Genomic DNA, 141,926 nt, shown 5'->3' on the forward strand with positions numbered 1-141,926 from the left:
AGCCAGCAGGCTGTTTTGCATCCACCCAGTGTGCCTCAGGTGAGCCAGCAGGCTGTTTTGCATCCACCCAGTGTGCCTAAGGAGAGCAAGCAGACAGTTTTGCATCCACCCAGTGTGCCTCAGGAGAGCCAGCAGACAGTTTTGCATCCACCCAGTGTGCCTCAGGTGAGCCAGCAGGCTGTTTTGCATCCACCCAGTGTGCCTCAGGTGAGCCAGCAGACAGTTTTGCATCCACCCAGTTTGCCTAAGGAGAGCAAGCAGACAGTTTTGCATCCACCCAGTGTGCCTCAGGTGAGCCAGCAGACAGTTTTGCATCCACCCAGTGTGCCTAAGGAGAGCAAGCAGACAGTTTTACATCCACCCAGTGTGCCTAAGGAGAGCAAGCAGACAGTTTTGCATCCACCCAGTGTGCCTCAGGTGAGCCAGCAGGCTGTTTTGCATCCACCCAGTGTGCCTCAGGTGAGCCAGCAGGCTGTTTTGCATCCACCCAGTGTGCCTCAGCAGAGCCAGCAGACTGGTTTACATCCACACCATCTACCCACTCCATCTCAGGTGACAATGCACACTGGTTTGCATCCACCCAGTCTATCTCAGGTGACAATGCACACTGGTTTGCATCCACCCAGTCTATCTCAGGTGACAATGCACACTGGTTTGCATCCACCCAGTCTATCTCAGGTGACAATGCACACTGGTTTGCATCCACCCAGTCTCTCTCAGGTGACCCAGCAGTCTCATTTGCATCCACACCATCCACCAAGTCTCCCTAAGTTGAAGCAGCAGACTGGTTTACGTCCACATCATCCACATCAGGTTCCCCAGCAGACTGGTTTGCATTCACACTCTCTGCTTCTGGCAACGCAGCAGAAGGCTTTCCCACCCCTGCATCTTCAGCCACCACAGGGCCCTGCCTTTCTGCACCAGCACCACCATCCACAGGTTCTCCAGCAGACTGGTTTGCATTCACACTCTCTGCCTCTGGCAACGCAGCAGAAGGCTTTCCCACCCCTGCATCTTCAGCCACCACAGGGCCCTGCCTTTCTGCCCCAGCACCCCCATCCACAGGTTCCCCAGAAGACTGCCTTTCTGTCCCAGCACCCCCATCCACAGGTTTCCCAGCAGACTGCCTTTCTGTCCCAGCACCCCCATCCACAGGTTTCCCAGCAGACTGCCTTTCTGTCCCAGCACCCCCATCCACAGGTTCCCCAGCAAGCTGTCTTTCCATCCCTGCACCCCCATTCACAGGTGCACCAGCAGGCAGTCTTCCCACCCCTGTACCTCCATCTGCAGGTGCCCCAGCAGGCTGCCGTTCTGCCCCTGTACCCTCAGCCTCAGCCCATGCCTCAGCAGACATATTACCAATTCAAGCAGCTTCTGGAAGCCCAATGGCCCAAACGGCCACTCTACCAGCTCCAGGCCAAGCAGCCACGCTACCAGCCTTTCATGTCACACTACCAATCCCGATTGCCAAGCTACAGTCCCAAGGTGCCACTGTACCAGGCCAAGAAGCTTCAGCACCCCCTGCAGATCAGATACCAACATTTCATAGCTTCATGTCGGTAAGCCACCCACACTGGCACATCAGAAAACAAAATGCGCAAAATCAATGAATTTATTGTGGGTTTCTTTCAGGCACATCATCCTTGTTGAGGGGAGCAGGGCAAGTTTCAAACACTACATTAAATCTATGCCTTTTATTTTAGGAACTGCAGTGTGGAACCTGCTGGACTACTGGACTGACCTTTCAAATGAACATTTAGTTTGTGCTTTATACTCTTGACTACTAAATGTTTTGTACGTGCTGATCTGTTTGATGCCAAGTTTCTGAGCACCTTTGAATGTTTTAAACAGGAGTCTTGAGGTCTGATTTAGCTCATGCGTTTTGTTTTTGGTTTTTTGTTTGTTTTTTTGTTAAGCCTGTGCAAAAAATAATCCACATCAACCAACACACCAGTGCTTTTCCCAGACTTGTAGAAATTCTTTGGTAAATGGTGAAAAGCTGATACCAAACAAGTCTCTGCATTCTTTGAGAAATGAATGTTGCATCATAACTGTTGTGACACATGGGGATTCATGGTACCCACATCCAGTCTCTTTAAGATTTTCTCTATTTTATGATTGTGGTTAATGGTTCGTAGAACTTATTTAAATGTATAAAGGTCTTAAATTAGTGCACCTGTTTAGTATAAGCTTGGTGGGGTAAGTGGGACCAGGTGCCCAATTTCCCCATAAAGCAGCCAAACATTTAAAATGTAACTATAGGGAGGCAGCACGCGCCCAAGAAGCTACTGCAATCTCCCAATTTTTGCTCAAGCTGCAAAGCTGCTGGTGTCTGCTTTCCAGGTACAGCCTAAATACTAACCAAATCTGAAAGAGCACTGGACAAAGATGGGTGTGTGATTAAAATTTGCAGATTATTTTTAATCCCTGTATTCTCACTGCAACACCGAAGATGCTTAGTTTTTTGCATTTGAACCACTGTCATCTGAACTTGTCACATTAAATTAATATAAAAAGTACTTTCTGCCTTCCTGCCACTTAATCTGTTTTTAGAAATAACACACATGCTAGCTGCACTGCAGTGAACTTGCTGTGAGGTTTCTACCTAAATGTATTGACACACAGGCTGTTTAAACATAACTTGAATTCCTATTGAGTTAAGTACTTTAGAAAGGACAAACATAAGTTACATCTTGTACCGATACCTCTTTACTGATAAAGTTAGGGTTTCTTACAATAAACAGGTCAGGTCCCTGTTTATTGTAAGAATGCTGTTATTCACCCACTGTTAAAAAACCTAAGCTTGATGCTTCTCTTCTCAGTAGCTACAGACCGATTTCAAAATTACCGTTCATTTCTAAGATTTTAGAAAAGGTTGTGGCTAAGCAGCTTATAGCTGTTCTAGATGAATACAGCATTCTGGATAAATTCCAATCTGGCTTTCGTAGAGCTCACTCTACTGAAACTACATTTCTTAGAGTCTCCAACGACATTTTGATGAGATGTGATGCAGGAGAATGCTCCGTTCTGTTGATGTTGGACCTGACCTCCGCCTTTGATACTGTGGACCATCATATTCTGCTAGATAGGCTGAGAGGTTTGGTGGGTATATCAGGGGCTGCTTTGGACTGGTTTGAATCCTATTTGCATGAACGATCCTTTTCTGTGGCTACCTCAAAGTACAGTTCCTCTTCTACTTTTCTTGCCTATGGTGTGCCACAAGGTTCAGTTTTGGGGCCTTTATTGTTCTTACTGTATTTACTTCCTCTTCAACACTTATTGAGCACTTTTAAGGACATTTTGTATCACTGCTATGCAGATGATATTCAGTTATATATCTCCTTTAAGCCCCATGATGTTTCCAAGCTACAGATTTTGCACAAGTGCATAGACTCCATTAGATGTTGGATGGCTGGAAACTTTCTTCAACTAAATGAGGAGAAGACTGAAGTTCTTGTTTGTGCTCCTAAAAATTTTGTACCTAGTGTTATGGAAAACTTGGGTCCACTTGCTACATTTGCAAAACAGTCTATCAGGAGCCTTGGTGTTAGTATTGACTCAGCTCTGACTTTGGATGCCCATGTAAAATCTTTGGTTCGCTCCTGTTTTTATCATTTGAGAAACATTGCTAAGCTGAGTCCCATTGTATCGCGCTCCGAATTAGAAATTGTCATTCATGCATTTGTTTCATCTCGTCTGGATTATTGTAATTCTTTGTTTACTTGTTTATGTAAAGCCTCTTTGGAGCGTCTACAAGTTGTTCAGAACGCCGCTGCAAAGCTTCTGACCAAGTCCTCCAAGTTTTCCCATGTCACACCCCTGCTGATTCAGCTGCACTGGCTCCCCGTTGAATTCAGAATCCAGTTTAAGGTTTTGACCTTGACTTTCAGGGCTCTGCATGGACAAGCACCAACATATATAAGTGAACTTTTACATCTATACATTCCCAGCAGGTCCCTGAGGTCATGTGACCAGGGCTTGCTTGCTGTCCAACACACGAGGCTGAAAACAAAAGGCGACAAAGCTTTTGGAACTGTGGCCCCCAGATTGTGGAACTCTCTCCCTTTGAGCCTGAGAACTGTGGACTCAGTGGTCGCTTTAAAAAAAAAAAAAAAAAAAAACTGCTAAAAACCCATCTTTTTAAACTTGCTTTTGGTTGATTTTTATTTTTAGGTTTTAGCTTCTGTGAAGCACTTTGTGATTTTTATCTTGAAAGGTGCTATATAAATAAAGTTTTACTTACTTACTCTATTAGTTGGATAAGAGACTGAAGAAAATGGATTCTCACTCAAACATTTGTACACTCTGCACTTCTGGGAGATATGCTGAAATTTGTATCTAAGAACTTCTCTAGTTCTGTCTTGCATTTTATCTAGCCATACAATCATAAGAAAATCTGAAGCCACTTGAAAGTTACTTGAAAATATACAAATATACACACATGCTGAGCAATGTTTTCTTTTTTTCTTTTTTTCTTTTTTGGACACTGGTAGTTTGGCAAAGAACCCATTTTACATTCATCTTTAGATACTTTACCAGCATAATTTGCAAAACACAACTTGTTCATATTTTTGTTCAAAACAGTTTGACAAGTGAAGGTGATTCCTAAAGAGCTACTAGCCAGCATCTGGCCTTTGACTTGATCCACTGTTCAATAAAACCTTATCACAAATAGTCTCAGTGGAAGAGCATCTGTCAAGAAGCCATCGTTGACAGGGAAAGGCTGGGTTATGAATGTAACATTTATTTAAAATATTTAATTCAAATTTGAGTTTTCAGAGTGGGTTTGTTTTATGTTTTGTTGTTTTCTCAGAACCAGAATCTTTGTCATTGTAGCAATGAAACTACAATAACAAAGTAGTTTTATTAGACTAAATAGAGGTGCAGTTCTGTCAGTGCAAAAGAAGTCAGTCACACAAATTAAGTCATGTATATTTTATACTTGATATAGCTTTACTTTTCTTTACACACACACACACCTATTTTTTTTTTATCCCCTCGGTCATCCTCTTCAGTAGAGGGCGCACTACCGTAAAGCGTACACATAGTCGTGTTTACGTTGAACTCCTGACGAAATGATTGGCATCTTTTATCTCGAACCGCATTACAAAGCCTTTATCTCTTAGCCAATCAGGTAATTACATTTAAGACGTGTAGGCGGGACCAAAAGCTGCCGTTCAGACGCTCTTCATGTATCTGTCAAGTGAATTGGGTCTGTTTTTTAAAAGCTCGTGTCAACAGTTGCGTGCAAAGCTTAATTTGATATTTCCAGTTTGAAGCTGTAGATTTTGGTGTTTACTGATATTCCCATTCAGGTAAGGCGGAATTAAATTCTCTGCTTGGTTAGCTTGGATGCTAATGCTCATTCACAGTGTGGCCGGTTGGCAGCTCATTGAGCAACAAGCCACTTGCGGACGTTTTTCCTTCTGATTTTCGATAAATTCAGCGACATTATTAACGGCAGCCCTTTGTTATGTGTCTCATCAGTGCTTCTCCCGCTAGCCTCGGTCCTCTGAGGCAAGTTTTCAGTGCTTCTGTGCTCTTATCTCCCCGCAGCGGACACCATGGGTGAGGTGGAGCTGTCCTGTCGCGCTTACGTGAAGATGTACCTGCACGCCTGCCTCTTTCCGCGCTGTAGCATCAATGGCCTGCTGTTGTCGTCCAGCCCGACAGGTGGCGCTGTTTGCGTGACTGACTGTGTCCCGCTGCTCCACTCCCACCTGCCCCTGGCTCCTATCACCCAGCTGGCCCTTACACAGGTGCTCACAGGTGTTTTTCTGCCCTCACAATTTTGTTTAATAGCACCACAGTCTGGAGCTCTGATCCCGGAGAAGACCTTAAAGACTCCTCGTGATTGTTTATTGTGAAGGCATAAAACCCTGCAGTCAGATATTCTGGACCAAGCTACCAAGTTATTAAGAATTTATAACTTGCATCAGCATTAAATGAAGTTTAAAAGTGGCGGTGGGTGCTCTCCTCCTTCCAGGTGGATGTTTGGTGTTCACAGACTCAGCAGAGGATAGTGGGATATTACCAAGCCAACGCCTGCGTGTCTGATAACAAGTGGGTTTCCAGAGCTTCGTGTCACTAAAGAGGTTTTCATTTGAACCCTGTTTTTTGTTTTGAGATGCGGCAAAGCTGCACATTTAGCCTTTCGTACCTCATGCAGTAACACTTTACAGCTCAGCACATCTGTCTAGATGGGAAAACCAGCATGAAAAGGTTATTAAATAAAAACTAAAACAAGATGTAAAAAGACATTTTAGTTAAAATTTAAAAAAATCTGAAACCTCTCTGTTCAGAAAAGAGATTAAAGGGTTACCTTTTGTCAGTTTTCAAGCAGTAAAGTTAGCTTTGGAATGAATAAACTGGATCTTCACACATATCAAAATGATATTCTCAAGAAAAATATGCCATCCTTCTGTAACTTTGCGGCTTTGGCGGAGGCGTGTGGTCTCAGGAGTTTCTGTTTAACTAGTTTTTATGTTTTCTGCTCGGCAGCCCGACACCGTGTGCGCTGAAGGTCGCCGATAAGATTGCAGAGCAGTTTGACAATCCAGTTTTATTAATGGTAAGAAAAACAGAAGTAAAATTGTTTTATCGGCTGTCTCTTACCTGCTGGTTTAACCTGGACATATTTCTATTGCTGGTAAGCAGGCTTTCAGAAATAAGTTAAGCTTAGCTGTGCTGTCTGTTTAATAAAGTAGTTCAGGATGATTTTTTTTTTTTCTTACAGCTCGATGGCAGTAAGATGTCTCCAGACTATCGGGTTCCTCCCATCGTGTTGTACGAGCGCAAAGACTCAAGATGGATACTCAAAGACAAACACACGTAAGAGCATGAATGACCATATCCCAGCAAACTGCACGTTTATGTGGGACACGCTGTGAAAGCTGAGCAGCACGTCTGTTTTTTATTTTTGCGCCTGAATTCTGTCTGAAAACTACACTCACCTGTTCCTTTTTTCCTCTGTCCTGTTCAGGATAATGCTGAGACAGTGGGAGGAGACTCGGGCCATAGCGAGCCAGATGATGGAGTCAGGTGATCACACGCTATTGGTGGATTTTGACAGCCACCTGGACGACATCACAAAAGACTGGACCAATCAGAAACTTAACACCAAGATAGAGGAGCTCGCCTCGCCGGCCAACGGAAACATCTAGACTGAAGAGTAGCATCACTTTTTCTGCACAAATGTGATTTTTACAGAACAACGCACACTCGACACCGAGTTTAAGGAGACGTTTATTTTTTTCCGAGTGAACAAGAACATATATGCATAAATAACAATATTTACATCTCACTAGTTTCCCGCCCACCCCAGAGTGTGCCTTGTGGTCCATCCCAATACCCTGCTCATTTAAAGGACACTTCCACCTTGAAGTCCTCCTCTAACACTACTACAACATATAGATATGTTCCCCCTCTTTCCCTTAGTTTATGCATTAGTATGATTCCAGCAAACTATACATGAAACAGGATGGACAAAAGGACAAAAATGCCTTACAATACTAAAATCCTGCAGTAAATACCAAGCTAGATGAAGCTCAAAATATTTGTTTTTCATTAGGTTTGATTTAAAAGGAACTCTCAAGTTTGTGGTTTTGACTTTGGGAAGACTTAAAGTAATATATTAAAAATAAAATGGGGGCGGGGAGGGGGGTACATCCACCCTTTAACACCGTGCAGATGTGTTTGTTATGACTTCAATGCCTCGTGTGGGCACAAGAACTGGTTAAATAGAGTTGTGACATTACAAATATAACAGTTGACCATTCAAATAAACTCCCTGTCAAAGTTTATACTGTTTAGTGTCTTTATTCTGTGTTGTTACCTTAAATCCTCAATTAAAGCGTGTTTTTGCAGCTGTTCTTGTTATTTGCTGTTCAGCAAAAATAACATGAGTCTAGAGGAAATTTCTTCTAAATCATTTTAACTTCAGGAAAGAGGAACAATGTGTTGCAAGTTTGGGAAACCTGCCTTACAACGTGTCAAACTGAGGCTGCCTTACACTCTCAATAAGCCAAATATTCAGAGCTTCTCCTCCCTGTGTTCACTGCAGAACTTTTGTATTGAAATGTGTGTTTTGTTCGTCCTTCACAAACCGCCAAAGAAAAGCTGAAAGTTTAACTGTTAACAGGCATTTAAAATGAATACAACGGTGCAGCTGTCTAACAGCGCACAGTCCTGTAAATCGGGAAAGTTTCTCACTGTAAATGGTTAAAAAATAAATGCGCTGAATGTGATATTCCTGACTGACCTGCTCCAGGGTGACACGCTCCTCCTTTCTCATCTCCAGTTTCAGTTTTTGTCTATTAAAAGATGACCATTTAAGACACATTTGTAAAAAATGTTTTTAACTACAAAACCCTAATGGTATAAAGGACACATCTGCACTGGATCTGAAAAGACTTGACGGCAATATAGTAAAGATAAAGGTGCTTTACAAAATAGTCTACTGAACTACTGCAGGCTATTATGATGCTTTTTTCCCCTTTGATTGTACAGTGAAACTTCTATCTAGTCCTGTGGTATAAACAATTTTCATCAACACAACTTAAGCAGCGTCTACAGTACTAAATGGCTCCACCCCCAATCCCTAACCAAAACAATAGACTTATAATATCTAAAATGACCCAATAGTTAATGAGAGGAATTTACAGGAAGATGATTGCTCAGCTCTGATCGGCATGCTGCTTACATCACATTCTGAGATGCACGATGAATATAAAAAGCTTCCAAGTGTTGGCTTACATGTAGTGTTACCAGTACACTAACTAATATCTAAAATGAAAAAGAAGGTGCACCCCAAAACTGATATTAAAGGGGACCTATTAATGCTTATTTCCAACTCTGTTTTTACTCCGGGAGCTTTGCATGATTCACAGTTCAAAATAAGTCCTATTTGTTTTACAGGACGTCTTGCAGCAGCGTCAAAAGGTGCAGTTCCTTTAATGGCCACTTGAGGCTGCTGGTTACAAAAGGGAGTCAATCCCCGTGTTAAAATTCTCAGCTTTACGCCACCTGAAAGCATAAAAACAGCCTGAGACAAAAAGTATTTTAGTCTGAATGGAAAGTTTCTCCTGTAAACGCGATCTTTTGTTCTCTTAGCATTTTTAGCATTGTTGATGCTATTGTCTGATAAAGAATACAGCTTGTTGTGAGGCACAAGTCTGTGCTATGGTTTTAGTCACTCCACCCTCTTATCCAAATGCTCCTCCCTCTTCAAGCCAGCTTTTTTTCTGATTGGCTGCCCCTCTTAAACAGCCCTCACTGGAAACAGGAGCTGCAGGTTCCTGTTTGCAGTGAGGGCTGTTTCTGTGCTAACGGTCAAAACTATGTGTGTAATATGACAGTATTGGGTAAATCTACTCTTGTTTGAAACTGAGTTTGTCAAACTTTTTTCATATGGGTTTTGACCACTGTGGCAAAAAATAAGGAAAAGCAGAATAGGTCCCCTTTATATTAGTTCACCATTTGATTTCCTATTTCTCTTAAATGCTATGCATCCGTTTCTGTGCAACGTGTTTGGGCAATATGAAAACAAACAAACAATTACCACAGAAAATAACTGCAGGTTCCTGTTTTGTTATCTTATTATAATCTGTCTTAATTAGAATAATAAAAGAAAAAAATCCTTCTAGCTGTCGGATTTATAATAAGGGAAATGTGTCTTATTTTTCAAATGCCACCCATCAAAGTGCTTAGAAAGTCCCGCAGCCGATGCTCTAGTTGGTTGGCGAAGGCACCGTGACGAGGTTCAGGGTTATTTCTCCCAGCGGGGACTGGCTGGCCAGAGACTGGAGGATGGTGATGGATTCAAAGATGGACTGAGCGTTCTGTACCTGCTGTTCTTCCCACGGTAGAGTGATCTGCAGAGGAAAGAGCAGTAAAGGCAGTTTTTACCATTTACTGAAATCAGACGGACTGAGCGTTCTGGACCTGCCGTTGTTCCCATCGTAAAGTAATCTGTAGAGGAGAGAGTAGTGAAGGTAGTTTTTGTTAGTTACTCAGATCTCCTGTATTGGAGCTGCGGATTTCTCCACATTTAAAGGTCCCTAAAAATTAATTTTAAAACTGTTTTTAACGCTTCCATTTCAGCTGATTGGCTTCCCCTCACAAGCAGAAGGTTTGAACAGCATGTGGGGGGGGGGGTTTCTATGCCTGATATAACCAGTTATGAGGGCTAGCCCCTGTCTGACATCACAAAGAGCCAAAAATGGGGCATTCAGAGCAGTGTGAACCCTGAGCTTTTGGATGAGGAGTGTGCAAGTCCACTTTAACGAATCACAAAAAGGAGAGCAGGGAAGAGGGCACCAGTTAAGCACAAGTTGTTACAGAAGAATAAATAAGTTAGGTGTCACTAAAATCACATGTGAGTAACAATCCCAGCACCTGAAGGGTGATTTAAAAGAATCTCATGTAGAAAAATGAATACTGGCGACAATTAAAGGACAAAGAAAGGAAACTTTTCTCTAGTTACAGTTTTCAATAATCCAGTGTGTGGTTTACCTGAAATTCCCTGGAAAATCCCCACCACAGAAAAAACATACTGCTGAGTGTGTGTGGTTTACCTGAACAATGATCAGCTTTTGGAAAGGGTCCTCTGAGTCACTCAGCTCTTCTCCAAAACACAGGGTGAAGCCACACTGGGGAGGCTCGCCGCCATTTGTACGGAAGTAGTCCAACTCTGATGATTGAGGAGGGAAGGGGCGGGCGTTTATTAGCGCTTCATGTAAGTTATCAGCTCAGGGCAAAAAACAGCCCTACACTGAATCTTTGCTCATGACATTTAAAATCAAAATTCCAGTTGGACAATTTCAACCAAAGACTAAAGTTTTTTGAAGATTGGACCTTATTATCATGAAAACTCTCTAAAATTAAAAAATAACATGCACTTAACATTGATTTTTCAGTCTTAAACAGCGCTGCCAGATGTATAATGAACATGCGTATTGTGTTTCCAAGTGTGGGAGGATTGATTGCCTGCTACGGTAAAGAAAGAGCTGAGAATGAAGGGAAAGCAGCTTATTTACTGCTCGACCTGCATTCCTACCCGCACCTATCGCTACGAGCTGGCTTCATCTGAGTTATTTGGGAGACGCGTATTCCCAGTGACGTACCAGCCTGTAACACCGTTCAGGAGCAGCTCTCCACTTCACGTTGCTGAAAACTGCACTATTTTTAAATGTTTTTATTTTTTTCCTGTAGTCAGGTCAAGCTGCACAGAGCAGGTAAGGAACGCGACAAGTCAAACACAGAACTGAATTAGCAGCTTTTCAAAATAAAAGATCCTGAACACCCTTAGTTTAAGAACAAAGTGTGTTGGAGACACGTAAACGGTGTTCTCCTGGAGTCAGACTAAAGCTGCTGCTGGGTATGGCATGTGTCCAATTGGGAGGATGACATGCTGCAGAGATTATGTGCATCTGCTGTGTTTGAAAGGCTTCTGCATTTCCTCAAAGGAGAGCTGGACGCGGGCATCTCTGGTTAGACTGCTGCCCAGACAAGCACCAGGCAACGGTTTTATCCAATAACACGAAATAAGGCAATTTGATAGCAGTGTTATTATCGATCGTGAGCTAACCATGTCAGCAGTGCATTAGAGCAAAATGATCCTGGATGTCCCGTCAATTATCCAATCACAGCTGCAGACTGGCGCCAAACCATGTTTTGGTGGCAAAAACACACTTAGTTCATAAAACAGTGATGGCAATGAGTCTGTGATACTTCAGTTAATAAACACTAATTCTAAAGACAGATTTTGATTAAAGTCCTGGTGAGTCCTTTTTTCCTGCAGAGTACATATTAGCTTCACTGCGCAGACATTCAAGCTCTTGCTGTGATAACATCTGTGTGATAATTTGTTCTGCAGCATCTGGCAGGGCTGTTAACAAATATCAACACGCTCATTTCTGACTTACGTTGCTTGAAGATTTCTTTATTGAAAAGGAGCACCGGCTCTGTGTTCCTCTCCATCTTGTGCAGGTCCGGCATGGTCGTGTGCGGCCCCGTCCAGAAGACCCGCCCCTGGCAGAACCTCTTGCCGTAAACTCCCTGCGGAGTGGAGGTCAGCACCACCCCTTTCTCCATGAAGGGGAGCAGGGTGAAGAGGGCCTGCAGCTCCGGACCGGCCGGCAACGTGGAGGGCGGCTCGGGTAGCGGGATGCGTGGGAACCTGGCTTTCAGGACGAGTGGCGTGGGGGGAATAGGCGAGGAGGGCAGGTACATTATCCGCACATCGGTGCCCTGAATCTGACGTTTGAGCACCTGCTGTCCTAAATAGTAAACTGCCACACTGAAGGAGTCCTGGGCTGTAGAGATGGAGACAGAGGAGTCGTTATCTTCTCGAGCCAACAACACTCAGTGCTTTCACAGCAGGTCGTGACTGGGTTCATGACTCTGAACCCAGCATATCACAGCCTGCTCAGCTGTAAATGCTTTATTACCTCCTACGGGAGCGGTCACACTCTCCTCAATCCGCACGTCCAACCTGATCTCATCGACCGCTGAAGGGACATAAAACAGTTACATCAGCGGCTTCTTTTGGTCGCCTGTGAGTTTGATTTGTTAGTTGAAATGTAAACACATGATGAAATAAGAACACAAGGTTACACTGCAGTAATCCATTTGCTTCACAATGTGCATGTGTAGGCTTGTATGTTACTTCTTTGTAAAGTTTGTTTAGTTTTTACTGCCTTAACCCTCTCGAGGCAGGCGTTGCCGATTTGCAACAGTTACAAACTAACAACCTGATTACCCCACGTACATATTTTATGAGTTTTTTTTACTCAGAAGTACCACTGCAGGACTTGGTTGTGCATTAGCAACAAAAGAGTTCATCTGAGCCTGAGAGGGTTAAGGAACAGCAGACCTACACAGGATTTTATGTTTTTAGTTTTAAGCACACTGACACCTGTATACGTGCTACATGTGGCGTATAAATAAAATCGCCCGACCCAAGGTCAGCGATTAGATTTCTCCTCGGACATGACCTGATTTCAGAGGCAGCGACAGACCTGCTCGTCCTCGAAGTGCAAATATGATTTTTACAAAGCAAAGACTGTGACTGCAGCCTCACAGGATCACAGGAAAACACGGACTCAGACAGAAAGGAAATTTGTCCCTTTGGCTTAACTTTTAGATCCTCCGTCAAACTCAAAGCAAAGTTTTCTTAACGTGTGAAATATGGAAACTTATTTCCACCAGTGAAAAAAAAACTTTAAACCAATTTCTGTCGTTCGTAAGTCAAAGTTTCACGTTGTTATGTCTCTCAAACTACTGATGAAATTACTTGAAACTGAGGAAAGAACTTGAAATTCGAAAATCTAAATTTTAGGTTATTGAGTGGACTCAATAACCTAAAATTTTGATTTACGAATGACAAAAAAATACCTTTTTTCCAGTGGTGTAAACAAGTTTCTGAGATACTATTTGTGTGGGCTACAGGCGAAGCCTTCAACTGTGTGAAATGGAGAATTAACTCATTGTTTACATTTGAGGAAGCCAGAGATCACGATTCAAATGGATCTTTTAGATCTTTTTAGATGGAAAAGAGAACAAATGTGAGGGGAAATCATAGGATACTCCTCGCATCGCTAACTCTATACATATGAAAAAATCCCGATTACGAAGAAGTAATTAGAAGTAATCAGAAGTAATCAGATTACAAAGACAGTTAAACTCACAGTCCGTCTGAATGAAGGTGGGGCACTGAGTGGGCTCCTCCGTCTGGACCGGGCTTTCCTCGACATACTGAGAATCAGACAAAAAAAAAATGTAATCAGTATTTATGAACTTCAGTTCGGTTCACTTCAATTATGTTGTTTATGCTGCGCAGCTTTTAAGTCACTGTTAATTTGCCTCTCAGATGCTCAGATTAGCTGAGCTCCAGCAGGCAGGAAGGAGTCATTACACCAACATCTATAATTCAAACTACACAGAAATGGCAAACAGCGTTTGATACTGCAGGGCTTCGAGATGCTATCAGATGCTCTCCTATCTCGGAGCAAACATTGAGGCTAAAATGACTCGGCATACGCCCCACATCCTATAAACCCACCAGCTGAGACGTGGCTTCTTCCCTCTTTATCTGTTTGTCATCACTGGCGGCGTCGCTGTCTGAATCGCTTCTCCTCCTTTTCGACCTCCTGGAGGCTTTTTCTCTGCTCTTCTTTTCAGGCACCACCACACCTAAACGCACACAGAGGAAACACTCGTGAAGCAGCTGAAAACAACCGGCTGTTTTTACTTTTGAGTCGTTTTAGTGCTCTTCGGCCCCATTGCTTCCACGAGAATTTGACTCATTTGGCAAAATAAAAAGTCTTTGATTAAATGTCCTCACTAGAACTAGCACACAAACAGCTCTGCAGATGTTTATTCTATTTTCCATGTAATTACCAAAATAATAGCCAAAGATAAACTCCGTCAGGCTCCGTCATGTTTGTACTTTGACCTCTGAATGGTGATGCACAGACAGTTTATTTTTATAGCAGCTTTAAAATACGACAATAATGCAAAGTGAGTCGCACTGGTCTTCTGCAGCCCTTTAAGCGCACCACGAAATTAGTTTTACAAAGTCTCATGCTGAGAAAATGAAGAAAAGATACAGAACAGATGGATTTACTGACATTTAAATCAGTTAAATGTGTTTTTGTCAGTACTTCCCCATGCTATCTCACCAGAGTGCCACCTTAATTGATGGGGAAGCGTTCGATGGTTTGAGCTTCCCAAATGTCGGGCTTTGTTTTTCCACTGGTCCTAGTGCCGTGAAGTGAATATTTAGAGATTTTATAAGCGAAAAAGTGTAATGATCAAATGATTACTCTTAAGTTATGAATCACTGGCTCCGGTCATTGCATGCATGAGCATAATGTACATAACTGTGGCTACAACAGGCTGCAGGAAGAGCCAATACAGGGAGAAGCCTTATTTTAGTAGCTCTGTAGATGAAAATGAAGAAAAAATGTACACCTCCTTAAATGCCAGGATGCACATTTAACATAAAATGTTATTTAGCCTAAATCCTGCAAGGCTGTGATTGACACTTTATATGAGAGCGCTGCCACATGTGGTTGGCACCCTACAGCAGGGGTCTCCAACTCCAGCCCTCGAGAGCTACTGTCCTGCAGCTTTCAGACACATCCTTGTTCCGACACACCAGAATCAAACGAATGGCTTGTTATCAGGCCTTTGCCAAACTTGTTGGCTGAAGAGGTAATCCAACCAATTGATTCAGCTGTGTTGCAGTAAGGATGCATCTAAAAGCTGCAGGACAGTAGCTCTCGAGGGCTGGAGTTTGACACCTCAGCCCTAAAGCATGATGATAAATCTCTATAAATAACTGGGGGCTTTTATTTTGGAAATCTCACATATTTCCTGAGGACTGTGCAGTATATTGATTGGTGCCGTTCTGCCTGAAGAACTTTCTACTACATCGTTTCACACAAGTGCTTTTTTTGATGCCTCAGACGCCTCTTAATCCTTCGCTGCATCGACCCGACACGTGGTTACATTCCTATCAAAGTGTGCATCAGGTTACGCGTAGATTGCCCATTGAAGCCTAATTCAGGAATCAAGTGTGAGTGTATCACCCCAGATGACTTTGACATGCAGCCTGGAGGACCCAGGCATCAAATTGCAGACCTCCCAAATAACAGAGATACCCACTGTGCCTGCTGAGCCCCAGCTGCTCATGTCTCTTTTTGTAAATCTCAGGGACCAACCAGTTTATCGACTGACAAACTGACCATTTATCGAAAACATCTGTGAGCAGCAGCCCTGATAGCAGTAACTGAATCAGTATTTAGCAGCGCGGTGGCCGGATACTGTGTGGAATTTGCATGTTTCTGACAGCGATGCTCTAGTTTCTCCTGCTATCAAAATGAAATACGCGAAGTTAACGCACCTTATCCTGACCCGGAGCAATCTTACAAAACAGATGTAAATTCAAAGTGCTTTAACTTGCTGATTAAATGAAGGTTAAAGAAAGTAAAAATAACTAATCTGAACCTGGTTAAGCAGCAGAGGACATGTTTAAACAGTTAAAATATATAACTAATAACTTTAAGGTCAAGTATGAATTGTATAAAAGAAGTCAGACATCTGGAAAGAAAGTTACTGATAATTTTTTTTGGCTTAAAATCAAAAGCAGATGTTTTAAAATATATTTATCATTTTTTTAAAGAAACGATAAGACACAGCAGAACTACACGCAATGATTAAAAGAGGAACTTCTTTCTAAGTATTTTCCTTCTCCATCCATCTCTGTCATGTCTCTGATTTATAGGCTTTTATTAAAATGTGTTTAATAATGTCTGTTTCTCTGTTTTAACATGTGACTGATTGTGTTGCATGTCTTGTTTACTTTTTAAGACTTTCCAGTGATTAAAATAAAATCTAAAGTAAAGAAAAGTTGAAAAAAAGTAACTTAAAAACAGATAAAGTTCACGCAAAGACCAAAGTGCAGGAGATTATCAGAAGAAAAGATGGTCATAAATCCAGACTAGAATCCAGGTATTTCTCCCTGGAAACAGACAAACATCTGCAACACAACGAGAGCAGAGGGCACGGCAGAGCTTTAAATACCCTTCGGCCTACATTTAACATATTTGTTTGGCACTTTTATGACATTAAACAGGCAAAGCAGCAGAAAATAGGTCAAGAGTCAGCGGGTCCAAAAGCCACTTAAAAAAAAAGGTGTGAGAGAAATAAACAGCGAGAGGGCTTAACGCTGCAGAAAAGGTGGAAGTGGTGATCAGACTAACCGTGCGCTAATAGAGAAGAAAGTTCACCCGTTTCTGCAGGTACATTGTGCAACATTTACTCTGCAACACCTAACGCAGCTAAACCTCCATTTTCTCATCTACTGTTCATCTACTGTGGCCAGCACCCACAGCAGATAAACACTCCGATTAAAACCACGTTTATATGTCATATGTGTACAATCATTTCTCTGATGTAAATAAAGGTTATTCTAATTATTTTAGTGAATCAAACCTTTAAAAATGGAGAACAATGTCGACCACAACAACAAAGAAAACCTATATACATACATTTGATTACCCTTCCTTCAGTTCTTGCTTAGGTTTGCTTCGGTGTCACTCATTCTGACATTTAAAATTATATTATATTAATTTTTTTCTGCTAGTTTAAAAAAGTCTTGCAGGGACGAACAACTAAAACCAGCTGAAAACGAAAGGCTGTTTTTGCAGCACATTTAACGTTAAGTTCGCTGGCTGCCGCTGATAAACTTAGCAGAGTATTTCTGATGGTCTGTGACGTCCTGCTGACAGATTAAATATTCAACTCTCTCAAACAGAGGAGCTATTAAGCTATAAACCCGGCATCAGCTTTCAGCAGCGGCGATGCCAGCCCTGCTAACAGTCGGGCAAAACTGTAAACACGTTACCATCAGCCGTGGGAAACTTTTAGATCCAATTTTTCAGTTCGTTCACGTTAATTATGGAGTTTGTAGTTAGTGATGGTGGGCTTCTGGGTGTTCCTAATATTCTGACCGGTTCATGTATAATAGTAATAGTTTAATCCAGTATTTATGAGGTGTTATGATGATAAAGAAAAGCTGAAAAGAATAAGTCTTTGTAAAAGCAGAATTGATGGCAGAGCTGTTAGTAACTGTAGCTTTCAGAATAAAAGCTACAAAGCTCCTCCACATTAAGAGCAGAAGAAACTGACTAACTGCATTTACTAAAAGTGAGAGGAAACTAGTTTTAGTTCATCTTTCCTTAATCTTCACACGATCTCTGAGATGTAACCAACCAATCAACGCGCTGGATCTGTGCGCCTGCAGCCTGAAGAGACAGACGCAGTCGTCATGTGCTTCCTGAGGTTTCTGTTTCTCAGAAAAAGAGCTGCTGCATTTTGAGACATCGCCGGCCTGCAGTTGCTCATCTCACCCTACACTTTAATGAGCATGCACAGGCGTGGCAAAGCACGTGAACTGTTTTTGCTTCTGAATCAATAACTGGAACAGTTTTAAGTGGCAGCCAGGCAAACATCCACTGTTGGGTTAAATGCAACAGACTGTTGTGAAAGTGTATTGCAAACAGAATGGGTTTGTAGGTTAACCCCCATCATGACTAAATACGAACCCCGAGGAGCTACAAGTATTCCCAAACTACCTGCTTTAAATGAGTTCACCAGTCTGACTCAGAGAGGTCAGGATTAAGTCAGTTTATTTTTTGGCTGTTAAAGTGATGCAAAGACTGTTGCTCATTATCTTGAGATAAAAATCCAACCTGGCAGATGGAAGCTGACCATGTCACTGTGTGAGTGAGTGCAGGTCTGCCCTACATTACAACTGAAATATCAGTTTACCTGCCACGATCATCACAGGCTGGTACTATGTAGCAGGAATTGAGGCTCATCGTGCTAACTTTGTGTTTAACCCTGGATGTGCATTCTTATAAGGGTGGGTCACGTCTTTTTGGCTCAGTTACATTAAATGAAAATAGGACAGGAACATCGTGGCTGGGAAAAATCGGTGGTTGCCAGGCGATTGCACTGAATTTTTTTGCATCTGGCATCTGCTCACCAGAGGTTCCAATAACCTTAACCTCTGGGATTTTAATAACTGTGATAACAAGGCGATTACACAGATCACCTGGTGGGAGGCAACCTGTCTCCAAACAAACAGTCCAACTGACTGCAATCACTGTGGAACAGCTGGTTTTCCATGCGATCACCGTCTTAATGTATAAACACAGACAGACGTGCTGCAATCAGACCGAGTCAGTCTGGACCAATGAGGGCAAATTATTTGTTACATGACTCTTTGCAAGAGAGGAAATAATTGCACACAATAACACAGATATTGTGTGTAAATGCCAACTTGACCCCATTCAGTTGTAAACTGATTGCAGACTGACTTCATCACCCACTGACTCAAGTGGTTGCAGATACTTCAAAGCAGTGAGATTGCATATCTGCATATCTGCAATCTCACTGCAACCTTCTTATTTGTGGGACTCCAACATTACCGGGCCACAGTGCCATGCTAACATATGCTGCAAACCACACCTGCTCCAGATAAGAGAACAACGCATACCGGCGCCCACCACTTAGTGACCTAACAATTCTCCGAAAAAGGGTCACCACTTCCTGTGTGTAGGTAGAGAGTCTGTAGTCTTAAGACTCTTAAGACTCTGATGGCTCAGAGATTATATCAAATACACAAGGTTTATACTAAATCAAGGAGCCTAAGCTGCATGCTAGCTGATCTTGTATAAAATTTTCAACAATTCTGAAAAAACTATAAAACTATCTTACATGCTCTACAGAAATACCTTCACCAAACCTTCACATTGATTTAGGAGTAGTTTAGATCTATTCTTCATCATCGAGCAGGGATACCAAGAACTTTGACATTCAACATTTTTGCCAGCTTTTCCAGTCTTACTGACCTTTTAAAGCACATATACAAGACTTTTTAACACTACACTCTTTCTCTCACGCACACTCCCAGCCTGCTTCATTGCTTTCGGGCTGTATTGTCTTAAACCTACTGAGAGTTTTTAAATATTGTACTTTGTCCTTGGTTTCGTAAAACAAGGCAGGGGTATAATTTATGGTGCTGCTTTGAATTCCCGCCACAAAGGGTCCTTGTGCGCTGGTGTGCCTGCATTGTTCTGCCATCAGGAGTGAAACCGGGCTGCTCGTGTTAGACTGTGAGCTAATAAATCTTAAACAGCAGTTATTTTGAATGAAATACAGATGTCTTGAGATGGAAGACATCTGAGCCAGTGAAGTGGGAACACCAACTATCAGAGCTCTTACAGAAAAACGTCCCATTTCTACCCTGGCAGAAGATATCATGGTTACATTATTGAATTCAGCATCTTTACACTGCACATTCGGGCCTCGCCTGGTCTTCACATGTATGTTTTTGTAATTGCTGTCACATGTCTGTCCTGCCTCCTGTGCCCTCATGTGACCCACTGGGAAGTTTTGGGTTGACTTAACCACCTTCGTGTGACCACGAGACTGATTTTGTCATCGAGGTTATCAGGTCTGAGGTAAGTCAAATGCTTTGCTGCTGAGGTATAACTAAGTCGTACTACGACCTAGCCAGAGCATGCTGAGTAGGTACGTCAAGCCTCACCTTGCTCGCTGATGGGGACCAGGCGGTACACCTTGTACGGTTCTGAGATGTCCAGCTGGGCTCGGTCCATCACCTCCTTAAACTCAGGACTCTTGTTGAGGGCGCAGCGCAGACGGGTCTTCCAAGCGGCCGGGTTGTCCTGGCCCCCGTCTGTCAGCTTCCCCTTGAACTCTGCCCACGCCTGGGGAGGACAGCGATGGCGATCTCAGAGATTTAAAGCACACAAGATTTGTGGCATTTAAAGCAAATCTTGAGAATTTCAAGAGCTACCTTGAAGATCGCGGCGTCTTCGTCTTTGCGGAAGTCCTGTTTCCCCGCGTGCTTCCAGGGGATGCGGAACATGGTTTTGGCCTCGTCATCCCACACCAGCCCCGGATATTTCCCACTGCTGACCTGAAACAAACCAAAAAACACAGCGACGTTAGAGAAGCTTATAGTTTTCCTGAATTTCACCTAAAGCTGAATAACTGCAGACATAAATCAGGGCTGCTAACCAGCCACCTCTTCTGCATGTCTTTGTAGAAAAAACAGTGAAGTTTGCACTTGCACTGATTTCACTTATATATGTCAGAAAGCAAGAAAAAGCAGAACACATTCACATAATTGGAGCAATATCTGTTTATTTCTTAACCAACTAATCTAAAAAAATATAAACTTGATGAAAGTGCAGCTGAGCTCAACTTCAGCTGATATCACTTCTACACTATACACAGAATTTTGTGGCCTAAAGTCAAAATCAGCTATTTCCTGATATTCAGTTTATGACTTTAGTTCATTTTCAAGGGTTTAAACTGTTTTGTAAAAATAAAAAGTAGCAATAAGCACCTATAACACATTTATATGATAGTAGAAACAGAAAAGTGCATTTTTCCACAGCTGACCTACAATTTGCTTAAGCAGATTATGCAATTGCAGCTGATTTTCTAACAAGAGAAAAGTTAAACTTTTGCTGGTGTCATTTTCAGCCCCATAGTTATGAATATATGTTTGTTAGTGACCTCTCAATCACCCTTTTTCTCTTCCCGTTTCCCTTCCCCCCCACCCCACTCTTTCATTTGTCCTTACCCTCTCCCTGCCTCCCTCTCACACTCATGCACACACACACATACACAGCCACACACACCTGCTCGACGATCCAGGAGCGCAGTCTGCGAGTGGAGCGCATTCTCCCAGCTGCCATCGCTGCTTCTTTAAAAATGCTGAAAACACCGCAAAGTTTCAGGGTCAGCGGCAAAACATCAACACAAACAACTACGATCAACTGCCCCGACATGCCCTCTTACACCCACCCCGCCTCACATTTTTTAACAATAGCACAGCTTCACTCTGGGCACATCAAAAACATCCAATATTAGACATAAGAAATGTGTAAAAATATGAATAAACGTCGATTTGCTTTCGCGTAAAAAGCCAAGTTCAAGCCTCGTGTTCAAGCCGGGTCTTTAAACAGAGTCGACACACATTAAAAAAGAAAAGAAAAGAAAGACAGACAAAAACTTTCTAAATTTAGGTCTTTTTTAAATGGAGTCTGGTCTGGAAACAACAAAGCAGCTGCAAACATCCTCCCACCGCCGCATGTTATATTTATAAAAAAATCAAATATAGACGCTAAGGTGTTAAATTAAGGAAGTTGATTTAAGTTTCGTTTACCTCGGTCGTGTTTCCTCCGCGGTGCCTGCGGACTGACTGTCTTCTCCTCTTTAGTTCTGCGGCTCAGTCTATGAAGGCGCTCCTTTTCCCCGAAGTCACGTGGTTTTAGAGAAAGGCTCTGCTAGCCTGACACCAGGGGGCGAAAGTGAGCACACACAGAGACAGTCAGGTCCCTGAGTATGTGCACAGTGGAGATGTGACTGAATGACTGAAGTGCAGACTTTCACCTTTCATTCAAGGGGATTGTAATAAATATTCCATTACCTGTTTAGGAATGACATTCAAAGGCTCTAAAATAATTGGACGATAAGTAAGAAGCAGATTCATGGCCAGGTAAGGCCTGGTTCCTCATTGCTGCATGACAAATAAAGCAGATATATGAGCTGGAAATGAACTAACCAGCCAGGAACACGCAAATATCCAATCAGCCAATCACGTGGCAGCAGCTCGGTGCATTTGGGCATGTGGACACAGCCAAGACAACCTGCTGAAGTTCAAACCAAGCATCAGATCAATAAAGAAAGGTGATTTAAGTGACTTTGAATGTGGCATGATAGTTAGCGTGAGTATTTCAGAAACTGCTCATGTGATGGGATTTTATCACATAACCATCTCTAGTGCTTACAGAAAATGATCCAAAGAAGGGAAAATATCCAGTGGGCAGCAGTTATCTGGATGAAAATGTTATGTTTATGACAGACGTAACACACCATGTCACAAATGTCAGATCATCTCAAGCTGGTTTCTTGAACATGACAATGAGTTCACTCTACCCAGTGACCTCCACATGCACCAGACCTCAGTCCATTAGAGCAACTCTGGTATGTGGTGGAACAGGAGATTCACATCACAGCAGCCTAGAAAGCTGCAGCTGCTGTGATGCTATCTTGTCAATAAGGGCTAAAGTCTCTGAAGCATGTTTCCAGCAAGTTGTTGAATCTAAACCATGAAAAAGCAAGTATTAGCAAATTACTGGCAAGTTGTACTTAATAAAATGTCCAGTGAGTGTATATTTAGATTGATGTTTGTGTAACTTGTCCAGACAGTCAAACAGTTATACAAGAGTGTAGTTAAAGGTCCTTAGATCTTGTTTTAACTTGTCACCATAAGCGTAAGTTTCTACCTTGTAATAGGAATATTCTTTCTGGGTCAAAATGATGTGATAGTATTCATAAGGCATATGTTTGACATGTTTTTGGCAGATTGCAGGCCAACGAGTCATTTTTTGGCAGAGGCAGTGCGATGCCTCAGGAAATGTTCTGCTGGGAATTTGAGTCCTGCCAACAAAGTGAATGTTATTTTGACACTTTCCACCTACCTAAGCAGTGTTTAGGGTCATGTTCATCCACAATCATCATGGAAACAGTATTCCCCGATGGCTGTGGTCCAGAGGTGTGGACTCGAGTCACATGACTTGGACTCGAGTCAGACTCGAGTCATTAATTTTACGACTTTAGACTTGACTTGAAAAAATGTTCTAAGACTTGTGACTTGACTTGGACTTTTACACCAGTGACTTGAGACTCGACTCTGACTTGCCTGACATTACTTGAGACTTGACTTGAGACTTGAGGATAAAGACTTGAGACTTACTTGAGACTTGCAAAACAATGACTTGATCCCACCTCTGCTGTGGTCTCTTTCAGCATTGTAACTGCTACAAAGCAAAAAATGGTTCAGGAATGGTTCGAGAAGCACAGCAACAAGTTTGAGGTGTTGACTCGACTTCCAAATTTCCCAGATCTCGATCCAATCAGGTACGTGTGGGACGTGCTGGACAAACAAGTCCGATCCATGGACTGAACAGTTGGTAGCAACATGGGGAACAACACAATATTAAGCAGGTGATCATAATGTTACAGCGGATCAATATATATATATATATACTAACAGCAGAGATTCTATAAATGTTCAATGATGTTTTTTTGACTGAATGATTAATTTATTCTTTATTCTTGTGCCTTTTTTCCTTACCTTCAGGTCCTTTTAATAAGAAAATACTAAATCTCCAAACCATCAATTCACTGTAGTGTGTTTAAATTCAAGTAAATGTTCTTTAAACCCTCTGAATGGTTTTCCTTATCCTTAAAGTAAAACAAATGAATCTCACTGAAATACAATCACAGAATAATAACTAACATAAGATGTACTTTACATTTTAAATTTAAAAAGTTCTTTTTTGTGTGAACTTAAAGTTTTAGCTTGGACTTTTTTCTTTGATACAGAATTAATTAAATGTTTTATTTGATAACAGTTTTGCTTTCGCCTACAGGGTTTCTAAGTAGCGGTGCTGATGCATTCAGGAAAAAGAGGAAATCTCTTCTCCTTACACAAGTTTGTATCATTTCTTTACACTAACCTGTAATCTTATTGTTCACAAATGTAACATTTAAATTATCATTAAAAACAACACTTTAAAAGTCACATTTGGCTAAATTAACTGTATTAATGAAAACACCACAAAATCTGTCAAAACAAAGGACATCAGTAACTCCACTTTTGTTAAAATAATCATTCTATTTATTGAGATGATTTTCAACCTCATCTCCACCCATCGGTTATAAAGCAGAAAAAACTAGAAACTCTCAGACAAAATGTTAAAGATTGAAAAAACAAAAAAAACCCAAAAAACCATTTTGGTTAATAAACGTACATTTATTCTGAAACAGACGTTTCCATTTTTTTAACTGGATAAATCAAACTGAGAGTTTATTACATCAAGAGCCAGCTCCACACCACAAATTATTTCCTTTCAAATCTTAAAATTTGTGCATCACTGCTACCTAAAAGGCACCAGACGTGAGAGCAAAAGAAAATCACAAATGAATGATTTTTTTAAAAACCCATTCCAAAGGTTTATCTCCTTCAAAATAAAACAACAAATTTCCAATACATTTAAAATAAAATAAACATGCTAATTAAAAACAGTCTGAATATAGAGAGGTGTACTACAAAGAGATAAACTGGTTAGTTGGGCATGGCGAGCTTTAAGTCAGAGTTTTCACTGTGATGAAGGTGGATCTCTTAAATGAACATGAACCCTCAAAGTGCTTTTTACTACAAGCCTCATTCACTTCAAGCACACACATTCATACAGCGCTTTTATTCTAACACACACACACACACACACCTGCTCTACCTCAGTGACCACAGGCTCAGTTTAACCTGCTAGATCACCATGGTAACTAATGCTTAAGGCAACCTGGTCCTGTTCTATGGAAAGCAGGACTCTGCTTATGGAGTTAACGTCAGCTTTAAACCTTGCTGTTCTTCTTACAGGGCTACATCGCCATGGTAATTTATGCTGCAGCTACACCAAAGCACATATGAAATCACCTGAAACAGTGCATCCATTCCCCGTGGAGCTCAGTGTTTTTAGTGACAGTATAAATAATAAGCATCAATCATTAAATGCAGATTTTTAGGAGAAACTTTATTTGTAGCTTTTTTTCTCCGTTTCCTGGAGTTTTACAGCAGTTTTATTATTCTGTATTCAGTCTGAATTAAACGACAAAGCCTGTTGAATTAATGGAATATTTATATTTCATTTATATTTATTGTATCCCGATGATGGAGCATTACTGAGTCTGTTTTCTGTGTTTAACCTGTTCATATTTCTCTAAGATTACAGCTTTAGTTTCCTTCATATGATCAGCTGCTGTGCTGCCAGTTTTCAGTCCGCGATCGGTCACATGCTACAAACTGTCTGGTTTGATCATTCGAGAAGAAGCTCTCATCTGCTACTGTCACGTTAAAATTGAGGTTTTCTAGGCAAGGCTAAAAGCTTTCTGTGGCACTCATCTTTGGCTTCATTTTCTTTTAAAATATATCATTCATCTCTCTCAGTGACCTCTGATTGACGTAAATGGCATTCAATCATCTTGTGAAATAATGCGTCAAACACCACCTTTAATGTGAGCCCAGACCAGAAAGCTTCCATTAACAGAGAAAGTTGAGAAGCAGCAGTTATCTCTGACTGGGATTTTAGGTTTTGTCAAGCCAGCTAAAGCGGAGAAAGCCCAGCTTTGTTGAGCGTGCTTCATAGTACACTCCTCTGATGTGGATCTGGGTGGAAAAAAGTCTGGAAGTCTTCATTTGTTTCGAGGAACTTTTTCTCCAAGAGGAACCTCCATCAGTTTCTGTGGGGAGAACAGAAATCAGCTACATGATCTCAACCAATTAAGAAAGAGTAATTATTTGTAAAGGTTTCTGTGGAGAGTGGCCTTCGAACAGCAGAAGAAACATATGACTTGCTTTGACAGGCAGTTTCCTTAAATTCATTTCTGCTTTCTTTTTAAGGACAGATGCCGTGTGACTCCCCATGATCACATATTTTTAGTAACTTTGTGTCCATGTTGGAGTTTGTTTTGAATTTTTATGAGTCATATTTTTATTCCGGTGTTTTGTTTTTACTTGGTAAAGCGTATTGTACCTTTGAATTCTATTTTATCATGTTTTGGTTTTTTAAATATACTTTTTCCAAGATTTATTTTTTATATTTTTAGTGGCTCCTAATGTTTTTCACATTGTTAGTGTACTTAAAGATGATTGTAGTAATTTTAATTGGTTAATCAATGTTTTAAATACATAAAGTAATGCTGGATGTTTTATTATTGTAGCTGATTTTAATTTTTCTTGGTCATCTGTAATTTTATTTTACTGTGAACATTTTATAAATAAACTTGATTTTAGCCTCATTCACTCATATTCATTCATTTATTTATTTGATGTATTTTTTTTATATGAATTATAAGTTAAGTTTGATGGATTTTTTCTGGTTCTCTTATAAGCTATTTTCAAATCAGCTATGTTTATCTAGCATTGCATTACATATATACTTTATATTTAATTATATTTTCTCATACTGTATTTATGCTATCTTTACTTTCCATCCAACCAGACTTGGCGGACACCGAGTCGTTCCCAAGCTAGCCAACAGAGATGATCTGTGCAGCTGGTCCTGGGTCTGGCCCTGGGGCGTCCTCCTGGTAGGGCATGCTCAAACCGAGCTCCTCATTCTGTCTCTATGGAGAGCCCTCATTCTTTCAGTCACTACCCAGAGATAATGACCGTAGGTTAGGGTAGAAATTTTTATTTTAATTATTTTTTTAAATCCCCTTTTTCTCTTTTCTTTTAGTTGTTATTGCTTTTATTGACATTCTCAGAGTAATTATAGGACATTTTTTGGTTTGGTTTGGTCATCGTTTCTTTATTTTCCCCTGAATTATCCAAAGTGCCCAGTCCTACTGAACTCTCTTTGTCTGTGTGCATGAATACATTCATCGGCGTCCCACCTTGAGCAGTCGAGCTTGGTAAGCGTTGTCCTCCTCGCCCTCTCCTCGCTGTACGTCCACCTGGTACCTCTCACAGGCCCGAATCACCTCGTTGAGGTCGTAGATCAGAGCCGGGTCCAGAGAGTGAGCGTTTATCAGGCTCACCAGGTACTCCCTGTAGTGCTTACTGTGGGAACACACATGAATCTTAGAAGTTATCTTCATCAAAGGAGGCACAGATTCACCTGCAATATTTGATTTTGATTTTTAGGCGGTGTGTTGGAAACGACTTCACTCAGCTACAACCTGAACAATCCCAGTATTGACTCTGTGTTGGGTCTCGACCAACATGTGAGGAAACTATCTGACCACCACTTTACTCACAAGCTGCCGTTCAGCTGAGTCTGCTTGAGCAGGCAGTGCAGAGTGGCCCTTTTCTTTGGAAACTGCTGCCACAAATGTTGCCGTGACAGTGAACCTAAACAGTTCAAACTGGTGTGTCTTCTTGCCTGACCTGATTTACTCTCTGAATCATACTTTGGGTTTTAAAAGGAAAAAGCTGATGTTAGCCAGTTCCTGGCAGCTCTGAGCAGATACCTGGTGTGGTGATCAGTGTTGGTCAAGTTACTTGAAAAAAGTAATCAGTAACTAATTACTGATTACTTCCCCAAAAAAGTAATCCCGTTACTTTACTGATTACTTATTTTCAAAAGTAATTAATTACTTATTTACTTAGTTACTTTTTAAAAACACGATTTACAACCTGAAGAGGTGATAAAGCGATAGATCTTTCAGCCCAATTCTACTTTTTCTGCATAATCCATCATACAAAATGTAATCAAATGGAAAAGTCTCTTTTTTAACTTGTTTTATTGGTTTTAATCTTTTAACTTTATGCATCAAGCAAAGATTTAATTATCTGCAACGTTCTCTGACTGGAAGAAATTAGTTGAACATTTAAACCTATTTTCTGCACATTCCAGCACATAAAATAAAATATTTTTTGTGTTTACACTCAGTCTTTCAAATAGATGCAAGTAAAACACAGCAGAAAATAAATAAAGTCACAGACTCAGCGATCCTGTTGCTCTATTTTCACCTGTAAAGCAGGAGTGGGGCAGGCGGAGGTTTACCCTGGTGCAGGTGTGCTGCGGTCAGTGGAAGAATCCGTGAGTTTCTCTGTGAGTTTCCCATTACGTCGTAGCTACTCGGTGCTTGTTGGAAGTTTAGGGGTTTTTTCGCTGTAAAAAGAAGTTTTCTTCCCACGCACAGCGGACACTAATGTTTTTGTCACTTTTTATGGAATCAAACTCAAAGTAAGGTCAGTACTTCCACGCTTTAAACGCTGCACGCTCATACTCTCTCTGCACTCGATATATGATCCATTGTTGATCTGCACACAGCTGTTGTCACCAACGGCACACTCGCTTACGTCACTGTCGTGAGACATTCTCGCAAAAAAATCACGGTTTTAGTAACGCAGTAACGCAGCGTTCCTACGGGAAAGTAACTGTAATCTAATTACCATTTTTGCAATAGTAATCCCTTACTTTACTCGTTACTTGAAAAAAGTAATCAGATTACAGTAACGCGTTACAAGTAACGCGTTACTGCCCATCTCTGGTGGTGATGAATTCTTTTACGGCGTCTTTGTTCCTGAACTCGTCTCAGTTTACCGTCTTCTAATGAGATTACAGTAAATCAGTCGCTCCAGGCTTTAAATCTCATTTTGTTTCTCTTTAAACTTTGGTATGTATTGGAATTTGTAAAATGTTTCAGTGTTGGGGAGGACCTGCGTACGTAGTGGTTCATCTGAAGAGGCTGAAGTGACTGAATAATGCAAGAAAAGAAATTCCAGCATCATCCTGTCTTTCCGGATCTGCTGGATTTCTTGAATGTGAACCCTGATAATCTCTCTGACAGAAGTTAAGACGTTTCTGCACCTGTGTGTATGATTTATCGCCGTCTCAAATGTCGCAGACTGTTTCCATAAAACAACATTAAAACTTCTTTTACGGTTGAACCTCAACTTGAACTAGAAGTTGAATTGGAAGCTTTTTAGGGACTTCATTCTATGTCATCACTCTTGGAGGGATGTTTCTGCTGCAGCAGGCAGCTGTTTTGAGCGGAAATTCTTTAAGATGTCACAACACACCACCAGACAGAGGCACAGCTGAACATAATGGAGCCACTGAAGAGTCACATATTTCTATCATGAGGTCAGACAGATCACAGTGGGAGCAAAAGCAAACATTACTAGCGTTTCTCCCACGTGCAAATTGCTGGTTTAAAAAGAAGATTCGACAGGAGTGGAAAAAAAACCAGCAACCAGAAAAAAACCCCAATTTGGACAAACTGGGACTTGAAGAGTGTCAGAGGTTACACGATGAGGGAGTCTTCAAGTTTTATTAAACTCTCAATGTGTGTCCCTGCTGGCTACAAACAAAGAAACGACATCTTATTCAGCCTCGGTTCCATTCATGCTAACATACTGCAGTGCTAAATGAAAAACTATAAACCAGCACAGAAGTGCAAATCACAGCATAAACATTCATCCTTACAAACAGCAAACTGGGCATGAAGGGAAATAAGAGCCGCTGCCTTTGTGCTGGAGTTAGAAAAAATACACCCGATTCAATATGATGCTTATCTCTACACATGACAAAAAATATATATAAATCTTTAGTGCTGATTGAACCTTTATGTTTATGCTGGCCCTCAGTCATCAAAACTCCCATTTAAGTATCTCGATCACTTCCCCCTGTGTCACAAATCACCTGTGATGCTACAAGCTTCAGGGTACGGACAAAGAAAAAATACACACCAGCAACTGCCTAGTAGAATAAAACCATACTCCATATATGTACAGTATACAATTATGTGTAATCAGCAGTGCTATAACATGCACATGTGACACAAGACTGAGAGCACATGCTTCTATTTGATGGGAAGCTTCACCGTCACCACTGACAGGCTTTGACTCTTTGAACACAACAGGTCAATGCAGGACAGTATACAGGTTTTGATGAGCTGTGGAAATCACATGAGAACCGCAACCACAACAATGACAAAACATCTTCATGTGTAGAAACAACAGCAGCGCGTACAAACATATTGAGAAAATCGAATATGTTGAAACAGGAATTAGCCTAAGAGCGCTGTGAGTGGCGTTCTAATTTGAAACTTCCATCGAAGCAATTAAGATGCATGAAAAACTGTAAAAGGAAGCGGACGTGGCAACACAGATTCACTCACTCGCAGAGTCCAGCTTGTCCCGGCTGTGTTTTGATGCCACACGGTGAATCCACCTGCTGACCGCCTTCATCCTTCTGCTCCATCACACCACATTCATCTGCACCAAAAACACAAAGTCAATTAAAATGTATATAAAAACCACAAAACAACAACAACAACAAACAGTCAGTGAATTCATGCTAGAGCTCATTTATTAAATACCACCTGCATTCCTACGCATGGACACTAGAACTAACAGCCCCTTAACAACATCACTGTCATATTACATCATTCCTAAACATCAGCTGTAATCTTGTATCCATTTAAATATTTCTTATGTCTAAACTCCTTATTTACTGAATATGAGCAACATTATCATCATTACTATGAGGGTGATGAAACACCATATGGACCAAAGTATTGAGCCACAGGTGTGTAAAATCGAACACTTCACCATGTAGTCTGCCTTTACAACACCATGTGCTGAGGCATAGCTGCCGAGCTGCAAACCTCCCCCGCCATTAACAGCAGCACAAACGCTGTGCACCAGCAGCTTCATAACAGCTCCTGTTTGGTGTATAGCAGGCCCAGTACTTTTATCCATGTAGCGCAGTATTTATTTACAGAGCTCAATTTTCAGATATTATCATAAACAAATACACTGCTATCGATTTTCAAAGATCTAAGAAACAGACACCCTCTCTACTTTTAAGACTAGACTCTTTTCTTTATGATAAAGCTTATAATAAGGGCTGAATCAGGTGACCCTGAACCGTCCCTTAGTGCATTGTGGGAAGTCCCTCGCACCCTGAGCCTATAAACAGCCTGATGCTATTGCAGCATGTCACTCAGTTTCTTTTCTCCGTTGTTTCTCTATGGTTGCAGCAGATGGCTGCCCTGCACTGTGTCTTCCTGTTTAAAGAATATTCTTCCTCCCCGCTGTCACTAAATGCTGCTCAAAGAGGATCTTCCGATTGTTCTGATTGACTCTCTAATATCGTAAAGTCTATGGTAAAATATAAAACACTCCCTCACAACTATTGTTGTGAACTGGATATGCATGAATAAAGGTGAATGCATTTATTTTTCTTTTAATGCTTTTATTGCCAAAGTTTGTTTTTGTTTTGCACAAATGAGAAATGAAATGCTCAGCATCCGACTTCGCTTCTCTAAACATCCTGAAAAGCAAATCCGACCACTTAATTTTCAGAAATTGTTCAGTCATGCCAGGATTCCCATTAACACAAAAAACTGTTTTACCGGTCTGAGCTCCATTAGAGGGATCCGTGTTGAACTCCACACCGCTCCTCTAAGGGCAGAAAAACAGATCAATAAACACGCTCTTTACATTTAGATCGGGGACGAGCTCATCAGGTTTAAACAAACCCTCACATACCATCCACCTCTTACTTATAAATATAATAGAGCCGCAAAGAGACGAGTTATTAGTGAGGATAAATCACAAAATAAAACTTGTGTTGTTATTTGTCAAAAGGCCAAATCCCTGGTGACTCAAAGGGGAGGGGACACACCAAGCACAAACAAAGTTCTATTTACAACAGGACATAGGCTCTATTTACTATATCTGGCACAGTGGACTGTATGAACACAAGGACATTTTGTTTTATCCTTTACAATCAAATCATTTTCCCTTTTTTTCACTGCCAGTCAGTTTATCCTCCAGATGACCTTAAATATCTTCATTCCAACACAGCTGATATTACATTATTTTGTCAAAGTGCATTATATTAGAAATACATTTAGAAAATTGGATAATGTGGTTTACATTGACAGAGTACACAGAGCTGCTCAAATAATTAATAATAATTAAGCTGTAAAGGTGTAAGCTGGTTTGCGGGGAGAGCACACTAAAAAGAAAATGGACCTCTTTGAAGCCAGAAAACTATCTGTGGTTCTGTGGGACAAAGTCACAATAACACAAACTTAACTATTCCAAAACCTCTTTCTCCTGATCATCGCGAGAGCCCAAGACGAAGCATTTCCTCACCGGTCCTTTTGTTTATTCACTTCTTCTCCTCATGATTTCTTTGATAACATTTATCATCTATTAACAGCTTTACTTTCAGCATCTGTATGAAAGACGCTGCTCGACTTTACTTAAATCCCACTGGTAGTGAGATATGAGCTGGAGTCAGGGTAAAAAAAAAAACGAGAAATGTTTAAATATTGTTGTGGGAGACATTTTTTGTGTTGTTGCCTTATGTGTGCTACTAAGGGTCACTTTATAGTATGGTGTGTTTATGGGACTGTATTTAAGGTAGACACATGTAATTAGCGCCCGGTGTTATTGGTCGGAAGAAGCAAACAGATTGTGACCGCTGCGCTGTTGTGATGAATGACGTTGATAAAGAGACTGTGGAACAACAAATACAAGTGATGGCAGTGCAATAATATGTTAAACAGACAGGATGAGTACGGCTGGAGTTATTAGATTGTGACAAGTTTCATTCATAACAGTGGCGTCGTGTCACCCCTGCCAACGAACACCTCAGTGGCTTTTATATTCCATTTCGAATATCAACGTTTTTTCTGGTTAATCTGCTCTGGATCACCTGCAGGTCATTTAATATGCTGCTGCTAGGCTCACTACTGGGTCTCACACCAGATCCACCACTCGCCGGCTTCCTGTTCCAGTGCAGCTTTAAGAAAGTGAAATTGAGCTCTTTTAAAATATTCACCTGAGGTCAGCTGACCCAGAGGCCTCCTAAAGGTCAGCTAAGTCACATGTTTTGTGGCAGTTTCTGCTTTTCTGCAGTTCATACTCTGCATTTTGATTCTGTTTCCCTTACTATAAGTTTCTGCAATGCATTTCAATTCTTTAAACTCTGCATTGTCTCAGATTATTTCCTGTAAAGCGCTCTGTGATTCCTGTCAGTATGAACAAACATTTCTCGCCCGCTGTCTGCTTCAGCTCATGGCCGACTGCCATCTGCTTCAGGTAACACAGGAACTGAACCATCTCTCATGGAAAGCAACAGTTTAAAATAAAAACAATTTACTGGGTGAACAGCAGAAGAAAATACATGTGTGGTTTGTGGTTTTTAGCTCAGCTGTGAGAGGACAGGTGGAGCAGGATATTTTAGAGAGTGGAGCCAGGTGGATTCAGCGGCACAGCTGTCAGCTGATATGTAATCCACGTAGGTCGGCTGCAGCTTCCTGTACAACAATCAGCAATGCAAATAATGCAAACAATGCAAAGAAACATACATACGTGAGCGTCTCACCTGTAGAAACGCCTGTAGTCTGGGAGGCTCCCAGTCTCTAAGATAGAAGAGGCAGTCTCGAGGGTGATGAGCGTGCAAGCAATTGAGAGAGCAGTCAGGCTTACATTTAGTCTGCAAAAAAAGGAGCAGCAGGTTTTAGTCAGGTTAAAGAAAATGTTACACTTTTAACTAAAAATTGCAACACTTTAAGATGTGTAATATTTGTCTAAATATATCAGTCTTAAACCAAATTGTATGAATTTTCCAGACATTAGAAGATGAAGAATGAACCAGAGGATGTGTCCTGAAACAAATGAGACTGCAACCTGCAGCTTGTCTCATACAAAGCACATCCTCCCAACAGGCTCAGCCCTCTTTCTAGAGCTGTGATATTATGGAGAATTGGAGCTCAAGCCTACATGCCACTGATATGACAAAGAAAAAGGGGGCTGTCTACCATACAAACATTCATCCTATAATTCACCCTCACCTTGTGGTAGGGGTTGTTGCAGCCACTGCAGAACTGGTACCTGCACTGCGAGCAGCTGAAGTGCATGCAGCCGCCCTTCGTCAGAGCGTACTGGAACCTGCAGTGAGGACATGCTGCAGGAAGATGAGATAAGAGCGAAAACAGGAACAATTGGCACAGATGAAAGCACACATTCAAACTGTGTGTCTGTGTGTGGTGAGGGAAGCTGACTGATGTACAAACAGAGGAGCCAAACATGGAAATGAAACTTGTGGTTGTGGTTTTAGGTCGAGTCTCTGGCAAGCCTTACTAATTCCGTTGTCTCTCAGATAGCCAGCCAGTCCCTGTCTCTGGTATTCCGGGTCATTCTCCCTCTTCCACAGTTGGAACTGCTCGCAGGACACATCCTGGTGCTGAGGTTCCCACTGTGACCAGAGAAGGGGTTAATGATTTGAGTGCTTCCTGTACTGAAGTGGCAAAGTTTCAAGGTTGCATGTGGAAACTTCTGAGACCTCTTCCTTATTTTTAATCAAATGTAAGATAAGATAGACAGCTCCCATGCACAACGGAAAATATTTCAGATTATACTCACAGGTTTCTTGCACTGAGCACAAAAACTCTTGTGGCAAGACAGGCATGTGACCTTCAGTTGGTCTCCCTCGTTGATAAACCCAGACGTGCACTGAGAAAGACAGGAAAGAGAAATGCAATAAAGCTAAAAATCCCTATTAGAAAAGGCTAAAAGATCTCTGCTTGGTTTTAAATAATCAGTAAATACACGGCTGCAGAAAATGAAGGGAAAACGGCCATTAGCAGCCCGTTCTTCTCACTGATGACAGCAGGTTCACACTGAGCACATGTGACAGGCGTCAAAGAGACAGTGTAACAAACCTGCCTGAAAAAAAATAAGTAAATAAAAAATCGTCCAGCGTGCCCGGTCTGGCAGTGGCTCTGTGATTTTCTCTCCCACAATTTGCAGAAATCTGAGCTGATGTGATTTTTTTTTTATTGATTTACTCTTAACAGGATAAGATTTCGATTTTTTTTCCCCCCCAATACACCTGATGTCAGGCCATTACTAGGCCGCTGATTTGAGTGGACTCAGGAGGCTCTTTGACTTTCTAAATGAAATCATATGTGGTGTTTTATCCATTTCAATAATGTGCTCATCCAGAAAACAGAGAATACAGCTGTACCAGGACTGGCTGCGTTTTTTTTTTTAACTTGTATCATAAAACTAAACTAAAGTACCTACAAAGGCTGAAATAACACAAAGCGTTTGTGGATGTTCAACTTTTCCTCCACACTTCATGTAAGTTAACAGGCCAATGATTATTTTCTAAAACAACAACAAAAAAAACAACTGTAATCTACAGCACTAACATCCAAAGTTCCTAATTCCTTATTCTTTTAATGTTTTCAAGAAAATTAGTTTGTTTCTTTACTTAATCTAACTCCATATATAAATTTCAAACAACTGCTACAACTACAGGATAAAACTAGATTATTTTGACTCTGAGGTGCGTTCAAGGATTGTCTGTCCTTGTCTGGTTACACTGTCAATAAAATCCAGGCTTCAAAGACGGAGCTTAAAATAACCCAAATTATGTGTTGTATGAAAACTATGGAATGCAAATTACAGGGTGGAAATCTGATTGTTAAGAAGATTAAACGACAGGGGCGAACAAGCAGACTGCGTTACGGTGAACTCACATGACAGCACCACATGAACTTGGGGTCTTTCATGAGAGCGTGCTCGGTCAGCTTTTTGTGGAACAAGTCGTACACCTCAGGCTCCAGGCAGTCCCTCAGCTGGAAAACAAAACACGACACGAGGCGTCGCTGCGTCGTTATTATAAGACGAAAAACAGCTGCAGGTTTTGATACTAGTTTAATGTCATTTTGTGCACTTTAAACAAAACATCTTCCCCCTCTGAGCACTTCACCCTGTTTAAAAATGACTATGTTGAGATAAATGCAATTATCATGCATGATTACAATCCACAGCATCTTCTAAGAATATCTTAAAGAGCTAAAAATCTGTTTACAGATCAAATTCTGTCTTAATAGCTGAAACAAAGCTCCATTCTCCCATCAACCCACAAATAACCCCAGTTTCATAATTTCTTCATAAGTACTTATGATCACATGGAGAATCAGATGCAAACTGAAATCTTGGCCCTTGTATCTGCAGACGACACTAAAAGCCCCTGAAGTGTTCCCCACAGCCTTGCATACAGTCAGGAAAAGATGTTCAAGCTGCAGTTCGTGAGTAAATAATTATAGTACGCTTAATCTGTTTATACAGCTGTTTATATTGCACATCTGTTTAGGCTTTGGGAAATATGATTGAGACTTTGTCTGTAGTTATTTCTCACATGTAGCAGGAGACAATTCACATCAGGCATGTTGTCGTCTGTGGAAATACTCTGAGGTTTAGGCAAAGGCATCTGGAGCTGAGAGAGGCAGGACACCCACTTTACTACTAATTCAAGCGGCCATTATCCCCTGTGCTTCTCTCACATCAACACAAAAGGACACGGCACAGACTTTGTAGCAGAGAGAGTGCAGGTCAAAGTGTTTATTATGTGATATGATGCACATGCGCCTCCAACAGGAAATATCTAGAAGAGTTCAGGGCTCAGTGAACGTGTGAAAACAGCTTTTCACAGGCGTGGGGAGGGAATTTGAATCCGGACTGCTGCACTAGTGCCATGTGGCACGTGGTCTCTTGCTCATCCACTGAGCTAAAGTGTTGCTCAGAAATGCCTTTTATTACTTTAAATATGCTCTGTGTCATGTATTTGTAACAAAAATAAATGACCTGTTTAAAGATGCATCTGGTGTCTCTTGTTAAAAATCCTATTTAGGACTTTTCACGTTAACGTTTCCGGCACATTTCCTCTGAGTTCACCTGTATATCCAGCGTGGAGAAGTAGCTGTCCAGCTTCTCTGGGTCGTTGATGTCGGGTTCGCAGCAGCTGGGACACACCATGTCTCGGATGTGTTTGTCTCTCACGGCGATGGTAAAGTGGGCCTTGAAGCATTCGAGGCACACCGAGCACTGACAGGACGTTAGAGACTGCATCTGGAGTACCAAGGGGAAAAGAAAGAGACTTTAAGAGCTGTGCATTAAACATAACTGGTTGCTGCGGAAACAGATCGCTCTCCCCGATGACCCACCTTGCTGCGGGGGAAGATGCTCAGACAGATGGGGCACTCGTTGTTGAGGAGACGCCTGATAAAATCTCTGTCATGTGACTCCTTCACGGCTTGCACCACATCCTCCAGGGAGTAGCTGACACCCGGCTCTTGGAGCAGCGACAGGACGAGCTCGCAGCGCCCCCAGCTGGGCAGGTCATACAATGCCAGCAGCCGCCTGCACGTCCTCTGAAGGGAGCAAGCCAGGTCAGCACAGAGGTTTATGTTAAAATGAAAAAGATACACGTCAAAACAAAAATCTCTTTCTAGTCAAACCTGTTTGTCTGGGTGTGCGGGATCAATCGGCGGCTCGGGCTGGGCTGTCCAGATTCGCTGGTGGAAAGCTTCCAGCAGGGGGCGCTGAAGCAGAGACAAAGCCCCCTGCATCTCACCTCCACTCTGCCGCAGGGCCTCCTCGCATTGGGCCACATCTTGGAAGCCCAGAGAGTGAAGCTCCTTCATCTTCACCCAGCAGGAACAACAAAAACAAAACAATGAAACAAAGGAATCACTTTAAATGGCTGCAGTGAACATAAAAGACTCACATCAAGAGTCTTTACACTGCTGATAAACAATATTAAAAACAGGCATTTGCTCTTTCACCAGTAAAGAGGTTTGAATCTCACCAAACAACAGGTGAGAGGTCCCAGCAGTGTAGTGAAAACTGGGAAGTTCCCAGCAACAACTTGGATTTTTTACATTTTCATTTTAATCCCTGTGAAGTTTAAGTTATAACCAACCACATGTTGTGGAGAAAAGCAAACAGACGTTTTTGGATTTTGAGGTGTGTCAAATGATTTTCTTAAATCAAAAGAAACAATTTTCTGTCGTAATTCACAAAATATTTGCAGTATGAAGGTTAAAAATAAAAAGAGTCCTTTTTGAGATAGAAGGAAGAAAAGTTCATACTTTCTTTTAACAATAAATATGTATTTAAAACTTTAATGTGCTTTTAATTGTCCCACCTTTTCTTTGCGGTCTCTCAGCAGCTCTCTCACGGCTTTGTCGGTTTCTCCTCCTGTTTTCAGCCACGCCAGCTTGGCCTCAGCTCTGGACAGCTTCATGCTGTCACCTATGGAGGTCGGACCGCTCTTCTCGGACTCGCCTCCGTCTCTCTCCAGCACGGGCTGCGTCCCGACACGCCCCATTTTGTAGTTCAGTTGGACTGAGGCGGCCATGGCGCAGATTTCATCCAGCAGGTGAGGCAGCTCTGAGGTCAGCCAGTCACAGGGGTTAACGTTGCTGCCACCGCACGCGCCCAGAGCGGCGTACACCTCCTCTGGGCTAATGCCTCGCTTTTCTGCTTCCTGTGAATGAGAAACGTAATGCATCTTCTCTTTTCCAGCGTTTCAATTCTATAATATTGTAATTTATTTTGAAAAATGTCATTTAAATGTTTTGAGGTGAGTCTGTGTGAAACGTTTGCCATACTCTGATGTGACGGACAAGAGCGAGCCCGTCTTCTTTCATCGTCTTCTGCCTCTTCAGCTCCAGGTTGACTCGGGGCTTCGGCTGTGGCCGGTCCTTAGGTCCGCACGGCGTCTGCTGGAGAGACTGGGGCAGAGAAAGTCCACCAGAATCTTTAGGGGACATGTTGCACATCTCACACACTGTGGAGGCCTTGGTGTTAGCGAAGGTGCAGAATTGGCAGGTCCACTGCTAGAAGAAGAAAGAAAAGCATGTAAAGCAAACACTAACAAAAACTGATGACTTCAAAGGCTTTGCTGGGACACCTCCATCCTCACTTAAACTAACCTGAGTGTAATCCAAGTGAGAATGGCATTCGTGCTTTAAGTTATGTCTGACATTATGGTAATATTTTCATGTGTAGCTTAAACTTGACTTTAATGCTATAAAAAAAGGATTAAGTCCTCCTACTATCTGTGGACAAGGTCTAGATATCTGATTGGTAGGTGGTGATTCAGGACGTCATAATGATCCTGACCATGATGATGATGACAATATGGATCCTGGTCTATTGACTAATACAAGAAAAACTGACTATATCTAGAGATAGGTACAGCTGTTAAGCTTAAAGAACAGCAGGTGTAAGACAGAGGCTACCATGTAAAACAGCGGTCCCCAACGTTTTCTGCGCCACAGACCGGTTTAATGTCAGACAATATTTACGCCCAAGACAAAAACTGTGGTATTTTGTAAATATAATAATAAATGAGAATTCACTGTGTAATTGTGTAACTTTATTAGCAGCGTCCTCCTAAAATGCGCCAACTACATCCTCCTCTCTGGTCGCTATGGTAATATGTAAATATTTCTTTCAAAACAAGACGCACAACTACAACACGGGAAAAGACCCAGGGAAACTGAGTTAACGATAAAAACCCTGAAACACAAATTTCACACCCGGGCCCAAACAACTCATGTAACTGGTACCGGTCTGTGGGCCGGGGTTGGGGATCGCTGATGTAGAATGTCTTACAAACAAGGTCAAACCTAAATATATTGTACATACGATGAAACAACAACATGAGTTAGCCAAAAACATCTCAGAAACATCTAATCAGCAGAATAATTTAACAGCAAATTAATGTTTTTCATTAATCGGTCTTCTTATGAATTCTCTACTTCACTGAAAACCCAACAACAAGTGACTGTAGATAAATGTGTTCCCCGCAGAGCTAAGACTAACAGAAAAGGTTTTCATTCAGCAGGAATCTGTAGTCTCAGTCTGTGCCAACGCTCAGCACAGTAAAGACTGAGAAAATAAGAAACAGGTTAGTAGCGTTATCAGCAGCAGGAGACAAACCTTTGCGTCAGACAGAGATCTGAGGATGGACATGTCAGAGGAGACCGGAGGGCGAGTGGCCAGACGGGGGCGCTCACACACCTCGCAGAGGATGCTGCTGCCCTGATTCATCACAGTGCAGCTCTTACACTGCCACTCTGAGAGAACGAGCACCAACACAGTTCAGTTCAAATCAAATAGTTTTCAAACTTTAACATATTATGCAGAATATTTATGTAAAAACAAATGTTTCCTCCATAATAAGTTAAAGTTCGGTGCTTTTAATAAATTAAAAGCATTTCTACTTTAACTCGAGGGCACAGGGCGTCTGAAAATTAAACTTAAGCCTTTAAGTCAACCTTAATGGCACCTTAAATAAAATTTAAGACAAAACTTCCTGAGGCTTGAACTATTCCTTTCACCACCAGGGGGCACCAGTTACCAGCGTGTATCTCTTTTCAGCTGCCCACTCATATTTAAGAGATTTCCTCTGATGTGACCTTGATGACCTCCCTAGTTTAAAAGAAAGGTGACCTTGACCCTTGGCACCCCCCTAGTGATACAACCTGGTATTACATGCAGTGCAGTGCATGAATTCTTTAACCACAAACGCATAGTGTTTGATGTTATTCTCTTGAAAGCTTTAGTTAATTTTGAAAGGTTTCAGCTCTTTTAAAATACAGAAATTTACTATAAATACCTTTAAAAAATATTGCCTGAGTGTGTGGGCAAATAAGTCAAAAAATACTATGTTTATCTTAAGCTATATCTTAAGTTTCATTCATCCTCAAAACAGGGATTCCTGTCCTTAGTGGGAACTTCTAGGAATTGGTTTCAACCACAGAGAACAATAATAATAAATAACAATTTCCAACCATTTTTTCTTACACTTGGATCTTCCCCTTTTTCTAAAATAACAAAGAGGGTGGATAAGCAAGTGAACTTTAAACTCTATAGGGCCTTTTATAAGCAAATGTGTTAATTCACAGACACCCTGTAACCTGCTGCGTGTGTAAACCTTTGCTCTTACCTGCATTCGGCGATGCAGGAAGTGACATGGTGCTTTCCAGAACAGTGGACACAGCTGTGGCGAGTCGAGGCCGTTCGCAGGTTGTGCAGAGAACGGCTCGCATCTCGTTCACTGTAGTGCAGTGAGAGCACTCCCACGGGCACAGAGACGGGCTGAAAAGCAGCGGAGAAGGACAACATTTTTTTTCAGCTCCTAACAAGAACACGTCTTCAGCTAATCTTCATTTCCTCCACAGCTGCAGATCCCCAGATGTGATAAAATACATTGTTAAGACATTTCAGGGATCTCTAGAGACCCTGGTGTTTGATTCTCAGCAAAAACCTTTGGAGTTTTGATCAAACAAAGTTGATCCTTTATTGTAACAAAGGAAATGGTGAACAAATCCAGCCTGTGTCCTTCCTGGCTTTGATCTGCTGCCAAATAAAGAGCTGAATGTGGGTTTCTCTTCTCACCTGGATGTTTTAGCAGGTGTAGTAATGGTCCTGTTGTGCCCTTTACGATCAGGGTGGGAGTGGTACAGCTTGTCGCACTTCAGACACAACCTCTGGAGGCATGTGGCGCAACGAGCATGGACAGCAGAAATTCCACAGATGGTGCAGGTGTCTGCAAGAAAAAGACGAAGAGTTAAAACAGTAAGCAGCAAAAAACAAGCAGAGCCGAGGTTTGACTTTTGTTTTGCAGATGTAACTCGGCCTACTTTGTTTGGTTTGCTGTAATTTGTCCCTCTTGTGACTGGCTCTGTTGGGGTGTCGGTGGAAGAGGTCATCGCATGCGTCGCAGAAATGTGGATTGTCACATGACGAGCAAAACAGAGACGCGTCTCCGCCGCACAAACTGCACCCGCTCACTGCAGCAGAGCCTGGAGACAAACACGAAACAGACCACATTTTTAAAACATATCAGGTCGTTGCCATTTTTCACAAAATTTAAATACATCCTCAGATAAACAACACCACAAGATATTCCTTACATTTGACTCTTAAATACATTGGTATACTGAAGAGTTCATGGTTTACTCAGTGTCTGCAAGATCCCAAAATCATCTCCTCTCCACCACTGTGCCCGGTAGGTGTCATGAGGTGTTTGTGCTGATATGCTGAGTTTGGCCCACTCTGTCCAAAGGACATTGTTCCAGGAGTCCTGTGGTTTGTTTAGACGTGTTCAACTTTGCCATGTTCTTCTTAAAGAGAAGAGGCGTTCTCCTGGCAACCCTTCTAAATAAGCCATACTTGTTTTTGTTCTTAACGTAATGACGCAGTGTAATATGTGATATGGAAACTTTAGACCTGAAAGAGGGTGTACTTTTATTTTACCATAACTGTGCGTCTTCAAAAATGCTATACAAAGTTTATAAATTGCTTCGGAGCACAGCAAAGTTTCTAAAAAAGCTTCTTAACTTTGTGGCATCAAATGAAGAAGAAACTAATTTGGTTAAGAGTTAAGAAGAAAAACTGCTGGAATGAAAAAATAAATAAAATAAAAACTCCCAGGCCATCAGGTGTGGCAGTAGCTGACCTGTTGAAGGTTTTGGCACCAGAGCAGGTTTAGGAGGAAGAGGCAGGATCAGAGGTTTGTCCCCCTGCTGCTGCTGCTGCTTCTTTTCCTCTACGGGAAGCTTAGCCACAGAGTCAGTCACCATCTGAGCCTTAACAAAAATAAATAAATATCAGCATGACAAACAAAACGAATGAAGTCTGAAAAGGACAAATATTAAAAAACAGATTATCTTAATTCAGCCTGTTTTTATCTTTAATGAACTTAAATGAACTTTTCGGCCGACAGCCTTTTGAAACGTGTACACACCTTTGGGATGACGAATGGGATGATTTCTTTGAAGTGTTCTAGGTGAGGATGAGTGCCCTGAACAAACAAACATAAGAAAATGGAACATCAAAACTGCACGCACATGTTACCGATGATCAGATCTGCTTAGGAGTCGATACAAACCTTTACTATCATATCCACTTCCGTGCGTAGCGTCATGACCTCCAGCGTCACCGCTGCGACTTTTTCAGTATCCGGATCCTCGACTTCGTCGGGAAAGCTGAGGCCGTCGACCTGCTGGTTAGTGTAACCGTAGAGATAGAGGACTCTGCGGCCTCCCTGTGGACCAAAACCCACATTTCAATCCTAATCTTTTAAACAAAACTTAAAGGTTCTCAGTCAAAGTTTCTGCACAATCTTTGGACACAATGGAGTTTTTTCCTCACTTTGATGGCATCCACTGTAGTCCTGAAAACAGGATTGTTGTGCTTGACACTCCTCCAGTATCTGGGTCTGGTGGGAGAGGTCAGGTTACAGCCATACTTCTCCAGGATGCTCAAGGCTTTGATGAATCGATTCAAAGACTCCAGGACCTGGTGAGAAGAAAAATTAGTATTGATGTTAATCAGTTTGCCTCCATTATTCCATCCAAATGAATTATTTGTGATGATTTAGTTAACAACAATGTTACAATGAATCACAGCTAGCAGATGAGGCTGGTATCAAATGAAGGTTAAAAAAAGAGCTTTCATATCCTATCCTATTCATATCTCCTGTGAATTACTATGCAATACAATACAAGCATCCAGGATACTAATACTTGTTTCTGTTTCTCTATGTCATAGACATTGAAGCGATGCAGTTTTGCTGCTGAAGCTATGCTATATCCCATGATATCGATACTCAAACTTGATTACAGAAAAGAAAAATGCTCCAAACACTGACTTTATTTTAAGCTCCTGGTTCTGTGTGACATAATAGAGAGGGAAATCCCTATTCGGCCTTCTCAAAATCTTTTACAGAGGGGTAACCAAACAGAAACAAGCTGACATAAATGGGGAGGGGCTAACAGCTCGTTTCAGACAGAGGATGAACTGTCAAGTCCCAGTGTAAAATGCATAAGGATTATTTTGAATAATGAATGATGCAAAGCTACTGTAGCAGTTTAAGATTGGAACAAATTTACTAACAGAAGCCACAGTGCTGAAGATAATTTTTCACTCCCCTGTGGATATCTTCATCTTTGTTTTCATCCAAAAAAATCAAAGATAAGTGTCACAAAATCTTTTTTCCTTAATAAAAAAAAAAACTGAGTAGACCTTTGGGGATCAAACAGACACAGAAATGTTACATCAAACTGCACTAAAGCGATCGTTTAAGAGAAAAGATTACCTCCTGTTTGTTACGACCTGCCGAGTTCTCCTTCAGCATAACCTCAGCTGAGACGTGGCGGTACTTCTCCGACAGAGGCAGCTCGATAGTGGCCATCGTCTGAACGTCGGCCTTCACTTCCTGAGCTGAACCCGAGGACGAAAGAAGAGACTGGGCTGTTCTCCTGGCCTCGTCCATCTGGACGGACGCAGGACTGCTGCTCATTGCTGTTAGAAAGAGAAGAGAACTTTTTAGAGATCGTTCCAGGGCTTCAAAATCGAGGATCAGCTGATTTATTTGGTTTGGAAAATCACTGCAAATTCGCTGTTATTTTCGGTCTGTGAGACGGTTTTTGTAAAAGAAATAACTGATTAGAGGAAAACATAAAAGTCACATTAATGTGCGGCGAGACTCAGCAAAGACTGCCAGAGGAGATCAAAAAGCTAAACTCACAGTGTAACCTCCAAATTTCAAAATACATTAAACCTCAAAATTCCGATAGCGTTTTGTTAAGATGACCAAGACACTCAGTTTATTATTAAATATGATCTGTAAACTACTGTAATAAAGCTTTGCAGGTGTGGCTGTCTGCAGGTGGAGAGCAGGTCCCCTGCTGGTTCCAGCCACGCCTCATTCCACGTTGTTATGCAGGGACCGTTTGAGGCCTCGGGCTGTTTTCTGTCTATCTTACCCTGCTTTCCTGCAGGGTTAAAGATGTCCAGCTTATTGGTGTGTCTACTATGTCAAAGTTCAGTCATGCAGTTTTTATAGATGATTTGTATTTACCAATAACAATCAGGATAAATAAAGATAATATATAAATCATTACCACAGCATCAATATAAGGACCCAAAAATGTCAGCAGATTACTGAAATTATACAAAAGCTCTACAAAGGTTCCCCACAGAAAACTAAATCAGGAATAAGAGTGGAAAGTTGTTTCTGCCAGTGAAAAAAAACAAAAACAAAAAAAAACACTTGTAAGTCAAAAATTTGGGTTAGATATTGAAATTTTGAGATAGTAAGTATTAATCTTTATTATGGTGGCAAAACAAGACTCCATACCTGAGAGCCACAAAAACAGGTATTTACTCTAAAACATCTGTAGGAACGAGGTCAAGTAGTTTTCTACATAACAAATTTTAAATTGACTCTCAAAAAATGATGCTATAAAAACACCTAAAAAGTTGAGCCCTCGTCTTCACTTGAAAAATGACTTTTGAGAAGTCTAATAACAGCAGGGACCTGAACTTTCTGACCTTTCCCATAACTCCTATTATGAAGGGCATCACTCCATAGTTTCTTTTTTATTTAATTTTTTTATGTGAGCTGGTCAAATAAAAGGAATTTGATGAAATGACCCAATACACAGAAGTCAAACACAATGGTTTCATAACAGTGATTACCTGAGTTACCACCTGATTTTTAGACGTTCTTCAACTACATAGTATTAACGCCTGATCACAACTTTTCCACGTGTTCACAGATTAAATACTTAATATACTTTAACAAATACTTATCCTTAAATTAAAAAAATTAAAAATAGCTAGGTGCAAAACTTGCAACCTTGTTTATTATTTTAAAAATCAATCCAAAAATGGCCAATCCACACTGAAAAAGGACACGAGTGGCAGAGGAAGGATAACAACAGGAAGGATCAACATTCAGGTAAATCAAACAGTCATCGGTGACCTTTATAATTGATAATTTCACTTTTAATAAACCATGTGATCTGATGGGAAAGTCCAGGCTAATCATAGTTTCAGAGGTAAACAGTTCAGTATCACATCACAGTCGCCACTTTAAATCCGCTCCCTGCTACTTTCTGTACAGTAAAACATCAAATTAACTGGACCCGACGGTGGATTTTTTTTGTCACTTTGACCGTCTTGAAGTCCCAACAATAACAATTCACAGCAGCTGAAAACGAAACTCTAAAAACAGAAACTTTAACACAGCTCCATAACTTAGCTTCATATCTGATCAGTTAACTTACCGCCTCAGCTGTTCTGGCCTTCTTTTAACGGTTATTTCTGTCGCCTCTTCTCCGAATAAAGTCTTTACATTTCCGCCAGTAAAGTCAGCATGTTTTAGATTTCAAGCCAGCGGTTAGACCCTCTTCTACAGTGAGCTCCTTCAGTCTGTCTGAAGCTAGCTTTATGCTTTAAACGCGGAACTCCTCCATACTTCCGGTCTGATTGTGATCTTTTCAAAATAAAAGCGGTATTTCAGTAACAGTAGTCATGAAAATGATTAACTTTACTATGTATGTATTTATTTATTAAGCTCCCAGTTGTATCATGCCTAAAAAATTTTAAGTATTTAATTAATTATGACCAGCGACCAAATTATTAAATAATTATTTAATTAATTTTGTAAATATTTCATATTATATTTAAATTTTTGTTTGTTGTGACACCTTTTACCAGCTTTTTGGACAAAAAAATGTGCCTGAGTCTGGTATTTTATTATCTGTACTATCTTTGAAAAATAATCATCAGTGATGCAAATTTGTATTTTTCATTAGTTATTGCATTAATTTTCGTTGTTTAAAACTACTAAATTATTTAAAACTACTAAATTAAGAAAACCTAACAAAAAAAACATCCCCTCCACTCTCGCTGGCCACTTAATTAGTGACACCAGCTCAGCTGCTTGTTAATACTAATATCAAATGAGCCAATCATAAGGCAGTAACTCGAACTGAGCATGAGAATAGTGTAAAAGGTGATTTCAGTGACTATGTCATGGTTGATGTTGCCAGATAAGCTGGTTTAAGAAACTGCTGATCAACTGGGATTCCCCTACAAAATCCTCTCTAAGGTTTACAGAGAATGGTCTGGAAAACAGAAAACATCCCGTCAAAGGCAGTTCTCTGGGTGAAAATGTTGATGCCAGAGGTCAGTGAAGAATGGCCAGACTGCTTAAAGTTGCTAACAAGGCAACAGTAAATCAAATAACTTCTCATTAAAATCAAGGCATGCAGACGATCATCTCTGAACGCACAGCACATCGAACCTTGAAGCAGATATGCCACAGATCTGAAGGCAAAAGAAGGTCTAACTTGGTACTACCAGTGAGTGCCACTTTATTAGGTACAGCCACATTTTTATTTAGGTTCATTTTAAGTGAGTAAGTAATTTCCCATTTATTTTTCTTTTTTCTAAAGTATAGTTTTACTTTATTTGACTTAAAAGAAATGTGTCAGCTCATAAAAACCTTTGTTTTATATATTTAATGTTTCTCAAGTTTCTTGACCAATCGAAAAAGAAGCTACTGTGCAAAGTCACGTTCATTTTAGCACAATCTTCTAGAAGTATATATATTACATCCAACGTCATTCATTAATTTTGCTCTTACTCTGATGACTTGTTGACTCCTTGAACTCCATCAGCAGATTAAGCTCCTTCATACAAATACAAGACAAAAGACGCGTTCAGGATGAGGCAATGAAGATCATAATAAGTAATCACATTTTGTTTAAACCACATGACTTTTTTTCATTGGCTCAGTTTCATTTTCTTTTTCAGTTTCTTTTGTCAAAGGTCCTTTAGGGGTGTGAAAGAAATCAGCTTTATACTGTAACTGACGTGAGGCTGTATCAGTGAACCTGATCCAATTTATTGTTCATTCTACAGACTTACACTGTACAGGAGATTAAAAGAGGCCATTTTTAAATTGACGGTATATATTTAAATTCTTAAACTCTTTAGAAATTGATTTGAAAATGTATTTATTCTAAAATCACTATTCTGCTCTGCAGACAACCGCCTTCATCTTAAATAATCCTGTAAACGCCTCTCGGTGTCTGTACCGTGTACTGGGTTGCCATGTACAGGATATTCAAGTTTGAAAGCTGAGCCTGTGCCAGGAGAGGAGGAGGGAGTCAGTAGGAGGCGCATCCGATATCAAATCGAAAGCAAAGTGAATGAGGAAATAAAAAAATCCACAAGACAGACATATTGTCCTGTGCTGCAGCCGTCGGACTTCATTTAAACCGCTCCAGCGGATATATTTATGATAATATATTCCTGAAAAAAGTTTCTTTAGTCATGTCAAAGGCAGCGACTCTGAAAATAAGCAGCACGACTGCGGGGAAGGTAAGTCGGTGAGCGTTTGCTTTTTGGGAGTAAGCGCTCTCTGAGGAGGGCAGGTTGCAAGGTAAAGGAGCTAAACGGCTTCCCGGCGGCCTGCAGTGACTTTAAAGCGGACTTGGTGTGAGTGTTGAGCCCCGGTGTGTTTGAAAGCAGTCGGTTATAGTTGAAAAGCAGCGGAAAGTCCCCCGCAGCGGGCAGGAAAACGAAAGTAAAGCTTTTCACAAACGTGAGTCAGCACTTGAACCGTGTTTTATTTGGTTTATTTAGTCTGCTCACCTTTTCTCCACAGGTGGACAACTTCCGCCAGGCTCTGTATCGGGAGGTCAGTTGACACATTGATTGCGTTAAATTAGTAAAATATTGAAATAAACCAACTTTTGTGACTTAATAATGACTTGAGGCCCCTCTTTGTGTGTGTGTGTGTGTGTGTGTTTCCAGGCAGAAACTCTCTTCTCTGACTTCATCCCTCTGAAGATCATAAAGCTGGACTCTCTGCTCAAGGTGAAGCATTTTAACTGACAGCCTCTGTGACCTTTGATCTGGGAAAACTGCTCTTCACTCTTGTCCTTGTGTTTGTCTTTTATTTGATTATTTTGTCAGGATGAGGGCTTCAGCATCACAGAAACAGCTTCCCTTAGGGCTCCTCTGGACATCCCCATACCAGACCCTCCTTCCCCCGAGGACGAGGTGAGAGCGCCGCAGCCTGTCACGCTTTTAGCTTCATCTTTCACTAAACATGGCCAACATGAATGTGTTTGAGATCACTCATTCCATATGAATGTGCTTCAGTCCACTAAAACGGTGAGAAGGCTTTTACTTTGAAAAACTGGGTCATTCGGCAACATTAATTGACCCATACACTGACATAAGAACTTGTTCCCTGCCTCTCACGCAAGGACGCTTCAACACGTAGACTTGAGGAGGCGGGGATCGAACCACCGACCTTTTGATTAGTAGACTGCTATCAGCCCAGCTATGAAAAGTGCCATGGAGTTTTCTAATATCCTCACTTTACTACACAGGCGTGGAAGTTAATATTTCTGGAGCTTTACACAATCACTGTGATTTGAAATGCACATGTAATAAGACATATTATTTAACTTGGGCTGTACCAACGCATGTTAAAATAAATCTGGGTTGGTTTGGACAACTTTAATTGAGGCTCGTGAATTATAATGAGCCGGACATCCAGATAAGATTCAGGACGACGCTACTAATTACATTATTATAACAACTTATCTTTATAATATCATACAGAAGGAATAAGAAAAGGTCAGTTATGGTCAGAAGTTGGGATAAGTGAAGGTCGGTAACTTTTGGTTCATTTCATCTGTTTATTGAATTAAAATAAAACACCCTGAGACTCTCAGGGTGAAGCTCGGGATAACATAGTGACAGAAGCTTAGATCTCTGACAGCAGATTTGGAGGCCTGTAAAGACCCCGCTTTGCAGGTAGAGGACTGATATTTGGTTGCAGCTTGTCATATACAAGGCACATAATATTCCTTAAAGCTTTTGAAATCAAGGGAACAGTTTCACAAAAATTAAGCTCAAATTTTCTGAGAAAACTATTGACATTAGAGACCAGAAGCTTTGCCCTTCCAGAAATCTCAGTTATATTTTTTAATATACTGAAAGTTACTTTTCTGACGTGCTCTTCACTAGTGCATTAATTGACACAGTCGACCGACACACTCACATCTCACTGTGACAGCTTTGACCTTTGAATGTGTCTTTATTGGCTCTGAATGAATTTTAACTGGATTAATGTGAGTGCAAATATTCAGCTTCCTCACTTGCAGAAGGAAAAAGGGGTATAGCACCTATGGAGACATCAAAACATGTGCTATGATTATCAAAAAATGACCCCACCCTGCCATGTTGCTGTGGGGTCACAGATAGGATTATAAAAGAAGGAGGAAGGCTGTGCACAAACTGCTACTGTGACATCTGATTTTTCACATTTTTAATTGATTTAAGACGCCCGGTAAAGCCAATCTTTTCTCACTCTGTAAAAAAATGTCTCTCTCAGGAGATGGAGACCGACAAGAATGAAGACGACGAGAAGAAGAAGAAGAAGCGTAAGGCATTTTTGTAGTCACACATGTGAAAACTGAAAGGTAGCATGTGATGTCTGTGGGGACGGGGAACAAAAGCTTCATCTGTTCTCTCTGCTCTTCAGCGCCGAAGTGTGGCTTCATCAAGGGGAACGAGAAGATCACGATGGTGCTAGAGAGAGTGAAACCAGAGATAGTCGCTTTTAGAGAGACCATCATCACTGTGAGTGAATCACTGCCGCTCTGAGGGCTGATTGATGCTCTAAGACAGGAACAATATGAGAATGATTTTAAAATGAGGATTAATGCTCTGGGTTCAAACTGCAGGTCACCTGCTGGATTCAGCACCTCATCCCAAAGATAGAGGATGGAAATGACTTCGGAGTTGCCATCCAGGTATACGTCGTCTATTTAATTGGCTGCTCTTTCATTTTAATTGAATATAAAGCCACTGATTTAAACTTTTGGATTAATGTGATAAAGAAATACGTTGACCTTTAAGGTTTTTTGGGTTTTTTTTAAACCACAGGAGAAAATCTTGGAGAGAATCGCTGCAGTGAGAACCAAAGTCGACGGTTTTCAGACCAACATCAACAAGTAGGTTGGACGTAAATCCTTCTTTAAAGCGCGGCAGCTGCCTTTGTGTCATTTTACTGAGAGTGGAGCCTTTCATCACTACTGTTTAAATCCTCAGGTATTTCACAGAGAGGGGGGATGCTGTGGCCAAAGCTTCTAAGGAAACTCATGTGGTGAGTGATGATCTCTGCCTTTCTGCATTTGAACGCAGACTGCAAACATCGCGCCACAGAGTTCAAACACACTTAGGGTGCTTTCACACCTGCTGTGTTTAGTTCATTCAAATTGAACTCTGGTTTAATTTGCACCCCGTTGCGTTTCTTTTGTGCACATGTGAGCACAGTAATAAAGACCCTTTGGAGGAGGTAGTGTTCCTCCCGTACGGTTCATTTATGTTGTGAATGCACTCTGACCTTAATCTAAACTGCCAGGTGTACGTTGCTAGATAAGCTAAACATCTCCCTGTACCTACATGTGGTTTGCATTCTGGGATGTGGACAAGGTAGACAAAGGTCTGTACAGGTTAGCAACTAGCTATGAAATGGACCTAATCCTCCAGAACACAGCACCTTGTTCCTGTTTGTACTTTTGTCGCTCCCACCCCAGGCACATCTGGCCAATACGGGGACTGAATGTGCTCACGTTTTTGTAATCATGCACTTTGGTTTGTTTGGAGTTCACTTGGATTCTTTTCTGGGTGAAAAGAAGCCAAATCACAGGAAAAAAGCTACAAGTTTGCAAACTCATCAAATGATTCGGACCAAAGTTATAACAAACTATAGGTGTAAAAAAACGCCCTTAAAAATCTTTCTCATATAATAGCTGGAGCAGTGGTTCCCATAGTTTTCTAATATTGTGCATCCTGACCACCACATGGAGCAGAGGAAGTGATGCTGGATGAGTTTTGGGAAATTTTCTTTCAAGTGGAAAGAACAGCTGGATTTAATGCCAGTATCAGATTTGAACAGTATAAAAGGTGGATGATAGCGGCACTTTGAAGTCTCACTTTTAGCATTTTGGCCACCACTGTTAGTTTTTGGCCACCCTTTTGTCCAGACATGCCTGCTAATTACTGTGACATAACAAACTAATTAGATGCCAGAATTTCACGCACCAAAACCCGATCACAGACTTCTTGTCTGTTACACACAGCAAGTCACATTAGTCAGATAACTCTATTCAAAATGGATTAAAGTCAGTAGAAGGATGACTGAATACATGTGTGGATGAGAGCTGCAAAGGTAAATACACTGAATATGAGCTTAAAGCCTGAGAGAAGACACAAAGATCTCAGAGATGGATGAACACTAGCTGGTTTTAGTCTTTTTCGTCACTGAACATCCCAACAAGCCTCGAAGTTTATGACACAAAAAGGAAATATGAAAAATGCCTTTAACTCTTTTTGTTCTGCCCTCAGATGGACTACCGCTCACTCGTACACGAGAAGGACCAGGCCATCTACTCGGATATCAGAGTGATCGTCCTCGACATCCGCGGCTTCTACGTAAGAAGCCTACATTTATATTTCTCCCCAAATACTTTAAACCATGGAAAAAAAATGGATCTTAAATAAAATATTTGAGTTTTTCTAAGATTAAAAAACTGATTTTCAAACAGTTTAATCACTAACAATGTATTTTTAGCTGCTGTAAGTCAATTATTAATCTGCATCTCTGCTCGTTTCCCTCAGGCCGAGCTTTATGACATCATCAGCAAAAACCTGGAGAAGGTGACCAACCCAAAAGGAGAGGAGAAGCCCTCGATGTACTGAGGCTCCCGGGGAACGGGAAAAGCCACTGGGATGAATTTAAACAACCTTCAGCTGCATTGATCACCTGCTAAACTCAATATCAATCAAGTATCCGGCTCTTTGTTTGATAAACATTTAAAATAAACACATAAACAACTGGATGGTTTTTTTAGTTCTGCTGTTTCATGGTAACACTTTGGTTTTATACCAAGATTTGCACTAAATTTTAAGTTGTGTGGTAAAGAATGAATAAAGAAAAGTGTTTTTCAGACTGTGTGACATCCTCAGATTTATTTTTAACAAAGAAAAACTTTTCGACATGTGCACCTCTCATCAGTGAGGAATCTTATTACAAAAATATCTTTCTCATTCAGGAGGAAAAACCCAAAGAAAAAACAAGACATCAACAATAATAATTACATAATAAAGTCAAGAACAGCAACACAGGAAGGTTAACCGGCCTCCGGGCATTTATACTTCTGGTCCTTCTCCACCGGGGATGAGCTGCAGAAGAGAAAATATGCAGCCATAAATCATCCTGTGAAGGTTTAAAACACCGGGGGAGATTATGGGACACAATCAGGCGTTTGTTTGTTTACCATGGTGATGTTATTGCCATTGAGGAGGATCTGGTCGAGCTTGGTTATCCTCCTCCCCTCTGGTGTTATTTCACTGCAACACATTTGTTTATAAATATAGTCAGCGGTGAACCCGAGAAAAGGTGTAGTTAGAGTAAAAATGCAACAGGAGTACTTACAATTCTGTCACATCCTCCAGGACCATGTCTGACACACACAGTTAAAGACAAACTGTGCAACAATAAACAGTAAAGAGACATCAAAGTGCAGCTAAAAGCTTTACACAAACGAGCAGGAGGATGTGGAGACGTGCACGAGAGCAGCACCAGCGCCCTTTTAGAAGATGCACCAATGTTATCAATTTGAAAAATCCTAGCTGACTTCCCTCTTAAGTTATCGGATTCACAAACTTGGGTTTCCGAGGTGCCCACTCAGGTGATGATAATACCCCATCAGACTTTTAAGAGTAAAAATGAAAGAAGCCCAACAGCAGGAGGAACCCAGGCCCCACTGCACCAGAATAAGATCTGACAGCAGAGGGAAATGGTCTGTGGCCACCATCTATTACCATGGTTTATTACTCCTATCTGGATAGATTGACACGCCTGACATGCCTGAAGTTGAACTGTTGTAGTGTGATCACTGACTGTTTCCTTAAATTTTTTGATCAGTCTATTTGTCCCTTGTTTGTACAGATCTACACACTTTTTGTGCCAATGGTATTCTGCAACTGTCCTCTCTCACATTTCTAAATAAAACAGAAACAAAAAGTAACACAATAGTTCTCGTACTGCTTCTCATCGCATGGGCTCCACCTGTGAGCATGGATGACTTCAAACAGTCGATGGTGTGTGCAGCACAATACAGTAAGACTTTGTACATTGTTGGTGTTGAGGCGTGCACTAACTCGCTCATCTGGACACGTTTTAATTAAAAGATACTGACGAAGTCATCGAAGCCCAGCAAGGTGCCGACAATTTCTTTGTCAGTTTTCATGACGATGTGAATTCGGGAGCCGATACATTTGTCCACAAGCTCTGCAAAAGGAAACATACAGAGAAATTACACATCCTGTAATTCAGGTGAGTGTTTCTACTTTTTACACTTCACTTACCTACCTACTTTATTAACTGGTGTCTATCTTTGTTAAGGACTCAACAGTTAACCCTTTGAAATACTATAAATTTTTAATAACTAAATAGAATAAAAAAGACGACAATGTAATTTTTAAATTTATTTTGAACATGCCAATAGGGCAATAGACGATAATCCAGTAATCTGTAAATTTTCAGCTAGAAACCTGCCCTCTCTGCCACTTTAATAAACTAAACCAAATAAGAAGCATTTTGTTTGTGCTTGTAGAGAGTAAAGCCGCAACGTTAGCTCCCTACCGGCGTGATGCTAATGCTAACTAGCAAACATCTGCCTACAAAATGATTTTCAGTGAGCCGCGGCTCAAACTGCGGCCGTCGCACGCAGACTCGGAACAGCCCAATTTAAACCCACAGACGTCAGGAACAAAAAACAGCATCATAGAGATTTTACAAACCGAGCGGGAGCAGCTGCGACGGGTTTGTAGCCGACATGTTCAATCAAGAGACTTCCCTCCACAAAGCCAGAAGTAATCGACAGACGAACAGTAGTGGGCCAGCCAGACAAGATCAATCAATCCAGAAGAATTTCGTCTCTGGGGAAACAAAAGAGTCTCCTTTTTAAGAAATTCAAACATTCATGGTTGCAACCAAATATAATACACTTTTTAAAAATTCAAACAAAACACACACACACACACACACACACACACACACACACACACACACACCTGAGGGTGATATTAAATTATTCTGTATGTCTCCACACGATGGCGCAAGTTGTGTCGAGGAACACATGACATCATTTTTGTGTTTAAAAAAGAGAACAGAACAGAGATCAAGATAATTCACCCCTGTAAAATCTGACCGCGGATATTTATGCTTCATCTCTCCTTGACAGGTGGAATTTAAGGTGACATGCACGTTGTCTATTGAGCGGGAAACACAAGAGCTAAGCTAACTATCTATTTTTTAGATGCAGATTATCCGGACTTTATTCTAGGGCAAGCTGTCTGATAATATCAATGAAATTCCAGATCGAAATGAAGGAAAATATGAAGGAAATGTTAGTCAACTCATTACTTTTTCCACAAGAACTTCAGCCTGATTGCATTTAAAGCCTTTAAACTCATTCTGTCCTGCTTAAGAAAAAAAAAATACACTCAATATAATTGTTAACTGTTATCTAATTATATTATGTTATATTGGTCAACAGCGAATTAAAACTTTAATCTGTCATTTTAATGTTTTTATTACGTTATATTAATAACATTATACAATTGGAAACCTTAGCTAAAAAGTAATTTAATAAGATAGGCAACAAAACAGTTAATCAGTTAAAAGCTAGTAAGCACAACTTAGCTAAATAATTATACTTTACAAGTCTCGATTTTAGTAAAATTAATGTATTTTTGGTTAAGCTAGCTTTAAAGTCTAGATTGACATTTATCTCATTAAACCTGAATTTATTAAGGTAAATTAAATTCAACTGACATTTTATTTTAAGTTGAATTTAATATCAATGCAGAAATTTTAAAAACTGTAATAAAACCTTGGCGTTTGTCTGCACACTTAAGAACGTTTTGTCCAAGTAAATGTGCTCCATTGACTCTACTTAACTGAAGACTGTCCTCGGGGAGCAATTAACTGTAAACTTAAATTTCGCTAAGCGAAAACGGAAGTGCGCTGCGGGGAATGCTCTTGCCCATTTGGCCAGTGGGGACTAAGCGGAAGAGAAAATCATCTCTGCTGTGTTGCTGTCTGTCTGTCACATATTCAGGGAGATATAGACAGAAAAGTCGGCCTCGGTTAGCTGTGTTTACATCCAATTCCGGAGCTAAAACAACGCTAGACTGCGGGTACAGGAGCGGGGATGGAGCCTCAGGGCAGAGACGAAGGGAAGGGGCCGGTGCTGCACATCGTGGTGGTTGGATTTCACCACAAAAAAGGCTGCCAGGTACGTGAACCCCTGCTTCCAGCTAACATCGGCTAACTGCTAACCGAGTCCTCACATCGAGTTGACATAAAGGTGCATTTTCACTAAACTTCTGTACAGTACGAGTGTCAGCTTACGTGTCTATTATGCTCTTGTTTTTTTAAACAGCGCATGCACAGTCCTGCAGTAATGCGGACATTTCTAAACATAAAAACAGTAAAAACTACAGACTTCTCACTGCCTGGCTTCCCTGTCAGGTAAGAGGGGTTAAGATCAGCTGTTTGCTGTGGGCTCACATGGTTATATAACACCAGCCCTGCTGCCAACAGTTCAGTGTTTTCATCACAGGCTGCAGCATACTCATCATCACTGCTCCTGGACCCTGCTTGTATCTGGGTATGCACAAAAATGGAGCAACAAGCCGATTAATCAATCAGTTCAGGTTTTCTTTGAGCTGTTTAGAAACATTTTCTTGGTCTCATGTCATTGTTTACTTAATATTTAGGGTCTTTTGGTCAAAAGAAGACACTTGAAACTGTCACTATTATAGGAGTTGTTGTTTAAAAGTGAAAAATATGTTTTGTGCCCAGCTGACAAGACAGACAGAAGGCATTACTGACTCATTATTCTAGGACAGCACTTGAGCAGATTTGCATGCTAAAAAGTTTTAAAAACTCCTGCTCGATCTTGCACTGGCCCTTTACAGGACTGGTTAGTTTATCCTCTGCCTGAAACAAAGTCTCTCTTTAAAGAGCCCCTTCCGTTTAAGTCTGCTGTTTCTTGATTGGCTAACTTCTAGAAGCTTGCTGAGGGGCAGTAGCACTCAGTGTTTACCTTTTTATTTTATTTTTTTTTATCTTTTTAAGGATTTTTACTACATATGAAACTTTGGCCCTCCAACGGGGAGGTTTACAAGATTTCACATTTGTAGCAGTTGTTTAATTGTGAAAATAATTTGTCTGACAAATCATCACCTAAGACCAAACTCTGTGTGGCCGTTAATGTAAAGTGAGCTTAACACCCTGCTTTACTCATTCTAATTTTCTCTCACATTGTTGTTTTGTTCTTCTTCTTCTGCTGCTGATTCAAATTTCATTAAATGTGCAGTTACACACTGAACTTCCTCCTCCTCCTCAGTGGTGGTGTTGTTGTCTCCGCTCTCCATCTGTTTTTCTTTCTGCGGTTTTGCAAACAGCTGCTGCTCAAGCACAAAGATAAAACAGCAGTTCTCCTGATGTAAAGATGAGACCAGAGCCCCGATAAAGCACCCAGTGTGCAGTCTTTGTTGCCTTTAATGGGCCTGCACTCGGGGATGGAGGTGGTGGAGGTTATCGGATAAGGGTCAGCGATCTCCTGCTGGGCGGCACAAGATTGGGTTCCTGGCTCTTTAATCCGTTTCTCTGCCTCTCTTTCACAACCTCCCTCCTCCTCTTATTCACCTGCTGTCCATCTGCTTGCCTGGCAGGATTTCGAGGCCTTTTACATGTATTTTTTATTGGAAACCTTAATCAGTGATGCAGCAGGAACATCCATCACACAGAAATATGTTTACTTATGTTTTCCCACTTACTTTTAAGCATGTAAACACAAATAAAAATGCACAAATGAGCCTGATAAAGGCATTGAAAGTTTTTTAATTCCTTGCATCTGCAAAGTTTATTTTTAACAGTACATTAAGAAACATTGGCACATACATTAAAAATCTGCACCCTAACATGTTTTGCAGTTGGCTTAGTTTGTTTGTTTGGAGGATTACATAGTAATTCATGGACAGATTTGCATGAAAATGCCACAAAATGTGGAGCTCGGTCCAAATTAGACATTTCATCCATAGACACAAACTATTATTTTGATAGTCGACTAGTCACTGATTATTTTTGCGATTAGTCGACTAATCAGATCATCATCCATTGGACGTAAAACATGCATCTTATTGCACCAGCGTCTGCTCTTATATAACTATCATTAGCTTACAGCTTGAAGTGTTTAAGGTCTGTGCTAACTAAAAATAAAGACAAGATGATAGTTTATTAAACTGTTAATGAAATTTGCAGATTGTCTCAGTGAAGTTTAATAATAAACTCAGCCGTCTGCTCCTTGCTATCTAAGATATAACAGGACATTGGAGTAAATTCTCGACCATCTCACACTTCTGTTCAATCAGTTTTCTGTGTGTCGTTTATTCAGCTGTGTGAAAACTGTAATCTAACTTTAATCTTTAAGCAGTTGTCTCTTCCACTTGTGCGGGTCCGCTGTTTTTGTTTTTCAATTGCATTTGAATTAACTCATTCTTTGTAGTTAAATTACTTTACTTCTCTCTCATTACTTCATGAGTAAGGAAATGTGATGTGTATATGAAACTTTCTAAGGTACACTTAAGTCACTGTTGCTGAGCGTTAGTAATTATTTCAAGTGCTTTCACATATGGGAACCTCAATTAGGACCCGACTCAGTAGAGAAAGGATCAATGGCAGTAGAGAAAGGAGCAAAGCTGATTAAACGAGCTGCAGACATGCCGTTCTCTTTCTCTTGTCATTAGAATTAAGTTTGATTACCTGATAGTACTGCTGTTTCTGTGTGCGGCAGTGCGAAGTGATGCTAGGAGCTGGTTTTGAGCTCCTCCCCCGAGGTCTCCTCACATACCTGAAACAGCTCACCTTGGAGGCATCTGGGTCAAATGCCTGAATGTCATATATCCTCCTGATGTGGAGGAACAGCTCTACACTCTTTCGGTCTCTACCCACAGCTTGTGGCTGCTGGTGAGGGTGTGAATGTTGGCCGACCAGTAAATCACCTGGAAAGTGTTGTTGGGATAAACTCAATTATCCTGAATAACACATTTGGCCAGGTTTTGGAATAATTGGACAAAAAGTTTGGACAAAAATATTTGAAAAGGTGTGGGAAACATCTGTTTCGAACTTTTTTTTACATTTATTGGGTCTTCAGTGTTCTTCACATTGAGATGTTGTTGTTGTTTTGTTATTGACTGCCCCCATGAGTCTACTCTTAATCCAAAGCCTTCTCTGATTTAGTTGGATCTCTTTTTGCCACTCCAGTGACACCAAGTTGGCTTGAGGAGAGTGATTGCTCATAAATCCTCTGCTTCCAGGATGTGCATGGTATTTGCTTTGCAGGCCTGTTTCTAGGCTATTCCTCTGCACCATCAGTTTCATTGGGATGATGTTCTAGGCGGCCTTTGACACTACAGTTGTGGTTGAGTTTTGCTTCGGACGGTTTCCTGTCTGAGTGAAATGATCGAGCCATTATAGGAGCTGGCAGAATTCTCACATTACTAATAACTCCTATGGCAGAAGGGACACTGAAGTGTCTTTTATTAACGGAAAGACGGTAATAGCATGCACCGTCCAACTAAACAGGAAAATTAATGATCAACATGATGTAAATTGCTGCTGCTGTGTCTTCCACTGCATACCATAACTTTCTAATAGGCAGATGCATTTGTAACTTTAGATTTTCATTTTAAGCCCACATACAAACTACAGATGTTACACTATGACAATAAAATCTGGTTTCTATAAATTACTTTCATTTTGTGAAGCACTTTGCAAGCCACGTCTTTCTTTTTAACTCCAACTGCTGTAGTAAAGTGATGTTTTTTACCACATTGTCTACCTTTACCCTTCCAAACAGATGTCGCGTAGGAAGATTTATTACTTTAGAGGCCTTAAAGCGGGTACTTAATACACAAACGGCTCATAATTAGTGATATTAGATTTTAGAATATGTGTCCCAGATACAGGAAACAGTATAACTATGATAAACACAATTAGAGCCGTTAGAGAAGCATCCCTGTATAATTTTATTATGATTACATCCACTAAAATACCTCAGTGAAGCTAAACGTCCGGCACAAAACATCACAGTAAGAAGACGTGGCAAACTGCACCTCCTGCACCTCATTAAGTTTTCATTTGAGGTGAGGGTAAAATGATTAGGAAAACACATGTGAGGTCATTCAGTGCAAGTGATGGAAATTTTCCATGACTTCAAACTGACAAACGTCCTCATTTGTATTCAGTCTGTTCGCAGATGACCCGTGTGAGCTAAAACAGCCTAAATGAGGTGTTATTCTTTCTCCGTTCTTTCCTCAGGTCGAATTTTCTTACCCGCCGCTGATGCCAGACGAGGGTCATGACAGCAACCTGCTCCCAGAAGAGTGGAAGTACCTCCCGTTCCTGGCTCTTCCTGACGGAGCTCACAACTACCAGGAGGGTACGGCACAAACTCACTTTGTAATTAAGTCTTATGAAGTCTTACAAAGATCCCAGTGTTACTTCATTTGCAGAGTGCTGACAGATTGTTTACAAATGGAGCATTTTTCTGCTGAGACTTCAAATGTGCTTTTGAAGCTTGAAGTTTTGCTTATGGGCCCGTGTAGAGTTTTCATGTTCTCCACTTGTCTCCAGGTACTCGAGCTTCCTAGCACAGCCCAAAGACGTGTGTTACAGTCACTGGTTATGTGAATGTGAACACGAATAGTTGTTTATCTCTTTGTGTCAGTCCTCTGTTTGTTGGACGGGCTGTACCACGAAGCAGGCCGTAATATTCATCAAAAGGCATCAAATTACTGACAAGATAATTGGAGGCCTCAGATACCTGGCTGGTTATTATGCCGATAAAACAGGGTTTAAATCACTGTTATTGAAGTTTTTTTATTGAGTTTTCAAAGTGTGGGAATGAGTCAGCAGGTGCTTCTCACACAGGTGATAAAATCATGATTGTCCTCCGGTGATTTTAAAAGGCTGGTGTCACTTCTGTAAACAGAGAGGTGGGTGTGAGCGATAGTGAGTGACTCGCCTGTTGTGGCTGCGGTCATGTGACGGGCCCGTGCTTCACGCTGACCTGTGAAGGCAAATAGCAGGAACCGAGCCAAGGTTCATATCTGTAGTTTCAACTTCAAAAACTACACTCATCAGCATGGAGAGGACAGTTCTCACTTCCTGCTCAGAGCTGTCAGCTGTTTGTTGGTCAGCTCGGTGATTCAGCAGTGAAAAAACGAGGGCTTCATGTAACAGAGACTGCTGTTACACCAAGAGACTGATTAGTAAAAGTATCCAGGATATTAAGGAACAGCTTGCAATAATACACCATTTAATTTAGTGAGTCATGTTTCTGGACTTCAGTTTTCATCACTTTTTAAGGGCTGAAAAACCCAGATTTGGATTCTGGGGTCACTTGCTTTACTTTAATATTAAATATCATTAGAAACTGCTTTGTTAGGTTTATTGAAATATGGTCTGGATAAAAATAGAATTGTTATTTTTTCCCAAGTCGAGGGCTGTGTCCAGAAGAGCAGGGCCTGGGGAGGTGCATCCTCTTTGAAATATATTTAATAAAATAAAATTTTAAGTAGTATGCAGATATCTGCAGAGTGCCACCGGCCTATCCCCAGCAAATGTCACTGGGCTAGGACCATTGCTGCAACATAACTGGGTGTATTTACTCAGATTTGTCATGCAGCGTATTACACACGTGACTCACATGTGAAAAATCCCCAGTTTGCGACTGGGAGGAGACATAAACACAACCTCAGGGCTCAAAAGTTGGTGCCAGGCCCAAGCCCAAATAAATGGGTGAGTTGTATCAGAAAGGCATTTGTACTTCATCAAACATGCGGGTGTTGCTTTCTGCTTTACTGAAGTACAGCTTTAATATACTTTTGATGTTTTTCTTTCTTATTATACTTTCATCTTCTACTTTTTTCTACTACATTTTTGGAAGCAAATACTGTAATTTGGCACAGTGGTGTAGTGGTCAGTAGTCAGCACTGATGCATCACAGCCAGGAGGCTGGAACCCTGAATGTTTTCTCCAGATACTCTGACGTCCTCCTGCAGTCCAAAGGCGTGTAATAAATAATGGATGAATGTATGATTAAATTTGGCTTTCCTAAACTGGCCAGCAGTATCTAAAGTAATTACAATCATCTCCAGCTGCAGCTTTAATGAATCAATAAGTATTATCCAGTAATAATGTACATGGAGCTGCAAAATGAGTAAATAATGCAGGAGGGCTCATTGCTGCATGAGCCTTGAGAGTTTACACTGGTGCTATGTCTGATCAATTATGCTGACTTCCTGTGAGCCCCCCGAGTCTAAAAAGTCTCCCTTGAATACATATCAGCCTGAGCTCCACTCGCACAGTTTTCACTGTAGAGAAATCTCTGTGGATCGGTTCCTTTGTTGCCTCCAGCGTGTTGCGAACTGATTAAGAAACAACAGCGGCTGCTTCTGTGAAACACTAAAAGCAAACAGGGAGTCTCCTGCACATGTTTGGCACTGGAAAATCACCAGTCTCATTAAACTATTTCAAAGCAGTTTTCTTAAGCTATCGCATCCTCGCACAGGTGATCCAGTCAGTAAAAAAGAAAGATGGTGATCTAGTGGAGCAGAATCTGTGTGCTGTGTTGAGCAGAGACATGAGAGCTGGATCCTGGCATATCAGGGCTGCTTGGTTGGGTTTGACGTACGGAGAGTGTGGCCTCTGCCCAGATGCCCCCGCCGTTGCCTCTTCTTTAATCTGTGACGTCCACAGTCTAACCTTTGTGACCCCACTGTCGTCTTGTTCAGAGGAAATACTAGTCACGTTGTGAAATCCTCCTCAGCCCCCCTCCTCAGACTGAATGAACGGTTGAGCCCTGAAGTTTTATTCGAGTCTCTTCCTTTCCCCCCCATCTTCTTAATGACAGAGGACAGCTGTCGTGTCGCTGCAGTTTCTAATCTTTGTGCTTTTGATTGATGACTGACGTTGTTTCTATATTGGTAAATATCTCCCAGTGAGTGTAGAAGAGGAATCAGGTTGTAAAGCACATGATTTTTGGACTCCCAGTCCAAACCTCTCAGTAATGAGAATTTCTCCTTTTGAATTCCTTATTCTTCACTGTACATAAACCATAATCATAATGATTTATCTTGGGGGGGGTTTTGTTGGGTGAATTTATGTGTTTTTGAAGTTCTCTTCTGCTAATTTTGAAAAGCATTTTTTAAAATGTGTTTTTTGGGAAGCAAAACGCTTGAGATGCCTCCGTAAACAAGTTTTAAAATGCTTAAAAGGATGATGGGAATTTGGACGTCTAGTGCAGCAAAGATTTTATTTGTTCAAATGTCCAGAGTGTCCCTGAATGCACCGAAATAGTTCAACATGACTCTCAAATGCAGTCATCCTTCATTTATTGTTTCTGGCCATTAAAAAATTGCTGATTCCAAAACTGTTGATACTCAGCTCTCTCAGTAGCCCTAAAATGTTTATTGATTGTTGTTTAATAAAACAATTATCAAAGAACTCTCAATGTAAAATAGATGTAATATTCAGTGTTAGAGCCGTGCCTCTCTATCAGCTGGAACACTTAATCTGTTTCATTCTGTGGTGTCCAATTAGATGGCAGGAAATCCATCCAATGTACAATGTACTCTGCAAAATACTGCAACAAAAATTGTGTTTGAAGAAAACAACACAAAACGCAGCACAATGAATAAGCATTTCTGTCTAATATGCTTTTTTTTTCTGGCGTTAACTGATTATTGAAATATTAAAATGACTGTTGTACCCTCTGATACGACTCCCTGAATCTTGGAGCAGAAATTGAGACTCATCAGATGCAGCCATGTTTTTCCAGTCTCTTAGGGTCGAGTTTTTGTGAGCTTTCGTAGCTTCAGTTTCCTGTTGTTAGCTGACAGGAGTCACACCCACTGTGGGCTTCTGCTGCTGTTTTTTTGTGTGTACATCATCAGAGATGCTCTTTTTCATACAATACCACATTCATTGCCACTCGAATCGCCTTTCTTTCTTCCTCTTTCCGATGTTCAGTTTGAACTTCTGCTGGTTGTCTCAACTGTGTCCTCATGCTTCCATGTGATTGGCTGATGGGATATGTGCAGGTGTCTGTCTTGTAAAGCCGGTTCTGAATTTCTTAAACGTTGCTTCTGATGAACTAAAAGTAAAACTTAAAGCAAACATTTTTAAACAGAGTGTAAACTGCACAAACTCTTACTCGTGACTTGTGAGCTGTAGTTAATCTGAACATGAAGAACGGCTTTTTTTTTCTTTTCTTTTTTCCAGCTATCATCAAGCAACTTGTAAATGTTTGCTTCTGCCTTCAAGTTTATCCAGTTTGGCAACTGGTCTGAAAACCTGCCGTCAGTCACTGCAGTTCCACAAACACTCTTTATCTAAACTTACTGGTTTTTATTGTATTGATGGTCTTTGCTGAATCTGCTGTTTTACCACAGAAAATGCATATCAGTCTCATCTAACTGCACACAAGTGATTTTTCTCATGCTGTTTATTCTTTTCTTTCTGCCCTTTAGCACGTAGTATAATAATGTGATTGTGTCTTTTTGTTGGTTTGCAGACACGGTGTATTTTCACCTGCCGCCTCTCAGTGGAGACACAAAGTGTGTCTATGGAGTGTCCTGTTATCGTCAAATAGAAGCAAAGGTCAGTTTATGAACGACAATACGCACACTTTAATGAGCAGGCATCTATGTGCAGCAGCTCTATGACAGAAAGCTACGCCCATGACATGGGTGGGGAACCAGGCAGTTTATGTAAATATATTTTTTAATTTTACTGATTTTGTAAGAGCCTGGTAGGATGTCATTTGCAGCTACTGCTAAAAGGTCTGAAATGTGCCTTAAACTTCCTCATTTCTTTAATAGCCACCGAGGTTGATTATTTCTGTTTTCTTTGTATTATTGAAGGGTTTTACCTTACAGTATAAAGCACCTTGAGGCCACTGTTGTTGTGATTTGGCACAATACAAATACAATTGAATAGAATAGAATTGCCTCGTCCCAAAAGCAAGAGTAGTTCCTGAAAGAAAGAGGTGTTTTAGTTCCAGGAGAAAAAGATGCCATTGTGATCAAGTGGCTAAAACTAGAGACAGAGCTGCTACGTTTGCAGGAAAAGGGTGACGTGAAGTGTGATGATCACCACTGTAAGTGAGGTCTGTAGTTTCACATTTAATAACTTCAAACATTTGGGACCCTTGCATCTCACATGGTAGAGCTGTGGACCATCCCAGATCATGTCACACTCTCTTCTCAATTTCCCTTTCTGCTCTAAGCCGTACTTCCTAAAAATGGTAGCCATGGTACCTTAACCCTAGCCGCCTGTTGGCTATTATTGTCATTATAGGATGTAAATGTGCATTATTAGGTTTCTGCATTTGCTTCACTTTTCAGACCCAAAGCTGTGTCTGTTGTTTGCATTGAGTCTAGTGAAACTGACCCAAACCTTTTGCGCTGTAACTGCAGCATCAATTTAAAGCAGAGCTTACAGAGGGAAGTTTATTTCACGATTGTTTTTTCTTGCTCGTCTTTCAGGCCCTAAAGGTCCGGCAGGCTGATGTCACCAGGGAGACTGTTCAGAAGAGCGTCTGTGTCCTCAGTCGAGTGGTGAGTCAGTCACTGGATGACTTAATTTAATAAGCTTTAATTTCAGTCTAAAAATTAAATTAAGTCAGTGGGCCGTAAAATGTTGCAGTGAGCTCACATGGAGAAGTGGAAGGAAATCGTGTAGAGAGGATGTTTTTATTTCCCGGCACTGTGGCCTCCTCACTGTCTGCTGATCTATATGTGTCACCATTGAGAATTAATTCATAATGTTTTATGTTTTACCCTTAAATCTTTTGGCTTTATAAGAAATTTCAGTTTCTTATGAGGTAATATTCAGAGGCAAACCAGGGTATTCCTTTTTTCCCCCCATACATAGGAATAAATAATTGAACATCATTTACAGGGATTCATTGAGGGGGCAAAACACTGTTTTTCCCAGAAAAATCATATCAGCATTCCCTTGTCCCTGTTGGGATTTCCACACATGGTTATGTTGCTATGACAATACAATTTTAGGGAGGGGACCACAGGCCCTGTTTTAGCAGTGCCAACTGTAGAGTGGGGGAGAAAAACAGAGGCAGGAGGAAAAGCATCAAGACAAAGGATGTCGCCACCCATGCTAAATAAATATAAAGCAGAAATTAGCCTGACAGGATTTTTATGGGTCACACTGTAAATGACTCACTCACGTACGGTGTGTTTGAATTTCCTCGCAGCCTCTCTACGGTCTGCTCCAAGCCAAACTTCAGCTCATCACACACGCCTACTTCGAGGAGAAAGACTTCTCACAGATCTCAATCTTGAAGGTGAGAAAACAGTCAGACTAAACCTGTTTGAGTGAGGTAGTAGTATTTGTACCTTCCGGTCAGCTGCTTGCTCACCTCCTGTTTTCGCTGCAGGAACTGTACGACCACATGAACAGCTCTCTGAGGGGCTCAGCTCTGGACGGATCACAGGTTTATCTAGGTACGTGCCAGATCTGTCGGATAACAGGAGGGTTTAACAACAAATCTCAGCTTTTATTTATCCTTTTCATAAACATTTTGTTTTTCTCCCATCAGGGATGTCGCCGAGAGATCTAATCCTGCACTTCAGACACAAGGTGGGGAAAATCTGATTACTTTAAGCACTAAAATCCACCCAAAATATCCTGTTTATTTACATTTTTTATTTTTAAATCTTTGCAGGCTCTCATCCTCTTTAAGCTCATTTTGCTGGAAAAGAAGGTGAGAATTCAAACTTTGATGCATCCTTCCCCTTTTCTTCATATAATCTGGTAATTTTGAGGTTCTGTCAGTCCTGGCTCTAAGAAAAGACGAGGCCTCTATGATGTGGCTCTTTTAGCTCATCTTCCCGATGACTCCTTTCAGTCCCTTTCAGGTATAAGAGAGTCCTGACCCAGTTTTTCTAGACAAACATTTCCACCATATTTGCTCTAAATATAACCATATAATGTTAATGTATACTTGGGATTCAGATATTGATCAGTATGCTTTTTAAGTTGAGTGGTGCTCAGTATTGGCAGATAACCACAGAGACAGATTCACATTGGATAAAGCTTGCTGCATCTCTGATGTCTCTGATTTGTAGTTATTTCTATTTTTAGACTTTTGAAAAAAGTTCCTGTGCCTTTTTATACACTGAAAAATGTTTCCAAAAAAATTTGTATATTTTAAACTTAGTCTTACCCACGCCTTCCCTCTTCCTTGCAGGCAAATCTGCCCAAGTTACTTTAAACTTGCAACATTTTTCTTTCTAAAAGTCTCCAAACCTGATGTCCAAGATCAGACATACAAATCTTTTTAGGCATCCATATTCATAGACCCATCACACCGGATATTTATCCTAAAACGTTTAAAGGATCGAGCTCAGGTAGTTTTCCAGTTTGCCTTGACAGCAGGGACCTGAAGTTTTGCACAGTTTCTATTAAGAAATGTCTACTGGAAGCTTTTAGCCACTGTGAATTGGCATGGGATGACCCTTTGGCTCCTTTATTAATTGTATTAGTCTTTTATACACTTATAGATCCTGTTAAATTCTGTGTGTCTCGTCCATTTTTAAATATTTAATGATCTTAGTTGCTGTGAAGTCCACCCTCCATTATTTGACTTAATACATTTTTAAGGCTGATTCCATTACTGCCATTTAAGTCCTGTTAAATTGTTGATCTGTGAATGCGATTTACTCGTGTGTGTGTGTGTGTGTGTGTGTGTGTGTGTGTGTGTGTGTGTTAGTTGTGTTTTTAAAAACGTTTTTCTGCTGTTTTGCCTTCATGTCTCACTTCTTATTCTGTCTGCTCATCCATTTTGTTCCTCTTTTCTTTCTTTCTTCTTGCTCATGTTTGCAGGTCCTGTTCTATGTGTCTCCTGTCAACAGACTAGTAGGAGCTCTGATGACAGTGTTATCGCTGTTTCCAGGTCAGTAACTCCAAGAGGAAGACAGATCTGGCACTGATCTTTTGAATCAGGGCTTTGTGACACCCGGCACAGGAGTTCTCTAATAAAACTGTTTGTGTTGTTTTTGTGTTTTGGATTCTTGTTTCATTTTATTGATTATTTTGTTCCAGTTTTGACTTTATGCTCATTCTAGTGATTATTTTCGTTTTTGGCTAACTGTTAGGCATATGACACATTCATGTTATGCAAACCTGTCCTGCAAATATCTTTGTGCTCTTCCAGTGTGAAAGGCTTTGCAGCCTGTGGTGCAATTGTAGTAGTAGACTGATAGAACGTGTTTGCTGTGACATTCGTGCAGGCATGATCGAACACGGCCTGGTGGACTCGTCCCACTACAGACCTAAGAGCAGCGTGTCAGAGGACCAGAGTTTAGTGGAGAGTGTCTCGGGTGCCGAAGAGTTCGTCTCTGTGTCTGTCACCGACATCGATAGCTCCGCCCTTGACCTCGGGGTGGAGACGGCCCAGCCTGCCACAGAATCCTCTGGGAATAGCTCAGAGGGCGACAATCACCACCTCAAGCCGCCCTCACGCATCTCTCCTGAGTCCTCCGAGAGCGAGTGGGAGACTCTGGACCCCAGCGTGCTGGACGAAGGTGGACCGCAAGAGGCACCTTCTGAGACTGAGCCAGAGCTCCCGGAAACATTTGACTCCAAACCCGGAACGCCGATCACAGTGCAGCCGCAGGCAGTCACCGGTCAGGGAGGGGTCACCCAGGGCCTGGTGTCAGGTCTGGAGGAGGATCAGTACGGCCTGCCACTCGCCATCTTCACTAAGGTAACAGCAGCGATTAATACTTCTGTTAAAAATTCTGTTTCCTTTGAATTGGTGCAACCCTCAGACCTAAATCTGAGAGGACTTTTGCCGATTGCCGTCTTCTTGTGAGTCTTTTCTGAAGTTTTCTGCGTGACCCTGATTGCACCTGTTCCTGTTTCACCTTTTTGATTAGAAATGTCTTCTTGACACAACTTTATAATTTATCAATATTGTTTAATAATTAACCATTAAAATCTCAGCTCAGACAGCTGGGTGGAGATAAGCAGGTGTACGGCTGTCATAAACACAGCGGCCTTTGTCTTTTCTTGTTTCCAGGGTTACCTGTGCCTGCCCTACATGGCGCTGCAGCAGCATCACCTCCTGTCAGACGTGACGGTGCGAGGCTTTGTCGCCGGAGCAACCAACATCCTCTTCCGTCAGCAGAGGCACCTCAGTGACGCCATCGTCGAAGTAAGTCCCGTGTGTGTGAAACTGTTGTGTTAACTTTTTAAAATGTAAGTATTTAATTTTTTTTTTTTTTTAATACTTCACTGCTTCAGGTGGAAGAAGCTCGTATCCAGATCCAAGACCCCGAGCTCAGAAAGATGTTGAGTCTGACCACTGCAGACCTGCGCTTCGCCGACTACTTGGTCAAACACGTGACGGAGAACCGCGACGATGTCTTCCTGGACGGGACGGGCTGGGAGGGTGGAGACGAGTGGATCAGAGCCCAGTTCACCCTCTACCTTCACTCCTTACTGTCTTCTGCATTACAGCAAGGTAAGACAATCAAAACTGTTCACAATAAATGTGTAAAATAAACACATAGAAAGGCTCTTACAAGCAATCACATGCTTCCATAAAACACATGTGGGAGCTTGTACGCATTTAGAAATGGACGGGGCGTTTATATTAGGTTTAATGTCTTCAACTAAATCACAACAGACAGAATAATGTGTGAAAAACAGACAAGACGAGCGGGATAAATAAATCTATCCTGCATTTCTAGCTGTTTCCACATCTGATAGTTGGTTTTAACTTTATTTCCAACTAGTACAACTTAAAAAAAACCTCATAAAGCTCTCATCCTGTTTAGATGCCTTACTAGTCAGGATTGGCGCTGCCATATTGCATGTAACTGATGTCTTTGTTTCCCATCTCTTCCTTTCAGATAGCGAGCGGCTGCTGGCAGATTACGGGGCACCTTTCGTCACAGCGTGGAAGATCACCCACAACTACCGGGTGTGGTACAGCAACAAGCACCCCGGCATGACCGCCGTCACCCCAGGGTAGGTGGACAGGAGAGCGACTGACTTCTGTTACCTGCAGCTTTTGAATGTTTCTTATTTGTTTTTCATGATCCCATCTTCTCCGTTGTAGACATCCGTTCCAGGGTCAGTACAGCGTAGCCGACGTAAAGCTACGACTCTCACAGTGAGTGCAATTTCATGTTATCTTATTATTATTTTCTTTTTCTTCTAAAAATCAGGGATTTGTATCTAGTTTTAATAGCAGATAAGATGCAGGGTGAAGCTTCACCCCATCGCTTGTTTTCTGCAGCTCAGAGCGTGTATGTTGCTGCCCTCTAGTGGTGGTTAGAAGAAGTCAAAGCTGCAGCAGCAGAGGGAGCAAGAGAGTATGGGGCTCCTGTCTTTAAAGCCTTGCTTAAAGACTATCTGCAGAACTTTCCCTCTTTATTAAACCAAACACAGAGTTTGTAAAGTGACACCTGCAGGATGCAGGAGTACTCATCGTGAGACCTTGCCCCGCCTTGACCTTAGTTGTCAAGTGGTCCCACGAAACCTTGGCTGATTGTGACGCACTCCCATTTTCACACCTTGGCTTGTGTTATTAGGTACAAGATCAATAGGGGGTCCATAGCTGGACTCCCTTAAGGTGTAATAGACCTCCCACCCACTCCATGACATGCTGGTCAGTCACAGGAGCACGTTCAGTGAGAGACTGAGTACCAAAAAGCACCACTGAACGCACTGTAACCAAAATAATTTCCCCTAAGGATCAATAAAATATTCTGATTCTGATGACCCTCTGAGGGACACTCCCAATAGGGCTTACAAATCTGGGACTCTCCACCAGTTCCTCTCTGAACTGAAGAAGCTTCTTGGATGAGAGGTGAAAAGAAACTTGAACAAGTCCAGACGCTTTTCTTTCCAAGCTACTAAGACTACGATGACCTTAATGACTGAGAACCTTCAGACATGTTTTGTTAGTACTAAACTCTGCATTCAATACTGTTGACCGTTACATTATGCATACGTGCTGAGATACTGGGCGGGTGTATCAGGGTCTGCCTAGGAGTGGTTCTCTTCTGTGCCTGCTTCAGGTCTTCTTCCACTTGTCTTCTCAACGATGTGATACAAGATCACCCCCCCAGGCACATTCTGAGCATTTTTAAGATAAGTTCTCCTTGTTTGTTCCCCCTGCCAGACGTTTTTTTTTTTCTTAAAGTAACACTTTAGGTATCCTTCCCACTTTTGCTGAATCCTCTAGCTTTTACTTTGAAGGAGCTGTCTAATTTTTAACACGTGCAAAAGTTGATATATTTGTACCATAAAGATCTTGACAGTTTATTTTTAAAAAGGGCCAAAGTTACAAATAATGATGCCAGCGTTTGTGTAGGTAAACCCTATGAGCCAAAGGTTCAGGCTTCAGATTCCTCTAAACGCAGTTTCAGTGTTTTCTACTGTTGGCTCTGTAATGTCACAATGAGGGGTTATCAGTTTTTTTTTCAGACGGGCAATAATATGAGAGTCTGCACCAAGGCCCAGTAAAATATAAATAAAGTTTATTTTGAACTTTGAATCATGCAATTGTTACTCTAAAAAAAGTCCAAGGATGAAAATATGGAGCTGGAAATGGTAAAACAGTGTTTGCTTAAAATGCCAAATGAAGTAAAAATAAGTCAAAATATGGGAGATTGAGAGTCCCAGCTCTGAAGAATGTGTTTTTAAAATTTTAGCGTCTGTTTTTAGACCCACTGATGATTAAATTTCCAATGGCTGTCAGGCTCAGTGCACCCAAACACCCCAGCTGTGAATACTTTATGAATACAGTATATGACAAGGAGCAGCAGGCAGCGCGTCGCTTGGATGGATATAGCAGCTCAGCGGTCAGAGTCGTCTCGGGTCGGGGGTTGCAGTGGCAGCGAGGGTCTCATATCAGCCGGAGTCATTAATTATGAGTGAGTTTCATTCTCAAAAACGGAGCCAGAGACTTCTTCAGCCTCAGCTCCAGTTTCATTCCAGGAAGTGTGGATGAAAGGCGACTCCGTCCACAGCTGGAGTGCCGCGTCTAGTGTTACGCTTCAGATAAATGCCTTCCCACCACAAACACACACACACAGTGGAGAGTGTCTAGGTCCCTAACTTAGCTTCATGGTAGGATCTGCTTGGCTGTCATACCCAAAGTTCTCGCTTTACCCTCTGGTGTTCGGTGACATGGCCCCTGAGAAATTTGTCGTAATGCTTCAGTAAACAAACACACAGACAAACAGCACAGGGTTAGATTAGTGTAACTGCACAGCGTCCAATCAGGAGACTTCTACTAGATCAACAGACACCCCTGCGCACTTTTAGCACATTTACTTTGAAAAATTATAAAACGTATAAATTGAAAATAATGTAAAATTAGCAAAATTTCAAATTAAAATTCATTAAATATAATAAAACATATTTTGCAGTTTAAAAAAATCATAAATTATTGAATAATTTTTAAAATACTTTTTGAGAATCGGAGCAGTGACTCTGCAGACTGCGCAGGAAGATTTTCTGGTAATCGGCACATAGAAATGACTTGATTTAAATTTGGCAGGTGTCCCGATTAGGATCACGTTCCCGTTAACCTCTGGAGCGCTTCCAGTACGGCTGCTATATTTAGATTTGTGAACATCTCCGTTTACTATGAACAAAATCTTTGCAACTGTTTATTTCCGTAAAGACATCAGAATCAAATATCAAGTGGCACTAAATAGGATGAGAAAGGTCACCGATGTATTACAGTTATTGAATCAAGAACGCGCGAGAGTTGTCTTTTAGTAGAAAATAAATAAATAAAAACAAATACAATAGAAACACTGAACGAGTATTTTTACACATGCAATATAAAATATTAAGTATAAAGAAGCCAAAGCAAAAAATTAAAATAGTCACAAAAAAACAGGATGATTATTTGTGTTTGTGAGAACATATTGTGTCATTTTATTTATTCAGTTATTTATTTATTTATTGTGAAATAAAAACTTCCAATAGGAAGTATATTTAGTGTCTGCAGGACACATGTTGTCCAGATGCTTTAGTATCACCATGGCAACCAAGAAAACAGAGCTTTAAAATGAGTAGTATGCGCTGTACTTTTTCCTAAACATAACCAAGTCTTCAAAATCTTCTTTTTTCCACAGAAAACGTAGCATTATGACGATGTTTAATAAGTTTTAGTATTTTAACTTGGAAACTTCAAGTAGAAATGCAAAAACCTCTGACATAAATGACGCAAACTCTGGTCTTTGGTGTGAACCGTGTGAACACTTCACCACCCAATCCCCCCAACTTCCTGTTTCTCCTTTTAATTGTAGAAAATATTCATTTTGTGTAGATATATCAGTACATATGAGACTGTGCAGCTGAAAAATTGTGCTCAGTCAGAAAAATAAGGAGTGGAAATTCATGTGCAGGCATAAAAGATAAAAAAACAACAACAAAAAAAACAGGAGGACAATTTGTATTGAGAAACATGAATCAGTAGATTAGAAGTCACAAGTGTTTTGCAACCTGCTGCGTTGTATCGGCCAAGACAGCTATGAGTCACACCAGCCAATAAAACAGCATATTAAAATGTTCTATCATACCAAGAAAGCTTGTTGTGTTTTCTTTAGTAACATGTGTCATCGGTGACCTTTTATTTATTTATTTGGTGTCCGTCAGTCTCGGGACATTCTCCTGACCCCAAAGAGCTGCCTTGGTGCTTCTCATCAGCTGGAGAATCAGCAGAAAGCTCTCCCCCTGTGTTTCCCTGCATCGGTAAACACAGAGCTGTTTTACTGCAACTTGAGACATCACGGCTGGGGAAGAGGGGGGGACTGGTGTTAGTGGGGCAGACGGTGACGAGCCTGATGTATCCCACTGCTTGGGAAAGTTTAAAAGAAGGCTGAGTCTGTGCACTCCACTCAGCTCATCACTGGATTAAAGAAAGAGAAAGACTCAGTGCCACGCTTGACTTCCTTGTGAATGTGCTGTGTTGCATGTGTATTATTGAAGCGCCAGGAGGGGGCTACTAAAGGCCAACTCTTTTCATGTCCCCTTGTCATCAGCATTGGACAAAAAGCAGCCGGTGGCAGAGATGCTCTCAGAAAACAGAGTCATGTGATGAGCTGCATGGCTGCAGAGACACGCACACACACACACTGATTCTTTACTGTTGGCGTACCGCGCTCTGCTATATAAGGAGCTGTTTTTTTGGGTCACTCAGCTCGATGGAGAGTGCACACAGACGCTCTGGGCTTTCTGGAAACCAGTGTGAAACTGGGTGGCAGGTTTACATGTGAGCCACAAAGTTTCCATTATTTCACCCAGATTTCCCCTGAACACATTCAAAGTTAAGATTTTTTCCAGTGCTGCAGTTCATCTTGAGCAAAACATTTAAAACCGTGATTCTGGATCTCGTTCATTAGTATTCATTAGTATTAAACTAATACTCTAATTTTGATGTATTTCTGATCATATGTGAGCTTTAAGATCTTAAGTAGGTTTCCTTAATCATGTGTAATGAATAAACATAAACCACTAAACCAGTGTCAAGAGCCATCCTTAACCCTCAAGCGACCAGGCTAAGAATATCCAGATGGGATCACTTGTGACTTATCAGGAATTCAGTTGTTCATGTACCAAACAAGGAACAAATTAACAAAAAAAGACGAATTTGCAAGGAAAAAGTAACAAATTCTCAAATTAAAAAAGAAAAAAGAAAGTGTTTTGTTTTTGTTTTTTTTAACTGAAAAATTGCAACATTTTCCTGGAAGGGGGAAAAAAAAAAAAAAAGAAAATGCCAGAAATTCTCAAGGTGAAAGCCACAGACTTACGAGGAAAGAAATCACAGGTTTCTTCTTTTGTTTTAAAATTTGTGAGAAAGAAGTAACGAATTTTATAAGGAAAAAGTGACAAATTCAAAACGAGCCCTTTAACCCTTGGAGGGACTTAAGGACATTTATTGTCCTTAGGCCTAAAGGTGGATGTCTTTTTAAGGAGCCTCCAAGGGTTAAAGCAAATCGTGTTCTGGCTTTTCTTTTTCCCCACTGAAAAACCAAAGTAAATTCCACAATATATTTTGTAATTATTAACTTACAAAAAATGCCCACTGTAGCAAATATGATACAAATGAACACTCATATATGCAAATTAATATTTCATTTATTTTAAAGACCAATCGGAAGGTTCAATAAACACTCAGTTCTCAAAAAATGTTTCTTTTGGCAATTATTTCATGGTTAAGGCTTTAAAAAGTTTTTTAAATTTTACATCATATTTTCTACAGGAATACTTTCTTGTTAATATGAAAGCCGATAATATCAAAACAAAGGAACCGCATATTTCCACAATTTCTCTACATGAAACGAATGTAAAAGTTGTGAAATTATTGTTCGGACACATTTTGACCATAAGAAATTGTCATAACAGCACATGTCAACAGACGACTGTGATGGTAAATTAACCCACATTCATATAAAGGAGATTATATGGATTAAGTTTAAAAAAAGCTTTGTTTAGTGTCAGAATGTTTAAAATAGTCTCAAATCCAACATGACAGGAATTGTTAGCAGTGCTAATGGACGTTAGACACTTGCATCAGGATAAGCTTTGTTAACAGGGACGTTTGCAAGACCAAAATAAATAAATTAATGGTGCTTTTGTCCCTTACTCATATATTTTACTCTTACTGATATATTTTATTTTTCTAGATTTATACTAAATATGGTCTCCAAGAAACCCTGGGAACAATGTGCTGCAATACAGTCATATACAAAAGATGATTAAACAACAACAATCATCCAAACATTAAAGACAGCTGCTAATTTTGCAAGCTTTGCAGATTTTTTTTATTTAAATTTTTTTAATTTGACTACTGGTGGCACTGTTGAGTCGGTGATGGTAACAAATGGGGTGCTGAAAATATAAAACAAACAGATTTTATTTTATTTTGTTCATTTAGGAAACTTCTACTCTCACTTATATTCGGTTGCTTTAACTTGCGTGACCCAACTGCCCTGCTGGGATTGTCCGTCAGCAGATCCTCTACTTTAGCCAAAAAGAAGCACAGCGAGGAGAGGTTCCTGCCGAGGAAATGAGCAGCCACAAAGCTGGATTATTGATCCTAGCAACATGGGCTTAGCAACCGCAGCTTGTTTGGCAGATCCACTTGCAGGCGACAGCGCTGCAGGGCGCTGCCGTCTGACTCCAAGATGCCGCAAAGTTGACGCTCTGCTCTGCTTCTGCGGCTCTGTGTGGTTTGAAGGAATGATGGCACTACGCACACGTCTCATTTTCTGTTTGGTTTTAGGTTTCATATGTAGACTTTACATCCTGCAGGCCTCTCAGAGCCACTCTGAATCTTGGCAGCAGTTTTTCTTAGTGGAAATCTTGAATGTTTGCTTTAATATTCACAGTTATTGCATTGATTTAGTTTATTTTCTCTGCCTTTTGATGTGTATTACACTTGACATAATAGGGCCAAAAAGGGAGGAAGCTCCCAGGAGAGGATGGGTTATATTACAGAAATGTCACAAATTTATGAGGAAAAGAAACTCACATATTTGAACTTTTTTAAAAATGAGTTAATAAATAAACCAAAGATGGACAAGAAAAATTCCCAGACTGCAAATTTATCATTATTAAGACATAAATTGAGGGTTTTTTTAAAGTTTTTTTTAAATTGTCAAACTTTAGAAGAGAAAGAAGTCAAGTGAAGCATAAAAAAGTAACAAGTTATTGAGGAAGAAAGTCACGATTTTGTGACGGGAAAGAAGTCACACATTTAGGGGGGAAAAAATCAGTTATATGAGGATGAAAAGTTTTATAAAAACCTTTTTTAATAAGTCCCTGCAGACTTGTAGTCTGAATCGCAGTCTTTTAGGTTAAATATGGCCATAAATATGGAGAATAAAAGCGAGAGCCTGCCTTCATATTCATTAAATTCTGTCTTAAAGATTTTCTTGTTTTCCTCAAGCATTTTATTTAACATAACATAAACATAAATAAGACAAATTGAGACTTGTTGGCTCACAGAACATATGTGAGTGTGTTGAAATCCAGTGACGTAATCACATCACCTGTAAGTGCATCCCAAACCTCGGCGTTGCGGGCCTCTGGTTTGATTTTCACGTGTAGTAAACTTGACAGTGAGTTTATGTTCAGATGAAACGGCTGATTAGAGGCTTGAGTGACAGACGTCTGCTCTCTGCAGCTGCTGACATATATCCCCATCGTCTTTTTTAACTACGCCGCTGTTTGCCCAGATGATGCAGGAGTGAGATTCCTGCTGAATGTCAGGTCAGCGGGGATCCGCGTGAAAGGTTGTGTGCTGGATTCGCGCCAAGCTGCTGTTCAGATAAAGCTAGGCGCGGCCGCATTTAGCCCTACATTTGTTGTGAAACTTAGTCGTCTTGTTTCCGCTGTTGGGTCAGCTCCGATCATCACATTCACCACCTGTGACTGATGCTCAGCCTCTTTGCTGTTACATAATCCTCTATAACAGGTTTGTGCAACATTGAGCAACAGCACGTTTATGTGGTTTCTTTCCTGGAAAGGAGGAAGAATTCCTTTAGTGTCAGATTGTAGACAGGGAGATGAAAAGAGACTGCTTGTTCTGGGCGTTTGTGAACCTTTTGTTTTCTCTTTGCAGCTCGGTGCAGAACAGCGAGCGAGGGAAGAAGATCGGAAACGCCATGATGACAACCAGTCGCAGTGTAGTCCAGACTGGGAAGGCAGTCGGTAAGGCAGCTGCTCAGTTAAACCCAGATCAAACTGTTACCAGTCAACATGTCATTAAAGTGCAAACTTTGAGCTTTAATTCAGCTTTCAGTTTGAGCCCCAAAGAGATGACAGTACAAGTGAAGTAGGCCATCATTAGGCTGAAAAATAAATCTATTAGAGAGATCCAACAATGTGGCACATTCCTAAAAAGCAGACGGGCTGGCTCAGCATCACCAAAAGGCCTGGAAAACCACTGAAGTGGATGATCACAGAATTCCATGGTTCAGAAAAACCTTTTACAAAATACAACCAAATGAAGCATTTTTGAGGAGGTATGCATATCATTGTCAAAGGCAAATATAAATACAGAAAGTTGACAACAAGGGGCAAAAAACACCAGTTACACTCAAAAACAGGAACGCCACATAAGACTTGAAAGACTTATGGCAGGAATGGGGAGCTCCAGGCTTTCAAGGGCCAGTGTCCTTTAGATATCACCCTGGGTCAACACACCTGAATCAAATGATTAGTTCATCAACAGGCCTCTGGAGAACTTCACGACATGTTAAGGAGGTAGTTTAGCCATTTAAATCAGCTGTGTTGGATCTCAAACACATCTAAAACCTGTGGCCCTTGAGGCCTGGAGTTCCCCCACCCCTGACTTATGGCATGGAACCAGGAAATGGAACCTTCACTTCAATTTCAGCTTGCTTTTATTTATGTATTGCCAAATTACCACAAGAGTAGCTCTCAAGGGAATTTATATTGTAAGGTAAACACCAAGCAGTAAAGTACAAAGTGATAATGAACCAAAGCAAACCGCAAAAGCAACCCAAGAGTTTCTAAAGGGTAAAGAAATTGAGTATTCTTCAGAGACTTAGTTACCTGATCTCTGTCAAACACAGCATGCTTTTAAGTGTTTAAATACCAAACTGAATGAAGTTTTATAAAAGACTGTAGAAACACTTACAGACCTAGCTGTAACCATGACTTTGCCCTTATTAAGTAATCAAATGTCTACTGTAAGAAATCGTTCTGGTGTCACTGTAGGAAAAACAAAAAAGTAAAGTGAAATTCTCTATTTTCCACTCTCAGGTCAGTCAGTGGGAGGAGCATTGACCAGCGCCAAGACGGCCATGTCCACCTGGTTCTCCACATTGGCTCAGCCGGCACCAGCATCCACCCCAGCCTGTCCTGAACCTGCCACTGCAGTCAAACCGTGACAACTGACACCCCCGGAAATCCTCATTGACTCTGTTTCTGTGTCATCCTCTGATTGTGAAGCTTGGGGGCCGACAGAGTGAGCGCTAGTTTCATGAAGGATAGTAAATCTCTATTCAAAATCAAATGAGAGCCATCTGAAATATACAGCCATAAGTTGGTGTTTCTGGCACTTTTTTCCAGCATCATATTTGCGGGGCGCATCCCAAACAAGGAGGCAGACACTGCCTTTGTGTTAACTGTACAGTCCATAACCACTGTGAGGCAGAGACTGCCACTGCTTTTGATCAAAGCCAGAAAATTCAGCAGGTTGCATTATTATGTCTGACCGCCTCTTTCTCACTGCTGCCGTTTGTATTGCTGGATGCTTTCCTGTGAGACACTAGAGATGCTGTTCTGGAGTTTGCAGTGTTCACTCTGTGCTGCATATTTATACAGTTTGTCTAAAAAGGTGACTATTTTGCTGAGAAATGACATTAAGTAAAATATATATAGAAAACATAAGTCACAGCATTGAATGGAAAAGCATGATCTGTGGTCCCTTGAAAGTTTTAATGGTACACATTTTAAATGCAGTCTGGATCCCGTTTACCAGTCCCCTGTGGTAACATTGTGGTTAATGCAGTAACAGCGTGAAATATAACGTATCACTTACAACAGCAAATCAAGTGGTAATGAATCAGAATTATCGTTTTTTATTTAACAGGACTGATTTTAAATGAAAAAATCAAAACAAAAACTTCTTTATAATAGTCGCTAACATCATCAAATTTAGCAAGCTAATGCTACTTTTTAGCTAGCTTGAGAAAAAGAATATTATAAGGAACATTATTGATTGCTTGATTTTTTTTTTTAAACAAATAACAAACAAACAAACAAACACCAAACAAACATAGCCAATGAAAAGTAAGTTAAAATTTCTGTATTATTTAAAAATTTTGATTTACTTTTAAGTTAAAATTATTAGATACCCAACTTCAAATGTTGACTCCTCTCTAGAAGCTAACCTGAAATTTTAATTTATGGATAGTAAAAAAGTCAGAAACAAGCTTTCCTAGAAAACATGCAGTTATAATGATTGACATTTTTTTTTGAATATTGTTTTTAAAATGAGAAGAATTTAATAAGATGAGTCTAACATTTTTTTTAAGCAAAAGTCCCCCCCCCCCAAAACTAAAACACACAAGAAAATTGGCTAATGTTACTTTACTTTTCAACTAGCTTACAAGTTAAAAAATGTAATTGTAAATGTAAAATTAAATTTCAGATTTCTTTCCTTTCAGATGGAACTTCAGACTTCTAAGTCGTTGTGATAACAACATTGTGTTTATGACTTAAAGTTTATGGACCTTTAAATCTTTAAAATCCTTGCAAATGTAGGAACTAATACGTGAACACTATTAACATGACCATAAGACACTAATGTTACAAAGAGAAATGTTGGTTTGATGTGACCATTCAAACAAAGTTAACCAGTTAACTTTGTTTGAATTTTTTTTGCTGCTGTTACCAGAAAAACAGACTTTTTTTTTTAATGGCAAATGTTAGCTTTAGCTAGGTAACAGCTAAAGAAAAAGCTGGCGTAAAAAACCCACCAATGTTACTTAAACTGGCTTAATTTGGCTGTTCCAGGATATTTTGGTGAGGAGAAATAAAATAATTTTATTTTAGACAATAACGGGAAGGAGTCAAAAAGGAGAAAATGGGAAGCATTTTTTTAAACTAACTTGTAGCTTAAGTTACTGAGTCCACTGTATTGTTTAGTATCAATTATTTTTACATGTAAATGTTTTTATTTGATTTACATTTTGTCTGTTTTGTGGAAATATGTAATTAAAAACGGTATCAAATTGAATAATTCTTTTCAGTTGACATTACTTGATTAGTCATAGCTCTAGATTTGATTCACTCCTACATAAACATTACAATTCCAAATTTCAAATCGCGAACACGCTGTTATGATAACACCACAATGTTATTACAGAAATCCTTGTGAACCTAATGTCTGATTGTGATGAAACCCAGCTGTGTTTGACAGGGTATTGTAATCCCTTACCTAAGCCTTTTTGTACTTTACTGTCAGTATACATGCATAAATATCTTTTAAAAAGTATATTTGAAGATGGTAAAGCAGACAACTTATTTATTTCTTGTGTAACTTGTTGTCCCACGACTATCCATGTTTTGTTGTAACAACACTGGAAAAAGTCCCAGTCTGTGGACCACTGTGTATTTGCACAAAGCAGCTGTTATATCTTCTTTTTATGGATCTTTACCTTGTATAACTGTAATTTTGAGGTGCTTGAAGGATCTTTTCCCTCCATGTTACAAATACTCAACAACTGTTGGATTAAAAGTGGTCCAGTGAGCATGCTCTGTCCAGTTTTACAGTTTTTGTTTTCTTCTTCACGCTTCTTTGGACATTGACTCATTTTCTGGTGTTTTGATTTAGAATTAAGTATGTTAAATTGCTAACTGTAAAGAAAAGCTGCTTTTTTAAATCCTCTAATGATATATTTTCATTTTGTATTTAAGTATATATATATATATATATGAATGTGTTATGAATTCAGATTCAGATTATTTTCTTGACAGATGCTTTTAATGTATTGGAGAAGGACATCGGGTTAACTATATTGCTGTATTAAACAATCAAAACAAAAACCCACCAGACTTATTTTTAGCATACACGGGAGCATTTATTTTCCTTTATCCCTCTGGGTTTTTGTCTGGGAACAAATGTAGGTTAGTCCACCACCCCCCACCCCACCTACACAAAAAAAAAAGCGCTGGTGTGTGAGTGAGAGAGGGGGGGCTGTTGTTGTGGTGGCAGCACCACATGGCTCGACAAAAACACAGCACAGTGTTGTCCGACAACTGCACGCTGGCATAACGGGAACTCATGAATCCGACGACCTTGCATGTGGCTTCACCCAGAGAATCAGAAATTCACACCCACCGAATCCCTCCTTCAGGGGAACTCATTTATGTTTTTAAATGATGCCTAATGATTAGCAGAAATCTAAAGAGAAAACCCTTAGTTCCGTTTCTGGTACATAAACATCGATGTTTGTGTTTTAAGTTCAGTTATTACCCAACTATTTCACAAATGACAGCATGTTTCCACTTTCAAAACCTTTCTCCAGACTCATTTCTCACCATCCTCAGTGGTGCTTGTCTATTAGAATTTTTCTAATGCGACATATTGGGTTCAGATAATTTCAAAAAGTAAACTAAATGACAAATTTGTCCAAACTTACCCAACAGCACTAAGTCCTAAACTCCTGAATGTAAGCCTCAACATTACTGTTTTGACCATTTTTGGAGCGTTAAGGCATCAAAAGGACAAACGAGAAGAATTCCAGCTTATTCACTCAAGTTCGCTGAGGTGAAGCCTAGCAGACATCACTTGACCAGCTTCACTTTTCAAATTGGCCACACCCGACCCCAGCATCCACATGGATTAGATTTACAGTTGTAATGAAGCTGAAAAGGTTTCCCATATCCTATATCTAGAATCATGTTTATTCTGCTGCAAAGTTGGGCAGTTTCACATGAAACAGACTCTAATTACTGTCTGCAACACATCTCTGTGGAACAGGGGACTTGACTCAGCTAGTTGTACTCCTATATAAAAGCAAGGTTGCTGATGAGCTGTGTGATTTTGCAGGTAAATCGCTGTTGTGCAGCAACTGTGTCACTATTTGTGGAAGAACTTCTTTCAGATCTTAGGTTTTGGCTTTACTCTATGTAAGTTGTTAATGTGAAATAGATGGAAAGATTTGCAATTAATTTATCACAATCACTGTATAATCTCAAAGAGACTGCATTCAGTTGCAGACTGATAGCAGACTGACTCAGTCTCGTTGCCATTTTATCACCACTTCAAAGCACCAAAACTGCTTCGGAGGCAGCAACTGACTAGTTGCAGATCTGGTCCCAGTCTTTGAAGCAACAACTGAAGTTGCAACATTTTGCTTTTGGTCTCCATCCCATTTTTTTACTGTGACTAACGTTAAAGGGAAAGTAAATCTGAGCAATTTGACAGAAACTATTTTGTTTCTCGATTTCATGTTTGCAGCCTGGTGTTTCCATTTAATGGTATTGATGGCTTCACCAATATAGTATACAAACGCGTTGCATGCATATTTACGCCTTCACACCTATACAGGATAAAAGAATTTGATCAATTCTACCTTTTGGAGCTGTAGGTGTGGAACATCCTTCAAAACAAATGCTACACAGTTGTGTGGAGAATTTGATTACATCCATCAAACCACCATCCATTACTGTAAAGTTTACAGTTTGACCTCCACTCAGCTGTTTAGCATTTGTTTTAAAGGAAGTTCCACATGTACAGCTCCAAACAGCACTGGCTTGTTTTTCTCCTGTCCACCCCTACACGTCTTTTTCTATCGCTAAGAAAAAACAATAAATAAAAAAAGTAAATTTTTATTCTCCACATAGAGCTGTACCTTTGGATGTAAAATGCCCTGCTATTTCCTAGGCAGCAATTCTGTATTTGCTCGCTCAGTTTCTGTATTTAGCAGCAACTGCAACTTCACTAACGTCTGTCACATGAACCAGAATAAACAGTATGTAGGGGTGTAAGCAAGACACTTTGACTTCTTGAAAAAGTATTTCAGCAATGCCAGGCATGAAAGATAAACTTGCTTGACAGCATTTTGCATTATTTTACATTGAATAGCTCATTGTTTCAAGGTGCCGAAACCCCACAGCAAATAATTTCAAAAACGTGCATTATTTTTGCATTTCTTCATCTAGCACCTATTTTTCAAAAATTGTATAACAAAAACAAACAAACAGGGAGTCTACTTTCAGGAACGTTTTTGGTATGTTTTTTAATAAATTAACGTTCATTCAAAATACAGTGCCAAAGGAATATGATGCAGCCAAACATGCTAGTAAGGTTCGTCATGAAGCACCTGTGCTCATGTTTTTTAAAAAAAAAAAGAAAAAAAAGAAAAAAAAAAAAAAAAAAAAAAAAAAAAAAAAAGGAGGAAGACCCCTTCCCTCCTCTAACCCCGCCCCTCTCCACTTCTGCTAGTGGTTGGCGGGACAGTTTCCTTAGCAAAAAATCCCAAGGCTAGCCCGCTCCTCTCACAACCAATCAGCAGCAAGATTCCTCGATATTCACTTCGGAAAATGTAATTCAATAGGGGAAAAGAAAAAAAAAAAAAAAAAAAAAAAAAAAACCCCCACAATCACACTACAGTAAAGTCTGATATTAATTTAAAAGAAAAAAAAAAAACCTAATACAAAATAGACCTGGTTATTTCCCCACACTAGAACAGTTTTCTTTTAAACATATGAAAAATAGATATTCTATTATACATTTTATATATATTTCAGCAGCTTGGAAATAAGAAACAAAAACTTAAAAAGATGATGAGCCAGAAACCTGTTTGTACTGTGAATGGAGTTGTGTGTTGGAGAAAAACAAAGTGTCACGATCATGTCACGGCAGATCGAGTGAGGCGTTGACTGCTGGCTGTGTGGAAGACCGGTGTGCAAACCAACTCGAGGAACAGGCAGCGGCGGCGTGAGGGCAGAGGACAGAGAGGTGAGGGAGGAGAGGCGACGGGTGGCTGAACCTGCAGTCACCCTCTCTCTCGCTTTTAAAAACAGCCTCTCTGGCCTTTCCCAAAAACCGCAGCCTCTGCTTCCCTCGTCTGCAGGCCTTTTGAGGAAATAAGTGATCCTGTTTTTTGAAAAAGGAAAACTCTGCTGGAAATTAAACTTCACCTGCTTTGTGACTGCAAGAGAGAGGAAAAAAAAATAAAAAAGTAAACCAGTGTTACTGAAATTTGAAGATGTAAGCTTAAACTCTTAGATTAGAAACTATTTCATTACCTCTGCAAAAAAAGTTAAAGAAAAGCAGCAAATCTTATAAAAGCTGAAAGCAGAGAATGACGCAGTTAAAATCTAATACAACTCTTTTTTAAAATTAAGAGTCAAACATTTTCTGTTTTAAGAATCAAATGGGGAGAACTGCTGCTTTTCTACACTTTTGCACTCTACACTCACTTTTGACTGACTTTAACTATGTTAACTTAACGTCTGAAATCAGCTTCTTTTGCACAGAGCAAAAGAAAAATGTTAAAGTGGATCAAACTGAGGTTCTCATGCTGTAAAGCCAGATTTTCTGCAGAGTATTCCTTCATCAGTAATGAGAGAAGAGGGGGGGGAGAAAGAACAGGAGCGGAGAGAGGGGGAAGCAACAATCTAATAAGGGGCTTTGGGGGGTAATTTTGGTACAGTTGCCATTGACATTTGAGTAGATTTACAAGTGCATCATTATCCTCATCATCATCTGCTGACGTTTAGATTATCATATTGTAGGAACTAGAGCCTGAACGACGCTGGATCTTTTGGTGTGGATGCTCTTTTTTTTCTTTTTTTTTTAAATTAAAAATTCTGTATATTGGTGTACACACACACACACACACACACACACACACACACACACACACACACACACACACACACACACACACAATATTAGAACCACCTGCCTGAAGATCAAACAGCTTTGACACCACTGCATTGTACTGCAAAGAGAACTATGATCATGATTTTAGGATAAGTTATAACACCAAAGCTAAAGTGATGTGATGCGTGTCTCCTACCAGTGAGTGGCAGTAATGGACCTAGAGGCTGCTGCACACAACGAAGCACGAAAAGCCAGCGGTGACTTAACGGCTGTCAACGTAAACGAAAATGAGATTTGACACAAACTCCGCCAGGTGAAACTAACAAACTGTGCCACAACTGTTGAGTAATTCCCAGTGAATATAAGAGTGCATCGTGCCTTGAAACGACCAGAAACCTCCAAAGAGTAAACGGAACTGAGGTGCAGAGCAAACTTTGCCAAGTGAAACTGAAACAAAACAAACTGTGTTACAACTGTTATGAACAGTGATATAATACTGAATAGTTCCCAGTGAATATCAGTGTGTACAGTGGCTTGAAATAACCATCATTGGAACGAAAAATAAATAAAAGATCAGCTTTAACGTTGTGGCTGATCGGTGGAAATACAAACCTGGAGCATTTCAGATTGTTCTCATTATTTATCATGGTTAAAATTACTTTTGGAGGCAGATCGCCGATTGCCTGACCACGTTTCAAAGCTGTGATTCCTACTCTGCTACATGTGCTGCTGACAGTGCTGAGTGAATGTAAACCATGAGTCCAGTGTTTCTCATGCAGACATGGGCAAAAAACTTCCATAAATTTAAACGCTCTTATTTTCAAAGCCCACTCCCTTCCCACCTCATGTTTCCCTACTGGCTGGCTCACTGTTGTGGTGGTCCTTGCCTCTCCAGCCTTTCCCCCTGTGGTAGATTTGGACAGCTGCTGGCACTGGTCAGCAGCTGTCCAAACCGAGTGATGAGAGACTCACCGGAGAGGCAGCTGAATATATTGCACTGTTATTTATCACAGAGACCACAGCAATTGAAAACTGCAGAGGAGCACCTTATAAAACAGTAATATTTATTTTACTCATTTCAGAATGTGACCACCACAAACAGAAACGAAATCTGCAGGAAACACTGGAGTCTGAGTTGCTTGGACGCCTGAATGACCTCAAACTTTGTTTTTTGTGTTACGTTCGTAGAAAAATATCGGACAAGACACGTGCCAATTGGGCACCAGCTGATATCGGTCGGGCTCTAGTTGGAACAGTATGACAAATGTAGGAAAATCTAAACACATTTCACTGGCAAAAAAAGAAAAATAAGAAACCAATGAACACGGGGAAAACATTTTTTTAAGATTACTAGTAATTTTGAGGGGGCGTTTTTTGTTGTTGCTCCAAACTTGTTTTGGGCTGCTCATCAGCAACAGCCTCTGAAGTCCAGAGCTCCCTCTACAATACAGAAAGTCAAACCCTTTTGTTTTCTAGAGTTCCAATGAGCCCCCTCCCCTTATTGTTTATTCCTTGGTAATATAGTCTGCTTTAGACGGAGAGATAGGGGAGGGGTGCTTATGAGCTATACGTTAGGGAGGGCCACCAGCTCACCGTCCACCTCGAACTCCTCTGCGCCATCGGGGGAGAAGAGGTATGTTGGGGGTTTCCAGGGGGATTCCTCCAAACAGGAGGGATACAGCTTCCCCACCGCACAGCGGAAGTCCTTGCCTAGATCCCAGAGCACACGTTCCGACACGGGCTGCCGCAGGAACCAACGGTCGAGCTCCACGTCATACTGATAGATGGCATACTTGGCACGCTCGTTCATGTGGGTTTCACGCATGAAAATGCAGAGCGAGTTGAGCAGCACCACGGCCCGCACGCACGGGTCGGAGTAGCGCTTGGCAGGGATATTCGCCGCCAGACGCCACTCATTCTTCTTGACATCATAAATCTCCACAGTAACTGAGGAGCCGTCAATGGTGCTCGTTGGCAGACGGATGCCGGAGTTGCTGACAACGTGGAGCCCGCCGATGTAGAAGATGAGGTCGCCGAAGGCGGCTGCAGATGCAAAACAGCGGCTCGTCTTGCGCATGGCCATCTCCATCCAGGTGTCGGCTCGTGGCAGGTAGCAGTACATCAAATCGTGGGTCATGACGTATATGCAGTTATGCGCCACCACCGAGGTGCTCCAGTTCCAGGCGAAGGGTAGGGGGCTCATCATGGTCCACTCGTCCTTCTCGCAGTCGTAGCGCTCCACTGTGCGTTTATTCAGCTCTCCTCCGACATTATCCCCTCCGATTGCATAGATGAAGCCGTCGCAGTAGACCAGCGTGGGTTTGATTCGAGCACACAGCATGGGGGTTTTGGGCACCCAGGAGTTCTGCTGGGCATCAAACCAGAAGAAACTATCGACTGAGCGGAACACCGCCTGTAACTTGCCACTCTTGCCATGGTTGGAGATTGAGTTTTTGAGAGGGATCTGCCCACCAGCGATGAACACGTCATTATCAGGAGTCACAAGCGTGCCCACCTTCTGCAGGTCTCCCGGGGGATTGCACAGCTTGTACACCTTCTCCGCCTGTGGGCTGTAACACACTACTGTAGTAGGCACGTTCGAAGAAAATACATAACCGTCACTGTGGGTTTCTGACATGGCCTCCATGAAGATCAGCATCTCCTCCTTAGTCATGCCTAACCGTGGCTTGAAGAACTTGGGCATGGATTTGTAGAGGCCCTGAACCACCACAGACTTGTCGTTAGGCGGCAGACCCTGGAACCAGGCGCGCTGGGTCACCTCAGACAGTGCATCTATGCGAATCTGACTCAGAACCGAGGACAGGTGCTGTGATCGTGCCTCCATATTATACTCCAACCACAGCATAGCAGCCTCGCGCACAGTCTCCTCTTTTTCGACGTTGAGGTTGTCACTGCTCAGGATGTCTATGAGCAGCTCGTGGGACAGCTGGAGGAAGGTCTCCTGTCGGTACACTTTGGGGAACTTGTGCTCCACCATGCGCTTGGCGCTCTGCTTCAGCTCACTACAGCTGTAGAGGTCACCGATGCTCAGCATGCGGACGCAATTCTCAGCGTTGATCTTCTTCACCAGGTAGTCTCTGCACTGCAGCAAGACATCCTCAACCTAAATAGGAGAATAAAGGATGTGTCTTTAGTTTTAGTCTTCTTCATATTCTTATCTTTAAAGATACAAAATAAGGATAGAATTTATCGAGGCCACTACCAGAGCACTACTTTCAGTGGCGGATTGATACAAATTCAGATCAACAACAGAGCTCTTTGGCACAGAGAAATAGCACAGGTTGTTCCTTTTCTTTGTCCTTCACTGCACTGACCTGCAGGAAGCAGGCGGTCTCGTAGAGTGGCTCTACTGTGCTGTCGCTGATGGCCAGGTTGCCCGTATAGGCGTACGTGATGATGATCTGCAGGGTGGCCGCGTCCACGTTCCTCAAGTGGACGTGGGTTTGCGTGCTCTCGCTGAGGCCGCTCATGAACATTGCCCTGCGAGTGAAAGACCAGAACAACAGTGAGACGACAGTCAACGCAGCAGCCGATGTAAGAGGAAGTGAAACAGCGAGATCTCATGTCAACTGAAGTTCACTGGTGTTCATGAAGATATGAAATTTTAATCATATGCATCACCCAATTTAAAAAATAAATAAATAATATGAACAGAAAACATTTTCCACACCATCTTAATCATAACTCAGAGCAAGATAACAGATACAATGAGCTCTGATGGAGAGGAGCCTGCTTTATCCAGTTTGTACTTTCCTCTCTTTCTACAGGTAACTCTGGCATTATAGCTGCCAGTTATCTAACATACTAATATGACACCCGTTTACTGACTTCTTAATATCTGTATAAAATTTCCAAACTAAGTTCAGCATTTCCCACACAAAGGCTTCACTTTAAAGTAAGTTTGTCACCTCCTTTTAACATTTCTGTTCAAATTATGTCTGACTGAAACACAGGACTGACAATTCTTTATCCATCTGTCAGGTTCTAATCGTGAGTCATTAATATGAAAACAATTATTAATCCAAAACTGATCCTGTTTAACGGGGCAAACATCCTGAGACACAAAAATCGGTGAAACAAACCATTTCTTACACCAGTAACGGCACATGCATGCTGGGTAACAGTAACTAACAACTGGTTGTGTTATGTCATGCATCTTTATATTATAAAATTATATGAAGACCAACTTATCCAAAAGTCACATTAAAGATACCGTGACCTACAAGAACACCAATGATAGAATTTCAGGTCAGCTGAGTTTCCTCCAACTTCATCACCTTGGGCTGCCTCTGCTCTGGAGTATCACTCCAACCTACTTCATCTATTTTTACATGAAGTCACCAAGGCTGAAGAGCAGACCAGCTTAAGTTATTTTCACCAAGTACCTTTGACAAAACAGCTCCAACTCTTTGTATTGGAGTTCATAATCTGTGGTAAACACTGCAGCATCACCGATTTACCTGGAACAGATGTTACTGCTGTCTTGTTGAACACTAATAAGCTTGTTTCACTAATACCAGATGACAAAAGGCGACAAGCAACACCCAGCACCTGGCTGGTAGTCTCCAACCCCCACATTGCATCAGCAGCCTCGGTGGGATGCCCACGCTGCCATGTTGTCATTCATCAGCAGCTGGCGCGAATCAGAGCCTCTTTACTGCATCAGTTCATTCAGATTTACAAATCTGAGAAACAGTTAGTGGCTTGAGATGGTAATTTACATTTATTTGGATTCTGTGCTAGATACAGAGTGTTCAGAGGCACCGTGTATTACTGCACAACTACTATTTTGGGGAGGCCGAAAGCACTAACACTTCATTTCCTTATGCCCACTTAAAATCCAGAGAATCCCCTGCTCTAAAAAACATCCGGAAGATAATTCGCAGTCACTGGTTGGAGGATTTGAAGCCCTTTGTGCTTGAATATATCAGCTTTTTGACATTGTGGTGAGCACTGTTGAATGTTGTTCAAGGGTGATAAACAGCTGACTACAACATGCTGCTCTAATTTTTATTTTTCAAAGCAATCACTGTATGAAAAAGAAAGAACTGCTCTGCCCACCTGAACACTGGCTTTTGGGGGCTGTGTGTCTGTGTGCTGATCACAACAGCGACCAAACCTCCCAGCCTGTATTACGCAATCCTGCAGGCATACCCCTGCACACCTCCACCTCCCTTGTTTCCCCACTTTTTGCTCTCCATCTTTCACCAGGACCTACGTGACCAGACTTTCCCCCTATAAACACAAGCGCTCTGCACAGACGCCCTCCATTCCTTGAAGAGAGGCATGCGTGGAGAGAAAGAGGAGGAATAGGCTCCACTTTAAAGAGAAAGTGCTGCGACACCTCTACACCCCGAAGGGGAAACATTTCCCATGTTCACACCAGATAACGACTGCATGGGAAACGGTTGTGAGAGGTCTGAATTGATGGGAGGTTTTTCTTGGAGTGCATGCAATGAGACAGGAAGGAGGTAGATGGTGTGTTCAAATGCTGCAGGAGCTCCCATCATGCACAGAATCTTATTCACTACACTGCACACTCTTTATCATGCAATGTGGTGTGGACAAATGAGGTCTCGGGGGGCTTTGATTGATATGTTTGCTTCATTTTTTCCCCCCATGCATAAATATTTCAGTGCCCGTACCACAAAGCAGGTTCAAAACCAGCATCTACCTACCTTATCACTGAACTTAGCTTAACATCAACAATCAGGCAAAAGCTCAATTTCTATTTCTGCACCGAATCCATGTAGAGTTATTGATGCAACTTCTGTAAATGGCCAACACTCCTCTAAAAATTCACCACTCAAACCCTGGTTCACGGTGGAGTTTCTCTTTAAATTCATTCTCTTCCAGTTGATTTGAAAAATGACAAGAGAAGAAGAAAAAGCAGGAAATGATTTATCAAATCAAACAATTTTGATCACTACAGGCACTACGTGTGATAACAGCCATGTATGTGCCAGTAATAATTCTCAGTTACTGCGATTCCTAGTAGCAATAGGAAATCTGGACAACGTGATAAACATGCACATAACACTTCCACTGCAGGTTAAACACATAATGAGGGGGTATCCAAAACCACCTAGCAAGTTTTGTTTGTCCAACATCCAAGTAGAATCCATGGCTAAAGACATCCACATACTTGCTGGATACGCCGCGACAATCATCACTGCTTGCAGCTTTATTTTAATCCGTTCTTACTTCTGCAGGTTTGTCACCGTGTGAGAAATTGAAGACATGCATCTCCTAATGTTTGAGTTAGCTGAGCAGGTGGTTTGATTTATGGGGTCTTGCAAACTTTAACCTTCCAATGTTTGACTTTAAATACAGTCATGAGCACTACTACTGTCAACTCTAGAAAGTGTCTAGATTGTCTCCATCTCTGCTGACAGCTACATCATCTTTACATCAGCATCAACTCTCTGCCTCCATCTGTGTCTGTCCCGGGCTACATGTTGGCTCCTTCCCTTTTAGCTCGGCCGTGGTACATAGTGCAGACCAGAGCAGTTCAGTCCCTTAGTTTGGGCTCAAGCAGACCATCTTTTACACCTGTCTTCCTGGTGAAGGCTTTAATCAGAAACTGCTGCCCAAAAAACAAAAAACGTTTTTGTTGATAAAACAGACTACTTCTGTCGAACAGGCGGACACTAAAATGCATTTTACAGTTAATACTCACCTATTTTTAAAATGCATGCTGTCTAGTCCTGATGACAGCATGCATTTTAATAAGACGGTGTCTCAAAAACATGGCTTCCTTCATATTTTTAATACCACCACGATGAGCCTCTTCATTTTAATTACCACACTTTCGTTAATCAGAATCATCTTTTTTTTGGCCAAGTTCATTCACACAAACAAGGAATTTGACTTCCTTCAGCTTGTGCTTGCTTGACAAACATTTTTCCTGGTTATTTATGTCAAACCCTCAACTGGTGTAGAGGACATTCCAGCACTCAAGTAACCCCATCCACTTGTTTTGTATAGAGCAGGTAACACTTGCTCTACTACAAGATGCATTATTCATTAAAACTGAGGGAGGTGAGCACCCACAGACCTCACCAGGCTACATAAAGACAGCATGCATACATCTCTTCGCATTTAGAGTCACAAGCAGCCCGAGGCTGTTAAAAGCAGACGCGCACAACGCGAGTTATTCCATCCCCGTGAGGCGCACTCACCTGAAATAGGAGCTACACGTGGCCAGGACCATCTTGTGACACGGGAACTCCGTGTCCTCCACCAGCAGCACAACGTCAGTCAGTAACTTCTGTTCATAGAAGAACTTGAGCTGCTCCAGCAGGGAGACAGCGTAGTCCGTGTTGACCGGCCTTCGCTCACTGAGATCCGACATGGTCGCATCCCATGAATCCCGCCCCAGTTTTGAAAAGTAACGCAGCCGGCAGAACCGGACTCCAGCCAACCAGGAGAAAAAGTTACAATCTTAAAGATTCAAGAGGATAAATGGGGAAGGGGGAGTGGGCAGGGGCCAACTCTTTAATGACTCCCCAAGCCCAAGTGGAGGCGTACAACACCTATGTCGAAAAATATCTGTTGCTCCTTCTGCTAGAGATGTGCCAAAAGCTGAGCATCACCACGAGGCATCCAGAGGAAGGGGGTCCGGGTTGAGGAACGGGCTGTTTCCCCCTTGTGGGCTTCCTATTTGTTGTCTGAGGTCATGCAGTGAGGCACTGGGGAGTGGAGGTAGAGAGAGAGCGAGCTGCTACATCAGTGCTTGTCTGTAAAAAAAGAAAAAAGGAAGCGTGAGTCTCACATGCAGAGAAACCGGCAGTAGAGGAAAAATAAGAAATCTACAAACTCTTTACATTCCTCTGATTTTCTTTAGGTTGTCTGAGCATTGAACACCCTGAAAAATTGCATTTCCTGTCAGAGTCTTAGCACTCACTTCACCCTCTCGTCCAGAAACTGCACTGGCAGCTGGTCAGCGAGTACAGCCGTTTTCCCACATGCACTGCAGCCTTGAATTCTGAGGAGCTCTTCAGTGAGAGCGCAAATAACGCTGACATTAGTTTGTCTTTAACCTGCGCAGTCTGTGTGATCTCACACTAAAGAGTATTATCAGTTGAAGCACACCATTTCCTGCTGGGTGGGAAAGGTTAACACTGGAAAATATCCCCACCCGATTCGCTACCCGAGAAACATATACGTTTCAAAATCTGTAATGGTTTTTTATTTTTTGTGCAAAGGCACTGTTTCCCACACTAAATTCTGTTGTATGAAGTGATTTGGTGACATGACATGATGATGGTGAAGATGGTAAATAATTACACCCCAAAATTCACAAAAATATGCAATCACTGCTTAGTGACTTAGACGATGAAACAACAAGAGATGCATGGATCTAATATTTGTATTGAATATTGGTCTGACTCAAAAGATTGGGCTGGATAGAAATGTTATATTACAAAACTAGAGAGAGTGCAATTGAACCGAGTCTGATATTAGCTTACAAAAAGATTCCCAGTCACTCAATTTAATTTAACACTGGTATGGAATTGCTACTCAACATCGACAAATGCCCAAAGCCAAGCACCTGTATCGCGCTGGAACTGGTAAGAGTAGGAAAAAGCCAGAAAACAGCCTGGCTAGAAACTACCCAAAACCCTTCTAAGAAACAAGACAGCATTTGAATTACATGGATTCACAGTTTTTTGTAAAATTGTTATTGAAAGGCTACAATGTGTCCATTTTTAATAGTCCCTTTGTAACTCCAGGTGTAGCAGTCACAAAAGACATGTTTTGTTGTTTGCTGGTGTACAGCATGGCTTCTCCATTGGTGCAAGGGGTTACCACAGGCTCCTAACTTTTATGTAGCACAGTTTTTACACCAAACGCCCTGTCATAACACAATCCTAAAGTAAACCACCTTCACAGGAAACCCAAGTTTAACTCTGATGTTATCTGGATAAGATCAACTGGTTTACGGTACAGACCTCAGGGGTCACCGAATAGTTAGGTGAGTGCGTTAAAGTCTTCACCAGTCACCAGATCCTAACTCTACCTAATACCTTAAAGAGTTTCTGGATTTTAAAGCACTCTCAATCACCAAACCATTTTGCCTGATCTGATCTCATTTCACCTTTGTTCACAGCTGTCAATTAAACAAAAAATGAGTGAAAATCCTCAGGAAATAACAATGTTTTTAAAAAAAGAAAAAAAGTTCTATATGCAGTTACATCACCAGTAGCAGTGCCAAGAAGCAAGGAAGATGGGTCACCACATTTTGCCAGAAAAAATTTAAAAAAGCCTTACTAAGCCACACTGAAGCAGGGGTTTTCCAGCTCCAATTAGTCACCTGTCTTGAACCTCAACCTCACCCAGGTCTATGAAAATCTACCTTGGAGTATAAGCCGCAAAGGTGATGTTATTAAGAAAAGAAAAAAACCCCCGCTAATAATCTTTACCTAACATATGTTACATCAGTCTGCAGGCTAACGGATTCGGGGTTATGCATCGGTGCAATTTACTAGCACGTTCCACACACCGCGGAAAAACACTCTGCTGATGCAGAATCTAAGATCATCTATCTATCTATATTAACAGCTGTCAACTGTCAAGATTGATACAACTCCATCCACATTTATGCGTCTACAGGGTTTCTTCCACTTAATGCGGGCCCAATCTGCACGCAACACCTTGGAAAACGTGCTTTTTACGCAGCCAGCCAGCCACCGAGGACGCAGTCAGCCTCACAGCCTGCTAACAGGTTATCCTGCAGATAAATACTGAGATATTTTTTCAGTCCGGCCAAACATTTTTCGGACCACACTGAAACTGGACTGCTAGCTTCGTTAGCACGTTCCACCACGTCCAAAACAAACCCCGGTGCTGTCTAAAACATGGAGCCGTTAGCCAGATGTTGAAGTTGGCAAACAACACGGGGCTATGTTTCTTACGTGTACCTCCACAGAGGTGGTCCCCCATCTGTTGATTACGATAGCTAGACATCTAGCCTCTATGTAACGTTATATCACTGGCTCAAGTAGTCACCCGCGGCAAGTTAGCAACTATAGCTTCCCCATTAGCTTCGTAGTTCCGGTGTACCTTACCAGTTAGCTAGCGAGAAGGATGAGCCGGCAGTTATAGTTAGAAAATCACGGATATAATATCATCAACTCAGCAAAGAAGCTGCTATGAAAAAAGGGCGTTATAGCAGTAGCTAACGAGAGTGGTCATGTTGCTAACACGCACACAAACTGCTAGGCTAGCTGCTAAAAGAGCTAAATAAGCTGAGCCACTTCTCGCGCAGAACGCCTAAAAAACAACAAAAATTTAGCTTACTGTAAACCTTAGCAGGATCCACACTCTAAACCGTCACGGGATTTCTTCCCATCAACAGAAGGCGTGCAGTGATCTCCCCGTGCCGAGCTGAGACGCTGAGTAGCTGTGTGGAAGGTCCGAGCAGCGGACAACCTTTTAACGCATCATAAGCGCCTCCAAGACAAGAGGCCAACAGAGGATACTGCGCCTGCGCCGGAATCAAGCGAGCTGCGTCCTCTGATGAAGAGACAAACAGCGACCCCTGCAGGACTGAGACAGACACTGCACCTGAGAAAAACAATTATGGACATTTATTTTAGAACCACCGACAAGAGCAAAGTCCCCTGCATTCTTATTTATTAAAAACATTTATTTATTAACACTTAACAATAAAACCCTAGTATTTTATTGATATTTACAATAATAGATAATATAATTTTCATTAATCTTACGGATCTAAATATATAGGCAAATAATTATATGTGACATTAGAATTAAGCTTTTAATCAAAGATTTGGCTCTACAAAGAAACAATCAAATAAGCAAATAAATACACAGAATCAAAAACAAAAAGACGTTTTTAAAGGATATCATATTAACCATATTTATTCGTGAGTTTTAGTATTCATTAGCCATGATCTCTTTGTACTATTCTGAGCCCTTTTTAAAATCGATATTTTCCTTAACTGACTTTGTTCGATTTTTGTTTAATTATGTCTCCCTTCGGCTAATAAAATAAAATACAATAAAATAAAATAACTGTCATGTCGATGTCGGGTGTTGGTCTGAATTTGGCATGTTCAGACATAACTGTCCGGCGTAACATAATTTAATTGACTTATTTACTGATGCCGACTCTGTATTTTGTGTGTCCGTTTTAGGTTGTAACCCCCTGGAATAAATCCTAACTATTCATTTATTTACAGGTCGCGATGCTGATTTCTCCGTTTGCACTTGAATCAGGCAGCCCTGCAGGAGTTGCAGCTGTTTCCTATATGACTGATTAACGGAGATGTTTCAGCTTTGGTTTATGGTCGCGTCATGTGGACCTGAGTGGGAAGCCTCTTTACCGTTGTTTGTTTAGAGGAACTTTAACTATAGAAGGAGAAAAAAAGCAAACAAACGAACGAGTTTAATTTCCAGAAGCTTGGGGATGTTTATGTGGCTGTTTTAATCCCTCTGGAGGTTTTATTTCTGACAGGCTGAGCAAGAAGGAGAAAGAAAATGGACGGTAAAGGCAGCCTTAAGTATCTCATCTCATGCTGATTAAACCTTTAATTTAATAATGGATTATTTACTTATTGCTTGTTAATGATCTTAAAACACATTTTTGTAGATGCAAGCAAACAGCCACAATCATTTGGGAGTGGACAACAGAGAAATCACCATCCCAGACCTTTTTTCTATGTCCAGCCACCATCTCAGCCCTGCTACCTCTATCCACAGTGGCAGCTCAACAACCCATACAGTCACTTTGGTCTGCCTGGAGGTATGTACACTCATCCACTGTTGCATTAAACCTGCAGATGGTGCATGCAGCTTCATTGCCATTCATTCCCTTTATCTTCTCACCATCCTCCCAGCTTTTAACTTTGGCCGCCCCTGCATGCACCCTTACCAGTACATGCAATACCCTGGCTTTGTTTTACCACATGCTCCTATTTACCCGATGGATTACAGGCGAATGTTTGAGCCTCGCTTCCACGCTCCTGTCTGGGGCGACGTACCTCGCCAGCAGCAGCATCACTACCATCCACAGCCTCATGGCCGTCGGGAAACGGCCTGCTCGGAGGCCCAAACTGACCCCAGCGACGCTATAACCAAGCTCATAGAGTGCCTGGATAAAATTCGAGCCAATGAACTGCAGGGCGCCGAACGAGAACTCGACTCCGGAATTGCGTCCCAGTCCTCAGGAATGTTTTCTCCAGAAGAAGAAAAGAAGAATGAAGAGCAGGCTCGCATGTTGCATTCAGAGTCCACTACTGTGACCTTCGGCGGATCCACTGCAGCCGATGAGTCCAGCCAAATGATCTTAGGCACCCTGAGCGCTCAGGGATGTTGGGCAGGAAGACTGGAAGAGGAATTGCCCCTCGATAGCTCCTCTGTCCATGAGGAGTGTCCTGAGGGCAAGCGGTCGGCAGTAGATGGTTTCCTCCATCTTGGGAAAGAAGAAGTCATGGATATCCAGTCAGATGTCTCAGTGACTGATCAATGTGTTCCCAGATGTGATGCCGAGGAGCCGCGTAATTCCACTCCAGCCTCACTCGCCATTTCCTCCATTCAGCCATCAGTACAGGAGTCTAAACACAGAGACCACGTCTCAACGGTGGAACATCCAGCAGTGTCTTTGGATGAAGCCAAAGCTGATCGGAGCTACCAGATCCTCAAGCTGCCGTTCGATGATGTTTTAACACCTGGATCTGCCGGACCTGGCCACCTCTGCTCCCCGACTGCTCCTTACTACTACAACTACCTGTCCATGCAGCCAAAACACGAACGCATGAGCGTCCTTAGTCCATCTCTGGATGAACTCTCCTCCAGAGATGAAATGTTCTCCACGGATCTGGACGACGTGGACCTCTTTCCCCAGCACCACATGTACGCAGGAAGGCGGCTCACCGAGGTGATTGGTGGATCTCCCCGTGCTGCTGAGGATGTAGAGGAAGTGTGGCGGCCAGGTACGAAGAGGTATGTGTGCGCGTGTTGTGGGAAGAGCCTCGCTAAAGGGACGGGCAGGAGCAAAGTTCACAGCTCAAAGATGTACATGGACGATGCTGGAGATTCGGAGGATGAGGGCAGATATGGACGAGGGTGCGAGCAGCCCATCAGGGTGGTTGTGAGGAAGCATTCTTCACCGAGGAAGACTCACCCTTTACCACAAAGGCATCCAGCCAAGTCTTCGTATAAGAGAGGCCTGTACAAAGAGCCCATGGATGCAGTGGACCAGGACGAAGAGAGAGATGGTTGCAAGCAAGAGGCAGGTGAAGGTGAGGCAGGCGAGATGGACAGCGGCGAGCTGCAGTGTAGGACATGTCAAGGTAAGTCTGAGCCAAGGACGCCTCCTTCTGTGATATTTTCAGATCCTTTCTGTTCATTGTAGTGACTCTGAACCGTCTCTCACAGAGAGGCTCTGCAGAGAAGATCTGACTGAAGGCGATGTGATTCCCAGGAGGAGACAAGGTGTGCAACTCGAAATGTTGTCCTTTCAAGTTTTATTGTTGCTTGGTTTTAAATTCTGCTCACCAGCATCAGCTGAGTGGTTTAGGTTTTCATAGTTTGTTTCTTATGATGTGAGCAGTGTTTGTCATATTTTAAAATAATACAATTTTAAAAAAAATGCAAATGCAAAATAAACCATAAACTCTTTAGTCTAATTAACTAAATAAGGTGTGTTTTTACTGTGGCATAGTTTCAGTTTTCATACATTTCTACTGTGTGCATGTTGTTTTACTAAACTTTCACTCACTGTTGTGTCTCCTGCTTGCACGGGTTGAAAAGAAACAAGTGCTCAGTGGAAAGTGATGTACCACAGGCCCAGAGATGAGGCCCGTGACGACGACGAGCTGCCACCACACTGGAACAGAGGTTAATGCGTTTTTCTTTAGTAGGTAGTTCTTCTGTTTTAGATTTCCTGTGTGAATATTTAACAGAATCTACCCTGTTGTTTATTCAGGCTCTACAGTGAGAGGGGAACCGAGATGTTAATGTCCCTTGACCGACTTTTGAACAAAGTTTGTGGATCTGTAGGTGAAATTCAGGAAAATGCTTGATGTGATGGGGTACTTTTCACTCAGTTGCAGTGCTCTGTGCTGCTGTGGGGGGTCTAATATATTTATAGTGACTGACAACTGATTATATAATTTATTAAAGTGTGTTAATTTTGTTTTTCTTTTTCTCCCCCTCAGGTCCCCCCCAAAGGGTGTAAATGTTCAAGGATGTGTTTGGAGATATTAGGAGCACTAGGTGAAATGCACCGCACAGGAGGCCTATTTATGTTTGGTGAAAAAAGTAAAAAAAAAAAAGAAGTAAACCTCAGTGACACTGTCTTGCACTATTCATGATTAACAGATTTCACAGAGGTAGTAACACCCGGGGGTGTGCCATTGTTTGGGGCCAGTCCAATAAAATGTCATTATTTAATCTTTGTGGTGACTCTTTTGTTTTTAACATTTTGAATACAGGTAGGAACGAATTACCCAGGAGTAATGTTTCCTCCATGCAAAACACAAAGTTTAAACAAAGCTGGCTGTATTATGTTGGCATGGAAAATATTCTCTTTTCACTTTACAATCAGCCGATCCGTTCGAGGCTGATGTTCTGCTCCCCTCAGTCTGTTTCTGAGGTTTCTCAAAAGGGATTGTTGGATTTTCTCGGTATTGTCCTGAAGACTATTAATATCAACCTGGTATTATCGAATGCCAAATTGTATTTGCAGACCCTTGAAATCACTGAAGAACAGTTTTGATTAACCTCTCAAAGGATGCTCTCCTGACCGGGGGGAGGCGGTGGGGTAGTCCAATGTTTTCTAGCTGAGCATCATTGATTGTGCTCTGGGCTTCTCTCATTCACTAGTGTGTACCTCCTTGTTTCCTGTCCTGCCTGTGAGCCTGAAGTTAATTTCTGTATTCCTTAGAACCATCAGGAGGATCTATAGTTGTGGAAGTGTTTTTACCTTCACTGGATAAAGGAGACAGTACACAGCTGGACTATACAAGCATTAGTGGATGGAGGACCGTTTAAGCAGCTCATCTGCTCATGTTTGTTATTTAATCCTTTCTTCCTTGTTTCTCCGTGTACATCTTGCCTTGTTGCATTATTTTATTAATTGAATTACAACATTAGCACTTTTACATCTGAGATCATAAAATACAGCTGTGTGAAATGTCATTTCATTTATATCACTTTAAAATGAGACTATATACCAAGCACCTGTTGCTTTGACTCCTTTTCCTTGTATCCCTTTTTCACCTCTTCTGCTTGCACCTATGGTGGGAAGAGGAGTCAAGGACACAAGAAAGTGATGGTTTCCCTTTGCTCTCTGTCCTTGAGTTTGCCCCCCAAAATCTACCTGGCACTCTGGTTGATGTTGTTGATGTTGGTTTGGAAATAATTACCTGAAGATGTGATTAAAAAAGTTCATGGTAGACACATTGCTTCATGTGTTCTTTCAAGACATGCAAGTCATATGAAAAATAAAAATACCACCTCATTATTCTGAGACAAAGGTGTAACTTCTGCCTTTATTGAGGCTTTCTGTGACTTAAGTCAAATTAATTCAACCATTAGAGCGAAGGACAGAACTAATACGTGGCTCAAGAGTTGGCAGTTCGTCTTGTAATCGGAAGGTTGCCGGTTCGAACCCAGTTTTATTTATTTAAAACTGGTGTGTAACAGAAGTACAGAGCACAGGACGTTCAAAAGCAGATTTGATTAGGCCAGCATAAAGTTCAAAGTATCTAGTTCAGTTTCCTGATTTGCACTAGCGGCTTGTAAAGGGTGTACCCAGAGTCGGCTCCTTTCTCTCCAAAAGAGAGGGTTGGTGTGGTAGAGCAGGATGTTTAGGATGGGGTGAGATGGACACAGATGAGCTGGTGTGGTGACCCCTAAAGTGAGCAGCTGAAGGAAGTAGTTAAGAAAACAGATGTATGATAAAGAATCTGCACAACCTTATGTTGATGGTTTGTTGCTTTGAACTGTTGGATGCTATCGCATTTTCCTTTCTTTTAGTGTATCCTCTATTAAAAGAGGTCGTCTCGTTAGCTGTTAAAGAACTCACTTATTCTCATTATGGCTGCACAGACATATTTCACTCAGAAGCTTTCCTAAAAGAACCAAAACAATTATTTGAATCCAGCTGTGAGCTGAGAGCTGGAGTGCATGGAGCCTGGTGACCTCGAGAATGCCTCCCTGCTTTTTGGTGATGGTCCTGGCTGTATTGGGTTCTCCAGGCCACGAGTGTGAACTGGAAATAATACTGTACATCTAAATAAAAATCAGCAGACTCTGCTGGGGCTTTTATTCATCTTGTGTAATACAAGATGTTCAAAGTTTCAAGGAAAACCTACAACTATTTAGCGATCCATTGCATTTAGAATTTGTCCCAGGTTTGCTGGTCCTTTGAAGACTGTGTAAAAACACTAGTGTTGGTGTCTGCATTTACAACCTTTCAATACAATAAAAGAAAGTTTCTGTGAATTATCAGTTAGCTTTTCAGTCTCCACATGCGAAACAGGGTGAGAAAAAGAAGTACGTGAGAAAAAGGGTGCGTTTTTTTCTTTAATGCCTTCATAGAACGCCTCTTCCAGTAGCAGTGCTGATTTAAAATCACTGCAAAGTCAACAAAACGGTCTGTTAGTTTATTCTTCATGGATAATGCCATCTTTAAACACTGCTCAAGGCTACTTAATGAGCTCCCATCTAAACTCATAATTGGCTCTTCAGGGGTCAAACGTGAATATCACACAGGGCTTGTGGATGCATGCTTTGCATTTTACTGCTGCTCAGCTCCAAGTAAGGGGGAACTTAACGAAGACGCTAAAAATGACAAGATGAGCTGCTTTGCGTCTTTTATCAATGCTACTCTCATCAGGTAGATCACGTCAATGAGCAGCAGCTCTGTTCCATTAGAGCCACTCAGCTTCTCACCTCCCCTGTCACCTGTTTTGGGTCAGTGGAAGTCATCAGTCTTACTTTCTCCACGTCTCTGATCTATTATCTGCCTTTTTCACAGGTGAGCTGATGCAGAGTGGGAGGGGATCTTTGGAAACAAACATTTCTCATTGGCTTTTAATGCAAATTGCTTAACTTTAACTGGACAATTGTCACCTGGCACTAAAATGCCAGCCTGGCCTTAATCGCACACCCTTGATTTCCTATTTAACCCGCAGAGGAGGTGTGTTGGCTGCTTAGTGGATAACCCTTATGCAAGTAGGTACAAGTCACTTTTAGTCTGTCAAAGGGTATTGCGGTAACAAGGTATCAATAATTATTTTGATTCTTCTCTTTGTTCAGATATGGAGGCAGCAACGTCTACCTTGCAATATTCACACAGTTTGGGCCCCCGTGGTCCAAACCCACTGAGTGCAGCTCAGCCGTCCCAGGTGCCCCAACAACCGGCTCCAGGGGCTCCACGTGCTGAGGAGCAGCAACACAAACCTTTCTTCTACATACAGCCCTCGCAGCCATACATGCCCATGCAGAGTCTGCAGTGGCCTGTACCGATGCCCATGCCTGTGTCCTACAATCCATACTATGGTTACCCAGGTTTAGGTAAGCTTAACTCAACTGTTAGTGCTTTTTAATGTGACTAATGAGAGTTTTGGGACTCAAGTTCCTTGTGTAGATGTTGAACATTATTCAAGCCTGTGAAACCTCTAAATGCTGTCAGTTCTCAGAACCTGTTTAATAAATGGGTTTTCTGCTTGTTTCTGAATATGGTGAAATTAATTAGGAATTAAATGTTAGGGAATAATTGAGAGGAGTGAAATCTAATCCCCTGTATCTAATTCTTTTTCTTACTTAATCCTGTAGCTGTCTGCTTAAAATCCTCATTAAATAACACTTATTTCACAAAAGGTGTGTAATTATATTTCAGAAATTTGTATCTGGCAAGCTGTCTAGACTTTATCTCACAATGTGCGTTTCAATATCTTCAAATGCTAAATCCTGCAACTTTTGTCTTTCCCTGAAGTGCCAACATGAGCCTTTGTGTCAACTATGAGAGAACCCCTGCCCGCTAATCCACTCATTTCATTAAGTACACCTTGCTAGTACTTGGTCACTTTAAAAAAAAAAAAGAAGAAAAAAAAGAAATCCCAATTCAGTGCTGCCTAAATCGCTAATGCTCCACATTTAACACTCCTCAGAGATTTCAGCCCATTAACATGATGGCATCATACAGCTGCACATCCCAAAGGTTCTCTATTGGATGTGGATCTGGGGAATGTGGAGGCCATTTAAGTACACGGAGCCATGTTCAAGAAGCTCATTTGAGTTGACTTGAGCTTTGTGATGTGGTGTTATCCTTTTGGACACAGCAATTAGAAGATGTGTGCAGGTGTTCTTTTTTTCTACATGGTCAGCAACAATATTCAGGTAGACTGTGGTGTTTAAACAGAAGCTTGCTATTGGCTCATTAGGTATTTGCAGTAACAAGCAGCTAAACAGCTGTACCTGAAAGTGTTCAGTGTCAAACTGCTCAGTAGATATGCACTAAAGGAGTCTGATTGATGAAACAGTCTTAATCAGCAATGACCTTCTTTCCCACTGATGGTTAAATGTAGCTCTTTGAGCTGTAGTTTTTTTTTTTTTTTTCCTGGTGGTAGTCTTTGGTTTCAGGAAGGCTGCATCAGACTTGTCTCTTTTGAATCATATCTTTAAAAAAAGCAACAATGTTTTGCCATCTGTGAGATTTAATCATCGTATGACGTCTTTGGCACTCTCCTTTGTGTGTCTTCACCTGTATATTGGTCATTTTTATGTAGAAAGGGGAGATGAGGAGGGTAAATACTGTGCAGTCCCACACAAGCTGACACTAGACCATCTCATTTGTTCATCAGCCCAGTATTTACTACTACAGTCAAAGCCTTGTCATTAAAATTTAAGTGCCAAACTAGGAGGGTATGCATTATGAATAGCCCTACATGGCTGTAGTTCTAATGTTTGTATTGTTTTTTTATTAACATCTGCAGCAGCTGTGGTTTCAATGTTGTAGCTATGCACTAACTGGCTCCCCACGAGCAGTAGTAAACCATTGTAGTGGCAGCCTTTAACAAATTAAAATCTGAGGTATTCACTTAATCCTCTTGTCTTGTTACAGGTTTTGGGATGCCAATGATGCCACACTATCAGCCTAATCCATACATGGAGCCACCTGGCTTTGTCGTCCCACATACCCACCTTCATCTCATGGACTACAGGCGCATGCTAAACCCCCAGTATTACCAGACCATGGCCTATCACGCCCGCAGGTTGCGCTACCAACACAACTCCCCAACCAGAGAAATGACCAGCTCCGAGGTGCAAACTGAGCCACTCTCAGTGACACAGAACACCAGCACCCCAAATTCCAGAGACATGGAGTCATCCAGTGTCTTCCCAATTTGTAGCAGCAGCACCACCACCAATGTCTCCAACAGTCGGGTGCTCTCGTCAGCCTTGACTGTGGAGAGTTCTCCAGAGAGTAATGACATGGTGCCCTCGTCCACCATTAGGACGCCATCAAATGGCAGCTTTGTGATTCAAACTGAAGAGGTGAGGATTGAATGCTGCACCACACCTGTGGGACTACAGCTTCTGCACTCTCACGAGACCGCAGAAGTATCCCGTAGTTTTTCCCAGGACATGGTCCAGTGTAGCTCCATTCTCCAGGGTCACGTCCTGCAGGACGAGGGACTCTGCCTCCCTCCAGACCAGTCGGAGCAGGCACTCCAGGTTTGTCCTGATATCCTGTTAGTTGGAGCACCCAGCACAGGTGAGCATATCCCTGCTCTAGAAGAATCTGGGAACCAGATGGTCCCTGTCGTTTGCAGTTTGGAGTCTCAAGAGGCAGCATGTGGGGAAGCTGGGGTGATGAGTGAGAGAGAGCAGAGTATGACCAAGAATCCCCAACTCGAAGTCGTTCACCTGTCGTTTGATACAAGCTACCTGGATGAGTTGAGGAAGATGGAGTCTTCAGTTTGGTCCAGGGACGACACCTTGGTTCCTTCCTCAGAGTCATTGATCCAAAATGGTCCCGCAGAGTCTCTTGAGGAAACACTGACTACTAATGAGGTGACTTCTGCAGACATGATGCTGGAAGAGGAGGCTCCTCCGGAAGATGGCACAGCTATGACTGACATGCCGCCGTTGGAAGAGGATGACCTGGGAGTAGTCTCCACTGTGCAGGATGAGATGGTGGTTGAAGCTGATATCTGCCCTATGATGGAATCACCTGTTTCGGAAGAACCTTCTAAACCAAATCTAATGTGCACGGAGATGGTGGCTGTATCCAATGTGCAGCATTTGGAGAGCTCTCCTCTTGGGGCAGATCGAAGCCAAAGCAGAACAGAAACCAGTATCCAGGATTCTCAGGACACATCCTTCGAATCATTACCTGCCTATCTCCCCTCAACTAACTGGCTAGCTGATTTTGAGAATGTCTACTACAGCAACAAGTTGCCGCAAGCTCCCAAGAAGCAGACCCGACCTCAGGGTTTAGATGTTTCTGCTCGAAGGCGAAAACTAGACCTCGAATACAAAGAACTAAATATTCGCAAGCCAAAGGAGAAATACAAACCCAAAGGCAAAGCAGATCGAAGAAGCCTTTCCGACCATGAATGCTGCCTCAGCAGAAGCTTCAATGAGAACATTTTCAGTACTCGTGTGCCAAAGAGGGAAAGACTCTGCTCCAGATGTCTGACAAAACGTAGAACCTGTATGCCTGCCAGCCCTGGACTTGACGGGCACAACTTAAAAAGAAAAGCGGTTCCCTTCCAGCAGTGGAACGACGCCCCCTTACCGACATGTGACGCATGTAAATCTCACACCAAGAGGCGGCTGATGAGGAAAGATTCTAATCCTGATCTTTGCAGTCCTCATCGGGGCCATGACACTGAGGGCGAATCCTCTGAAAACAGCTCGTGTCGCAAAGGTCAAAGGTGGAGGCCGGGTGACAATCTCAGGAAGCTCGCAGACCTTAAAAGGCCACTAGCATGTAAGCAGAACCTGGAGAAGAGTCCTGGAGCGATGTATCCAAAGCTGAGGGAGAAGAACTGTGTGTGCAATGAGCTGCAGCATCAGCCTGTTGCTTGGGAGAGGCTACACCACTGCACCACCGGGAATGCCATCCGGGAAATGGATGAGAACTGTGCTGTGCCTCTTCAGGACAACTGGAGGGATGTGGACCAGAGATACCTGATGCACAGGTGGCAAACTGGTGAGCACACAGTTTATCTAGAATTCTCTCCTTACATGCTGGTCCACATTTCTAATAACATTGTTCTGCCAACAGAGAAATCATGGATGCCTAAGAGTGACACAGATGGCTCCAAGAATGAAACCAGATCACAACACTTGAACAGACACAAGAAATCACAACCACAATCACAAGGTTTGCCTCATGTTTTACCATGCTTCAGATTTATTTTATGGTCTCAGATGTAAGAAGTGTTTGACACACCTTTATATTCAGGGTTGATTTTTAAACTAAATTCAAAACAGGGAACAGGCTGCAGTGTGACAAGATGTCGGTCGTTTTTTTAAAATGTTGGTTTTTTTTTATAAAAACAAACTGTAAAGAGCAGAACTATCATCTTAAATAACTGAAGTAACTTTTACACTTAAAAGAAGAGTTTAGAGTCCGGCTGTGTTTGAAGCCTGTTAACCTGAAGGTAAAACACTCCACAGAAGTGCATGCTTTACTATAGCTGCTCTTGTAGCCTTTGTCCACCTGATGCTTTGTAGGAATTGAGGCATCTTTCAGCATGGTGCACAGATTATTTCAAGGTTATAGGCAGGAAAACAGGAGATGAAGGGTCTCTCGTCCATATGTCCTCTTGGAGGTTTGCAGCTCAGACGAACGACAAGGATGATGTAACGGTAATTTATTTTGATGGGATGTCTGACAGTTGATTAGCCCTTAATTCTGAATATTTGGGTTGGTTTAAAAAAACATTGAGTCTTAAGTGCTCAAAATAAGAACTTTAAATATAAACAGTGTATCATTTATTACTTATTTAGAAAAAATGGTCAGATATGAACAAATGAAGTGTAAACTTTTTGTCTTTTTTTTTTTTGCAGGAACTCTTACCAGAGACACACGATGCTGATCTGCACAACTAGCACAAATCTCACAAAGTGAAAAAGCACTTTTTAGAAATTGATGTACACTTAATTTAAATGTTTCCCACTTTAATTGTCTGTATGTGATCACATTATTCACTATTTATTACTGCTGAATAAACACAGAATTAAGTTTTTGTCCTGCGCTTTTGTGGTTTTCAAGCTGCAGTTATGAATGTGTCCACTAGATGGACCCATTTCTATGCTAACGACACAATCCCTTACACTCGATCAGAAATGCCACTTTTCTAAAGAGCAGATTAAAATTTCTTGGAAAGTAGAACTGCTCATCAGATTTAAATTATTCAACATCTTAAAAGACTTAAGGTAATTTGAATTTTTCATCTATCAAGTGGAGACTTGATGTATCATGTTCAGATCAGTACTGGTTGTCTCAGCAGTCATTGGGGAATAAAACCTGCAACTTTTGCTGAGAGGTATGCAGTCAGCATTTACAGCCCAGACTGTTAGCTTTCAATAACTGAATTTCAAAATCCTACAAAACAGAAACCTTAGACTCTGATCAGCACAGCAAATTTTTATGAAGGTCTGACCTGTTTTGATAGACTTGGTCAATGAAGGGCCTTGAGCTGAACTGCAAGAAGCTGGCTCTCATTTGTTCTTTGTACTAATGAGCTATTAGCACCAAAAAGGTGAACTTATAACGTTTTTGGCTATTATGTGGCTACTGTAACTGGCTTGGGCTATAGGATGAATATGGAGTACTCTTAATGAAGTGAGTAGAATGGCCTGTACTAGCTGCCTTCACTTACTTGAATCAGGCCAAGTGGACACATAAAGGTAATTAAACCCACAGGGTTTGTTAGACTAGCTATAAACATGCTCACATGAAAGAATTGGGTGCTGGCCACATCTCGGTAGTTACAAACACTGGTAGGTAGGCAGCAAAGTTGAAACTAAACTATGAAGATGCTAAACAACCAGTGCAGGCTGAAAGTAGCAGCAGGCAGATCAGTGGTGTTTGAATGTGTTTGCTCAGTAAGACTGGAAAAAAGCTGTTGATAATACCAGCTGTGTCCAATGGACTTGCAATAGCTCACATCTGTCATTTAAACATGAAAAAATGTCAGATGTCATTATTCCAATTAATGAATATTTAGAAGTCTGTAAGACAGGGTTATTCTTTCAGCTGCAGACCTGGTTACCTGAGAGCAGGTAAAGGAAAACTCTAAAAACAGAATACATATATTGATATGAGGTCTGCAAGTACAAACGGTTTTATGATCATTACAATAAGAAGCCTTTAATTGTCTTTATACAGTATACAACAAAAATGCAGAGCAGCTACACCTTCAGATGCAAAAAGAAAATGAAAACTTTTATTCACAGAGTAAAAATAAAAAGTACTATATATTATATTACATATAGTGGTTACACATCTGTTCCTCTCTAATCTCAAACATAACCGACTCTGGAGCTGGATAAGTCTTCAGCACAAGTTACCATGGCGATATACTTCAGTGAGTACATCGCCACGCTTCTTGATGAGCCTCAAATCCTGCTTCATTGTTCAGGCCTGCGGTGGCTAATTTCTGTTTATTTTCATTCTCACTTTGACTTTTAACCCTTGTTAGGACCATCTTGGTCTGTTTTATGCAACTGCTCGTTTCCCAGAATTCCCAGTGGAGTGGCGCAAAGCCAGCATTAACCACAGAGCCACAGTAGCCACATTAGCAGGAAATATGACAGGAAGAACTGAACTAGAGAGAAGGAAAGTAGCAGATAACTGTGAAAAGGTCTTCAAAAGTCTGGAGATGCATTTAACTCAAAGAGCAGCCAGCTTGACTGTTGATCCTGTGGATGATTATTTCAGGGAAATCATGAAAACGCGGTGCAGAAAGGTTTGTTTCTGGGAAAATCACTTGCATGCTTTGCTGAATTTGCTGTCAAGAGACAAAAATATGTCTGTGAAGCCCACTCTTGACCATTAATACACAATGTCACTCCCCAAGAGGAATAGTACTCAAACGGACTGAATAAGTAATGAATCATGTTGGAAACAGAACATTAGCATTTATGCAGTGTTCAGTGGGCCTTTGAAACCAGTCTTACTGACATGTAATGTGCCATAATAATAGCTTTCCTTGCTGGAGGGGAGGTAAGCACTGAAAAGCAGAGCGCATGTTTTTGTGAGCCACTTTATATAAAGGAATTGTGGGAGTCCACGTGTGTTTGTGACTTTCAGGGTCCTGCAACAGGCCAGTGACTGCTTTCCTTTCTTCTGCTCGTCCTCCGCGGAGAGATGCGCACAGAAAGCCCACACAATGCCGTCTTCAAAGGCAGAGAAAGGCCCGCTTTTGTGCATTGTTTCAGAGACGGTTGAAAGCTTTTGCAATTTAAAACAACCCTCTTAAGTGATTTCTGTCTAACGGGGAGCAGGGGCTCTTTGAAGCTAACAGTGTGGTGAGGGAGGCCAGATGGGATGAGGAAAGATGCAGTAAGTGGAACGCAACTCGTGATTTCCCCCCAGATTCGTCAGTTTCAGGGCGGGGACGGACAGCTCGGCCCGGCTGGTCTCAGAGCTCATATCTTGGAGACTCCTGCTTTGTACCATCGTTCCATCTTCATGACACCTGCCTTATGGGTAAATGTAAAAGGCTTAGACGTGACTGTCTCCCAGAGGTACTTCCATGATGAGGTGGTGGTGGCAGGGTGTCTGATATCAAGCCGGGGGAGGCACGTAAATGTTTGGAGTCTCTGCGGGTAAAACGTCATGCAGGGATGATTTCCCTTCACAGGCCGGGTGTGAGCTGATGTATTCCAGTACACAAAGTGCACTGAAATGCCCAGAACGATGAAGAAAACCTCTGATGTGAGAGCATTTTGCAGTTCTTCACTTTCTCTACTTGCAGCAAAACAGTCATTTATGAGCTTAAGAACCTGAAAATAAAGCTGGTGGTGTTTGATTTTTAAAAGAAACCCTTTGTCAGAGTCGTGGGGTAGGTCATAAAACTATTTAGGTCCATTGTGTTCACTTAGCAACAGAAACCAAAGGCACATAAAACCTACCTGAACCATCCAGCTTTGAGTTTTTCTTATTTTAACACTGGTTCACGTTTTTATTGCTTCTAGTCATAATTTAAGGATTTCTGCATGTTTTACTCTCTCTTACTTCTCTGTGTTGCAGTTTGCAACTCTGATCTTCTAAGTACATGTGAACAAAGTATTATTATAATTAACATCTTGCTTTACAAGGTCGCTTATTACTTTCTTATCATTGAGGAAAAGTAAGGTGATGATCAGAAACAAGCTGCTGCGTGTGATGGTGGCAGATAGGAAGGCTTGTAAAATGTGAAATGCAAAATAAGTATAGACTCCCTTAAAGGATTAGTTCAACAGTTTATTAAAAGACTGTCATGACTCCTATCACAAAAATTATAAAAATTATAACAATTATACTCCTGTTCTTCTCTCTCAGATGTCTCTTACTGGCTTCCAGTTTTCATGCCTTTAGCTTTAGGCCAGCTTTGTACTAATGCAAAACTTGGTGTCTCAGAAACCTTTATTGAACCCTTTACACCTTATCTGCTGATGCATCCATCCAATTTGGGTTTCAGTAGGGCAAAAAATTCAGGGACTGAACCCCTGACTTTCAGATCAGTAGATGAGCGTGCTACCTTCTGAACCACAGCTGCTCCTAACTCATGTTAAAGCTTGGGGATAACTTAGGTTTCTGTTAGAGTTTTAAAGTCTAATATCCAGGCAAGAAAGCTCAGTTAAAGGACTATTTCAGCAGTGAGAAACAGGCACATCTCCAAACTCTCCTTTAAAATGTCAGTTTCCAGTCATATTCAGGAAAATTCGCAACATTTACAATAAGCTAGTCTAACCATGTCTCTGCATTACTGCATAGAACTGAGAATTAATTGTCTGAATGCTCCTTTAGACCCCTCCTTCTTGAGGGGTTTCGGAGTGAAGTCACTCGTCTGTCTGCACCTTGAGGCAATTGTATTTGTGATTTGGTGCTGTATAAACTGAATTGAATTGAATTGAATTCAACTGCATGTCGAAAGGATCTAGTTGTGGAGGTTTGGCCATCTGCTTAGGATTTCTCCTGGGCACCTCACTTTGGAGATTTTCCAAGCACTTCTAACTGGTTGGAGACCCCAGAACTCGCTGAGAGATTTTGTATATCTCATCCACCCTGGGATCACCTTGGAATCCCTCAGGAGGAAGCGGAAAATGTGGCTGGCATGAAGGATCCTTAGTCTGCTGCCCTTGTGGCCTGACTGGATGGATACATGTTCCTTGAAGTGTCTAAATTAGGTTTACAAGACATGAAAAAGGCAGAGGATTTTCTCTGTGTTTAGGGACTTTTGCAGGAAGTGTGAAGTTAAGCTTTCCCCGGTGGTACTCACATTGGTTACCATTAAATTTTCTTCCCTCCAGTAACAGGTAACAACAATGGAAATCCATCTGATGCCCTGAATGAAGTTGCAGTAAAACCCACAGTGAAATTTGGCTCCCTGTTCTCTTAGCCCACTACTTTTTCCTTCCCTGTCTCTGTCTAAGAGTGAAGTTGAATCATACACTTCCAGCTGCCCTCAAACGGCATCACTAAGCTTAGCCCTTGATTTTTGACTGTCGGCAGTATCAGGAGAATCCCAGCTCATGGATTTTCACAATTGCATAGGCTTTCTATGTAATTGCCATACAGCAGCATTAGGGGTGTGACCAGGAATAATAATTTTTGACTGACTGAAATATCAAAATATTATCTAAAATACCCCTACACTGCTTCCATTAATGTGCTAAACACCAAATCATCAGTCGAGAGCCAAGAATGAGAGAGTATTTAAAGGTTTTTGACTATTGGGGATTGAATATGATGGTGTATTATGTTTTTGGCTCTTGTATATGCATGTATGGCACAATGCAAATGTTTTAGGCTGCAAAAAAAAAGGTAAAATATAAGTATTCTTGTATCTAAACTGTGATTGAACCATGTTCTTTTATCATGTGTGCATACATCCCTCCACACTGTCTCCGACTGTGTTCAAGCAGCCTGCTTTAATGTCAGTGCCTCTGTGTGCGTAGCCGCTTTAGATTCCTATAAAAGCTGTAGGAGGTTAAGAGCATCCATCCAGCCTCCTTAACGGTTTGGAGCGATTCTGTCAAGCTGTCGAGGTGGTTTTTCCCCGAGAACGGCGGAGAACGTGTCACACGGTTCAAGTGTTTTGAAATGTTCATCATCAGCCGACGGCTCTGAGATGACTAAGTGGTATCAGAGCACGAGATTACTTTGAGGAGAGTTTCCTCAAGTGCTCCCTGCTCCGTTTACAGAGAAATATAAAATTAGACCTGCAGTGAATTACAGTGAGCGATTTATACATCGGTAAATAGAAGCACAGCCTGAAGACTGTCAGTGCTGGCAGTTTTTTTTAATGCAGCAGACAGGATTTATCACCTGAAAACAATTCTTTATTTCTAAGGCTAAAAGATGAAAAAGCTTAAATATTATTAATATTGAATCAAACAGCTGAAGTGTTATTGATATTAAAGACGAACTTTGAACTGACAAATAAAAGAGAATCAAAAAGAGGTGATTTAAATCTTCTTTTCCTTTTTACAATAATATCGGTTTAATCGCACTATTCTTGACAGTAACACGAGCAGAGATGGGCAGTAACGCGTTACAAGCAACGCGTTACTGTAATCTGATTACTTTTTTCAAGTAACGAGTAAAGTAAGGGATTACTATTGCAAAAACGGTTATTAGATTACCGTTACTTTCCCGTAGGAACGCTGCGTTACTGCGTTACTAAAACCGTAAATTTTTTGCGAGAATGTCTCACGACAGTGACGTAAGCGAGTGCGCCGTTAGTGACAACAGCTGTGTGCAGATCAACAATGGATCACATATCGATTGTAGGAGAGAGTATGAGCGTGCAGCGTTTAAAGCGTGGAAGTACTGACCTTACTTTGAGTCTGATTCCATAAAAAGTGACAAAAACATTAGCGTCCGTCGTGCGTGGGAAGAAAACTTCGTTTTACAGCGAAAAAAACCCCCTAAACAAGCACCGAGTGCGTGGATTCTTCAACTGACCGCAGCACACCTGCACCAGGGTAAACCTCCGCCTACCCCAGTCCTGCTTTACAGGTGAAAATAGAGCAAAAGGACCGCTGAGTCTTTGACTTTATTTATTTTCTGCTGTGTTTTACTTGCTTCTATTTGAAAGAGTGAGTGTAAACACAAAAAATATTTTATTTTATGTGCTGGAATGTGCAGAAAGTAGGTTTAAATGTTAAACTAATTTATTCAAGTCAGAGAATGTTGCATATAATTACATTTTTGCTTGATGCATAAAGTTAAAAGATTAAAACTGATAAAACAAGTTAAAAAAAGAGACTTTTCCATTTGATTACATTTTGTATGATGGATTATGCAGAAAAAGTAGAATTGGGCTGAAAGATCTATCGCTTTATCACCTCTTCAGGTTGTAAATCGTGTTTTTAAAAAGTAACTAAGTAACTAAGTAAATAATTACTTTTGAAAATAAGTAATCAGTAAAGTAACGGGATTACTTTTTTGGGGAAGTAATCAGTAATTAGTTACTGATTACTTTTTTCAAGTAACTTGACCAACACTGAACACGAGAGACCTGGATGACCACGAATAAAAGATGAATGTAGCTTAAAGTGAGAGCCATTAACCTGCATTCTTTCTTATGTCCAGCAGGGGGCGACTCCTCTGATCGTAAAAAAAGATGGTATTAAAGTCTTCAGGAAAACAACCATACTTCTCACTTCACTTGGCTAACGAGGTGTCAGTCACAAGATGTTAGCTGAAGAACGTGACGTCAGATCTCACACCCAGTTTCAAAGAGCCCATTGGTGAAAGCGGCCATCACGAGGCTTCGTAACGCTACGTTACTAGCGGCTTGGTGACATCACAGTGGTCATGTTTATATTGAAGAGCTTTACACAAAAGCATGTGTATTTTGCGTTTTAAATTTTTTTTTAATGTCACACCAACCGCAGAATTTCACAAGATGATTTGTGACATTTGTGTTTTATAACAAAGCTCAATTTTTCAGATCCGAATAAACATTTCTGACCAATCAGATCAGTGCATTTGGCACAGTCTTAGATCAAAATGTGCACAGGTGAATAATATACAAATTACCTCTACATAACTAAACGCTTCTCTGTTCAGTCCGCTCTCTAAAATTAATTCTCTGCCTCCCCAGATGTGGTTTCAACTCTGCCAACAGGAGCTCAAACTGCCCCACTGACATCCACAAATATGTATACAAGGTGTCATGATGCAGTTTCAACTCCTGGATCAAACCATGAAGTGCTCCCTGCTGCTGCCTTCTCATTAGAACTGGACAAACCCAGAATTTCCATGTTTTCCTTTTTTTCCCTTTTAGAAACATCAGGACCAAATCATTGCTTTCATTTTTTTTTCACATTTTTTAGGATGACTTGTATTTTATGTTGCTTTTTCACAGCTCTCTCATTGTGTAACATCGTGATATCGTGTCTGTGACTTTTAGTGAGTGGAGACTTAAAAAGACTAAAATGGCTCAATGGGCTCCGTCAAAGGCGAGTACAAGATAAATAAAGATCTGGATCATGCTAATTTTGTAACCTGTAAGCTATAAAGCATAATAGGTCTCCTTCAAGAACCCTTTACAAATAGATATCTGCTTCCAACATGCTCATTGCCTGCCTTATATTGCATGCCAAGGCTTAATTGAAGCAGGTCTCTGTGAAAGTCTCACCTATGCTGGCAATACACTTGTGAAGATCTCTGTCTTTAAAACTTGTACATCATCAGGTCATCACTCCTTCCTCGGTTGAAGAGAAACACTCGACCGGTGTCCTGCCGTCTGGTCTCTGCAGCTCCTGAAGGACATGATGGATGCCCATTTGAAGGATCCCTTCTGTCATCCAGACGCCCATTTAGGGGCCTGGCTACGGCTGACCACTCTGGGCCGAGTATAGGAGGGCAGCATCAGTCACTCAGCAGACCACACCGACTTTTTTGGCAGCTTAGTGCATTGGTCACCTGACATAGCAACAAAAGCAGCTCTGTACATGCTGTAGTTCTCTCCCTAATGTGAAACTTTAGCAGACAGCACATCCACTCTGCAGTATTGTGATGAGGAATGGAAGACGGCAAATAAATGCATTTCTCTCGTGGTCACTTTCTGCAGGTCGCGTGTTTCTTGGTGGTACTACCATAGGCAGCGTTGGGGGCGATTTCCTCCGGGGCATCCCACACTCAGGTGTATGCACTCAATTAAGCAATAACACAGTCAAGGTCACGCTGCATAGTGTTATTGGCAACAGTGAGCTGCAGCTGGAGGAAATGTAGATCAGCCAGCAGCCACAGTGAAACATGACCTTGACTGTTATTGCTTTTACACAACACTGCCTGCATTCACACAGGAGCTCGAAAAGTGATGCCTGATTAACTTTTTTTTTAATGGGTGGGGAGTTGATTTCTGCTGCCCTGCACTCAAAGTCTGTGCAGCCAGTTTGGGGGGCAGTTTATTTACTTTCAGCAGAATGAATTTCACTTGAGAGCAGCACTGCTGCCACCACCTTTTCTACTGTGACTACTTTGCACAAACTTTATAGTCTTGGACTGCAATAGAATAGCTTTGCATGTGTCACAGTTCAAAATAATAGTTATTTATCTCATACAGGACCATACAGACCAGTTCACCCTCTGTCTGAAACAACCCATATTAACTCGCCCCCCTTTAAGTCAGCTTTGATCTCTTTTTTCTGATTGGCTGCCCCTTACAAACAGAAGGTTTGGCCAGCAGGTGGGTGGCGCTTCCATACACACGGCCAAATCTGTGTGGCAGACGTGACATTATAAGGGATATCCCCTTTCTGTGACATCATGCAGACCCAATAAAAGAAATACCCACGTCCCAGGAATGACTTACACATAAGCTGATCTCACTATTTAATTCTTTCTAATACTATAAAATATTACAGAAAATAACCTTACCACCCTAAAAGATTGTTCTGGTCGTTCACGCTCTATAATCTTCTTGATCAGGCTTTCCACATTCTATTAGATCAGCTTTATTTGGCTCTGTGTGAGCCAGTCAAGTTCTTCCACATCAGTAGAAAACCACGTTATTTTGGTATCTTAGATTATATTTATCGTGGTTAACAAGCTGCAAAATACTAGAATTTCACCTAAACTGGAGCAGAAACTTCCATCCGCCCATCTTCTTCTTATCCAGAATCAGGTGACAGGGGCAGTTGGTTAAGAAATTCCAGATGTTTCTTTCCTTAGCAAGACTCATTAAGGCATTTCCGTACCAGATGAGATGTAGCTCTTCCTGGAGCCTCCTCCCAGTTGGGCTAACTTGAAAAAACCTCCTCCGAGCTCCCTCTGAATGTCTGCATGTCGAGAAATGCCAGGTTTTTGGATAATAGCTCATTGGGAATCACTTTGCTGGTGCAAAAATGCAATTTTAGACCCCCCAAGGTAACATATTGTAAAGCAAAGGGAACAAATATGCGTTTTATTTATTGAAATGCTCATTTTCCTAATTAAATTTGGAGTCCAATCACAACTCCTTTTGTTTGGTTCATTCAGTGCTGGGCAGGTGAAACGTCGTCTCCTCAGCGACAAAAACGCTGCCAATTGATGTATTTCCAGTACTGTTGTGGGCATTTAATTTAGCTCCTTGTCTGTGCTCCAGCAAACTCTGCAGGACCACACATGTAAACAAACAGGTGTGGGGGCACATGAAGATGCCGGTGAATGGTCCTCCCCTGGTTCAAACTATACAGACCTTAATTCAGCTGCTTGCTAACCATCATTTGCAGCTGTGAGTTTCATGGCTCGTATGAATGGCACACTTTCATCAACAGAAAGCCTTTATGTTAATCTCGTACTGTACACTGCAATCATTGCATCAGATTCCTTTTTCTCTGGAGGAGTTCGTGTCTTCACAGTGTGAAACTGCAGGGAAATGAGGATTAGAAAACCACTCCTTGTTTTAGACGATGCAGTGTTTGTTGAGAAGGTCAGATTGAAAAGCAGGTGATGCTCGGCTGCTCTCGGAAATGTCAAGAGTTCCTGTTTTTAGCACCCCCTGCTCTTTGGGATATTGCTGCTCGTAGCTTAAGGAGCTGTGACCCTCAGAGCAGCAGAGAGCATCAGAACAGCAGTGAAAAATCCCTCCTGCCACTTCTCTGCAGCATAAACGACAATGAAGTGTGGCCTTGCCGGATATTGGCTTCTGCGATAAGGAGTGTGGTTTACAATATCGGCTGAGCCCAAAGGGAAGCAGAAGCTGCAAAGTTCAGCATGTCCACTTGTTAACCGCACAGGTCCTGAGAGCGAGCCCAGGCGCCCCGTCGCTGCAGGCTCAGCATTTCTCCACCGACATGACGGCAGATAGATCAGCCAATGCTCGGCGGTCTTAATACCCCAGGCTTTTACACTTAATGTCTTTCAACTGACGAACGACCCGTGTTTACAAAGTGCACCTCGTGGAGCAGCCAGTGGCAGTGAACCCCCACAACGATCCAGGTTTTACAGGAAGTGAGAGGAGCGTTTAATGGAGCAGGGCGATATTGATGGTGTCACGACAAAGCGAGAGGGTCAAAGTGCAGCTGATTACCTCTGCCGTTTCTAAAGCTTGTTACGCGATAATGCAAACTGCTGGAAGTGTGATTACATCACCTTCTGGGTCCAGACTGGACTTAAAAGATCATATTTCCCATTAATGTGGCCATTGCGGCTCCTTTGCACTCCTCGCTCATGTCAGATTAAAGGCTCAGAAGACTGAAAGCTCATTCTCGGCCTCTTTGGAAAAGTAGCTGATGAAACAGTCTTGCTGCAAGGTGCACGGGGAGCATTTCATTCATCCATATTTATTGTGTGCACCCCTGAGGTCTAATGAATGTGTGTTTTATTCCTCCTGTAGTAGAGCAAGAGTTTTTGAACCTTAAAATAAAGACTGTCTTTAAAAGATGAAAGTAGCCACTATGACACTACCCAGTGGTAGCTGGCTGTTTGTATCAGATCTCATAGCAATCGCACTACTATCGCATTGGTGAAACAGGAGAGTGTTAAAAATAAGTGGAAAAAAATAAGTGAAATACATTTTTCAGTGGTTTAAACAATTTTCCATAGAGCTGTGGCTCTGACCTCTATACAGCTGCAGTTTTCTGTGAATTCAGGGGAGAAATCCCAGCTGCTTTAATTGGACCTGGAAGTTATATCCATATTTAAATACATATTAAACTCACAAAAATACACCGAATTCAAGCAAATCCACAGTCCTGAGTTTGAAGCTACAGCAAACCTGATGAGACGTCAATGGTTGTCATGATCTGGGTGATTGGCTGGAAATTTCCGCCAGGTTCCCGAGTGTCCTTGGTGTCCGCTCCTGGACAGGGCTGCCACGTCTGCGACAGCCTCACTCACCTGGAGCTAACTGAAGCAATCAGGCTGGGGAGATTTAAGCCCTACGCTGGCGTTTCATCTCCGCCTGTTCGTCAGCTGCTCCATTGGCTTCTGGAACCTCTTAATACCCCTGGATAATGTACCTTCTCTTTGGGAATCTCTCTGTTCCTCACCTGTCTGCCCTCCTGCCATCACACTCCCTAGGAACCAACAGAACTCAGGTCAGCCATCTCACACCACCTAACTCACCCGGACTCACGCCGCCTCCCCCTCGATGCTTCCTTCACGCCTCCTGCAAGTAAGATGGAAATACAGCCATACTCATCTTCTCCAAAGCTCACCTTTGACTTCTGTTCTAATCCCGTTTCCCCAGTGGGACCATTAACATCCCAGTCACGGTCCAGTTGCTCCTCCTAGTCCTGTTTCCCCTATTTTTCCCACGCCCACGTTATCACGCCACACACACCAGGCCACTGTGCATTCTGTGCCTAGTTGTTTAGCCACCGCCAAGTATTACCTTGTGATATTTCAATAAACATTGGTAAAACTTTCTTGCTGCCTCTGCTCTGGGTTACTGCGCTTGGTTTCAGTTCTGGTACTGGTCTTCGAGCCCTTGTGACAACGGTAGGTTAAAGAGTTCCCTTTTTTCTGGCACTAGAATCAGAATTATGACGTAAATATGCTGCAAAATGTGAGAATCTGTAGAAAAAAATGTGTACACATACAAGGATCTTGACTTCAGCTATTTCTTCGCTCTCAGTGCACGTAACAGAGTAGACAACAGAAAATACTGACAACATGACACAAAACAACACGTCTTGCATATTTATGAGTGCAAAGATGCTGGAATAAATAAGGGATGGATATCTAGTTTCTACATACACAGTATATACTTGAGGCCTTCAAGTGCAAAGCTTTCATTTGGTGGCTGTAGCTCAGGAGGTAGAGCAAGTCATCTACTGATCGGCAGGTGGGTGGTTCGATCCCTGACTCCCCCTAGTCTGCATGCCAAATATCCTCGGGCAGGATATTAACCCCAAGTTGCTCTCCAATGCATCCATCGGAGTGTAAGTGGTAGTTAGTAAGTGCAAAGAAGACAGTGAATGTGGCATGCTGTATAGCTGTATAGAGCGCTTTGAGCACTCTGGGATAGTAGAAAAGTGCTATATAAGAATCAGTCCATTTATCATTTATTTGAAAACAAGTATGTGGTTAGAGGTGAAAATTTACTGAACATTAATGTATTTATTGTCATGGTTTAGGGAGGGTCAAGGTTCCGCCCCCTCTCCCTCTTTGATGGTCGGCAGGTTCTTGAGCCACCTGGTTTCCCTTCTTCTACCAATGCATCTATTTCTTATCTCATCATCTCTCACCACTACTTAAGGATCAGCCTGAGTCATCATTCTCTGCCAGGGTGGTAAGCTGACAGCAAGGAGATGAAAAGTAGTCAATAAAATCAATTCTAAAACATACTGGGAGCCAGAGTTAAACCACTAAAGCAGGACTGCTGTGGTCCCATCTTTACTCTGGTTAGAAGTGTAGAAGCCCCGATAACTTAAAAGACTGTAAAAATTTCAGGGTCTTATCTCAAAACCTTTGAGAAATTAACTTAAAAATGAGTGTTAGGGTGATCCTCAGTGAGTAAATTAAAATAGGAGGTTTGAGGCAAATTTGAGGTGCGCGTCAAACGGGTTACAAACAAAACTAATAACTCTTTTGGCTAAACTATAATCTGGGAGTCAAAATGTTAACTTACTAGGGTGTATAATGGTTCTCCAACCCAGTAGGATACACACTGGATAAATGTTAACAAGTGAAATTTTCTTAACCGAGCTTGTCATACCAATAAAGATTTCTTTTCCAGACAGACATTTTTTCAGTTCACATGAAAAAATAAAATCATGTAAAATAGTCTCTGTTTCTCTAAATATTAAATGGATCTTATTTTTGAAACATTTCTAAGATGAGCTACGAGCTGAAAACCAGTGACAAGCTTTTCAATTTTGTCTGAATTTAGCTGGAGGAAATAATTTGACATCCAGTTTCACACCTTCAGACTTTAATGAAGAAAATCATACTGGGATTTGTTGTACTGGGCAGCAGATGCCTCCATTTTCAGATCGTTCTTTAACTGACACAGTTGCTTCATGGCAGTCCAGAACGTTTAATTACTCCAGTTTAAGAGATGATTATGTTTGTTAAAATTAATTAAAACACTGCAGACAGATTTGCAGGAGAACAGGTGTGACTTGGCCCAACTTTGAAGTGATTTGAAGTGTTGGAGTAGATCCAGATACAGGAATTGCTTTAATGTTGCTAAATAGGCCAAAAATGAATGTTAGGTGTCATATCTTCAAAAAGAGATATTAGATCTAAACAAGAAAGTTCTTAGGCATTATGATGACGTTCTCAAGAAAATACCACAAACCTATCTGGACATCATCTGGATGCAGAGTCTCAATTCATGCACGCTGTGCAGGGGCTACTCTTGTTTCCACCATCAGTATTCCTCCTCGTAAATCATTAACAAAGTTACTTTTAAAAGTACTTTTTACTCTTATTTAAACTCTTCCACTGTTTCCTTCCATGTTTTCTATCTTGCAAACGACACATTGCTGGATTCTTTTTTTTGTGAGTTGCCAGAGCTGCTAGATCAGTGAAATAACAGAAACCATTGCACCAGTGTTGCCAAGTGTCACACTTTCATAGTTTGGCTTATTTGCAACCAGCCTAATTATTCGTCTTCATCATGCTTTTTACTCTGATAATGTATTTCTGAAAACTCAACTAGGATCTGCTTTTAATGACCCATTCACATATCTGTCATTGTTCCAAATTAAAACTTTACTACAGTGCTTTATGGTTTGTTTTGCAGAAAAACTTTTTGCTGTTTTCAAGCTCTTCGTGGCCTGCTTGATGAGATACATACTGCTGGGGGAATGACTTTACTGAGATACGGATGCTGGAACTATGAGGCAAAATAAACAAAACAAGGACTTATTCATAAAAATGTTACTGGAGACACAACTGGGATCTTTATGATGATCAGATCACACGATTTTAGAGTAAAAATCTAAAGAGGATTATTTATTAAATGATTTTTTCCTCGTAATTAAGAAAAACTATTACCATCAATTGCTGGAGATAAGAAATCATATTTATAGGATAATAATGATGATGAAATGGACACACACACACACACACACACACACACACACACACACACACACACACACACACACACACACACACACACACACACACACACACACACAGAAAAGGACAGTCATCTTGTGAAGTAATTATCAGCAGTAAATACTGTAGTGCTGATTATACTCAGTTCAAGGCATGAAATGAATATTAAGTAGACATAAATTATCTGCTCGTGAATAAAGAGACATGATCAGCTGCTGGACAGGCATTCAGCAGCCCTGGATTAAAGATATACATGACTTAAAGTGGACCTGTTGTGCCTATTTTCTGTCACATATATGCACTGCTTTCAAATAATGAGGTCAGTGTATGTGCAAGTAATCCTCGTGACGCAAAAATCAGGGTTCATGCTGCTCTAAACACTCAGTTTCAGTTTTTTTTCTACTACTCAATCTTTATGATGTCAGAGAGTGGCGATGTCCCAAATATTGTCATCTAAGCACACAGTCACCTGCTGAACAGGGTAGTCAGGGCTGCCGTGGGAAGGCCTGGGAATGTCTTGGCGTCCCACCAGATGAACTGGGGGATGCTGCGATGAGGGTAGTCTGGGCATCCTCCAGATATGATATGAAAATCTTAGGAGAAATTTTCTTTCATGCTCCTTAATCATTTCTTGGATGTCCATACCCTACATGCAGACTGTTCATGCCCAACCACTCTTAGTACAACTGACTTGCAGGGAGAGGAGCTTAAACAGCTTCTTTTTAGACAGAGGATGAACAGAAGGGCCGCGCTAAAGTCCAACATAAGATAAATAAGGATTATTATAAGCTGTGACTCATGCAAAGCTACTGTAGTGTAGTTGAAATGTGGAGCTGGAAATGTGCATAACAGGTCCACTTTAAGATCACAGTATGACTTATTGAACACTTGAGCTCAGCTTCAAAGACTATAAATACCTGAGCATGGACTTGTTTTCCTGAGTTGAGCACTTGGCAGCACTGCTACCCCACCCGGAGGTAATCAGCTTGGCATCTGGGGCTTTTCAGGCCTGGGCACAGGGCATTTTACCCAAACAAACACAGCGGGACTGCCAATGACGAGCAAATTCATGACGACGGAGATTGCAAACACGTGTAACTGGGGCCCTCGAAGAGCTCGGAGGAATGTTGTTTTCCTCCTTAATTTGCAGTAACACGCAGCAGATGTGGCTATCAGAAGCTGAGCGTTCATTTGCAGAAAAGGATTACAGAATAGGTTAGGAATAGCAAACAATAGCGTGCAGGATGGAGGAATGAGATAATCCTGATTATGTAATGTGGTGGGGAAGTGAGGTGGGGCACTGCGGAGAAACAACACACACACACACACACACACACACACACACACACACACACACACACACACACACACACACACACACACACACACACACACACCTGTGAAGCTGCATCTGCCTCTTGTAGCATTTCATCTGAAAGTTTAGCAGCTGACACAGCACGATTTGAGTCAGGAAAAACAGAATTTTCTGGAGCCTATTTTATCTCTTGTTTTCTTTGATGTGTATATTCTGGTGCACTTTGGGTGCTCTTCTGTTGAAAAACAAACAAACACCTGATTTAAGGTAAAATGACAAGAAAACAACCCTCCAAAGAGCAAGATGTAATATTTGCAACATTTCTTAACCTCAGAGGCAGGGATAATGGCACCAGTGAAGACAATGTGCCTGGTTGAAATTTTTTCCATGTTTGGCATGGTCGAACATTTTAGTGGCGGATATTAGACAACAGGCCACTGCACACAGACTTGTAAAAAGCCCCCCATCGCTCCTACATGAGCTTGTTTTTCCCTGCAGGAAGCGGCAGGCAGGAAATGAAGGACCTGAAGGACTTTGCTTTTAGTGCCATTTACAGAGAGGAAAAAAAAGATTTCTGAGAAACTGTTAGGCAGAGCTTAACACTGATTGGTTCCCCATTAAGCAAGCACCATTGATCAACAATGTAAAAGCCATGAAGTTTCCCTCCATAGAAAGGTGGAGGAATGATAGCTTTTTCAGTTATCTTTTAATGAATTCAGAGAAATGTCTAAACATCACCCAAAGACATTTTCCCATTTTGTCCTACAAAATAAAACATGTAAATGTCTCACTGGTGAATTTTGAAGCCCGATTGTTAAGAGGTGTCACAGGGGATTGATACCTATATGTGTAACTGCAAACCCCTTTGTAACCCTACGGTATGTCATAACATGATGTCCACCTCCCATGAAATGTACACATATGTCATGTTTATGCAGCCCGCAACAGTTGCTTGCCAACTACTTGCAGAATGGTAGTGACACGACTAAGTTTCATTGCAAAAACTGTATGGAAAATCCCATTTTTGTCAAGGAATCAGGGTAATGCTTGAAACTGAAGCGCTCCCAAAAACATTACATCAGGTTGTGAGGCAGAGGGGCTCAGAGGCCTGACTAGGGGGATGTTCACTCAGTGTTGTAGTGGAAAGGAGCGAGCAGAGGCAAGACATCAAACACACAACAAACACATCAGTGTTTCCAGCATCTCTACAGTTATTTTTCTGTTTGTGTTGGTTTGGTGTCAGGTTCTGATTCATGCTTGGTGGATTTTTTTCCGCCATTCTCTCCTTCCGCTTAAAATTAGAGGCAGCTTTGCATCTCATTCCAATCACACTCTCGCACTTCAAACCATTGTTCATCTGTAGGATGTTGGGACCAGCTGTGGCTGCAAATCTCCACCAGATTGTTATTTTCACTATGTTGGCAAATAGTCTCTTTCCTTTTCTCTTGTGCTCACAGTGTCACAGGCTCCTTGCTATAACTCTGTTCCTGGAAAATTGTAACTCACCTAAAAGACTTTCCTGCCTTGCCTCTTGGACAACCCTTCAAACCACCACAGCCTCGAGCTCCTCCACAAGTCCTGCTCTCTCAGGGAATGCACCTGCGTGCTGACTCTCCACTGTTCATTTCAGCCAACTCTGGAACGCAGCATGTCCTCTGACATACTCCATTGCCACCATGACCTTCTCGACAGAAGAACTCGGGTGGAGTTAACTCTCTTTCCCAACTCCCCACTGCCTGTCTCTCCCTTTCTACAGACCCTTCCTGACCATCAGAGTAACTGGTAGTTTCTTCCTGCTCAGTTCCTGCTTCTTATATCCGGTAAATCGTGACAACACAGGAAGACAGAGCCGATTAGGAACTGAGAATTATCAGCAGACTTTGCTATTTCAATAAGATGCAATATCACAAGCTGTTAAGTGTATCTAGTAGAGTCCAAATATAAAAATATAAAAATAAGAATTTGGAAATGAACTGAATAGATCCCCTTTAATAAATGTCCTGTAATTTAATATCGTCATCCCTAAACAAACATATGGCAGTAACTGTAAAGATAAGCTGCTGCGTGAACCAAACCTGTCACTCGCTTTTCTCCAACACTTCAGCTCAGACTCACAAAACAGTGGGAGCCTCACACACTAAGATCTGCAGCCTTTATACTGTCAGACACCATAATGTCCTCTTTCAGCTGAGCTCTCTTTGTGCGTCTCCTGTGATAAGCGCCGCTACATTTTCACCAAAGATGATGAGACTGAAGCACAGATGGCGCGAAAGCCTCCACCATGCTGTCTGCTAAGAGAAAAGAAACTTCTACTGTACTCTCCTTTGCCGTTTTTGAACGATTCACACTGTGCTGGTGCTTCCGCAATAACGCACACTCACTTTTCACAACCTAATTAAATCTGTGATGCTCAAACCCTGACTCATTTATCTCACAGATGCTTCTCTCAGCTGATGTTCTGATGTGAAGCTAAAATGAATGGTATCGTCACTAAATTTAACACTTTCCCTGTAAAATTAGCTTATCTTGCAAGTGTGATGAATGAAGCTCGAGAGCGAGCAAAGATTTGATCCCCTGCCTGCTTGTTGGAGCCTGTTAACACAAGATATGGAGTTTTTCCCCCCCTTTCTTCTCCTGCTTTCCTGAGGCAGGCTGATATAATCCCTCGTGGATAGGAAACAGCTGACCCGGTCACTGATTTCTGGAGACCCTGCTGCGTGTCTATCATGGATTAGTGGAGTCGAATTTGAATCAGAGGTGGGGAGGAGATGCAGCCGATGGGCAGAGGCGCCGTCCAGGTGTGAAAGTGCACACATTTACCGTCATGGTTTGGTTCATCTCAAAATGCATGAAATTTCCTCCCTGGAGATCGTTCCATAACGAGGTCATTAGACCCCTGGACACAGCGGGAGGGAAAAACTCTGCAGTGGTGGATGCGGTTTGCTGGGCTGTTTCTATACACGGTGCATAATGTATTCACCCATTTCTGCCGGTATTAAAGCTGAAGGTCAGTTTTGTGAAATAAGAAGCAGTCGTCCTCAAAACTCAATTTCTGATTCATTTCAAGGCTGCGACAGGGGTGTTAATACAGCCTCCCAGATATTCAGAGGCCAGTTCATTTAGTACACTGCACAAGTACGCCTCTAACATTTAGCATCTCCTGGTAGGGATTTTCAGTCTCCTTGCAGCTCTGTTGAATAGTTATTTGTCTCCTTGTAACTATTTAGAATCTTTATGAATATTTTGGACCTCGCTTTGCACGTCTTTGTGGTCATTCTGCTTCTGTTTGTGCACATTGTTTTGCATCTGCTTGTAATGATCATTTGTAGTGACTGTGTGTCATTTTGCAGTTCTTATACTGTGTTTTTGCCTTTCTATCATTTTTTTTATGTCTTGTTAGTTATTCTGTATGTTTTTGAGTCTCTGAGATTGTTTTGCATCTCTGTTTAGCGATTTCATTTTTTAATAGCTGTTTTTTATTGTTATTCTACAATTGCAATGAATTTCAAACCCCTAAACCCGTATTTTATTCATAAAAAAGGACGTAGAAACTGCGCAATTTTAAGAAAAAAACATTGTCTGGTTTTGAATTTGATGACTACAATTTCCAAAAAGCTGGGATAAGGCCATGTTGACCATGTGGCCTCCTCTCTACTTTTTTAAAGTTTTTTTTTAATTTTTAAAAATACTGTATTTGAATTAATTTTTTAAAATGTATTTAGCCTCTCTTCTTTTAACAACAGTCTACAAACATCAGGGAGATGAAGACACCAGTTGCTGGACTTCTGGGAGAGGAATGTTGACCCATTCTTGGCTGAGATAGGATTCTAGTTGCTCAACAGCGCTGGGTCTTCTTTGTTGTATATTTTGTTTCATGGTCCTCCAAATGTTTACAGCTGGTGAAAGGTCTGAGCTGCAGGCAGGCGAGTTCTACGAAGCCATGCTGTTATAATAGATGCGTCCTCCTCCTCCTCTGTGCAGCATGCATGTCATTTTTTGTGTTTTTACTGTTATTTTGCATGTCTTCAAAATGTGATTTTGCATATCATTGCAGTCTTTTTTGTGTTTGTGTAAAGTTATTGTGATAGTTTTGGTAGTTTTTCTTGTTTTCCTAGTGTCTCTCTTATTGTGTTGAATCCTTTTGTGTCCTTTTTTAGTCATTTTGCATCTTTGTGGTTACTTTGCGTATTTGTTTTTCTTGTGTCTCTGTAATAATATTGCTCTAATATAGCATCTCTTTCTAGTTATATAAAAAATTACAGTATAATAAGTTTAAAGCTAATAATAAATTTTCACTTCCCATCAATTAACATTAAAACTGAAGCTCCTCTATCTTGTATCTGTTGTTGCTCTGTAGTATTTTTTTGTGCCTTTTATCAGTTTTACACCTTTTTGTTTGTTTTCAGTCTCATTGGTCTGGTTTAAAATTTTCTGTCTCTTATATTGAGGTCCCTTGACATATAAAAACCTCTGCACGATATGAGCTGTTTGGTGGGCTGGTTCTCTGTACACAGTGTATAATATATTCATCCATCTCCACTTAGCATTAGAACCGAAGGTCAGTTTTCTGAAATAAGAAGCAGTGGGCCTCAAAATTCAATTTCTGCTTCATTTCCAGGCTGAGATGTTAATACAGCCTCCGATATATTCAGAGGCCAGTTCACTTTATACTTTGCACACGGCCGCCTGCTGACATGTACTGTACCCACCAGCAGCTCTGCCAGATAGCGCTCGACTTGTACTGTATGTGCTGCCAAGTAAATTAGTGAGAGGTCATTGATCACCCACAGCCTGAGATATATGCGAGAATTAATTAGACACAGAGATCTGAAAGTGAGACAGACAGGCAGGAGGACAGGAAAGAGGAAATTTGGGTGAGAAAGTAGAGCGACACCGTGAGATTAACAGTGTCTGCAGAGTGAGATGCAGTGAAAAACACAAACCGAGTGGATTTACAGCTTTTTTTTCTTTGAAGACATCCACAGCCAGACTCTTGGTGTTGTCCATCAAGCTGAGACAGTCATCCCCTCGAGTCTCTCCATGTAGCTCCTCAGGCACTCTATTATCTGAAGATTGTCCCACTATCACAATCGGGGCATCCTGTCTTACAAAGCTCAATCTGCATGACATGTAAAGGACAGCATGCTGCAGATACTGTCAGCATTGTGTCTTAATCCTGATCTGTGTGGGATTTATTCCTCTGAGACAGGTGGGGTGGTTTTTAGATTACATGCCCTTGTCATTGTTCTTCTTTTCTTCCTCTCGCTCCATCCTTAACTCTTGTTTCTGGTGTAAATGTGTGAGTTTTGTTGGGACCAGAGATCTTCCACAGACCTATTTTCCAACACGTATGTCTGATACACTCATCATCGTCCTCCACATGAAAGGATAGGCTTTTCCGCGAATCGTTAGGGCTCTGTTGTGGTCCAGCAGTCACCGTCCCGGCAGGCCCGAGTTTGTTTTCCTTCCTTTCTCCCTCTCACTCTTTATCGCCTCTCAGGCGTAGCAGTGGGCTGGTTCTGCAGATTTTTCTCCAGCTTTTTGTACCTCCAGCCGTCCCACCTGGTTGTTATTAGCTCATCAAGCCTGCAGTATTTAAAGACCATCTCAAGCCTCCACATTCTGCTAGATTGTTGCCTCCTCAGTTGTGACTTTGCTTTTTCTTTTTTCCCTGGTGAATTTCCTGGTGCTCTTATCTTCTGTGTTAAGCACATTAAGTTTACCTTTAATGAAATGTGTTGTACTGTATAAATAAAACTGCTATTGCCATAAACAGCTGGAAACTCCTCTATGAATTTTGTTCCTCAGTGAAGGGTTTTGGATAACTTCTGCAAACTTGACTCACCTGCTCTCACAAGCTGGTCTAATCCTGCTGGGGGAAGAAATACCTACCCATTACTCACCTGTTTGCCCACTCCCCCCTCACCTTTGAACTCCTCTGGCCTGCCTCCTTCCATCCTCACAATCTGCTAAAAAAATCTGACCTGATCTTCTCTCACCTGTTTAGAAGTCCCAGGTCCTGTCCTGTAAATAAACAGTTTTTCTAGTTTGTGTTGTGCTTTTGGATCCATAATTACAGGCATCATGACATCAGTATTTCTGCCTGTCTGGAAACCATCTTTGGAATCATACCTACAGAAGGAAAAGGGAAACAACTTTTCCCAAAATCCCACCTCAGTAAAATGAATTGCTCCAGTAACGTCCTCCCTCATTTAAGTCATCCTGTTAAATATGACAGCCCTGGTCAGTGAATTAAGTATGTATAGCTTTCACCTCCTCACTGATAATAACTCTGATAAAATAAGTCGCCTGTACTTAGTCCCAGAATATAATGTCCAAGCTGCTGGTGTATGACCAAGATGCCATTTTCTAGCTGTATGTGATGCATACCGGCATCATTTTAACACTCTTTTTTTAAAATCTGATCATGATCATTATGACTTTTAGTGCCTAAACATAACCTAATACCAAGAGAACAGATATATTCCACCTTAATCTTTGCTACTTTCAGCTCAGTTTCAGTACTGGGAAATGCTGAGAGGACCAGATGTGGTCAGGAGCTGGGCTTGAGATGGGTTGAGACCATTGATTTTGGCCAGATGTGGCCTAAATCCCACAACACATCTGACATCTGGCTCATATAAAGAGGACCAGTGTGCAAGCTGAGACAACCAAACTCAGCCCAGAGTCAATTTTTTTTAGTTAAAGGCAAATGTGGCCCTAAGAAAATGACTAATGATTACTAATGAGGTTTTTAGTCCCTAATTCTACAGCAAGCAAATGTACAATCAGTATCTGGCTGATACTTTCTATTAATATGCACCTTCAAGTTCCATAAAACCAAGGCGGATGGCTCTCATGGGTATTGTTATTGCTACAACTGGTGCGTCACAGATGCCAAAGGACACATAGTGTGTAATGCTGAGATGGTGAGATGCAGGCAATGATAAAATAACATTACGTGACATGCTGGGATGAGAACATGCTCAAATAACATCCTGTTTTTCAATCAACTCCTCCAATAACTCGAGTCTTTCTGGGGGAAGATGTTCTTTTTCTGTTTGCTTTTTTCTTTTCTGAAATGTAGTTTTTTGTGCGAATAGGCAGGAAGTCGAAAATGTTTCTGCCAGTCTTATGGACGCCAACAGATACTTGGAAACCAATGCTTGTGCTGGCCGATGAATGAACAAACAAGCAGTTTCTACTTGTCTTTGTTGGTGGCTCAAACTGAGTTTACTCTGGCATAAACAGCCCTCAGGAAGTTGGCATATTCTCACACTCACAAACTTTTACCTTACATCTGTTTTTACATACTTCCTGTCAGGTTTGGAAGCCTTTCCATTATCTTATCATTACAAAGAACCAAAACACTTAATGTTCACAATGATCCATCCTAAACCCAACAGTGCAGCAGAGAGCTATGTTCCAATAATTGTATTATTGTGGAGTCTTTACAATAAAACGCGCCTGGAGGTGACTGTTGTTATGACTTGGTGCTATATAAAAAAACTGAATTCAATTCAATTCAGTCTTCAGAAGTGGATGTCCATACGCTCTTGATAAGCTTTTACTTTGGCTGTCTCTTAAATGAAATCCTGACACCGCTCATGGATTGCTGAACTCTCACCCACAGTTCGAAGAACTTTTTTGACAATATGTGATAAATGGAGGGAATTTATATAGTGTTCTAGTCTAACTGAGCACTCGAAGCACTTTTTAAAACAAGGTTCATTTAGCCAATCACAAACGCATTCATGGGGCTGGATTGGTAATCTGCCAGACCATACATTTACTCACTGGACTACCCATTCAAATCTCTTAATGCACCCAGCCCCTCTTTTACCTTTGCTGTGCAGTCGTGCATCTTGTAGAACAAAGTTTAGTGTGGACATAACTAAGAAGGAGGGATATAATTAAGAAACGGGCAATTCAAGGATTCGAGCAAATTGAATAGCTACTTCGACCATGAGTCACTGCTAATATCTATCTTTTAATTGTCACATGCTGCACTGCAACTAAGAAGTCCCAACGCAGCAACAACCAGAGGTGTGGACTCGAGTCACATGACTTGGACTCGAGTCAGACTCGAGTCATTAATTTTATGACTTTAGACTTGACTTGAAAAAATGTTCTAAGACTTGTGACTTGACTTGGACTTTTACACCAATGACTTGGGACTTGAATTGGACTTGAACCGGTTTACTTGAAAAGACTTGATATTTCACCCCAAATATAAAATTTAACATGCATATTATATAGAGATTGAAAATGTGACGTCATTCAGGGGTAAAACCGCAAAGGATTCTGGGAACTCGTGGCAAGAGGTACTACCGCACGCAGGCTTTCAATTGAAATCAGTCACACAGCGATAAAAAGAAACACAAAAATGTCAAGAAGCTGTTGTATTATTAACTGCAATAGCCGGTCGCATGACAGCCACGGGAAGCCGACGGGTAAAGAGATCGGTTGTTATCGGATTACGTTGTTGAAGAGAAATTGTTCCCGAAGTAACAAAGAGGCGACGGATGGCCTGGATTGCAGTCATTCAAAGACCAAATATAACGTCCCAGAACACTCCAGCTCACAGGTTAGTCTGCTCCAAGCATTTCCACAAAGGTCAGTCTGCTGTTGTAGTTAATACGTCATTTTCTTAACATAATTGGTGATATAGGTTACAAGCAAGTCTGGCGCTGAACAGAAATTGTCGCGCTATGCTCCTTTATTTATTGTGCATAAATAGTGAATTGTCCTGACACAATATTGCGTTTCGCTTCTGTTATTATGGTACATTGACAAAACCATATACTTTTATTCACAGGGTAAAGCAGTTTTTTTGTATCACCAATTGCCCAGTACGATTACAGCATACAGTATTATTGTCACTGCTACATTTCTGTGATGCTACCAGAAATTATTTCCACTGCTAATTAATTACCCTTGAGCTCAAAGGTCCTATTAATAAACGGTTAAGGAATGTGTATTTATGAAGACGATTTGTGAGACTGGTAAACTTATGATACGTACGATGGTCTTTCGTTCTACACGGTGCATTTCAAGGTCCTGTACCCATCCGTCAGTAAACTGTACCTGGGCTTGTTGCAGTGACCTGAAGTTACTAAACTTCACGAGTGTATGCACTCACTCCAAGAACCGTATAATTATAAATATGCATATAAATATGCTACGATGAAATAGCTGACTACATCTAACTAGCAAATGTTTTCCAGGCTACGTTGGTGATGCAGTTTTTTTTAATGTGTATGATATTTTTGTCATGCGATTTTAAAGCCAGTCCTACAACCGCATCCAAGAATAACATGCAGCTTATCTCAGAACTGTCGGTGAAAATTATTCTTGGAGCTAGGTTTAATTGAGCTGCATTTTAAAGAGGTGCAATTTCACAATTTGTGTATATTTTCTAAGTTCACTATTTTGTCATGTGTTGAGAAAAACACAGATTAAAAAATTACATGGTCTAATATTTACATTTAGCATAACTGCAACATTATTTTTTCGTTTTTTTTTTTTTAAAGACTCGAAAGGACTTGAAATTCAAAGTTTCAGACTTGTGACTTGACTCGGACTTTTACACCAGTGACTTGAGACTCGACTCTGACTTGCCTGACATTACTTGAGACTTGACTTGAGACTTGAGGATAAAGACTTGAGACTTACTTGAGACTTGCAAAACAATGACTTGGTCCCACCTCTGGCAACAACTGTGCTAGCCGGATTAAATAGGAAGACTGTTTCAACAATAATCTATAATCAAACAAACTGAAACAGAGCAGGCAAAAATAAGTATCGAACACATGACCAGTTTTCTAAGTAAATGTGTTTCTGAAGGTGCTATTAACATAAAATTATCACCACATGTTTGTATCAACTCAGTCAATTCATACATACAAAGAAATCAAACCATAGTTGGAGATTATGTATTCAGGAGCGGGGCCACGCCTCCAAACACGCTCCTTCCGGTTGTCATCTATATAGGCTCCCCCCAGTTCTGCAAGCTGTTCATTCTTGTTTACGTGCCCCACCCTCCTTGTTCTCAAGTCTTTAACTTCTTCACTCCTATTTAGTACATCGGGATCTGCCCGGGAGCCGTCGCCAGTCCCTTCGAGGCCTTCCCCAAACCGCAGCTCAGTTCATGTCCAAGCATTCACCTTTACCTACTAAAACGCTGTCAAATCCTAAGATGAGGACGTGGACCAAACTAGTGAAACATCCATAAATTGACAGTTATGTGCAATAATGACAAACGACACGAGGAAAAAGTATTGAGCACGTGCAGAAAGGGAGGGGCAAAAAGGCATGGAAAGTCATGATAGCAGCTGAAATCTGTCAGTAATTAGAAGGCAATCCTGCCACTTAGTGCAAATTAATATCAGCTGGTTCAGTCCCAGCTGGCCTATATAAAGGTGTCTCATTACCAAGGTGTCACACAGGAAACATCCCATGAGGAGTAAAACCAATGAGCTCTTGCAAGACCTGGCTAACCTTTTTATTGCAAGACATACGGATGGTATTGGTTGCAGAAGAGTTATAAACTACTCAAGGTTCCAGCGAGCAAAAAATGAATTAAAGAATGAATTTCACCATAAAACGGCCATGACCAGTTGTTCCCTGTAAGATTCCAGACAGAGGAGTAAAAAGAATTATCAGAAGAGTCCAAGAGCCAAGGAGCACTTGTGGAGAGCTCCAGCAAGACCTGGAATCAGCAGGTACAGTTGTTTCAAAGAAAACAATAAGTAACACACTCAGCATGGCCTGCATGCACACTCACCACACAAGACTCCATTGCTGAAGACAAAAGCATGCTGAAGTGTGTTTAAAGAACATTTAGACAATATAAACCATGTTTGGAAGTCAAAAGGCACTGCATAAGTACCATAACGACAATGAAGTTTGGCGGTAGGAACATCATAGTGTGGGGCTGTTTTTCAGTATACAGTCCTGGCACACTTCATGTAATTGAAGGAAGGATGAATGGAAAAATGTACAGAGACATTCTTCATACAAATCTTCTGCCATTTACCAGGACGATGAAGATGAAACGAGGGCGAATGTTTCAGCAAGACAGTGATCCCAAAAATACAGCAAAGGAAACTTGCAATTGGATTCAGAGAAAGAAAAATAAAGCCGCTATATTGGCCGAGCCGATCACCTGACCAGAATCCAATTTAAAATCCTTGGCAAGAAGTAAAGCTCAGAGTTCATAGGAGAGGCCCACAGAACCTTCAGGATTTAAAGACTGTGTGTGGAAGAATGGGTCAAAATCACACCTGAGCAGTGCATGGACTCGTTTCTCCATACAGGGCGTGTCCTGAATCTGACGTGTACTAAGTACATGTCAGTAAGCCTGGTCAATACTTTTTCCCTGTTCTCATTATTACACAGAACTTAATTTATGGACATCTATGCTTTGATTTTTTTGCATGTGTTGATTGGATGAATTATTCTCAAAATCCTGTGAGAATTTCATGTCCATAGCACCTTTAGAAATCTTCAGGTATGTATATAATATATATATATAAATCAGGGGGTTCAGTATCTTCCAGTTCATATGAAGCTGCATTTTAATGTCATTATATTTGGTTATAATGACATTAAAACTTGGGAAATCGATCCAGTAGTTAATTTTGATGTAAATAAGCTAGCTCTTAAGGTGGACATCTTGCAACAGCCTGAATTCATTTATCTATATCTATATATATACACACACATATATTTATTTATTTATTTTTTGGATGCCACCAACCACTCCTATAAGCACCAACAGCACCTGTTAGATGCCATGAGATGAAAATTGCATTGTTTTCCTTAATTCTAACAAACAAACAGGATAACCTGCCAAACCTTTAACATCTTAAATGTCAGGAAAGAATTCCGACATGCCACGCTATTGGTAAATGAACCAAAAACACACCGTCAAACTGTCACAATCTTGGAAGAAGATCTTGGAAGATCTTCTGCTGCACCACAAACATGTTGGTTTGGGAAGAACTGGAGCACGGAGAGGGAGAAAATCAACCTATCAAGTCCTGAGCGTTTGCATAAACTCCTTCAGGTGATGACTTCAAGAAGCTGTTTGAGAAAAATGAAGAGTTTGCAAAGCTGTTATCAAAGCAGGAGTCTGCTTTGAAGAATCTGAAATATATTTTGCTTTGCTATACTTTTTTCTTGCTTCCCACACAAACCAAAATGTGTTGTTTCATCAATTTTGGTGGATTCCAGTAAACTTCTGTGTGAGGGTTGACACTGCACTCCAAAGCATCAAACTTGAAGAAAAAAAAAAAAACTACAAACTGAAAATGCGTTAAATCTCTTTTATTCACCTTTTATCTTAATGTGGAAGAAGCTACATTTCCCAGCTTTTCCAGTGCTAATTTGCACCTCAGATTTACTTGGGCGGTGTTTGATCAGACCTTTACTGCAATAATCCCTGAAATTCATCTCAGCTTGGCTTCAAAGGCAGAAATGCTACAGGCTATTCTGCTGATTTAAACTGCATCAGAGAGCATGTATCTGAGAGGCAACGCCAGCGTGGAATCTACAAGGACACAATTAAAGGGTTCATTTTAAATGCTTAAGAATAACGAGGCAAAGACTGGTTACTTTCATCTGTAATTCCCCTTAATCGAAGAGATTGGAAGCACAAGCTGATTGAAGCGAGTGCCTCACTCATGTTATTGCCTGGCCCTAGACAGGTCGTAACAGCTTACAAATAATTTGATCAATTTGAAACATTTAAGTGTGACAAATATGTAAAAAACCAAACAAACAAACTAGGAAATTAGCAAGCGGGGAAACAGGACTATATACCACATGATTTCAACACTTTTGAATTTTTACCAGGTAGGTAGTTAAAATGCTGACATGTTTCCATTTAATGTGCCATTTAAAAATAAAACAAAAGAATGCGAGATTCACCTACCAGCTGTTCTCTGAAGAGATCCTCTTCCTTCTCTTTCAGATACACCTTCAGGCGACGGATTGCGACCTCTCTCTTCATTTCCACCGAACTCTGGAGAATAAAAAAAAAAAAGCAAAACAAAACTTAAACTTACAGTTTATTAGGTGAAAAGTCAAAACTGTTACATTTATGTGACTTGCGTTGTGCCAAATATTGATTTTAAATATATTTTTAAAAGAATTAAAGATTTAATCTTTGTAACTTCAATTTAAACTGTTACACACTGGCCTGCTTTAAATGCCCACTTTGCTAGCAGTAGGATAAGGTGAGTAAAAGTAAATGTAACCTAAATTTCATCAACAGCACAATTGTGCTTTTGATGAATAGGACCTGAAGCAGAGGAAGAAATGAATTGTAACTGTAACAACGAATTCATCAATACACCTGCGAGGTACATTATATATACTTTCCAGTTTTAGTAGTAGGTGGGCTAAATGTTTCTCAATTAAATTAGGCAATTCACCAATTTCTTCATCCTCTGCATTTGCTACATCTTCACACGATGGATTTTCATTATGTTCCTCAAGAGGATCATCTCCTGCATTCAAACGACTGACACACCTCTGTATCAGCTCAGGCTTGAAGTCATCCAATGAGTGAGGAGCGTGTTTTCGGTTCCTATGAGAAGCACATGTTCAACACGTTCCATGAACATTTAAATGAGCAGTAACAATCCCAGTACAGGCAAGGCATAAACAGTCCACCATGGCTATGTCTAAGCCTGTAATGCTTTCAGAGCTCATTCCTTCTTGATGTTTCAAATTTGCAAATTTTGCAAGTCCAATGCATTTTGAAATTTACTGCAACCTTTTGTAATGCAAAGAATTATTGAAGCTTTTGAGTTAACAAGCTAAAACCTTTCTAAAACACTACAATGCAACACTGAAAAGATGAATCACAAAGACTGAACAAAATCGAATTTTAAAATTTACATCTACAGACTGCAGTTTAAACTTGTAATAAGGTGTCAAATCCAAACGTGTGAGAGAAGTTTCTTTTAAACTATTTAAATACCACTGTGGAAGGATGTTGAAACTCATTTTTACATGTTACACAAACTTAATGTTTTCTGTTGTTGATTGATGACAAAAGTATTTTATTTATATTCAAACATTTAAGTTAAGGAGCTGTTTTTTAATTTTTGTGTTGCACTGACTTTTAACATTGATTAGTCAACTCACTGAAAGTGTACATGTAGACAACTTACTTTTTTTTTTTTTTTTTTTTTTTTTTTAGCAGAAAAATGCTTTTTTGTTAAGTTCTACCGACAAACACAACGAATATTTTTTAGAGTGTACCAATGGCCAAATGCTTTGCAGCAAACTAAAGTTGACCTCTGGTGCATTTTTTCCTCTCAGCAAGCATAAACTGATTGTTGTTTCAGAGGCTCAAGGAGCAGCGGCCCCATCTCATCCTCTGTAAAGTGATTACTCTCATTCACAAACATCCATCCCTGCGCAAACACTCTGGGAAAGCAGGTCAGTGGGGGCCTTTTTTACCTGGGATAAACTCAATCTCATGTCAGAGTATCCAATTATACAGCCTTGCCAGCCTCTTTCAGAACGAGGTCACCTTAACTCCTATCTCTTCCTCATCGAGTTGAGATTGAAAGGGGGGATTTGATTGGATGATAGCAGCCGAAGCAGAAGGTGGTGGCGGTGGGGTATATTGGTAAATTATCATCAACATACCCCGTCTATCTTTTTTAGAAGGAAATGCTTAGGGGAAGGTAAGGCCAAGGGAGTAAAGCCAGCTGGAGTGTGAAGCAAAATGGAGCAGTCAGGTGGTCAGTCGAGGGGTGAGTCAGCAGATGTCTTATCGCTTTTCAGCCTGTTTTGTGCAGTTGAGGGTTTGCTTGCTGGAAGGTTTGTGTGAATAAAGATAATACGTTATGGCTTCAAACGTGTTGTGCCAGTAGTTAAAAAAAAAAAGGGTTATTTTATTATTTTCATTCTATTTTTATAATAAACAAATTTTAATTCGAAGCACTAAATGCATAAAAAGTGTAACACTTGCAGTCAGAAGATGATCTGTGGCAGTGTCTCATAAAGGATCAAAGTGTTGCGTTTTTAAAGTTACGATTTAGTATGACGATGCTCTTTATCCTCAACCATTTCTCATCTTCAGCTTCAGGTGAATGATGCAGTGGACAGTATAGTTGGGACGTTTGAAGTTTACATGGATGTCATGGGGATTTGGGGTTTTTAATGATTTCTTTGAATTGTTCTTTTTGCAGGCTGGAACGATTTCACAGCATACATACACTGAACAAAAATATAAACGCAACACCTTTGTTACTGCTCCCATTCCCCATGGGATGGACGTAGAGACCTAAAATTCATTCCAGATACACAATATAACCATCCCTCCCAGACAGTGGTCACAAATCAGTCCAAATGTGTGGTAGTGGGCACATCTGCTATATTGAGATAATCCATCCCACCTCACAGGTGTGCCACATCAGGATGCTGATCTGACATCATGAGTAGTGCACAGGTGTACCTCAGACTGCCCACAACAAAAGGCCACCCTGGAATGTGCAGTTTTGTCTCACAGCAAAATGCCACAGATGCCACAAGCAATGAGGGAGCGTGCAATTGGCATGCTGACAGCAGGAATGTCAACCAGATCTGTCGCCCGTGCATTGAATGTTCATTTCTCAACCATAAGCCGTCTCCACAGGCGTTTCAGAGAATATGGCAGCACATCCAACCGGCCTCACAACCGCAGACCTCGTGTAACCACACCAGCCCAGGACCTCCACATCCAGCAGGTTCACCTCCAAGATCGTCTGAGACCAGCCACCCAGACAGCTGCTGGAACAATTGGTTTGCACAACCAAACAATTTCTGCACAAACTGTCAGAAACCGTCTCAGGGACGCTCAACTGCATGCCCGTCGTCCTCATCGGGGTCTTGACCTGACTCCAGCTCGTCGCCGTAACAGACTTGTGTGGGCAAATGCTCACATTCGATGGCGTCTGGCATGTTGGAGAGGTGTGCGCTTCACGGATGAATCATGGTTCACATTGTTCAGGGCAGATGGCAGCTGAGAATGTCTCAGTTCTTGCATGGCCAGCATACTCACCGGACATGTCACCCATTGAGCATGTTCGGGATGTGCTTGACCGGCGTATACGACAGCGTGTACCAGTTCCCATGAATATCCAACAACCTCGCACAGCCATTGAAGTGGAGTGGACCAACATTCCACAGGCCACAATTGACAATCTGATAGACTCCATGCGACGATATGTTGCACTGCATGAGGCAAATGGTGGTCACACCAGATACTGACCGGTTCTGGGTCCCCAGACCCCCAATAGCGCAAAAAACTGCACATTCCAGGGTGGCCTTTTGTTGTGGGCAGTCTGAGGTACACCTGTGCACTACTCATGATGTCAGATCAGCATCCTGATGTGGCACACCTGTGAGGTGGGATGGATTATCTCAATATAGCAGATGTGCCCACTACCACACATTTGGACTGATTTGTGACCACTGTTTGGGAGGGATGGTTATATTGTGTATCTGGAATGAATTTTAGGTCTCTACGTCCATCCCATGGGGAATGGGAGCAAAAACAAAAGTGTTGCGTTTATATTTTTGTTCAGTGTATTAAATGACTTTAAAAAACAAGAATTGGGTGCATGAGTTTGAATTTATCTTGGATTTTCTCTATTTATACATTTAACTGTACACAGAGGGTTAAATGTATAAACACAGGGTTAGTCACACTTCCATCAGACAATTCTGGTAGCCATCAACAAGCTTCATCCATCCATCCAGCCAGCCAGCAGCCTAAGCAGAGAAGCCCAGACCTCCCACTCCCTGACCACCTCCTTGAACTTGTCTGAGGCGTTGTCATGGCGTTCCCATTCCAAAACCAGTTCTGATATGTGTTTCGGATCATTGTTCTGTTGGAATACCCGACTGTGTTCAAGTTTCAACCAGCCGGCACCACTGAGTGGAAAACAGCCTCAGAGCATAATGCTACCACCACTCCCCGTGACAGCTGGTTAAACGCTCTCACCAACACAGACCATTTTGAGTCCCAGCAGCTTCTCTGGGCAGGTCAGCGGCTACACGAAGACTCTCATCAGTAACATCAAACTATGTGATAAGAATCTTATTTTTGACCAGCATTGTATTATTTTATTATCATTATATTTAACTGAGCTGCTTTTGTGTAACAACATTTGGGATACTTGTATATATATTTTATATTTTAAATTTAATTCTTCGGTTTTGAATTTCGAATTTCTCAAAGGTCATTCAATGTTGTTTCTTTCATCTTAAGCAATGTTTAAAAGTCAGCTTTTGAAACAGTGCAAACTTTCATTTTCAGCCAGTAACTTGAACTGTTAGCACACACCTTTTTTACTAACTCACTTTTCACGTCAGTGTCTCAGTCCTCACTGGCTCCAGCTAGTTCAGAACACAGTTGTCATACATTTAACTGCAATATGGACCCAAAGACTACACTCATACATACAACTAATAACTGTTTGAAAAGGTTTATTTGTAAAGGTGGAATGAGTAATCAGAGAGCCAGTATTTGACTCTAGAGGGAGTATTCACAGCTGGAGCAGAGCTGGAGTTTCTGCTGAACAGGAGAGTAGATGTTAACAGTGGGCAACTGGTATCATCTTGCAAAGTTTAATATGATTCTGATGCCTTACTTGCTGTTTTCTTGAATAGGTGATTCAGAGGGGCAGCAGGCAGACAGACGGGGGAATTCCAGTGAGGAAATAAGAGATTCAATAGAGAGCAGGCAGGTGAGCTGCAGGTAAGTCCTTGGTTTTGTAGTTGCAGTGGCTGTTTGGCTCAGCCAAGTTAAACTGGCTGTGCTCATTAAACTTCTTGAAGTTATGCAGGTCAGTGAACTTGGAAGCGTAACACAGGCTTCGGGCAGACAACTGGAGAACAAATGAGAGCAGAGAATTACTGGATGAAACATATGAGAGCTGGAAAGTTTAAAAAAAAAAAAGGAGGCCTATTTACCACCGTGATGGTGGAGTGTAGCAGCACCAGCTGGTTTTTAAATATCATGAGCTGATTAGTCAATGAACTACAGGTGTGGGAGGAAAAAACACAGGAAAAGACCATTCCACCTGCAGGCTGACCTGCGAGGAAGCAGTGGCCCACATCTTCACCTGAGAGCAGGAAGTAACAAGATGGAAGAAAGCATGAGAGAGAAGACAGGGAAGGAGAAAAAAAATACAAGCCTGCCCACATCTAAGCTGGTGCTGCATGTCACTGCTGTTCTGAATGATTATTTTAAAGTCTTTGAGCCTTAAAACAGCTGCTTTTGTGATTTGGTGCTTCATAAATTGAACTGAATTAAGTTCTAAAATCTGTTTTATTAATTTTATTATCATCTGATCGGTGTATTCTGACTGTTCCATGCTCTTCTTTTAAATCTAGAGACGATTTTTAATTTGCTTTAGAGCAGACTTCCTCGGCTCATCAGTTTGACTGAATCTATGGTTTAAAACAAACCACAGCTGGTTTTCCAGT

General features: G+C 41.3%; 8 protein-coding genes across 11 annotated transcripts; 4 read left to right on the forward strand and 4 right to left on the reverse strand.

Annotated features, from left to right (window-relative positions):
• The first annotated feature begins 5,140 nt into the window (after nt 1-5,140).
• emc9 (ER membrane protein complex subunit 9) lies at nt 5,141-7,272 on the forward strand. The gene is made up of 6 exons (XM_080864613.1): nt 5,141-5,315; nt 5,557-5,759; nt 5,987-6,063; nt 6,502-6,571; nt 6,737-6,831; nt 6,983-7,272. Exons 2-6 carry the CDS (start codon nt 5,565-5,567, stop codon nt 7,161-7,163), a joined length of 618 nt encoding a protein of 205 aa, XP_080720739.1. The 5' UTR covers nt 5,141-5,315; nt 5,557-5,564; the 3' UTR covers nt 7,164-7,272.
• A 680-nt stretch (nt 7,273-7,952) lies between these two features.
• On the reverse strand, nt 7,953-21,862 carry irf9 (interferon regulatory factor 9). Of its 2 annotated transcripts, none has more exons than XM_080864611.1 (10): nt 21,770-21,862; nt 21,243-21,318; nt 20,390-20,512; nt 20,120-20,300; nt 14,063-14,193; nt 13,689-13,755; nt 12,450-12,509; nt 11,925-12,314; nt 10,575-10,690; nt 7,953-9,872 (listed from the first exon to the last, which is right to left on the reverse strand). In XM_080864611.1, the coding sequence occupies exons 2-10, from the start codon at nt 21,297-21,299 to the stop codon at nt 9,729-9,731; spliced, it is 1,269 nt and encodes a 422-aa protein (XP_080720737.1). In that variant the 5' UTR covers nt 21,300-21,318; nt 21,770-21,862; the 3' UTR covers nt 7,953-9,728. The 2 variants fall into 2 exon arrangements, with proteins under 2 accessions (XP_080720737.1, XP_080720738.1); XM_080864612.1 differs by having other exon boundaries at nt 9,835-9,969.
• A 2,457-nt stretch (nt 21,863-24,319) lies between these two features.
• LOC308385699 (E3 ubiquitin-protein ligase RNF31-like) lies at nt 24,320-46,249 on the reverse strand. Of its 2 annotated transcripts, none has more exons than XM_080864810.1 (24): nt 46,078-46,249; nt 44,103-44,308; nt 43,157-43,303; nt 42,894-43,049; nt 42,750-42,806; nt 42,462-42,591; nt 41,644-41,805; nt 41,399-41,549; nt 40,947-41,098; nt 39,938-40,074; nt 38,602-38,826; nt 38,136-38,477; nt 37,447-37,632; nt 37,153-37,359; nt 36,884-37,057; nt 35,683-35,781; nt 34,562-34,651; nt 34,280-34,394; nt 33,991-34,103; nt 33,522-33,632; nt 31,537-31,585; nt 30,298-30,394; nt 27,064-27,229; nt 24,320-25,908 (listed from the first exon to the last, which is right to left on the reverse strand). In XM_080864810.1, the coding sequence occupies exons 2-24, from the start codon at nt 44,304-44,306 to the stop codon at nt 25,861-25,863; spliced, it is 3,318 nt and encodes a 1,105-aa protein (XP_080720936.1). In that variant the 5' UTR covers nt 44,307-44,308; nt 46,078-46,249; the 3' UTR covers nt 24,320-25,860. The 2 variants fall into 2 exon arrangements, with proteins under 2 accessions (XP_080720936.1, XP_080720935.1); XM_080864809.1 differs by having other exon boundaries at nt 38,602-38,829.
• A 1,708-nt stretch (nt 46,250-47,957) lies between these two features.
• psme2 (proteasome activator subunit 2) lies at nt 47,958-52,719 on the forward strand. Its single transcript, XM_080864892.1, has 11 exons — nt 47,958-48,181; nt 48,468-48,500; nt 48,617-48,679; nt 48,779-48,865; nt 50,211-50,259; nt 50,361-50,458; nt 50,563-50,631; nt 50,765-50,832; nt 50,930-50,984; nt 52,229-52,315; nt 52,502-52,719. The coding sequence occupies exons 1-11, from the start codon at nt 48,134-48,136 to the stop codon at nt 52,580-52,582; spliced, it is 738 nt and encodes a 245-aa protein (XP_080721018.1). The 5' UTR covers nt 47,958-48,133; the 3' UTR covers nt 52,583-52,719.
• A 104-nt stretch (nt 52,720-52,823) lies between these two features.
• On the reverse strand, nt 52,824-54,826 carry lsm5 (LSM5 homolog, U6 small nuclear RNA and mRNA degradation associated). The gene is made up of 5 exons (XM_080864893.1): nt 54,689-54,826; nt 54,081-54,176; nt 53,319-53,346; nt 53,161-53,233; nt 52,824-53,065 (listed from the first exon to the last, which is right to left on the reverse strand). The coding sequence occupies exons 1-5, from the start codon at nt 54,723-54,725 to the stop codon at nt 53,033-53,035; spliced, it is 267 nt and encodes an 88-aa protein (XP_080721019.1). The 5' UTR covers nt 54,726-54,826; the 3' UTR covers nt 52,824-53,032.
• Nucleotides 54,827-55,963: 1,137 nt separating this feature from the next.
• On the forward strand, nt 55,964-81,303 carry avl9 (AVL9 homolog (S. cerevisiase)). Its single transcript, XM_080865345.1, has 16 exons — nt 55,964-56,187; nt 60,279-60,399; nt 64,537-64,622; nt 65,510-65,581; nt 66,238-66,327; nt 66,421-66,487; nt 66,583-66,623; nt 66,709-66,747; nt 67,869-67,938; nt 68,276-68,751; nt 69,067-69,201; nt 69,291-69,510; nt 69,902-70,019; nt 70,111-70,164; nt 77,641-77,729; nt 78,807-81,303. Exons 1-16 carry the CDS (start codon nt 56,104-56,106, stop codon nt 78,932-78,934), a joined length of 1,890 nt encoding a protein of 629 aa, XP_080721471.1. The 5' UTR covers nt 55,964-56,103; the 3' UTR covers nt 78,935-81,303.
• Nucleotides 81,304-84,729: 3,426 nt separating this feature from the next.
• kbtbd2 (kelch repeat and BTB (POZ) domain containing 2) lies at nt 84,730-95,886 on the reverse strand. Of its 2 annotated transcripts, none has more exons than XM_080864260.1 (4): nt 95,717-95,886; nt 92,589-93,146; nt 88,722-88,887; nt 84,730-88,510 (listed from the first exon to the last, which is right to left on the reverse strand). In XM_080864260.1, exons 2-4 carry the CDS (start codon nt 92,759-92,761, stop codon nt 86,951-86,953), a joined length of 1,899 nt encoding a protein of 632 aa, XP_080720386.1. In that variant the 5' UTR covers nt 92,762-93,146; nt 95,717-95,886; the 3' UTR covers nt 84,730-86,950. The 2 variants fall into 2 exon arrangements, with proteins under 2 accessions (XP_080720386.1, XP_080720385.1); XM_080864259.1 differs by having other exon boundaries at nt 95,710-95,886.
• Nucleotides 95,887-96,706: 820 nt separating this feature from the next.
• On the forward strand, nt 96,707-99,875 carry LOC308386123 (bucky ball-like). The gene is made up of 7 exons (XM_080865442.1): nt 96,707-96,919; nt 97,025-97,177; nt 97,272-98,726; nt 98,812-98,868; nt 99,187-99,273; nt 99,362-99,431; nt 99,594-99,875. Exons 1-6 carry the CDS (start codon nt 96,913-96,915, stop codon nt 99,391-99,393), a joined length of 1,791 nt encoding a protein of 596 aa, XP_080721568.1. The 5' UTR covers nt 96,707-96,912; the 3' UTR covers nt 99,394-99,431; nt 99,594-99,875.
• Nucleotides 99,876-141,926: the final 42,051 nt, after the last annotated feature.

Source organism: Rhamphochromis sp. 'chilingali', assembly GCF_963969265.1.
Source record: "Rhamphochromis sp. 'chilingali' genome assembly, chromosome: 18".
Lineage (NCBI taxonomy): Eukaryota > Metazoa > Chordata > Actinopteri > Cichliformes > Cichlidae > Rhamphochromis > Rhamphochromis sp. 'chilingali'.

What these genes read in the sequence shown, in the direction of transcription:
- avl9 (XM_080865345.1), top strand. Translation starts at nt 56,104, where the DNA reads ATGGAGCCTCAGGGCAGAGACGAAGGGAAGGGGCCGGTGCTGCACATC. An exon ending in ACCACAAAAAAGGCTGCCAG is followed by an intron (nt 56,188 to 60,278) that starts GTACGTGAACCC and finishes TTCTTTCCTCAG; the next exon opens with GTCGAATTTTCTTACCCGCC. An exon ending in ATGACCGCCGTCACCCCAGG is followed by an intron (nt 70,020 to 70,110) that starts GTAGGTGGACAG and finishes TCTCCGTTGTAG; the next exon opens with ACATCCGTTCCAGGGTCAGT.
- irf9 (XM_080864611.1), bottom strand. Translation starts at nt 21,299, where the DNA reads ATGGCAGCTGGGAGAATGCGCTCCACTCGCAGACTGCGCTCCTGGATC. An exon ending in AAGAAGCCACGTCTCAGCTG is followed by an intron (nt 13,756 to 14,062) that starts GTGGGTTTATAG and finishes TCTGATTCTCAG; the next exon opens with TATGTCGAGGAAAGCCCGGT. An exon ending in TGTGACCGCTCCCGTAGGAG is followed by an intron (nt 12,315 to 12,449) that starts GTAATAAAGCAT and finishes CCATCTCTACAG; the next exon opens with CCCAGGACTCCTTCAGTGTG.
- lsm5 (XM_080864893.1), bottom strand. Translation starts at nt 54,725, where the DNA reads ATGTCGGCTACAAACCCGTCGCAGCTGCTCCCGCTCG. An exon ending in GGGCTTCGATGACTTCGTCA is followed by an intron (nt 53,347 to 54,080) that starts GTATCTTTTAAT and finishes TGTGTGTGTCAG; the next exon opens with ACATGGTCCTGGAGGATGTG. An exon ending in CTGGAGGATGTGACAGAATT is followed by an intron (nt 53,234 to 53,318) that starts GTAAGTACTCCT and finishes AATGTGTTGCAG; the next exon opens with TGAAATAACACCAGAGGGGA.
- emc9 (XM_080864613.1), top strand. Translation starts at nt 5,565, where the DNA reads ATGGGTGAGGTGGAGCTGTCCTGTCGCGCTTACGTGAAGATGTACCTG. An exon ending in ACAATCCAGTTTTATTAATG is followed by an intron (nt 6,572 to 6,736) that starts GTAAGAAAAACA and finishes TTTTTCTTACAG; the next exon opens with CTCGATGGCAGTAAGATGTC. An exon ending in ATACTCAAAGACAAACACAC is followed by an intron (nt 6,832 to 6,982) that starts GTAAGAGCATGA and finishes TGTCCTGTTCAG; the next exon opens with GATAATGCTGAGACAGTGGG.
- psme2 (XM_080864892.1), top strand. Translation starts at nt 48,134, where the DNA reads ATGTCAAAGGCAGCGACTCTGAAAATAAGCAGCACGACTGCGGGGAAG. An exon ending in AGCTGGACTCTCTGCTCAAG is followed by an intron (nt 48,680 to 48,778) that starts GTGAAGCATTTT and finishes TTATTTTGTCAG; the next exon opens with GATGAGGGCTTCAGCATCAC. An exon ending in ACTTCGGAGTTGCCATCCAG is followed by an intron (nt 50,632 to 50,764) that starts GTATACGTCGTC and finishes TTTAAACCACAG; the next exon opens with GAGAAAATCTTGGAGAGAAT.
- LOC308385699 (XM_080864809.1), bottom strand. Translation starts at nt 44,306, where the DNA reads ATGAGCAGCAGTCCTGCGTCCGTCCAGATGGACGAGGCCAGGAGAACA. An exon ending in AAGTGGATATGATAGTAAAG is followed by an intron (nt 42,807 to 42,893) that starts GTTTGTATCGAC and finishes TTGTTTGTTCAG; the next exon opens with GGCACTCATCCTCACCTAGA. An exon ending in GCATCTTCCCCCGCAGCAAG is followed by an intron (nt 37,058 to 37,152) that starts GTGGGTCATCGG and finishes TTGGTACTCCAG; the next exon opens with ATGCAGTCTCTAACGTCCTG.
- kbtbd2 (XM_080864260.1), bottom strand. Translation starts at nt 92,761, where the DNA reads ATGTCGGATCTCAGTGAGCGAAGGCCGGTCAACACGGACTACGCTGTC. An exon ending in ACGTGTAGCTCCTATTTCAG is followed by an intron (nt 88,888 to 92,588) that starts GTGAGTGCGCCT and finishes TTTCACTCGCAG; the next exon opens with GGCAATGTTCATGAGCGGCC. An exon ending in AGACCGCCTGCTTCCTGCAG is followed by an intron (nt 88,511 to 88,721) that starts GTCAGTGCAGTG and finishes TCTCCTATTTAG; the next exon opens with GTTGAGGATGTCTTGCTGCA.
- LOC308386123 (XM_080865442.1), top strand. An exon ending in TCACTTTGGTCTGCCTGGAG is followed by an intron (nt 97,178 to 97,271) that starts GTATGTACACTC and finishes CCATCCTCCCAG; the next exon opens with CTTTTAACTTTGGCCGCCCC. An exon ending in GCAGTGTAGGACATGTCAAG is followed by an intron (nt 98,727 to 98,811) that starts GTAAGTCTGAGC and finishes CGTCTCTCACAG; the next exon opens with AGAGGCTCTGCAGAGAAGAT.